Source organism: Manis javanica, chromosome 5 (genome assembly GCF_040802235.1).
Source record: "Manis javanica isolate MJ-LG chromosome 5, MJ_LKY, whole genome shotgun sequence".
In the NCBI taxonomy this organism is placed as follows: domain Eukaryota; kingdom Metazoa; phylum Chordata; class Mammalia; order Pholidota; family Manidae; genus Manis; species Manis javanica.
Genome location: NC_133160.1, coordinates 156,671,930 through 156,816,108, shown reverse-complemented (window position 1 = coordinate 156,816,108; position 144,179 = coordinate 156,671,930). Strand labels below are relative to the sequence as shown.

Here is a 144,179-nt window from a genome sequence, read left to right as displayed (position 1 = left end):
AATTTTGCAGAAATACATTATCATGAGAACACATTTCTAGAGCCTCTTCTGGGGCTTTGAATGGATGTATGCAAGTGAAGTAAGCTGCTGTATCCTTGAGGTAAACCCAAGATCTTCTAGCATCTACTCAGTTCTAGGCAATGCTCCTCCCTTCTGAATTTGCCAGCCTAAAACAGTATGAGGCCACCAGAACCATGACTGTGTGGACACAGTGGTGTAGGGATGTACTTAGTAAGAGAAAAAAAAAATGTTCCTCATTCTTGATCTGATTTTACCATCCTGGAAAAGTAAAGAAAATTTATAATGATTTACACTTAAAACTGAGAAAAATAAGTCTTTGTACTGTTTTTTTTTCCTGTTTACAAAGAATATATGTAGAAACCCTCCCTAAGAATCTAGACCATGATAGAAGAGAAAGCAAATTTTCAAGCTTCTCTTGAGGCTTTCAAATATTAAGAATGGTGAGAAAGGGAGAGCAGAAGTCACCGTGAAGGTCCTGCTGTCTTATGCATAGGAAAAACCCTGTGTTTAGGTTGGAGAAGAAAGAGGAAGACACTGGAACCGAAATACTTTGCCTAATGATGGAAAACGTTATCTCCATTGAGTGCTGGGAAGCCTGCAGGCTCTCTCGCTCTATAAGTAATTCTCATATATGACAATTTGTTTGATTTGCTTTAAAGAGTATGGAGAGCCATAAAGTGAAAGAAAAAATAGGTCCCCTTCTTGCAGTCCCATTTCCTTTTCCATTCAGTATCTCTTTGCATTGGCTAACCATTGCCCACAGGAGACAAAAAGGCCATAGGAAGAACGAAGGGCTATTATTACATCTCATCCTGGTCTAAGGACATCAAAGACAGCAAGACCCATCCTGTCAAAGCAGACATAAGACTCTCCCACAAATTCCCAACCAAGTGGTTCTTGTGGTAGAGAGGCAGGTCTCTGGGTTACAGGCATATGGGATGGCTTATCTTTTCCCTTCTTAAGTGTTCAGAGCCCCAGGCATGAGTAAAAATGGGGACCCAAATACCAGTGTCAAGTTTTTTGAAAGGTATAAATCAAATAACAAATCATTAAATAAAATGTGTAATATTTCCTACCTCGGAAAAAATTGCCTTTATGATGACCAAATGGAAAAATATGTGTAAAGCAATGAATTTCAGATGACTGCAAGTTGGAAAATTTTTTTAAGGATGACTGATTTTATTACTTTTGTACATGCCTGGATGTTGTGTTGATAGAATGAAGATTTATGAATAAATAATAAAACATGTAATTTATACACTACGTATTTATTTTATAAAATTTATTTTTCTTTTCTGCATTTCAGCAAAATCACTCATTATATTGTCATAATCCACATTACACATAATTTGTGTTCTCTTCCCAGTAATGATCTAAAGTAACTTTCTCTTACTGATTTACGTATATATAAGCCTCTAACTTGAAGCCTTGAATGAACCAGCTACTTTTTGCTGGCTTCTATATGTACATGAGTAAACTTTTTTCTCCCGTCAGTCTTTCATCAGTTCAGTTTGCAGGCCTTGGTTACTGAATCTAAGAGGGTAAAGGCAAAGTTTTTTTCTCCCCTGCAGAGATAATGTGTTGCACCCTGCCAGTGCTAAGCACTAGTTCCTGAAAGACACAGACACTAATTTTTTTAGGAGAGAAATGTTTTCAATGGGGTATTATCTGTATTTGGATAATTCTTTCTTATAGTTTTAAATATAACTTCTTGAATTCCAAACTTTTTTTATTATGGCATAATTTATTATAATAAAATAAACAGATTTTAGGTGTAAAATCATATGACTTTCGGCAAACGTGAATACTCATTTCACCAGCACTTCATTCAAGATATTTAGCATCCCGTGATTGCAGAGCGTCTGTCCCTTCTTTCCAGTCCATCCGTAGACGCCACAGGCAATCACTACTCCGTTTCTTTTGCCCTACATTCATTTTCCCTGTTTTAATTCTTCTTATAAATGAAATTATATGGTGTGTACTATTTTGTGACTCGTTTGCAAAGGTAATATTTCTGAGATCAATCCATTTTATTTGTGTAGTTTATAGCTGTTTTTATTGCTGAATATATATTTAGATTTAAATATATTTGTTATAATGTGTATTTATTTATCTTCCTCTTGTTGATGAACATTTGGTTGTTCCCGGTTTGGGGCTATTATAAAGTTGGTCTCAGTTATTATAAATAAAGTTGTACATCCATATATAATTCTTCATATGAGCATATGTTTTCATATGCCTTTGGTAAACACCTGGGAGTGGAATTTTTGGGCCATAGGATAGGAGTATGTTTAACTTCAAAAGAAATTTCCAGTTTTCCAAAGTGGTTGTTATCACTTTGTATGAGAACCCAAATTACTCTCCAGCTTTGTCAAGACTTGGAATTCCAATATTTAAAAAATTCTCACTGTTGTCTGGGTCTGAGATATTACTTAATTTTGATTTGAATGTTCATTTCCTTGATAATGATGAGTGACATTGAGCATCTTATCATGTGCTTATTGGCCATTTGTGTATCTTCTTTTGTGAAGTATTTATTCATGTCTTTTGCACATTTAAAAACAATTCAGTTATTTGTCTTTAGTTATTGATCTGCAGGAATTCTTTATATATTTTAGACACAAGTCTTTTGTCTGATTTAAGTATGGAGTATATTTTCTCCCAGCCTTTTTTCATTTTCTTAATGAGATCTCAAAAGAAAGGGAATTTTGTTTGTTTCAATGACCCATATGTTCTATTTGATGTTATTGTAAGGGTGAGTTTATATATGCATGATCACATGAAAGCCCTGGGCCCAGGGTAGAGATCCCTTTTGCCCGTGTCTGAGCTCGTACCGTCTCATTTATTTATTGACATGTCTCAAAGGAGACGCATGTTGTTGGAACTTCTCCAATCCCTTATTCTCTCTGATGTGTGCTTTTCACACTAATAAAGGGCTATATATTATTTGGTTTTCCAGAGTAACAGTGGGGAAGAAGAAAGAGTCTTTCTTGCTGTGATGTCTCCTTATGCACATCCCATACGTGGGGGAGCCACGTTATTTCAGCTGTCATACCTGGAGTATCTTTTTTTTTTAAAATGAGAACCTGCAGTATGTGTTGGGCACCCATACCTGAGCCCTTCTAATAAATAGTTCCTTAACTTCTTCTGGGGGTATTCTTTCTGGAAGGCTCAAACATACTCAAACATTACTAAGGATGGGCGGAAGTAATCTGAGGGCGACCCTGCCACTGTCCACTCCAGCACCTTCTATTCCAAGCACAGGAGCAAATCCTCAGCATGTTCTTCTTTAGTCAAACATTTTCATGCAATTGCCTCGTGGACATACGGCCACAAGTTCTTTGGGCCAGCCCAGATCTATGTGAGACCCAAAGCTGGACCACTTCGATATAAAATCAAGTATAAATTGTGAAAATAAGAAGATAAAGATTAAAACAAATAAAACAGCAGAATCCTTAAACCTTTCTGCCATTTGCTTTCACACACTAATCTCTTTGGATTTTTCCTCATTTCTAGACATGCCATCCTTTCTTCTACCTCAGGACGTTTGAAAATTTTCTTCCTCTTGTTCTAGAAACTCCTCTCTCTTCTCCTTTCTTGGCTAATTCCTAACAATTTCTTTTGGTCTTTATTTTAATTAATGTAAAATTGACATCAGGGCTGAGACACAGAATGTAGTTTATGAGTGGCAGTTCTTTTCTCTGTTGGACTTCATTAGACAGCCTAGTTGTCTAGCAATCCTGCAAAATCATTTGAACCCAGATACTGTGTTATGTTCATTAATAAGCCCCAGTATCTAGTACTTTATCATGATTGAATAAAGGCCCCGAAGCACATGGTGGATCTGTGGCATCTTACTACACTGATGGACAGTGACTGCAGTGGGGTGGGGTGGGGACTTGATAATATGGGTAAATGTAGTAACCACATTGTTTTTTCATGTGAAACCTTTGTAAGAGTGCATATCAATAATACTTTAATAAAAATTTTTTTTTAAAAAGAATAAAGGCCCTGAATTAAGCTTCCATCATGGCAATGGCACTCCTTCCTAATGGACAGCAGGAAAATATAGCTCCATACCATTCAATTCTGCCTACCTGGCTATAGATGCACCCCTCCACTGAAACCTGTAACCAGGACTAGACTGAGGCTCTGACAGAGATCTCCCTCCACCTCCTGGGAAGCAAGGGAGTCTCAATATCTTTTCCATTCACTAGAGATTTAGGGCATTATTATTTTGGAGTGGACAGTTAGCAGTTGAACAAAGATGTTGGCTAGTTCATATTATAATTTACTATCGGGAATAAGGGATGGGACAATTAATATTTAGAGTCCCTAATACACCCAGTAACTATCTAGGAGCCTTACATAGCCTTAGTTTCATTCATGATGATGCTGATAGGACATTAAGTTTTGATGAGGGAAAAATGGGGTAGGAATAGTGATAATATAGGTAGTGATTAAAAGTGTACCCTCTAGAATCAGAAGATACAGGCTTAAATCTTGGCCTCATACCGTATAAGCCATATGAGCATAAGCAAGCTGCTTATAAAATTTAAGCCTAAGTTTTCTCATCTATAAAATGGGAATAACAATACATCACAGGGTTGTTTGTGGGATGTGTGATTTAAAAAAGTAAAGGATGTGAAGAATAGTGCCTAATACATTATATGTGTTCAATCAACATTAACTTTCGATATTATCATTAATATTGAGGCCAAGACCCTTTGGGGATGCCAGTTCTAGAATTTAGATGAGAAGAATGCTAGAAAGTAGAAAGATGAGTCAGCCAAGAAAAATTCTCTTGAAGAATTTTGTATCCTGCAAACCTTATCAGTGTGTTTGTATGTTTTAGGGGGAGTTAACAGGGTTGGAGGAAAGAAAGTGATCTGAAGTCTGGGGAAGAGAGGTGAACAGCACAAGAAGTCACTGATTTCACTCATTCCTATTATATCTGGTTCTCGAATCCCAAATGCCTTTCTTGGGTTTTATTAGGAAGATTCAGAAATTAACAAGCAGGAGTTGCTGCTGATGCTCACCCTTCTGCTTCACTTTCTTGCAAATTCCCTGCCAAGCTGCATGCACTTCCCTCCCCTCAACCCCCCACTCTTCTTTGGGGGCTGTTATGCTGAGCATTCCCATGCGTTAGATTGGGCCATGCAAGACCTGCTGAAGCACATGCATAATTCTGCCAGGATACTAAATGGTCTTCTTTCATTGTGCTTCTCTTCACTGAATCTTAGCCAAGGTCACAAGCAGGGGTGCATTTCTTCTGTACCGTCAAATTGCAGTCGTCAGAGCATGGGCAGCAGTGTGGGCATTCACAACCCAGAGCAGAATTATCACACTTTGCCAGGAGGATAAGCAGAAAAATGTCTCATATCACAAACCAGAAGAGGCAAAGGTGAACTTGCCTGGCAAAGCTGAGGCGTGCCGTTGCTCATCTAAACATCTGAGATATTTGGGGAAAATGAACACATGCATGCAAGCTCCCACATGCCTGAAAGGAAATTCCATTCTTCATCAGTGAAGTTTTCTAGCTTTTATCTCGCATTTCACCTCAGATTCTTTAATTCTCATAGATCTGCTTTCCAGCAACCAATTAATATTTTCTTTGATAAGTGTTCCTTTTTGAGAGTAATCTATCTTTGATGTTAAGTTCACCATTCTTCTTTTAACTTCTAACAGAAGAGTAGACATATAAAAGTAAAGAGCTGGGAAGAAAAATACAATGTATTACCTCCCTGGATCCTGAAATAACAGCTCCAGCTAGTTGGATTTAAACACGTCTAATTGTTTTTAACTTAGTCATGACAGTGCCTCATGAAGTTAGTCAGAATTTTAATGTACGTCCATATAGGATAAAACAGAAGAGACAAAATTTGGAATCCACATTCATACAAGGTTTTGCCTAGAGAATGATGAATGTTTAGCTATGTGCAGTGTTCTCCAAGGAAATTTAAATAACAAATACAAAAAGAGACCTGAGAGGACACAGCATCAAGTTTTGTACTGTGCTGATGAAAATTAGAGCAGGTTGCGGGAGAAACAGTGGGATATAACACACCTTGAATTTAAAATAACTTATGGTTTTGTTAATTTTTGGAGATAGAGCTTAGGCATCACCATATTTCAGCTTCTAATTCAGAAAAGAATTATTAAAGCAACTTCTAAATTTATTGAGCTTCTCTATTCTTTTTCATTTTGAAAATGCATGTGTTGTTCTGTTTGGTTTTCTCTACAAAGCATATACTGGCAGCTCCTATGCTTGACTGTATATTGAAGATGTTGGATAATATGCATAACTTAGTTCTATTCTCACTAAGAGAATTTTAGTGGGTTTCATCATTAGAGATAATAATAACTGTAAATCCACTGTGTTATAAATTATAGAACAGGACGCATTCATTATTTCATTTAATGGTATGATACAGGAGTTATATCATAGCTACTTTGTAAAAATGTATACTCTGATTTTATTTTCATTACTATGCTTCTAGAATTTATTTTTCAGCTTACACACACTGTCTGAACTTAGAACACTGTAGAGTTAGACGTTTGTTAGGCTGTGGGACAATCATGATGTGTCCTAATGATCCTGATACAGATGTGTGTAGTTTTTTCAGGACACTATTAATCCTTTGCATGTCATCAGAAACTTCTGACACTTAGTTGTTCTCAAAGGAATCGAGGATAAAATTCCTACAATATTGAATTGAATAAGGTGAGTCCCCCATATGAACTACCAGTTGTGAGGTTATTCACACTTACAAAATCTGATGCAAGTGTTCATATATTTCAGAGCTAAAAAGGAGAAAACTAGGCCTTCTTATCTTCTTTTTCATTCCTTTGACTTTTCCATTCTGTGAGCTCAGATTAAATTTTGTTTTTACATCTCTAATGATACAAGCATTCAAGGCACAATGAAAAATAAAGGTCTTATGACTTCATAATACATCTGGAATTGTACATAAATATCTTTAACTGATTAGTTGGCTTTAGCAACCACAGGGCCATAGAGGGGCTGAAATCAGAAATGGAAAAGTCTCTTTGGGTATCATTGCCTTTCTTCCTGTCAAGGAAAGAATCTGACATGGAGTGTGTGTGTGTGTGTGTGTGTGTGTGTGTGTGTGTGTGCATGTGTGTGTATTTGTGTGTGTGTGTTTGTGAGAGAAAGAGAGAGAGAGAAAGAAAGAGAGAGAGAGAGAGAGAGAGAGAGAGAGAGAGAGATGGAGACAGAGAGAGAGAAGTCTCTCTTAGCTACATAAATACACAATTTGATGCACATGTTCAGCAAAATTTTGACAGTAACTAAGCATCAACCCAAATCAAATAGAACTCATAGACTGCTGAGGGAAAGGATGGACAATTGTCACAACAGTGGTGACAGCACTTAAGTATTTATAGAACACCAGCTATGTGCCAGACACAGTAACATAACCATCTCCAGCATAAATTCTAATCATTCCAATCAGATATCACAAATCCCATTTTATACATGGGGAAACTGTTAGGAAGGAGTTCAGTTTGATGGTGCAGGGAAGTCAGATAGAGGGAGAAGTGAAACCAAAGTCACGAAAGTGAAGTAAGTTTTATGACTCTGTAACAGAGGCTTGGTCTAAAGTCAGACAGGTCCCTCTGCCTATTGTGTGGCCTCGCCTATGGAGGTTTTTGGCAGGGCAGAGAAGCCCCTGATTGACAGTTCTTAGCCTTGGAGGCCTGCTCTGATTGGTGAAATGAAGACATGGGCTGTGCCCAGATGTTTGCTGTGCCTGTGCTCTGAAGTTTCTCATCTGGGGCATTGTTTTTTCATCTGGGAATGTGTGGACATTTAGAGTCAGTCCTGGTCTTTGTGACTTCGTCTAATCAACTCTGTTTCTGGCTCTCTGGTTTTATCTGATTAACTCTGTGAGTACCTTTTGGTGGGCTTTACTCTCTTTCCACCCGACTCACATCTGTCTGCCTAACAAAATGGTATAAATAAGGATAAATGGTTTAAATAAAGATGATGGTTTGCAAAGGTCCTACAGCTATAAGTAGTGGAGGCCTGCCTCCTGGCCCTGTGCTTTCCTGGCACTGTAGGAAGGTGGGAAGAGGGATGCTCAGCAGTAGCTCATGGGTAGGCACACACATCTAATGCAGGACAAATAAGAAAAAAGATTCCTGTCCAGTGGTGTCAATGGCTAATAGGAGACCCCAACCTCCCTTGCCCCACAAAGAACAACAAGAGCAAAAATCACTCTAGGAGGGCTCAGAGGTCCTCTTAACAAGCTTCATCAAGGGGATGGAGCAAAAATCCTGGAGCCAGCCACACAAAAAGCATGGGAAGAGCAACTTATTTTGCCTTAATTATCACTTCCCCTAGGCTGGCCCCACTCAGTGCCCAGAGGGGACTCCCTGGTGCAAGAGACTTCTGTTCCAGGGGCTGAAACTCCCAGCTTCCCCAGCTTTGAGGCAGTGTGTGTGAAGGCCCCACTTTGGTCTCACCCTGCCCAGAGACTGGCATAGCTGAGACATCTAGAGAGGAATAGGAATAAGGAAGAAAGTCAGTTGCTACTAGTACCAGTCACAGAGTGGGAGTGACTGCAGTTCCTTTGCCCCTGAGGACTTTGACAGCTCTTGCAGGTGCTGTGGACTCTGCAGATTTCATTGCTGAGGACATTCCCAGACCCCAGGGACTGCTCCACAGAAGACTTAGCAGCTTTCATCACAAAGCCATTGCAGAGCCCCTGCAGATCCACCCCTGAAGGGTCCACAGGTATCTGCATTTGCACACTCTCCAGTTGCCTGAGGCCCTTGCCACCCCCACCCCTTCCAGAGCCCCTCCAGCCAGCACTGCCAGGGACAGGCTATGGACCCTAGTGTTCACTCTGTGATAGCTCCTGTCATGTATGTGCATGCCAGTCCAGGCCTCCACTGCCGTGCATGTGCCCCCACTGCCATGCAAACATAATCTGCCCAAAGCCTGCTTCAGGCTTGTATAAAAAAGGGCTGTATAAGAAGAGAGCTCCTGTTCTGGGTTTGTGCTTTGGAGAGACTGTCCGTGGTTCTCCTCAGCTGTGTCCCAGCTCAGTAGACAAGGAGTCATGGGCTGAGGAGATTTTCCCACCTCAACCCCATGTTTGCCTTTCTAGAGATATTCCAGATACCTAGGACCACAGTGTTGCCTGGCCAGTGAGTGTTGTGGAAATAAATGGAGACCAACTAAATGAGAAAAGCAAGGCTGTTTATTCTGAACTTGCATTAGGAAGGGAGTCAGCCACTGTCACCTGGGCTTTGGCAGACTCACAGACACACAGAGAGAGGGAGGCTTTGGATATGCTGCTTGCGAGTGGCGCAACTGGAGGCAGGCGGGCTGGACACAAGGTGTCCAGTGTGATAGGTTGGCGGATGTAGCGAGGTTTCTCTAGTTGGTCCTAAATTCCACGTGGGGACAGCAATTAGGGAAGCTGTCAGTAATAAATCACATCCTGGCCACTTGTGTCCGTGGTAACAGATTTTGTTTAGCTTCCCAGATTGTCACTGAAGGTAGCAATTTGGCTGTCTGCAAGTCTGTCTTATGGAATGCTGGCCACCTGGCTGTTCTTTATAGAACAGGGGATTGGTCTCCTGGAGGGGTTGCTGCAGGCTGTGCGTGGAAGTTTTGTATCTGCTCTGGTTATTGTCTATTTGTATGTTGAGTCCTCTGTATTTAGGTCAAGGGGTGGCTGTTTGCAGAGATTGTATATGGAGCTTGACTGTGTGGCCTATGGAGAGACCTTGTGGGATGAAGCTAGAAGTGGAAAGAAAATGGGATCATATCACAGCTGGGAACCGGTGCCACCATTTGCAATCCCTACATCTTTGCATCTTGAAACACAATTCTAAGAAGTCTTAGACTTCCAAATTTTCATCTTGCCTTCCAGTTGTTACAAAGGAATATGTTTTTCAAGGTGAACAGGCAGAACATATTTATTTTACTTTAGAGTTTGTTAACCTTCCTTACTACCTTTAATATGCAGCCTTATCACATGTGGCACCCCACTTTCTAAACTCTTGTCCTGCATTCTGCAAACTGAGGCAGCAGACCTGGGCTTCCACCCCAGGGTCTTAAGAAAGAGTCAAGAGAGGAGGATAGGCTCTCCATTTTTCATGATCTGATCTTAGTTGTCATAACTAAGTACCATCATCTGAATCAAATGGTCCCTTCAAGTCAGAGTCAGCTCCACAATTTGTAGGGTCCAGTGCAAAATGAAAATGCAACGTCCCTTGTTGAAAAATCTAGAAAAAGTGTTAAAGACTCTAAATGATGATGCTTTTTCTTTTCTTTCCACAGGCTTTCTTTCAAACCTTCATGGTGTTTTTATTTTCCTTTTCTTCTCATTCTAAATAAAGAAAAATTAGAAATTTAAATTATAAGCATAGATTTGTGATTCATCTTTATACTGTAAATATCAGTTTTAAATGCAGCTATTAAAGCAATGATCTCTTGTGTAGAATCACTACAATTATATAATTTGTTTTACAGTTTTTACACAAATGTTAACAAAGGGAGTTCGATAATGGCAGGAAGAGCATAGTTGATCCCATGAGATACTTTGGGCTGAGAGTTCAGTTTCTGAGTCCAGAGAGGCAATTGCATGGACTTGTCAAATTTACAATGTAAGACTGCAAAAAGCAGAAATCCCATAAGAACAGAGAGTTCTAAAATTAGAAACTTGGTCTATCTGTTATTACGATAGCTTTTTTACCCAAGGGATGGTAAACACTAGGGAATTTGAGTAAACATAAAAATGAAAAAGTGGAATAATTGTCACATCCTTTTATTTCCTTCTAGATACATCACCACAGTGGGCATCCTAGTGACACAAAATTCATTCTTGCTCACTTTTTAAATATGCTTTCTGAGTCTCTCTATTTCTTAATAGCTTTATTGAAGTATAATTTACATACCATTGAATTCACCATTACAACTGTACAATTCAATGATTTTTAAATAGATTTATGAAGTTGTGAAACCATCACTACAATCCAGTTTTTGAACATTTCCACCAACTTCAGTAAATCCCTCGTGTCTATTTGCTCCACCCCCACTGATGTACTTTCTGTTTCTATGAATTTGCTTTTCCATAAGTTCCATTTATATCATACGATGTTTGCAATCACTTGTACATATGGCTTCTTTCACTAAGCAGAATGTTTTGGAAGCTCATCTATGTATGTAAAGGTAACCTATTCCTTTTTATTACTGACTAGTATTCAATTGTATGGATATACCATCTTTGTTCATCTATGAACCAGTTTGTGGATATTTGGATTGTGTCCAGTTTTTGACTATTATGAGTAATACTGCTATGGTCATTCACATCTTTGGGTAGACATAAATTTTAATTTCTCTCAAGCAAATAACCTAAGGATAAAATTGCTAGATTGTAAGGTATTTACATTTAACTTTTTAAGAAATTGCCACAATGGTTCCCAAAGTTTCCAGACTATTCTCCCACCAGCAGAGTATAGGAGATTCAGTTTTCCCATATGTTGGCTAGCATTTGGTACAGTCTTTTTGACTATAGCCCTTCTAGTTGTCATGCAGTACTTCACTGTGGTTTTAATTTGCTTTTTCCTGATGTTTGCTGATGTTGAGCATCTTTTTATGTGCTTATCAAATGTGTACATATTTCTCTTTGTGTCTGTTCAAGTCTTTTGTCCATTTTTTAAATTGCCTTGTCATCTTTTTGAGAATTCTCTCTATAACCTGGATGTAAGCCCTTTGTCAGACATGGGTTACAAATATTTTATCCCGGTTTGTGTTGACTTTTCATTATTGCACTGTGTATTTTAAGGAGCAAAATATTTTAATTTTGATGAAATTTATCAACAATGTACCAATTTATTAATTTTTTATTTTATGAACTCTGCTTTTGGTGTCATCTGAAGTCACAAATATTACCTTCTATGGTTTCTTCTAGACGTTTTGTAGTTTTAGCTCTGACACTTAGGTATGTGATCCATTTCCAGTTAATTTTTATAGATGGTGTGAAGTATGAATCAAAGTTTATATTCTTACCACATGACTATCCAACTCTCTTGGAAATTTACTTTCTGTATTGATTTTCCATGAAATTTTTTGCCAGAAATCAACCAGCCAAAAATGCAAGGGTTTAACTCCTTCTAGCTACATTTATATCATACCATGATATCAATCAGTTCTGGTTCTCAAGGGCACAGAGGGTGGCAGAATATCCTACAATTACAATTACATGTATGTTTTATCCCACATAATACATAATCGTTTTAGAATAACAGCACTATTACCACCATCACCAATGTGCTTTTCTGTTCATTTGTAAAAGCAATGAGCTGGAAAGCTCACTGGAAGCTCTGGGTAAGAGTGGAGCATCTCAGTATGGGTGTCACTTTGATGGGGCTGTTCCACGGAGGAACTTCGCAAATGCTATAACCATTGATCTTTCTTCTTGGGTCTCTGTTCCCCACAAAGGGGTTCTCCAATCTCCAGCATGTCATCTCCCTTTCAGTGCTGCACCTCCTCCTTAGTTGAGCTTTGCTTTCCAGAGCCATGTCTCTTTCTGGAATGTCATCATAGAATAGCAGCCATTCTTTAGCTGCAGAAGGAGAAAGATAATTTCCTGTTTTTCTTAACAGGGCCAATTCAGAGGTGTGCTGGAGCCAGCTTAAAGCAGTTGTCCAGAAAAGGTTGTGCTCAGCCCCTTCTGGCTCTGCATTCAGTACTGTTATATTAGTAGCCATGGTGGGAATATTTACACCAGTGAAATTTGTAAACAGTGCTTCTGGTGATGGGGTGGGTAGGGGGTGGGGTACTAGCACACTATTGACTCTTGCTGCTTATTAGACAGATTACAGTAAATTATCCAGTTTTTAGCCTCATCTGCAATTTCACTTTGAGATTTTGGAATTCCAAAGACTGAATCAGTTTGCTGGTTCTGGGCAATCTCCCATGTATTTCTCTCGTCTGCTAAGTCTGTTCCAATTTGTCCAACTGTTTTCTTTCTTATCACAATTTTTTGCTCTCTTTTCCCATTCTCTTTGAACTTGTGAGTTTATCCCTACATTGCAACTTCAATAGAATATTTTTAAAGAGCATGAATTGAGCACAAAGTAAATGAATGTTCACTTCACCATATTTAATTTTAAGGGTTTCTTTAGGTTTAAAATGTTCTCTTTGATTCTGTGCGTGTGCAACTAGCTATGGATGCTATGTACCATCTCTTTGCTTTCTCAGATACTCTATAGATATTAAGAATGGGACTAAAAACAGTCATTTCATGCTTTACTGAAGAACACTGTGAAGAAAGATGTAATGAAATGGTCTTATTATGTTTAAGGGAACAAAAAGTAACAGGATGTTCAATCTTAAATACCTCTGTGAATGAGATTTCTCTGTTTTATTATTGCTTTTCTATTCTTTCTGATGTATCTATAAAAATTCTTCCAATTTTAGAGATTAGAAAAAAAGTAAAAAGTTATTTTAAGTTGACTAAAACACACACACACACACACACACACACACACACACACATCCAAGAGAACCTCAAAACTGTTGACTTAGAATTCCTTGGGGTTTACTGAGTTAGAATCCCAGGTGTAGGCTTAGTACATGACCTGATTGTTGTGTCTAATTCCAAGGCATGTTGTGCATTTCTGGCCTGTCCCCTCATTCCTCAAACATACACTTTTTGGGGTTTCTAAAAGTAATATTACATGGATTGTGGCAGGAGTGGTAAGCTGCAAACTGTTGTCCCTTTCAGTGTCACATTGCTCTGAGTAAATTGAGGAAGACATTATCACCCTGTTTCCTAGGTGAGATAGTTCATAAATGTGGAGCACACACATGTGCACAGGAACACAAAAGCCCTCCATTTGTCATTATAAACTCCCAAGGTGGCAATACCATTATCCTTGTTTCTGTTAAAAGGTGGGATTTTGAAACTCAGGGACTTGCTTTGTACCATGAAGAAAACTCAGAAAGAAAAAAAAATGAAAAGAACCTTCTAATTTCCTGGTAGTTCCTCTTGCCTAACTCCTGTCCCTCCCAGGGATGCCCAGTGTTTTAACTGTAGTAGAGTTTCTAGGTCTTCCCCACTGGCTACTGTTCCATGAATAGCTAACCTGACAGCTTGCTCCTTACCTGTTGGTGTTCAGAGAACTGAATTAGAGTATATTTGGACTGACCAGAGAATAAATGGCCAGAGTCCATTTTGAGTGACAGCTTTCAAATGCTGCCAAAGACATAAAACCCAGATATACAGATAGTAGGATTTGCAGAGGCCAAGGTGTATGCATCTGTATGTCAGCTGTCCCCAGACATCCCCATCTAGGACTAGTTGTTGACATCTTCCTTGGCTATACTCCTGGGGCCAAATGCCATCAACTACTGGACAGTACTGGCCAGAATAGATGGGTGTTCAGAAGAACCCAGATAGTCTACCAAGGACTCCATGAGCTAGAAGCCTTACGTATGGTAATATCCTTGCTTTAAAGTTATAAATCTCTTGTTGAAATGAGAGGTAGTTGGGATGGTTACTTTTGTCTCAGTAAATCTATAAGGTGAGAAAATATTAATTCACAGGATCTAAGGAAAAGCAGTGAGTTAAGCTCCATGTGCTGTGATTTGGGCCTAAGCCCTGAGCAGTCCAGAAACAGAAGAGATAAACAGAAGAGATTAAACAGGGTCCTGCAGGATCTGAGCGGAGACTCCAAGCTTATTAGAGTCACAACTAACATTGGTGTTGCCCCCTTGAGCCGGCTGACAATGCACACTTGTGTTGTGATTGCTATCATGAAAGGCACTGTCAAAAGTCTGTGTGCCGTGCAGTGAGCACCTGTCCTCTGCCATCCTGATATCTGAGGCCTCCTTCCCAATCATAATCTTTTCTTTTTCCTGTGAGCTTTTAATATTTTCTCAAAAGTCAATGTTAATCGAACTTCTTAATCAGGCTAGCTTCTTTTCTTTGAAATTACTTCCCTTTGACAATATCTTAATAGTAACTCAGGCATCCAAGCAGAAAATTAGAAATGCATCGCTTGCCCACCTCCCAATCTCATCACTGCTCACGGTGAGTGGGCACTGTCCGGGGAGCCCGAGGTTTTGAGAGAAGCAGGGAGATGCCGCCAAGAAAGAGGAAACCTTATTGCAATTGCTACACTGTTCTTGGAAACCACCTCCCTCGCCTCCTCCTCCTTCATCTTCATCTCAAAAATTTATTAAGAAGATACTAAGCAAGAGGATCTGGGCTAGGCATCAGGAAGAGATAGAAATCAGAGCAATACATTATTTCTGTTCTAAAGACGTACTCAAGCTGGTGGGAAGCTGCTAAGCTACAGTAAGTAAAGAGTCAGCATTTGGAGTCAAATAAACTGAGTTCCAATCTTATTCTTCTATTTTCTGGTTATAAATTCTTTGTCAACTTATATACCTTTACTAAACTTATGTTTTCTCAGATGTAAGGTGGACTTAATTATAATAATACCATTCTTATAGGGTTGTTGTATAAGGATCAAATGATGTGGAATAGTCTGCTATATATTAAGGACAAGAAATATTGGCTCTTTTTAGGGAAATTGGATAAAGATGCAAATCATTAAACTGGTAAAAATTTAACATTATACAAGTGGAAAACAATGAAAATGAAATGGCAGCTAGAATCAGTTGTTTAAAGACAAATTTAAGGAAGACACACAGCATAAATCTAATGAAATAGGTAACGCTTAAAGTTTGAAAATTCAAAACTTAATCAAGTGTCCTGAAAACTCTTCCAGTGAGAGTCAAAATTAATAATACGGTGCTTCATTTCTCTCTAAGACCAAAACTTTCTGTCACCTTTAATGCTACCATATTTGAAGTGAGGGGACAGACAAGTGTCCAAGATAATGTGTATGCTGGCAAAGACATTAGATCTGCAAAAAGTAAAACATGTCAGAAAGGTGACACCCTCTGTTAGGCTGTGAGGAACATGCACAAGATAAGCAAGGAGCAGTCAGGAGATGGCCCACTGAAAATGTCTTTCCTGTAAAACTTGGTGTTGAAATTGTATATGTGGTATTGCAATGCATGGAATGCTGGGGAATCAGATTATGGTCCTAATGAAAAACAATGTCCCAGAGAAAGAATATGCCATGTTTTCAGCCTTAAACTGACAATCATTTGGCTCTGGTTTTAAGCAGGAGTTCCCTTTTGCTCCTTATTTGATTAAAAATATTAGCTCTGAATACTATGTGCTCTTTGAAGGGAGATGACAGGCCTCATGTTTCATCATCATCTCTCCATAGAACCCAGCAAGGCGCTGAGCATCCTACAGTTTTAGAAGGAATCTTCAAGAATAGTTAGTCCAAAGCTCTTGCTTTACAAATGCCAAACTTTGGACTCTGAATACAAATCTTGGCTGATTGTAGGAACTGAGAAGTGTACTTAGAAAAAAAATCTGCAGAATGTTGTAAGATGCAACATTGTTTTGAACCATAGGGACCCTGTTTACAGATAATTTGATAGATTATCTCATTGGATAAAAATAAATTTTGACTATTAGTTTAGGTGTATTTTCCAGCACATTTAAAAGAAATATGGACTCTGTTTCATCTGCATCCTGGAGCTCAATTCACAGGGAGTGGAGTGAACAAAATGACAAAATCAGATTTCCTGCCCAACACGGCTGGGAACTGGAGAGGAGGGCAGAAATAATTGCGTCAAGTTGATAAAGGCAGTGTTAATATCTATATAGTACTTTATTGTTTACTCATTTCTTCATTCAAGAAACATGGATTTAGTACCTGATCTGTTCTATATTTAGCTACTGGTATTATAGATAAATAATAAATTCATGTTTTGAGAATGTCTTTTGTCCTATTATTTTTCTCTGAGCTTCTTACTTATACTCATTGGGCCTTTCCTCCCCCATAGCTAATATCACCTGCATTTCAGGTAGTGAAACAGGCATGAAGAGGTGAAGGATCTTGCTCAGTGACCCACAGCTCATAAGTAACAAAGCTGATATTCAAGTCAGGCATTCATCCAGCCCTAAGACTTTTATGCTCCAATGTAGCTTAGTTCCAGGGCTCATGGTACAGAGGGAATATCAATAAAAAAGCAATTGTGATATATTATGATAGGAACAAACATAGAGTTATGTGAGGTTGTTTGTGCCTCATGTATTCCCTTAAACGTGCTGTGTGCTTTGTTTACAATGCTGCAAATTCTCATGACTGTGAAATACTGTAGTAGTTTCTTCTCAACATTAATATTCTCTCTCTCAATCTCTTTCTCTATTTTTGGTGGAGGAAACGAGTTTAGAGTAGGTTTTGCTGATTTAATCTAAAAGATCAGAACAGTAAGTGGCTGGGCTAGGATACAAACATAGGGTTGTCAAGCATTCAATACTCTGTCTTCTACTCCTTGAAGTGCTCAGAGTCAGTTAGGTGCTGTGAAAGAGTGGGAAGCGTTTACTTAACTTTGCCTGGGGGAGTCCTGGCCGACAAGGCAGCACTTGAACTAAAGTCTACAGGAGTAGAAGCCCACTAAGTGAATGAGATGGTAGAAGGCGTCTCAGATTGTAGAGATGGCATGAACAAACACTCTCAAGAGAGTAGAGAGTTGATCTGGGGAAGAACAAGTCATTTTCTATGGCTCTTGACAATAAATGGCATGGCAGGTGAGCTTTGATTTCTCACGACATTATAAAGCATTGGCATAGTTCAGAAAAGGAAGACAGTAATTTTGACTATTGGGAAATTAGATAAGATCTCATAGGAGTGACATTTGAACCTTGAAGCAATAGTAAGAATTGGACAGATGGCAATGGAGAGGGAAAAGCATTTCACATGGCAGGAATAGCATTGAAAAGAAATCAATCAATCAATCAATATACAGTCTGTGAACAGCAATCATGAATAATTCTCAGTTTGACCAGACTTGGGGAAATAAGACTAGAAAAAGATGCTCTGCCAAATCTTGGAAAGCCTGGACTTCCAGGCAAAGAAATTTAATTTTGTTTGTAGGACTCACATATGGAGAGACATGATCAAAACTGTGCTTGAAGAAACCGGAAGTTGATAGGGAATTGATTTGTAAGACATTAATAAAACTATTGTCAGATTAATGTTGGTAAGAAACAACACTAAGACAAATAACCCAAATGACTTTTTTTAGATCATGTTTTTCAGTTTACAGCAGGTTTAACTACGGATTCATTTGATCCTTAAACAGTTGAAGCAGACAGATGAGGAGTTTGAGAAACAGAGATTCTAGTAGGTATTCCTTTTTACTCTGTTTTTACAGGGTACACTAAGGTCTTCTGATTCCAGGCTCATTATTCCTGAGTGTCCTCAAGGTAGGCCCTGGCATTTTACATTTATTTGTTTTCTCCTTTAGGCTGTCTTGTTCTTATTCCCACAAAGAAATTGATAAAAGTTTGAGATATTTGTTTCAGTATGAATGATAGTCGCTAACATCAATTATTATTATATATCAGGCACAGTTCTAAATGTACCCTGTGAACAAAATAAACTAATTGTAGCAACTGTAAATTAATTGTAACAAAGTATGTACCATTTCTATTTTATAGGTAAGGAAATTGAGGAATGGTTTACCCCAATTATTTGCAGCTATTAAGTGATAGAGCTTAGATTTGAACTTCTGGAGTAGGGCACACATAGGGTGCATGGAACAGTGTTATGTAACCTTGTAACCACCACACCTTACCATTTCCTCAAGAGCTGAGAGCTCTTTTGGGTTTGCTTAGTATAAAATGAGCAGCATTTTCAAGCTGACAGAATTATTTCCGAGCTTGACTAGATATCTACAACAATGCTTTGTAACAGCGACCACAGAATACATCTATACAAGGATTTGAAAGTAACAGTTCGAATGCACAGGTTTCCCATTGGCTGTCGAGATGATCCATTTATGAGCCCCTTTATCTGACCTAGAGTGGTGCATGGTGAGAGCAAGTAGAAGGCGATGTTACAAGATTGACCCTTTGTTCTTAGCAGCTCTCAACATGTCTTAAATTCCTCATTTATAAAACAAAGGTAGCAGAAATAATTTGTAAGAAAATTTCTGATCATAAATAAGACCAACCAGTGTTCTCCTTTTCTTTGCTTTCTCTTTATATCATTACATCAATGGGTACATCCACTTTCTGATATGGTACTTGTCATGAACATTCACATCCAGCTTGTTGAACCATTTTTCTGGAGTGACTTTATCCATCATGATCAGGTCACACATCATGTCTTAGGGTCGCAGCTTGCCTACCAATAGAAAATAAAGTTTTGCTGATGGAAGACATTTGAACCACATGTGAGTGATTGTCTAATTTATGGTCTTAAAAGGGCAAAGGGAGGCATCAAGATGAGAGAATGACCAAGATGATTCATGGAAATGGATTTGAAAAAAATGTGGCAAAGGTTGGAAAGCTGGGAAAAGTAGCAAAGCTGTCTTTCTTTCTCTTTTCTTTTTTTTTGCTTTGTTTCTTACACTAACCTTTTATTTCTTGCAAAGCCTTATCCCTTTCCCTCTTGTCCTGCCTCCCCTCCTTGCCTGTCTGATTTAAATGAGGCACCAAGTGCAGGTTCAGGTCCTTTTGTAGATGTCACAGTGGTTAAGACAGGGCCCATGTACTCAAGGAACTTAAACTCTACCCCTGGAAAGAAACTGCCAGAGTCTGTTACGCAACAGAAGCAGTCTCGGGGAGGCAGAGCTCTTTGAATGAAGATGTCTGGAAAGTGAGAAGTCAGAACTCCAAACAAAGAGGGTCTGTGCATCAGCAAGTGTCCAATGAAAAGGGAGAATGGCTTTCTTGGGATTTGTCTCCAGTGGCCCCCGCACTGGAGGGGTCGTGAATTGACCCCACACTCCAGCTGGCTTTTCCTTCACCAGGAATAGGCAAACACAGCCCCACCCCAGGAGCTAAGCTCCCTCCTTCCCAGGGCCATTTGTTTATAAGATGATGGATTTTGCCTAAATGGAAAATGGTGATATTTTAGGAATTCAGTTCCACAGAGGGACAGAAAGGGTGTGGCCTCTGGGTTTGTCTTCTTGCCTAGCGGTGAAGCACTGAAATCTTCACACCCTCTTCACACACTGGAGATTAGCTTTGAGTGTCAGCATATGGGGCAAAGCCAATCGGTTTTCTTGTCAAATAAATCCTCATGCTACTCTTTCCAGCTTTGAATTGAACAAGGTGCTAAACCTTGACAACGGTCTCTTTCTCCATCTTTAAAAAGAGTATAAGATTTCTGGGCTTTCAGGAATGCTGTGAAGAGGAACTGAGTCTACCTGACCAAGGGGATAGGGTGATGCCTGGTCTGTGTGTGTGGATTCCCTCCATCCTCCCTCATAAATGCCTAGTTTTGCTCTGAAGAGTGGGAAAATCTTTAAGACAGAGGCAAGTGGTTAAAGCTGTTGAAGGCTGGAGCATTGTGAACTCAAGTCCCGTACATAATGGGAAAAATATCATATCTGCATGCCTATTTGTCCAACTTCTCCCCTTCCCCCAAAATATCCGTGGTTTATCTATGAGCTATTTGCATTTGTATTAGGGGTTTGTAAACAGGATGGAGAAGAGAGACAAATAGTCTTTTTTTGGCTTGGAAAATCCCATGTGCTTTTTTAGCCAAACAACCTCATTGTAGTGTCTAGAATCAGACTGTGTTCTAGAATGTGAAGTCCAAGATGAAGTGAGATATTCGGGTACAGTACTGATCTGAAGTATGACTTTTTTCCTCCCAATCCAAGGCAAGTGACTTAGCTATCTTCAGAAAGCATTTATATTAATTAACCGAAGTAGATTTTTTGTCTTTTTATAGAATGATTGAAATCATGGGAATTTTTTAAAACAGCACTTTAGTCTGTATTTTTTTTTTAAGTATAGTGTTGATCCAACAAAATGGAGTGCCAAAATTCTGGTTGTATGTTGATCCTGGCAAGAGATGTTTGCCCAAAATATGCTGATCACTTAAAATGTGTCCCGTAGTTTGGAGGCTTGGTTCACTTCTAGTTAATGTGCTATGAATCCGTTTTGGGTATGCCACAGTATGATGAGATTCCCTTATTAGAGGTGTGAGACCCAGAGCCAAGCAATTATCAACACGTATTTCTAGATTTGCCTGTCCCTTTGTCATTTTTACTTTTATATGAGGGCGAAAGAGCTACAAAGTAGAGAAGGTGGCTTTTTTAAAAAAAACATGGAGCAAAGTGACTTTGGCCAGGAGTGGAATTTTCATGATCCCTTGGTTCTGGTTAGATATGAACCTGTTGGAAAGTCGAACTACCAAATAAAGATAGGTGCTTACTGTAAAAAGCTAAAAAAATAAAAATTAGAGAAGTTTTGGGAAAAGCCCTTCTATTCCGTGGGCTCTATGGTACTATGGCTCTCTGCCTTCTGGAATAATAATAGCAGACTGTTTTCAAGTGGACTGAAAATGCTGGGAGGAGAGAGGACCTGGCGTGGAAAAACCTGGACTTGAGTTCTGGCTTTACTGACTTATAATGGTGCTTTTCCAGGCAATTCTCTGGGCCTCTTCTTCATTTATCAATGATTATGTTTTACCAAATGGCCTATCATCTCCAGCTCAAAAGGCTCTATGACCCTAACTGAGGATTACTTTCTGAACTCCATGAATAGGGCCTTTTCAATTCTGTTTTTATGATTCTGAAAGGAGGTCTTACTTCTACTTGACCACAGTAAATGAGACTGTGGGTAGTTAACTCCTATCCCACATGTCACAAAGAGCAGCTGTACTACAAGCATTTCTACTTCCTAAAAAAATAAGACTGTGCTGAAATGAACAAAGAAAGACCAAACAGAGGAAGGGCAAGAGCCTCTGGAATGTTATCTTTATTTAGCCGCAAATGATTGGCAGCCTGTTGTGACATTATTACTCAAAGCATCTCTGTTGCCATTCAAAACAGTTGTTCCAAGTGCTCAAGAGACAGCAGTAGGACTGGGAGGCTCTGCTTTTCCTCTCTTCTAGGGGCATAGAGTGAAATGCACACACAAATTGCTTTGAAGAATATTACTGGTTAGAATCTGGGTTTTCTGATGTTCGGTAGAATTTATCTACTCATGTAGTCTCATTTTAAGAAAAATGCTTTTTCCCTCCTGATACATAATGTATGCTTGTTGTAGAACATATCAGACCAAGACATAACCACATTTTGGAAATATATCTTGCTAGAAATATATCAGTAAGAAGCCAAAAGGGCATGGGAGGTGGAAAATACAGACTTATGCATTTGAAAATAGGCCTGGAAAAGTTCAGCAACCTTTGCCACATCTACAGATCTACACTGCACTTCCCAGGGCCTCCACTACACATTTCAGAAGAGTGCAAACACTGTTCACATTCCAAAGCTAAAGGAAGGATGTCGGATAAGGCAATTTTATTCTCTATTTTGCAGAGGAGAAAATCCCAGTGAACACCAGGAAAATAATTTTGGAAGCTGTGCATTGTGAAGGTGAGGCTGAGCCAGCTTGTGGTTCTATACAAGGAAGTACTGTCTGTCCACTTCCCACCAACGGTTTCCCATGTGTGAAGTGGGACTGATTCGTGCAGGTGACTTCAGAGAGGTAGAGACATTTAACCACATATGAATAAATCTTGCACACACTTTAAAGAAATGCAAAGTGCAACCTTTAAAATAAAACGGCGGCTGTCCCATTTTGAGACTGAACTCTCTAAAAGCAGACCTTGTTTACACCAACCTCAAAGGTCAGCGACCTGGGGTTTTATTGGATTTCTCATCCCAAGAAAATATTTACACTTGGAGAAGATGATGCTTTTTTTTTTTTTTTTTTTTTAACTATAAAAGCCCTACATAGCATATTTGTGGAGAATATTGCAAATAAAATTTTTTTTTGCTCCTTAGCCTGGCAAAATTGACAGCTCTGTTTAAGACACTAAAAACTAGGTAAAATACAGAATCACACTTCTTCTAAATGGGTAAAGCTTTTTATTCTTAGTGGGGATGTCATAAAGGAAACTGACCTTGGTGAGTGCCCTGCTCTCCACTGCCACAGATTTCTGGTCCCTAGAGATTTTGGGAGCTCAGATCAATACAAGGAGGGGAAAAGAGCACCAAGGAGAAAAGATAAGCATAGACAGCTCAACATACCAGAGGCCAAGTGAAATAAATTAACATCGTAGGAAACAAAGGCAATTTGGAGGCATTTAACAATGTTTGCCATTCAATCATTGACCATCCAATTTAACAAAAAATATTGATTTAGGGGTCAATTGGTTTACGGGCCAAAAAAAAAGAACAACTCAAACTAATTATTTGCTTATGCATTAGCCATAGGGCCATAAAATAAAGTTCTTATTTTTAGCTGAAGGCTCCAGGTTTCTAAAAAACAGAAGCAGAAGTAAAACAAAAGCAGCAAACTGGGGAAAGTAATCCCGAAATGGATGTAGCGACACATGCTGGTATTTGGTCCTGACAAGAATAATATCTAAATGCCCTGCGAGAGAAGGGGACAGACCTCATATTAATACACTCAATTTCTTATCTTATTTTTATGATGTCTTCTTACCTCTCTAGAGAATATAGGGCTAACTCCATGACAAAACTAATTAAAGAGCTTCTCAAACTGTGTTCTTGTCCTGAAATGTAATTGTAGTAAGTGCAGCAAATACTGCTTGAGACATGGGAATGAGTAACCCCTAGGAATCAGTATTTTTTAAGGTTACACTGATGTGTAAGACACATGTAAATTGGTCTCTGGCCCAAGTTCACCACACAGAGCTCCTAAAACCTTTGTAATTTCCTGGGTGACAGAGGCATCTTTTGTTCTAATGAGTAGTCTCTTGGTGGACTCCTGGATGGGGGCTGGTCACAAGAAAGACCACACACAGTCCCCAGACCACTACCTCACCCCTCCCTAACAGCACCCCAGTCTCTCCACGCTCTGCACCGCCATCCCCGACATCACCCCGCTACAAATTAGCCAGCCAAAAAATCTTTAAAAAATGTGAATGAAAAAGAAAGGGGAGGAGGGTCTGAATTTAAGACACTATACACGAAAATTGAAAGTCAAAATGCACACAAACGAAAAGAAAAAAATGCATCTCATTCCCCAACAGATGACTGTACTCAACCATTAGGCTCCCATCTTTCTGACACTTTTACCATAATAATTTAAAAGGACAGTGATTAACCAGAGGACAGGCCTAGGATGAAGGGGCCAATGATAAAAGGGCTTTGGGATTGGTGGGAAAATAAAGTGTTGGATATGTTATGTTACTTTAACCAGTGACCAGGATCAAATACAATTAAGGTTAAAGTCTAGCTCACACATTAGAGTAAGTTTTACGTGGATTCAAGGTTTTAAAGTTCAAAAGCAAATTCTTAAAGCATTCATGAATTTTAGAACATAAAATTCATGGGTGGGAAAAACCTGAAAACAAATTTAGAAATTGTTAAGCTAAAAACTCTACAAAGTACACATTTCAGTTTCAGATTAAAAGTGGAACAAAGTTTAAAGGTAAACTAAGAAAAGATCTTTACAACATGCACCAGAAGCAAAGGTTTTATCATCTTTACTAACAGCTTTGATAAAACACTGAAAAGATAAGTATTATATCCTCATTCCTTTAAGATATGAAAAGGGAATTAATAAGAGATAAGACATAAGCGAGCTAGCTATAAACATGAGCAAGTCCATCATAACAAATAAAAGACATGCAGTGCTTAAGATATTTTTGGAAAGTAAAATTTGAAAATAACACTACTAACATCCAGAGTAGGTACAGATTTAGAAAAATACTCGTATTCTTCAAGTCTAGCATAAAGATAATGCATACAAAAAGAAAAAAGAAAGACAAGACCATGATCAGAAGCTTGGCAGTTTCAGCTCCACCCTCCCCTGGTCCCTCCCCCACTCTGTCCTACTGAGAGGAGAGAGGGGCTGCAAGTGGGGGTAATCATGTATCATGCCTATGTGGTGAAGCCTCCATAAAAATCCCTGAAATATGGAGCTGGGAGAGCTTCCAGGATGGTGAACGCATCCAGGCACGGAGGGTAGTGAGCCCCAACTCCACGGGGACAGAAGCTGCTGTGCTTGGGACCTTCTGGACCCCTTCATCTGGCTGTTCATCAGGATCCATATCATATCCCTTTTATATAGCAAACTGATAACTTAAGTGTTTCTCTGAGTTCTGTGTGCTGTTTTAACAAATTACTGAATAAGGAGGGGGTCACGGAAACCCCAATTTATAGCTGGTCATTTAGTATAGGTTACATTCTGGGACTTGCACCTGTCCCCTGTACGGGGAGTTCCAGGGGACTGAGCACTCAGCTTGTGGGATCTGACACTAATTCCAGGTAGACAGTGTCAAAAATGAATCAAATTACAGGATGCCCAGCTGGTGTAGAGAACTGGTCAGTGTGGGGGGGAAAAAACTCACCCATCTGCTGTCAGAAATGTTGTAGGTGTGTGAGAAAGGTGAACAGTGCATCCTTCCTGGACAACTGAGACGACACTTTTTTTCAAGTGTGTGTAGGAGTACACTGGGACTTGATTGGATCCACAAATGGCAAAAGGCCACAAGTCCAGCCCCACACTTTACGTTGGAAAGAATTGGCAGGGGACCTTTTTTCATACATACATGTGAATTCTGTTCTGGCTCAATTCCTTTGTCAGATTTGTGTAAACAAGAACAGGTACTTGTAAAAGTGGGAGAATCCACTTGAGTCAAAGAGTATTGGGTGCGAGAAGCCATTCACCAGCGTGAGCCGCTGCACATACTGCTCCCATGTGCCTCATAATTGTAAGCTTTAGCATTTTCTCTAAGCGTGGAGATGTGGCCCACCCACTGTTAAGTTAAACTGATTTGGGGAATTAGCTGCTTTTGGGGGTTATATTCTGCAGGAAAGGCTCTCTGCCCAACACAGCTTAAAACTGCTTTTATTGTTTGAATCTTTCCCAGTTTTTATGCACTTTCACCTCATCTCCCATTCTTACAAAAGTTTTTTTTGATATTAAATTTACAGCTTGTAATTGAAATTGGCAAAAGGGTAATCCTGAAAAAGCTACTCTGCCATTATCAGAAGGTAAAACTGTTTTTTTTTTAATCACAGTTGTAATTGGATTTGTTTTTGTTTTGTTTTGTGTATCTAATGTCTGTCTCTTCAATGAGACTCTAAGCACATGAAATGAATGTTACAAAAAGAGGTTTTCAGGAAAAATTCTCATTTGTCACAAGCTCCTGCCCACTGACCTTATCTGTCTGGGCATACCTTGATTTCAGGAATAATATTAAAATATTGCACATTCTTTACGCATTTTGATTATTATGCATGAAGATTACAATATAAGAAATCACTAGTTAGAATTCAACCACATAAAACTCACACATGGACTGAGAATATAATAGTCTTTTATAATCCTTAAAAATGGACAGAGTATATTTTAGCTCTAAATGTTATGAACAGAAATGTAAGCTGAAGGCTGCTGTTGTGCCATGTGCCATTGTTCAATGCAGAGTTTCCCAAGTAAAGGGAATATGAGTACAGTTAAGTATTGCCTTCTGGAAGACAGGAAGGAGTGGCTCCCTGACTTGATACAGAGGCTGAGAGATGCCCCATGCCATCAGTGCACCAAATTGGGTAGATGGACCTTTACGCCAGCTACCCTAAGACCCAGAAGTTTCACAGACAACTTTAGGATGGAATTCTCTGAGGGGCATCCTTACTGTCTGCTCCTTGAGCCTCAATCCTAAATCTGCTTCACCAGTGGTCCCGGAGGATTCCTTTCTCCATGGACAACTTCACAGGCACAACACAGCAAAGCAGCAGCCTGTAGTTTCTGGAATGCTCTTTCGTCCTCCCCATCCGTCTCCTTTGTCTACTATGAATCAATAAGGTGCTGGGAAGGAGTGGCAATAATACACTTAGGAAGACAATAGGTACTTCTCTACTTAGTCTTTATCCTTTCTTGAGTAACTTGGGGGTAAAAATGGGATGCTATCAAAACAAAGAATTTTGGGGAACTTTAATTTGTAGATTGGAAGATGATTCAAGCCCTGACACTGTGTTCAGGGACTGACTTGGTTGGATTGGTTCACTACTTTCTTTCTCAGGTTTAGCATGATGCCTGGCTCATAGTAAATGCTCAGTATTCATTTGATGGATGAATTAATAAATCCAGGGGAAAGACATACCAAATTAGCCTTTCATTCTTAGATTGCCTAGTTGAGGCAATATCTCCTCTCAGAAAAGTTATAAATTGCTGGAGAAGTCAGATAACTAAAATAAATTTTAAAATAAAATGTCATGAATGCTATGATAAGGGATGCACAAAGTGTAATGGGAGCATGAGACAGGGGAACTAATTGTTCTGGGCAACATGTCCTTAAAAAGTAACTGTAACCTGGCCAATGGAATATAAGTAAGGGTTAGTTCACGTAGAGAGGGGGAAAAATGGTGTAGGCAGGGGAAGCATCATTTGTCAATAATCAGTGTTGAGAAAGGGCATAGAAAATGGTACGTTTGCAAAGCCAAGAAAAGTTAAGAGCATATGAGAGGAAAACTGGTGGGAATGTGAATAGAAGGGGTGCAGGAACCAGACCATAAGACCATGCATTGAAGCCTCTGTATAGATCAAGAAGTTTAAACTTCAGGGGCAGTAGACAAGCTCTGAACAATTTGTTTTAGAAAATAGCTCTGGCTGCAGTAGAATTTATTGGATGGCAACAAAACTGGAAGTTGGGAATCCATTTGTAACTTTCCAGTTTAAGAGGATTTCTATTGACTTTGCATAGGGAAGAGGCACAGGAATGAAGGTGAACTGATGTGTGTAAGATATGCTAAGGAATTAGTCAGCAGTGTCTGGAGGTGGGCACAGGTGGCAGTAAGTAGGAGGGTTCAGAATGGTAGCCAGGCTATTAGGGGGTCTTTGAGCATCCAAGAGAGAAAGGTCTGGGCAGGTTCTTCTAGATTGTCACATGCTATACAGAAACCTGTGCTTGCTCCTCTAATACAGTTAATCTAAAATCATGTTATGATCACTGAAATTGTTATTTTTTCCTCTGTTTTTACATTTTATTTGGCTTGATTCCACTCTTTTAAAGCTTCCTCTCCAGATTGTGGACCTCTAACTTACGGCTTTATTCACTGTGGCAGAAATTACTTTTGAAGTTCCAACCCCAATTCCGGAAGCGAGATTAACAGAGATACTCTCAAATGTGCCAACTCAGATGAGATTTAGATGGATTAGCGACAGTCTGGTCCTGAGGCATACAGCACACCTGTGCATGGCCACAAACAGTTTAGAAATAAAACCAGTTCATGGTCTGCAGCAAAGACTTTGAACTTGAGTGTTTCCTTTTGGGTATTTGACACCAGGGCCAGGACTGAGAGCAAGAGCCTCCTAAAATTTTACACCCTACCTACCTCACTTGCTGTTCTCAAATAGTCCATAGGAATACAGGTAAAGTTGAAATGGTATTGGTAGAGAAATATTTTCAGGAGAATGATTTGAGTGGCTGTAACTCCAGGAGGAGGAGGTTCTCCAACCAGGGCAAGTTCACTATGAATTTGCTAAGACCAAAGAAAGACTAGGGAAACAGTTTGGAAATGAAAGGGTTTATTCTCATGGCTCTGTCTCTCCTCACTCAGAACTCTGGCTTCTCAGCTCTCTCTCCCTGACTGACCTGGGCCACACTACCACACTGTACAGTGCTCTGTGGGTGGGTCTCCAGTGACTGGTGGGTGCCTGACCATTTACCAGGAAGGGAAGAGAGGAGAGAATGGGTGCTTCCTCTCTACTCCTACCCTGGACGGGCAATCCTGTGACTGACCAGCGGCTCTGCTGCTGGTAAATACTCCATGAATATGCAAACATGCTCTTATTATATGCATCATGGGTGCTTTTAAGGGCAGGAAGGAATTCTTATCAGAAAGTTCCATTTTCTTGAAAGTGGCTAAATCCAAGTTGGTGGAACAGCACTTCTGGTGAATCTGAATCACTTAGACGAGAGAGACAGAACCACTGGCAGCTGTCGTAGGAATGACTGCCCGAACTATGCTGCTCCGAGAATCTGATCCCACAGCTGTGGGTGTTTGCTGGAAGTCTCCCAAAAGCCATTCTAAGGGTTCTGCCTCCACAGACTACCTTTTATTCTTAGTGCTGCTAAGCTTTGAGCTTTTGACTGGCACTGAGTGGTCTTTGTAATTACTTCTATGCCATTGTTAGTACCAGCCTGTCAACACCTTGAAGGGCTGAGCATTTTTTGTTTGTTTTGAAAATTACTCAATAGTAAATCCTTAATTATAAAGCATTATGGCTTTTCGAAATGTTGAGTGATGGACTGCTGTTGTTTTATGTGGCTTTTGTGCTAAATCTTATTAGGTGTACGGCCTCCAGTAAATAAATTCAAATAATGTAATTGAATCCCACTTGAGTTTGCCATTAATTATGAAATATATATCTTTATTTCCTGGCTGGTGTTATAGGCCAACATTCAAATCCCCTGGAAAAAGTAGTCACTGTGTTCCTTCATTTGGAGGTTATATGGACACACATATGAAACATGTACATACACATGTCCACTTTTATATAATTGTGTCTATCCTCATGTACATCTACATCTCATGCATGGATAAACACATGCACATATATATCGCACATCTACATCTACATAAAACCACATGCATGAAAAGATAGACATATACACATGCACCTATATATCACACATGTACACATATGCAAGCATATGGATAGATACATAGAGATAGCATTAGATACACATATGCACACACACATACCCCAAATACTTCTGTGTACTGTATATGAATCTTTTGGTTTCAAGTAATAGGAAACCCAATTTAAATAGGCCTAAACCATGAGGGCACTTACTGGTTCTCAAGAATTCAGTTCTTTTCATTTTTCCTGCATATCCCAAAGCAAGTCCTCCTGATGTTTTCGGAATGGCTGCTAAAAATGTCCACATCCATGTACAGCAAAAAAAGAATATATTTTTAGTTGGCATCTATGGAAGAATGAGAAGCTTCTTTTTCAGAAATCCCCACATACATTTTCTCATGTCTCAATGTTTAATTGGGTTTCTAGCCCAAGTCCATTCAGATCCCTGTAACCAAAAAGATGACATGTGATGATGGCCTTAAACTAATCCCTGGAGCTGGTGGGTTATTGGGTTGCGGGCAGTCAGTGTTAGCTTCTCTGGAAGCACACAGGGTGCATAGGAGAAAGGCAGCTACTCAGAGGAAAATTAGACTTTTGTTACCAAGAGAATCTTGAAAGTTGACTGAAACTGCATGGCCCAGATTAATAAATTCCCCTGTCTCCGGGCTCCCATGTATGCACACGTATGTACAATTGTCAGAACTGTCAATGAAAAACATTCCACATTCTGGGATTCATGTTTTGGCAGATTCTATTAAGAAACTGAGAGCATTGTTATAACTAATTCATTTTTGCATTTTAATTCATGAGAAGCTGCTATTACCACAGTGAATTTATATAATTCCAGCCTAAAGCAATAAAATAGACATTTTAAATAGCCTGGAAAACCTGATAGGAAGTAAATGTACAACTGTAATTAGAATTATTGCAATATTAAGAATAGGTTGATGACTCTGAGGAGTCATGGACCCTGTTTGGGAAGCCCTTTTGTACAATGTGCCTCTGCAGGTCAAGATTTGAGTAGGTTTCTTGGCAAATGCAGAAAATCAAGATGAATAATCCATTGCTCAAACAACCGCAGGTGGATCTGCCCTTTGCTGCGCGTCGCCCCACTGGCCCTCCTTCAGTTTGTCTTCATTTCCTTCTTCCTCCAATGATATGTTATTGCCCAAGAGGCTTTCCTGCTGAAAAAAAGTACTTTCAAGTTGTTAAACTTTTTCCTTGTTCTTTAAAAGAAAAAAAGTCATTATTGAGAGAATGTATTTATCAGCAAGTCTTCAATCCCAGTGGTTTAGCAGAGCAAACGTTTACTTCTCATTCATACCCCACTCCAAAGTGGGGTGCTTGTGGTTCATTCCACACCGTGGTACAGGGAACCAGGCTCCTTCCATCTGAGGAGTTTCTGGGCCCTCAGAGTGTTCCAGCAGAGCCTCTGTATCCAGTCAGTGGATGAAAGGCAAACAGTGACATATCAATGCAACACACATGCTTCTGCAGGCAGGTTTCAGCAGCCTGGCCTGGATGTAGTGCACATGACTTCTGCCACATTCCACTGGTCAGGACACAGTCATATGGCTCCATCTAAATTCAAAGGTGCTGACAAATGTGGCCTAATTGTGTGCCCAGATGGAAAAGGAAATGGGATTTGGCTAATGCCTAGGAATCTTTGCTGCAGACAGAAAAATGCTTGTTTAGAACCGTACTTCTCTCCTGACACAAGTATATGGGAGCATTTTGAATGCCAGGGTTTTTCCATCTCAGCATTTCATATTGGGAGGGTCAAAGTCATGACTGGGGAACATTACTGAAGCCTTATTGAACAATAGTTTTTTTGCAGTTAACAAAGAAAAGAGTTTCTGCAGCAACATATTTTTATTCCAGAGAACAAAGAATTAATGGTCTCTTAGCACTCCCAGGACTTCTAGAGAGAGCACATCTGTAGCCAAAAGCATAATGCAAGTAACTTATACTTCCCTTCAGCTTGGAAAGTGGACAGAACCTGTTGGCGCTCATGAATGGCAGCATTTGGTCTGCTGCTCTGGGCTGCATCCTGGGAAGACTGCAGCACCTCAGAGATTACTGTGTGGTTTTGAGGAGGGAGTTGAACGTAAGGCTTGGATTTATAACCTTCAAGAAGGATTTCTGTGCCTCAGAAAGACTCAAAGACTTGTACCTTCAAGTCCTTGGCAGACTTGGATAAAAAAAATGGACATCTTGGTAATGACCAGTACGGCCAAATCTGGGGGATGGGAAAATGCAACATCAGGCATTTAAAAGAAATATTTGTTCTTCATTAAGACCTAAAGTTTCTTGCATGGAGTGTAAGGGACTCACATACTGACAAATTAAATTGCCAGTCAGTCTTGGTAGATAGGGCCATGAAATTAGAATTCTTTTTGTACAAAGAAAATAAATTAGGTAATTCTTTCTTAACCAAGATTATGATTGAAAATTCCTATGTCTTATATCCATAAGGATGTGAGTGTGGGGACTGTTAGTGGAATGAGTTCTCTGAAAGGTGAGAACAATACAGAAGGATTGTGGGAGCAAAGGAGGGTACTAGAAAGGAGGAAGGCAGAGATTACCAGGAAATCTAAGGTCCTTGAAGTGTGGTCCATGGACCCCTGGGGCCCTTGAGACCCTTCTGGGGGAGGTCCGTGAGGTCAAAACTATTTTCATAATGATACTAAAATATTATCTGCCATTTCTACTCTCATCTCCATGTGAGTGTACAGTGGAGCAACGAATAGAGTAAGAAGCAGGTAGGAATATCAGCTGTGCTCCCTTAAGCCAGGCTTGAAGAAAAGAAAGAGATTTGAAAAAATGTAAGTCATTCTTCTCACTAAATTTTTTTTTGATTAAGTGATGATTTTCCATAAACTATGTAATTTATGTTTATATGATGGTTTTTTTTTATTTTAAATGAAGTCATAAGTAAATGCATTTTAGAAAATATTTTTTAATGCCAATTTTAATTTTTAATATAGTTAATATTGATAAAAACAACCCACACTTAAAAAAAAACGTTATTTAGGGGCCTCAATTATTTTTAAGAGTATAAAGAGGTCCTAATACCAAATTGCTTAAGAATGCTGTGCTAGTTAATCTGATCAGAGGGGAGAAAAATTAAATTCTGCCAGTTATGGTCAAATAAGAGGATGTGGAGTGCTGAGAAGATAGATTATTCTTTCTGGAGAAAAATCATTAGGAGAGCAATAAGTAGCAAGGAGCTAGGAGTGGCAAGGGTAGGTGGCCAGTGGTGGCATAACACTTCATACAGCGATGAGTTAACCTAAAGAAACTGCAATACTGCCATCTAGTGTTCCATACAAAAACTATTTTAATATATATCATTTTTCATTTAATTTACGATGATTGCTGCAGAGCTGAATAACTATATGGACTCTTTAATAGTATGCCCTGCATTTTTATATTAATTTCACTAAACATGTACGTTTAAATGTCTTAAATATCTTCTTTCATTTCCTTCTATGTTTAACCTCTCCCTTCTTAGGGCTAGGATAACTGGACCAATCTAGTTATACTTCATTCCAGCCTTGTGGTCCTGTCATTGCATGATGTAGGGTGATTTAACAGAGTCCTGGGGGAATTGAATAAGTAACTTTCCTTGCTTTGATTTTGCTTCACTATTCTCTCCACAAGCATTTTTTAAAAATGAACTCTCAGTTTGGGATCAATTTTAGATGTACAGAGGAGTTGCAAAGACAGATCAGTGCGTTCCCATGTGCCCCCACCCAGCTTCCCCTACTGTCAACCTTCTGCGTACCCATGACACACACAATGGATGGAAAATGCCACTTTAAGGTACGTGACTGTGAAATTTCAGTAACAGAAGCTTGGGGGAGCAGGGAGGGAGGGCTGAAGCACAAAGCAGGATATTTGTAAGAAATTAGGACTGTCATCAAATCTCTCAATAGCTGAAACCAGAAGTTGAAAAACCATGAGCCAATGCCTTTAAAATTCTGAGTGAAAATTATTTCCACCATAAATTCCCATAGTTGCCCAAGTACATATCAAGTGTGGTGTCAGAATAAAGACAATTTCATGACTAAGGATTTCAAAGGACTTACCTCCCATGCCCCGTTTATCAGAAAGTTATTGCTCTTTCCCATCTTGCAAGATGGCAGATGAAAAGGTAAGAAGCAGATAACAAGGAGAAGAGACCTGAAGCCAAGAAGCCCGGTGCTGGTGGCGAGGTTAAAAAGGTGACGTCAAGGCCAAAATGCCTAAGAGGGAGACCCACTGTAGCCGAAACCCTATCCTAGGCAGAAGAATCGGCGGGCATTTCCGATCAGCTGTGTGCTCTAGAAAGGAAGTATTCAGCAGCTAAATACGGGACTGAGAAGAAAAAGGGCAAGAAGGTTCTTGCTACCGACACAAAACCAGCTGGTGGCGACAAGAACGGTGGCACCCGAGTGGTTAGACTTTGCAATATGCCTAGACAGGAGGACCCCAAGCTGTGCCTCAGAGGCTGCTGAGCCACAGCAAAAAGCCCTTCAGTGAGCATGGGAGGAAACCGAGCGGGCATCACTTCTGGGATCATTCTGATCTTCCTTACTGGGCTCCCCAGCGACAAGAGGGTCGCTTTTGAAGCAGCTGAGCAGTGTGGCTTGCTACTTGTGACTGACCTCTGATCCTCAATCGAGTACCTCTGTTTAAAACACATCAGAAATTTGCCATCACCATCTCCCCCAAAACTGATACCAGTGGTGTGAAAATCCCCAAACATCCCACCGACGCTTACTCCAAGAAGAGGCTGTGCAAGCCTGGACACCGGGCAGGGGAGACCTTAGACAGAGAGAAAGAGAAATCTGAGCTTACAGAACAGTGCAAGGTTGATCAGCAGGCTGTGGACTTGCAAACTGCCAAAAATCAAAGCTGTTCCTCAGCTCCAGGGCTGCCTCCGCTCTGTGTTTGCTCTCACAAATGGAGTTTATCTTCAGAAATTGGTGTTCTAAATTTTTTACGGAGAACCTAATTAAATAACTGATCCATAGAAAAAGAAAAAGTTATTCAAGGATTTGCTTCTTTTGAAGGTGAGAAGAAACAAAAGAGGGAGAAAGCACCGAGGCGGAAGAGGTTGGGTCTGTACGGCTCTGTGTACGGCTCTGTGGTGGCCTGAAAACAAACAGCGTAGAACGGAGCCTGGAAAAGGGGGTGTTTGAACAACTTGGAGATTTCTAGTAATGTCAGGGTGTTTGGGGATAAATTAATGGTAGGTCTAGAGAAATCAAATGTAAAACCTGACGACTGATTAACCTCAGAGAAAATGCAAAGTTGCATATAAATACAGCCTATACCACATGGCTCAGCTTTGAACCATATAGAGTCATAGTAGTATAAAAATCAAATATTTATTTAAACAGAAAGTAATCTTATCATATTGGAGGAGGAGGGGGGGGAGAGAGGGAGAGGGAGAGAGAGAAGGCTGGATCTTCCACCCCATATCCAGAATTCAATAGTTATTGTCTAAAACTGAAAAATAAATCAAAAAGCACCACTCTCAGCCTATTATTTAAACAACATGGGAGTAAGCTCCAGAAGAGAGTTGAAAATGATTACCCCTAGGGAGTGGGGGTTAGGATGTGGGAGGAATAGGCTAAGGGAAAGTTCTAGCAGGATTCTGTGACTTCTAAAACAATGTCTATGTATTTCATTAAAGGGAAAAAGATTGGATGAATAGGTGCCCTGCTAAAGCAGGGACTTGGTCAGCACCCCGGCTGGGCCCAGCTGTTAGGGATCAGAGAGTGCCCAGAGAAGAAAAAGAAATCTCGCCTTGTGCAAAGTGTCCTGGATTCATGTCAAGGCTGTGACCAGTCCAGTGGGATCCTTTAAACCGGCTCCCTTGTTTGTGTACACGTTTGCATTTGGAGACCGTTGGGGTGAGAGTTCATTGCCTGCACAGTTGTTGGGCTCCTCGGACCAAAGTGCACAGCCCTCCCCTTCCAGAGTGTTCTAGTCGGCCACCTTCTGGAAGCATGGCTTTCCCTGCAGGATTTGGATGGGGGGCAGCCACAGCAGCCTACCAAGTGGAAGGTAGGAGAAGCTCCCTGCCTCTTGCTAGGGCTGGGGTGGATTCCTTTGGGTGGGTTCTCTAGGAGACAAAAAGAAAAGATGGGCAAGGACTGGCAAGTCTGTGGCTGTAGAAATGAAAGTGCCGTTCTCCCGGCAGGAGGCTCACATTCCCTCATTGCTGTCCTTAGGCATGGGTGGCAGTGCTTGGGGCCGAAGTGTTTTTGGTCAGTTCAGGCTTATCTGAGAGTTTACTCTGGAGCAGCTGCTTTCATATTGGGTTCTTGAACATTTGCTGTAACTCCCCTAAAAATGATACCTGTTTCTCCTATTGGCTGGATAAACCTTGGGTAAATTCCTTCAAAGGGCCCAAGAGACTTCACTGAAGGACACTATCAGTTGGGGCAGGTGCCCTGTTCTATTTCTGGTGACCACAAAGTAGAGCCTAATCTAGTGTGCCATCCGTTTCCTGGGCAGCTGAGAAGAAAGGGAATGGCAGCAAGATGGTAAATATCATGCAAAATGGAGTTGGAGGTCTGAGTGACTATGGGCAAGTTACGCTACTTCTCTGTGCCTTTCATCTGTAAGATAGGGATAATTATGGTGTCTTACAACATTACTCCGAGGTTTAAATTAAGATGATGTATGTTAAATGCTCAGCATTTAGTAAGTGCTCAATGTGTGGTATTTTGAGTTGTGTGTGTGGAGGGGTCACAATCGATTACTGAGAATGACTCACTGTAGAGCTCTACAGTTAACGTGGCTATAAATGCACCATCAGTTATACAAGACAACACAGCAGGTTTCAGGTTCAGCTTTCCAGGTCCTGCTCAGTCAGAACCCTTGGATAACCTTTCATGTCTGTTCCCTCCTCTCTGTTTCTCTCGTGGTGTCCCTGCACCTCTGCTGTCTTCTGGAAGCAGTTGGTCCCATGCTTTTCTGCACCCAGCTTGCTGCAGACTTAATTAAGGACTTTATCTGTCCTTAACTGTCTATTGAGCTGTTAACTATCAGCAGGGTTTTTTTTGAGGAGGTGGGTCTCAATCCAACATACCTTTTCTCTTTGTCAACTCACAGAATGACTTGTATGTGTTTGCTTGTTTTCCACCAAAAAGCTCTTCCCCACCCTTTCGTTCTGGGTTTGAATCCTAGCTCAGCCCCTACTCACTGAGCTACCCTGGGCAAATAACTTAAGTCTCAGTTTCCTTAGGAAAATAGTCATGCCCACTTTGTAGGTTTTTTCAGGGGATTAAAGAAGTTAGCATGTATAACTGGAGCACAATAGTAGCTACAACATAACAATAGTAACACTATATGGTTGTTCTTTCTCTTGGCTGTATTCTTTCCTAGGGTGTATTGACAGGAGAGTTACGTTGCCTGCTCCATTAGTGGGAATGGTTATTTCCTCTTCAGACTGCAAATTAGAATTTATTTCCTCCTTGCTCATTCTTGACTGGTTCTACCAGTAGCTGCTGGGGGAGTTACTGTTAAACTATGTCTTCCACATTTGTGCAGATCACACATGCAGGATGTCAATCAGTAGCTTTGTCAAATCAACATGGCCTGGGATTTTAAAGCTGAGGTCACCCCGTCACTTTTTGATTTTGACACTCTTTGAACTTTGGGTTTGCTCTTGCCCTGAAACTCTACAGAGCTGTTGGAAATCACATACTCTCAGCAGAACTGAGGACTGAACACGTATTTATAAAAAAAAAAAAAAAGTCTAACATTTGGTGATTTGTTATAAAAAGCATTGCCTTGTATCTCTTTCCACTGGTTTTCAAAATGCGGTCATCTGTGTAGGTATATTTGTTTGTAGAGCGCTGAGTGATAGCTGGCTTACTCTGCCACCTCCCTACCCCTCTATATACCCACGCTCATCCCCCACGGAAATGGAGATATTTTGGCTCTGCTCCTTGGAGCACTGTCAGGGTTTAGCAGGTGGGGCTGACCAAAAGGGGCAGGGCCGGGCTTTCTGATCACTGTGCCTCCCAACAGTGACTGCTTGGTTGCATGTATCATCAGATCTGTGGTTCTTCCCGTCTGTGTTGATATTCTTTCTGCTTCCATTCTGGCTACTTCGCCATTTATGGTTTCTAAGAAGAGTTTAACGAAGTGCTTATTGCATAAGAGTCAGCTCCATGGTACCTTGGGCCTCTTGGAAGAAAGCTAATATAAATCTAATAAATAAATAATAAACAAGTTGTATAAGCAGGAAGAAAACCATGTGTTTTGGGTGAGTTGTAAAGAACCCTGCAAAACCTGTGAAATTGTATTTGTTAGACGAAGAGGCAGGAAAAAAACATGCAGATAACCATTGTTCACACAGAGGGAGTCTCATGCAATATTTTAAAGTACAGAAAAATTCCCATGATTTTTAACCCTTTGTGAGCTTGAGACTGCTTCTTTTTTTTTGGCCTGAGGGAATGTGGGCACAAAACAGCGGGTACTCGGTGGCATTTTGTTTATTTGCTCCGTAGACCCGGAGGAGCTATGAAAATGACATTTAAAACCCAGTTCTTCAATTCTTATGAGCTTATAACTCCTGATGATTTCAGGGAAGCCTCTTAAGGGGTGAACACACTCTGCAAAACCCCACAAATCCTAAGCAAAGTCTAAACTACTCTGTGGACGCTTCCTGGTGGGATGTGAGCTTGTGGTTCTTCAGGAGACAAAAGCCTCAGTTTTATGAATGCCATTATTAACCTTTGATGCTGCACCGGGTACCGATATCATGTTTGGATTTTTATTTAACTTGGATTTTGGCTTTATGTTGGCAGAAATTGGGGCTGGCCTCGCCTCAAAGTTTGGCCACCTATTTGTCCTGGTGTATCAAAGGTGGAATCCTAGGGTAAGATATTTGGGGTTATTTTTGCACTGAAAATGTGGTAGAGTACACAGGGCTGTGAAATTAGTTGGTTTTAGATATGGCTTGTGGGTGATTCTATCCAGGCTGTTTCTTCTCTAGTCCCTGCTAAAATCTTCTCTGGTCTACACAAACCTGAGCTAGAGACACGTATTATGTACCTGCTGTTGGATGCATATTATCTACCTGCATGTTGCACAGGCCCCATGTTTCCCTAGAGCACTTCCTGTTTGCTTTCTCCACTCAATCAATTTTAGCTGTGTGTCCTGGTTCCTATTTTTTGCTAAACCCCTTGGATTAAACGTCCCCGTTTAGGACTCCATCTCTTGGCTGCCCTTCCTTGGTAGTCTTCTAGAACAGGGCTCACCAGAGAGCTCTGCCCTTTGTCTGGTGCACCAGAGAGAAAAGAAAAGGGAACAGACTTAACACATGGTCATTTATTTCTTGGTGTGAAAGGAAAAAGGAGGAAGAGAAGTGAGCATTTATCTATGAAACTTTTCATAACTTAAAAATTGATATGACAGAAACCACCGTTATTTCTTTCCCCCAGTTTCAAATTTGAGATCCATGAAAATCTCAATAATTAGTCCCATTTTTAGATTGTTCTAGGAAATTATGTAGGCATCACTGAAAGCATATGAGCCTGGGCAGGGATGACATTCAAATATTCCTCAATTGATATGCTCCCTACACCACCTTCCAGATACCAGCTATAAACAATGGGTATAGACTAGACCAGTGTTCTCACCCACTGGTGGGAGTGGGTGCCAGCTGTAAATAATCATCAAAGCCACACTCATATATGTAATATATGTACCTATTGAGTGTCAGCCTTGGGCTTATGTGAGGGGGCACATCTGGAATATATCCCACTCTATGTGTGGATGACTGGAGAGTTAAATCATCTAACTTGTTTAAACTTCAGATTTGTTACCTGCGAAATTCCTAACGTTGGTCTTTTTTGAAATTTCTTCGGGTGAATATTGGAAAACTTCATCTTTCATTTTTTGCTTCTTTGAATCTGGGTTGGATCTCAACTTTTTCTTCGGGATTACTAATTTAGACTTTAACTCTGTTCATTCTATTTTTCAATCCCTCTTTTGAATATTAAATTGGGACAACCATACTTTCAGGTTTTCAAACTCATTCTTATTCTTTTATTGCTTCCTTTTCAGGGGGCCACATTTTGTTTTTTGGATATAGTCACCCCTCCAATCTTTTTAAGAATGCTAGTTTAAAAATTAAGGTCTCTGTCTCTTTTCTCTCTTTGAGATCTTTGGGTTATTTGTTTATTTGGGTTCTTATTTTTCCTGCTATTTGGTTTTGTCATATGAATCGTGCCCCTTCATGTTTATGAATGAAAGATGATGTGGATGTCAGTAACTGAGTTAGGTTTCCTTTGAAGTTAAATAGTTCTATTTAACTGAAGCACCAACTGCTCTGTTTATGGGGGAGGAACCAGTCAAGCCAGCAGGTGGATAATGCTTTATTTAATTGTCACGATGATTGCTCTGAGGCCTGCTCTGCTCCCTGCATTGGTGGATCCAGAGATTCTCCAGGGGAACTTCTATTGTCCTTACACATAGTCAGTGTGTGAGTTTATGTTGCAAGTCTTTGCTTTAGGTTCTCAGACAATTCAGTTCCACTTTCGGTTTGGGGTAGTTTATTGTTTTCAGCTCTTTTGTGGATTCCTTTTTTTAAATCTGTCATTTCAATGTGGTTGTGAGGGAGAGAAATTAAGAGTGTATATTATGTTCCCCACCTTACTCGAGATCTTTATTAGCATGCATTGATATGAAGTATTAATCAAAGTTAGAAAGTGACTATCGTCCACCTTCTCTTTACTATTCTCTTCTTCCTCCTCCTCCAGCCTCTGGAAATGTCCTAGTCCCACACTTCTTAGAAGGAGGATGAGGTGATATAGAATTGGTGGAGTTTCAGACAATGTAACAAGAGAAAGTATGATATTCTGACAATGTGAGGAGAGCCACAGTGGGGCAGCAGGAATATGACCAAGAAGGGCCACATGTCTAGGCGTCTGCTTCTCAGCCTGCCGCTGTAAGCCATTTGCACTTTTTCCCATTTCTTACCTCTTTTTATTCTCAGCACACATGTACCACCTTTCCAGTACCTCAGTTGGCTTCACACAAAGTGCTGTTGGCATATGTGGGTTATTATTGGTAAGCATCTGCCTGCTCATGCATCCCTTTGTGTCAGAAGTTCTGAATACAGGATGGATGCTTATCACATATGTTTAGAAAAAAATTTGTATTATGAAAGCAATACAAGATGATTATAGAACATTTAAAACATAAACAAGCAAGAAATAAAAAATCAACCAGAGAGGTATTTTCAAACTGAGTATGTACTTCCTGTCTTTTGCTCTACATTCACAGACTTCATGTACATATACCCTTTTATTTTTTTGAACCTAAGAGGAATGTTCTACAGATGGTCTTGGTGTCTTTAAGACACAAATATTTTGATAATGTTTGATATGTCTGCCTCTTTCTTGCTCTTCCTGTGCCCTTTCTCCCTTATCTTTCTGCAGTTGCACATGGATGTTACACAGAAAGCTGAATGTGAGTCAATATATTTAACCTTGAAAACAAGAATCAAATAACTGCATCTCGATAATTTGTTTGGAGTATGGTTCTGTATATTGGCCTACATATTTGTACACAAATTTTTTGTCACCACTAAGTTCATCAGTTAAGATGGGACGTTTGTTTATTTGGATGAATATGTGCCAGCATTGTACTAGAAACAAAAGACATAACTTGTGCTGTTCCTTCCTAAGCCTGCCCATCTGGTAGGGGTTGCTTTCCAGGTAAGTTCACTGGTGCGCAAAGGTAAACGAGTCTTTAACAATTATTAGGCCATCACACGATGCCCAAGCCAGAAATATGGGACTTGTGCAGACCCTTCCTCTTATCTATCCTTTATTTAACCCATTGTTTTCTATCTTCTCTAAACCTCTTGGTTACAACCCTTGTCTCCATTATTACTACCTTTCCTTTAGTTCTGGAACCCACCAGCTCTTTTCTTAAAGTCTCCTTTTCTTCTCTCCACCCTCCTCTAATCTCTCCGACACGACGTGGTCTTTTAAAAACCCAGCACATCATTCCATTTCTTGAGAGAGAGCATGAACTCCTAAACCTCACAGTCTAGTTTTGAGCCCTGACTCCCTCACCTACCAGGTGTGTGATCTTGGGACACATCTAGAGTTTGCCTGCCTTGGTTTCCTCATTTGTAAAATGGGACCAGTAATAGTGCCTACCTTGGGGTTGTTGTCAATATTAAATGTGTTTATGAACATCAAATGCTTAGAACAGTGCTAGGCAAACAGTATGCGTTCAATACATTTTAACAGTCATTAAACTTTTTATATTGCTTTACCTTGGATAGAATAATTTCTGAATTTCTTGCATGGCATAAAATATCTCTCTGTAATTTGCCTCTGACTCCACCCCGTTTCCTCTCTTGCTTCTTCTTCATTTGTATCTTATTCTTTGGCCAAAATGAAGCACATAGAATTCTTTAAGTGGTCCATGACCTTCGTGGACGGTTGCAGAAGGCTCTGCTCCCTCTGCTTGGATGCACACCTGACCCTTGATGTGAACAGAGACCAGCAGGGGATGAAGATCCAGGCCTCCTAACTTCCAGGCTGGAGCTCTTCGTACTCCACTTACTGCCTCTTTCATCTTCATCCTTTTTGCTATTCTTCTGTTTGTGTTACTGTGAGTTTGGTAGAAGTGGGTAAGTGTCTGGGGGTAAGGTAGGGCAAAGGAAACGCCCAAAGAGCATTTTGGTACATATGAACAATCCTTCTTATATCAATTATTTGGAACAACGTGCCTTCTTGCCTGGGGGCATTTGGACATAACTCCATGCTTGTAAAGATGACTAGCAGGAGAGGTGTTGATACGGATGGCATGAGTGGTCATCATTGGCAGCAACTGGGGCCCTGTTGATTTCCTTCTATGCTAAGTGGGCCTCTGCCTTGAGGTGCCCTCAACCAGCGGAGCAGATCTATATTGGCTTTGGACCTTTTTCAAGGTGCCTACTCCTCCTTTCATTACTGTGGATAATCAGAGTTTGATTGTAAAGTATGCCCAGGCCAAATAAAGGGCTTTTAAAATTGTCTGCTGTTTTAGATTATCCAGGCCACTGATTCCCCCTTCCTTGGCATGGATAATTGAGAGTGGACTGGGCTGAAGAATGTTAAGCAGAACCAATTCACAAAATAAATGAGATTAAAAAAAAATCCTTTACATTTTAATAATAGGAAAAAATATCAAGCTAGTTTTTTAAAAAACCTGAAAGGGTCTATTTTGTATTTTGAAACTGTAAATTTATTTGTTTTGAAGTTGATTCAAAATATGAAATAAATTTCTATGATGCACCCATTTTAAACCTATTTAAAACATATGCTAATTACACTATGCACTTAATGGAGATAGGGGAAAAATTGGTAATATAGACTAGAGGTTGGACAGTTTCAGATTCAACGTCAAATCTTCCTATAATCATGTTTTTGTTTCAGCTAGGTAGCAAGGAGAGGGTAGGAGTCACTTCAAATTTTGAAAATCTCTCTCTTGATAGCAGAGGCTATAATTCTTTGCTCCTAACGAACACTAGTCATGAAGAGAAGGGCATTTTTTGAATGTATGTGTAAGATTAACAGGATTCTGATTCCTGGGAATATCTGTTCTCATTCATTTTCATTTTCATGCTCTCATCTTTCCCCAGGTGCCCCTGAATGCAGGGAGAAATGCATTTACATGTCACTTGACTGGGAATTTAGAGGACATTTTCTCAAAGGAATGATGTTTTAAATATGGGTAGGCATCAAAGAATACCCTTCAGGTGTGTAAAGAGATAAATAGATTTTGGGGGTTGCCTTGGAAATGAGGAACATAATCTAAGAGGCAATGGTGAGCTCCTGGGCGGGTGACTCATAAACAAGGTTTTTGAAACATTACCCATTTTTACGTTGGGAATTGCCAAGCTAAGGCTTAAAGTCTCCCACAACACCCATGAATAATCATTTAAATACAGGCTTTGAGACATGGGGGAAAAGTGCATTATTTACTCTAAAGATGATAATCTTCCTCTGGAGTCATTGTAGTCCATCATACAGATGCATAGTTGGGGGTCTTTGAAAGAGCAACATTTTCTCTTGATGATCTATTACTTCCTATATTTTGTAAATTATTACCTGGGTCTGGATTGTAGGCACAGATTAGGGATGCACATCAGCCATTCTGTAACTGAGCGTGGGAGACTAAAGTTCTTTCATAGGGGGAAGTATTTTGAAGGGCTTTGGCCATTGGCTTCTGTGTTTGTGTGAAGAATAAGACCTGGGGATGGAGGTGACAGGGACTCTAATGTATCCCCTGATTCCCAGAATGCTAAGAACTTGGCAAATGTAAGTACACAATAAATTCATGTTGCCTCACTGATGTGATGAAATGAGAAATGACGGTTCTCAGCACAGATGTTATACAGCTGAGGCCAAACATCTCCCAGGGTCATGTCTGTACACATCATTGTACATGTGCATGTAAAGACCTGGTACAACCATACTAAAACTATGATATAGTTGGTGTGCAGGTGGATGATGACTTTGGAGAGAAATTATACAAGGAAATTGAGGAAAGGTCTTTTTCCACATTGTACCTGGAGACCTGGGTTCCTTGGCATGAATATTAATAATTAAGTTGAATGAATATTTATTTGAATTACAACTATGTAATTCATCCCAATTAGACATTTATTTACTGTGCATACAAAGCCTGGAGATATAAAAGGTTAATAAAATGATCTTTTGAATTCACCATTCTAGTGAGGAAGAGAGGCATATTCATGACTATGATATGATGTGACAGCTCTAACAGTAGAACAAACAAAATGCTATTATTGCTTCTTCGCCACTTGGTGACTCTTAACTCCTCTTCAGGGAATGTGGTTTTTAAAACACCCACGCATATTCCTTATTTTATAGAGGCTGGAGAGATGGAGTATGAGCAATATCACGCAACTCATTAGTGACAGAGGGGGGATGTGATGTGGCAAGGTCCACAAGAAACAAAATAACAAAGGGCAGTATGGAACTCTGAGCCAAAATGAGTGGTGCAGACACTATGTAGTTTTAAGGGAAGGGGGTAACATTCTGAGCTGTAGCACTCAGGGAAGCAGTTGCAGAGAGAGTAGATTTTTAGAGGCTAAGAAAACACTTAGGGATTCAGTTTCTTGCCTACTTAAAACTCAGAGCTAAAGGCTTCTGCTGGGTTGGAGAAAGTTAGAAAGTAGGTCTTTCCAACTTCTACAACGTTGAGGCAGTTGTCATATATGTTGTGCCACAGTAATTGCTCAGACTCCTTCTATGTTTCAGTAGACGTGGAAGTTTAATGCTGGGACAAGCTGAAGAGTCAGGGTGAAGAACAGCAATAGCCTTTGCATGTAGGAGGGACTTTGAGAGGGGCAACTTGTTTGGAAGGCAATGTTTTGGTAACTTGTCTTAAAGTGCTATTTGCAAGGCAAGCATGCTGTTAATTAGAATGCATATCTATTTAAGAAGGCTCTTCTTGGGGACTGCTGTTAGAACACCCCTTTATACAGCCAACTGAAATGTAATAGAAACTATTTGTAGCTATCCTGATCAGTATTTAACATGAAAAGTCCAGAAAACTCTGTATTCAGGGAGTTTTTTTGAGACATCTGCCAAGACTGGAGACAGACCCAGTGATTCCTGGGGGACCTTGAGGAAAGTCAATTAGTTTAGAAGTCAGAGGAACTTCAGATTCTTCTAAACGGCATTTGTTGCCATAAGAAAGTTCTGCTCTTGAATTAGCTAGCTGCTCCAAGTTCTAAGCTGGTGTTCTTTCTTAGAAAGATGCTTATGGGATATAAATCTTTTTAAGTGCATGGCATTGTACCAATTGTTTCTTTTAAAAGAAGCCCATTAGTTTGTTATTAAGTGGCCTATTTAATAGTGTCAATAAATTCTAAAATTGGAGGCTGGGTATTGTTACTGTGAATGTTTTAATGGTCTGGATTGTCTTTGTTACATGGCCTTGGCTCATTTGACTGACCTTTGTTTGTTTTAATGGCTTGCAAAAAATCCCCCTAGCTGCACAGAGTCAATACAGTGGTTTTTCATATATGTGATACAAATATGGAAAATATCTGAATATGTTAACTAATGGTATTTGGATGATTAGATCAGGTCTATACAACTGAAGAGAAGTAAGTCACTGTGCAAATTTTAGAGGAATCAAAAAGTTCAAGTAAAACTTCAAGTTCATACCAAAAAGGGGCTTAATTTATTGCATTTATTATTTGAATATAATTATAACTATACAGAATAATATCCATCCAGAAAAAGGACTGGAAATTATACTGAAAAATATTCATATAGAGAGATAATATAATGTAGTAGGTACTTGCACCAATGCTTCTGTTCTTCAGTGGCTTAGGAAAATCAGGAGTTAAATTTGACTTTCACAAGTGATATGGTTACATTACTGAACTTACTTCCCACTCAAAGTGAGTGATATCTACCTGTCTTACTTGAAAGTTTCAGCCCCAAGAGAGTTCACTATGGATTCAGTGAGACCAAGAAATGGCAAAGGAATGAACTTGGGGTAAAGGGGTTTATACCTGGCTTTATTTTCACAGCTGGAGGTTGAACACAAGGATCACATCTGCACCCAGCAGTCTGCAGGTCTGTAATCCACCTCCATCTCTGCCTCCACCCAGAGCATTAGGCAGAGATCTTTATATAGTGACTCAGTCAATAACAGCTCATTGCCTGTGGGTGTGGAAGCATTAGCCTGGCAGTAGGACAATTACATCGAGTAGTTTAGAGTAGTTTAGGGTCAGGGGAGGATCCTAGACACAGGAACTTCCATTTTCCCCACACTCCACCTCTCCAAGATTCTTGCCTCACAATCTGTACACCCTCAATCTTCCTCAATGGTCCCTGTGGGGGAAGGTTGGCCCATTGTAACCAGATTCCAAAATGGCAACAGAGGATAATGACAACATAGACATAACAACAAAAATTATGATACAGGCAACAAAAAGTTATAATAATCCTCAATCCTGAGGAGATCAGTTGCCACCAGGTGGTCATTCCAGCTGTATTCAAATTAGTTCTACTTAGAATGAGTTCAATCTTCTGCAATTGTCCCTGTGCAAGAAAGCTGGAACCCTGTAACAAAACAATTAAAATAATAATAGTCACTCTCAGGTCCAAGGGTTGATTGCCACCAAGCTGCATTCAAACTGGTACTAGCTCATGATTCACACTTTCCCTGGGAGGCTGGTATAGATACTGACAGGGAGCTCCATGTACCCAGTGAGTAGCAGTTTTTGCCAGGTTGTGTGCTCAATCCACAAAGACATTAGAGGAGATTAACCTTAAGGGTGATAAGACACATGTTTTAATGACACCAGTATAGGCAGATCTTGTCCATCAGGTAGGATGCATGCAAGAGAGTGGTCCTGGATAGGACTCTGGCATGAAGGGGGTCTTATCCAGGTCTAGTATACCATACCTTTATCCTCTCCCTGTAGGGGTTACAAGAAGTCTATATATAGTGCCACTGGAAGCACATGCACTGGCCATGATGATAAAACAAAAGTCCCCAGTAAGATGCTCCTATTTTCTGGCTGTTTAGGATATACTACTCTGATCTTTGGGGGCTACTCTGCTGTTACTCCAGGAATTCAGGAGGCCAGCTTCCAGACCTTGTCCCCAAGGTACCAGGAGGGCCAGCAATCACTGGTCCATGTGTCTAGATGTCCAAGGTCACATCCACTCAATGGAGTCTCCAGGGTTTATTGCAGTTGGTGCTGGCAGCAAGATATTATTCTGGTGGCCAAATTTCAGCTTCAACGAATCCTACTTGATTTGTACTTGCAGTTGTATAGGGGAGGCAGCAGTATGTGTTAGCATGTCCACAAGGCCCATTGCCCCTTTCTGGAGCTTCTCATTCAGATGCTGTAGCCTGTCCACAAGTGGAATTACCATCCCCATAGACTATTGGTATGTGACTTTAGGCCAGATTTTAATAAATTGTTGTGCCTCTCTATCATGCCTGCCCTGGTAGGATGATATGGAACATGAAACTTCCATTTTATCCTGAATTGTTGTTCCCATTCTTGTAGTGCATGCCCAGTAGAGCGGGTGCCTTGATCATTCTCAATTACCTGTGGTCCACCACAGGTTGCAAAGGATGCTAGTCTGCACAGTGTGCAAGAAAAGCACTCAGAAGTCCTGTAGCTATGTCCACACAAGTCAGGGCATATTGGTACCCTTCTGATATGGGCAGAGGCCCTGTATAGTCTATCTGCCACCTGACAAGGGTTATCAGCTCCTTAGCTCTTGTCCCATGTTGCCGTGGGACTTCATGTAAGTCACTTTTAGATCATACAATGCACTCTTGCCAGGCTCTAGTGACTTCTTCAAAGGTCAAAGACAGGCCCCACTGATAAGCTACAGCCCACATTGTCTTCTGCCCCACATGCAATAAATGTTGATTTAACCATTGGGCCACATCAGAGGCAGGCTTTCCTTCTAGCCAATGAACCTGGGCCAGTTCATCTGCTTCACTGTTTCCTGGGGATGCCAGGGGAAAATAGCCTGTCACATGATATACTGTAACTGTTTTAGTCTGACCAGAGGTCCACAAGTCTTGCCACAGCTCTTAGCCCCAAAGGGTCCAGTAACCTACAACCAGTTGGCATGGTACCATGTTGGTAGCCACAGGGTCAAGCTCCAATAAATGGCCCAGCTGTCAGTGCAGACAACTAGAGGGGAGGGCTCCTGGCTGATCACAAGCCTCACTGACCATATCTCTGCCCATTGACTGCTCTTCCCCTCACCATCTTCCATCCATATTGTCTCAGTCTTAGGATGGAAAGTTAATGCCCTCCATTTTGGGGGCTGCCCATGGCTGGAGCCAACTGTAGACCATGTATCTTTGGGGATAGGGGCTCTTCTCTCCTAGTAAGGACTCTCTACTACTAATAGCTCTAAAGCAAATTCTTCTTGCCTTTCACTGGTATATGTCACTGGCCCCAATAAACATTGGAGTTCCTCACTCAAGGTGCTGGTAGAGAGGGTACAACACTGCTGTAAGTATATGCCCCACTTGGCCAGTGTAGGCATCTGTGCCATGCCACTCCGCGGCTTTTGGATCCAATCGCACACCCACCCCGTGTTGAGATAGGTGGTTATTACCTTTATTGGGGCTGTTCGGGTGATGAGTTCTGTAGCCAGCAGGGTGTGGTACAGAGCAGCTAATTGTTCCTCTCTTAAGGTGTACCATACCTCTGCTCCTTTCCAGAGTTGTGACCAGAAGTCAATAGGTTGGTGAAGTTGTTCAAGCTGCTGCCAGAAACCCCAGCCATAACCATCTTCAGTCACATGGACATCCACCTCACAGGGCCTTGATGGGTCTATCACACTCAAGGCTTGCACGGCCTTGACTGCCCATTTTGCTGTAGTAAAGGCAGATGAACATGTCTCATCCTAGTCCCAGCTGATGCCCTTTCATGCCAAATGGTATAAGGTTTCATAATTTGTGCCAAGTGCAAAATGAACACTCTCCAGTAGCCTACAAGACCCAAAAACTCCTGTAACAATGCCACAGTTGTAGGGATAGAGAAGGCCTGGACTTTATCTATTAATGCTTTTGGTATAACTTCAGTCTTACCCAACCAGACAACTCCCAAGAATTTGATTGACAAACCAGGTCCCTGAAACCTGGTATTGTTCACAGGCGATCCTTTCTCCTGTAGATGTTACAACAGTCTGGGTGCTGCACCTTCTAGATCTAGAAGAGAATCAGACATGAGCATGATATCATCAATATAATGGTACAGCCACACCGTTGGCGGTCTCTCCCATGCTGCCAAGTTCTGGGCTACAGTACAAGTCCATGACAGATGGTGGGGCTGTGGAGGTATCCCTGTGGAAGGAGAGTGCACATCCATTGCTGGTCTTCTCACATGAAGGCACACTGTTTCTGACTTTGCTGTTCTATGTTAACGGAAAAGAAGGCATTAGCAAGATCCACCACATAATGATATGTTCCTTAGTTCATGACTGAGGGTATCCATCAGGTCTGCAAGAGAGGGGATGGAAACATGCAGAGGGGGTATGACTTTATTCAATTCTCTAATCCATAGTCATATGCCAGGAGTTGTCCAGATTTTTTACTGGCAATACTGGAGAATTGAAAGGATTGTAGGTGGGCTTTACAAAACCCACCTTCTGTAGTTCATGAAGGGTTGCTCCAATTTGTAATGTTTGGTATTAGTCACCTGCTGAAGCACAGGCAAAGCTACAAGTGGGTGCTTAGCATGTCTCCTCAGAACTGCCTTTACCATACATATCCTCAGTTTGAACTTAACTGCAGTGGTCTGCAACCCTAGGTCCTGCAGGATATCTACCCTCAATATATATTTGGTGATGGGAGATGTACACACAGTATACCTGTTTTGGGATAGATGCCCTATTCCCAATGGAATTTGGCCTTGTTTTACCCTGATAACCTTACCCCTGTATCCATCCATAGCAAAGGGGGGTCCTGAGAAACTGCTCAGGGTTGTTAAAAATCAGTGTACATTCACCTCTTATGTCTACCAGAGCCAGGACATGTTGTGTGTTCACTGGGGACCAATGAATTGATAATTCAATATCTGGCCTCTGGTCCTCCGTGGTCCCTCAAGATAGGTATCTTCACTCTTCCTTCAGTCAAAAACTGTATCCCCCAATCATTTTCCTGCCCAGGTTCAGGTGAGGTTGACTCACTCTCCAGCAGGAAGTCTTGCACACGCACATTGGACTTATGGCTCTGTGACCAGCCTCTGCTTCCTGGCCCTCAGCAGTGAAACTTCTGCTTTGGTTTCAGTTGTTGTCACAGCTCCAGTAAGAGTCTATTTGACTTCCATCCAATTTCTCTGTCTGCTTCTGCCCCTATTAAGTCAACCCACTGGGTCCTTGTGACCTTCATTGAGCTCTTTAAATTCTTCCTCTGAGTAGCAGACCATATTACTTTCCAAGATCTCACTGTTTCAGCCTCTCCCAAGTCAGCTACCACACGAGTAACCTCGGTTATGGGCTTCCCTAAGTGAGGGGCAAAATTGGCCATTAGGGGTCCAAAGAAGGATGTAGGAGTCATTTGAAGCACCACAATCCTTATCCCTGCAATGAAAGGCACCTTATCTGGGCCATAATTCCCTGGACTGTAAATGGCATTTTTCATGCTTAACTCCTGTGACGTCTGTTGGAGCTCAGTATGCATTGCCATCTTGTGGGGGAAGATGGCAAATCACCCTGATTGTGCCGTACAACGAGAAGCATGGCCATAAGCCAACAGAGAAGGAAGTGATTTTCTGGGTCTGATGTGCATTTTGTAATCTCTGCCTCAAGGCAGGATGAACTGTCAGGGAAGCCAGCTTTTCTATATCTGGTCCAGACAGAACAATACCACCCCCACTACATTCTAAAGATGCAGAAGCCAAGCTGATATTGACTCCCAGGGCTTCTGCTGAAACTGGGAGCCCAAATCCACCAGCTCAACCTGAATATAGTGGTGGAGCATAGAGTGCTCCATGACCTGGGGTGGAGGCTGCACCTCTCTCAGAGGAACCTGTGGTTGCTGCATCTTTATTTTCTTGACTACAACCAGGCAGGCTTTAAATAGAGGAGGGGTCTGTGCCTCCAGCACCACCCTTTCATCCTTTCCCTGCTCCTCCTTCATTTTGGGGGCTGATAGCACCGTTTTTGTCACACTCCTCAGCGCCTCCTCTGCTACACCCTTTACCTTTTCCAGATTACCTCACAGCCATGCTGGCTCAGTCTTCAGCAGCTTTCTTACCTTCAACTCAATACCTCCCAGCTGGCATTCTAGTGCTACCTCTTCTCGTGCTTCTTGCAGGAGTACATCCTTCTTCCCCATGACTTTTACTTCTTTCATAGTGCCTTGCAGCAATGCCATTTCATTTTTCAACAAATATTTCACTTCCTGCACAGCACCTCACAGCTCCTGTTCTCATGCTGCCATTTCTCATGCCTCTTGCAGGAGTATGTTCCTCTCACCTGCAGAATTTTTTAATATTGTAAGAAACAGCCAACCCACAGCTTCTGCTGCCTTACAGGCACTCTGGTTCTCAAAAGACTTCCTTATGATGCCAGGGGCCACCTCTATTGCCTCAGGTATCACTTCCACCTGCTTCCAGTCCTGGGGAGGGGCCCAGTCCTCTAGGAGGCAAGCTGCCTCAGACCACATGCCCACTGGGGGACACTTGAATGTCTCCCACCCATAGGGACAGCTTGCTGAAACACCCCTCCCGTGAGGGCAGCCTATTCTGTTCTTCAGTCTACAGCAAATCCCACCTACTATGCCAGTTGTCTTGCCTGAGGGTTTCAGCCGCTGGCAAGTTTAGTATGGATTTAGTGAGATCAAGAGATGACAGTGGAACATTCTTGGGATAAGAGGGTTTATACCCAACTTTATTCTCACAGTAGTAGGTCAAGCACTAGAATCACATCTGCATCCAGATGTCTGCAGGTCTGTAATCCACCTCTCTCTCTGCCTCCACCCAGAGCCCTGGGCAGAGCTCTATATAGCCATCATGTGATGTGTTAGTCTGGGCCCCTCCAAGAGGCAGATGCCAGGATGGTATTGAACATGCAAGAAGTCTTTTGAGAACATGCCCATGAAAGTGGACCAGGAACCAGGAGCAGCTTGGACACAGGTCTGAAAAATGAATGAGAAAAAGAAGGAAGAGAGGAAATTTGAAGTATTTAGACTGCAGCACAGTTCAAATGGAAGTTCATCAAGGTCTCTGGGGAGTCCTTGGTCCAAGGCTGTCTGTCAGAAGAGTCCCACATCTTCCAAGGACAGGCTTGCCATGGTAGCCTTGCCACACTTGGCACTGGCTGGGATCAGCCCAGGGAAATGTGGCCTCCATGCAGACTACAGCACATACGGAGGGGTTCAAGGCTTAGCAGCTGAGTCCCTCGGTCAGTTATGTTCCCTGAGGTTAGGGGTTTACAAAGTGTGTTCTTATTGCCATCACAGTTGCGAGCGATTTTAAAAATCCTTCCAGTTTTTGGTAGTTTGTTAACTCTCTATTGGAAGAAGAGGTGAAATAAAGAATTTCACCTCTTTTCCTTTGCTTGGGTAACCTGAACTGTTTGAGACTTGCCCATAGCCCAGAGCAATTCCCAGCTTCTCCCTTTGCTGGAAGGTTTTGGTACAGCTGTGCCATTGCTTTAACGGACCTTTCTATGAACAATTTTATTTTTCAGCTCCAACTTTAATTTCTATTTAGAAACCTGGTTTGATTAAAGAGTGAAAGTTTAAGTGTTTGTAACAGGATTCAATTAAAATAGGTCATTTTAGGGCTCTGAAAATGGTAACTGGCCTAGGGCAAATTGGAAAAAAAGTTATAAAATTCAGTTGGATGCATCACAACATTTAACATCTTTAAGGAGGACGTTTTGCCTAATAGATTCAATTTAGAAATATTTAGTGTAGGTCATCAGCTTAAGCACCCAAAAAGTGAGTTTGTTTGTTTTCTTCTCCCTTTAGTTATAGCTAGGATCAGGACACCTGGACTCTAATCTACAAAACAAACAATTTGTGGTGGGACCTTGAAGAAAGTCAATTAGTTTCTGTGACTTTACCAGTAGGTTAAAAAGGAGATTGTAATATTGGTGAATAATGTGCTTAGAGATGTTTGCATAAAAGATGCTTTGTCATTGTAAAGTATTATTGAATATTTATGGTCTACCAGACTGAGTCAAATGGCCCAGAGGAAGAAACAGTCAGATTTATGTAAACCTTGCTCAGTGTCCCAGATACTTCAGGATGGGTGCTCTATATATGAATGAATAAATAAATGGTATAAACATTATTTTAAAATTTGAAGGTACATCAATATTATCTGGGGTGTTAGCCAATGTGCCTGACCTCAGACATTGAAATGAAATGTCTGCCTCTAGGTGACTATTTCAATCTCATAAATATTTTTTAAAGCTAGAGGCATTGATGGCATATAATGTTTTCTTAGAATTTTGTGTCTGTGAATAAAGGTAAATTATATCTTTACCTAAACCTACAAGAAATTATTGTCTCTCACCCACAGGGTTGCTCTGAGAATTCCCAGACTGTGGTTGCAAATGTTATACATTTTTTCTCTTTCCTTTGAAAGCGTGTTTTACTCACTGTCTGCACAGTAGTTTCCTATCACTTTATTGTGAGAAATCTGAACATCAAAGAAAAAAAAATTAGCCATAAACACTGCCCAAGGACTTAATGGATCTTACTGAGCCACGCAATGCAGATGTATTGAAACACAAATAGGTGATAGGAGATAAGAGACACAGAAGCAATTTATTTGGATTGGGTCACTGCTTAATCCAAATGGGTTCAGCACAAGAATTCATGAAACGTGACAGTGGGCCAAGAGGAACTGGCTGTGACATTTCAGATTCCCCTACCTCTTAAAGTAACCATTTCAAGGTCAGCAAAACTTAGATCACATGCAGATTTAGTCAGACCCATCAGTGTGGAGTGAAGACCTGCCTGTGAGGGATGGATGGTTCTGGTCTCCACAGGAAATGGACCATGACTCAACAATACCTCAAGTTGGGTTTTTAATTTCTGTGATACACTGATTCTGAACAGCATTTTTCTAAAAGACAAAAAATATAGAAGAGTTGCCTTGTCACATACCTTGCTGTTAAATGAGTTTGGAAATATTGCATGGAGCTAAATACACCTTAGCACGTCTAATGAGATATTTGAAAACATGAAAATCACATACAGAAAAAGTTTGCTCTCATAGGAATGACAGGAATAATGCCGTTAACAATAACTGCTGCTTTGTTTTAAACATCTACTATTTACCACCATGTCAGATGCTTCACACACTTCCTATATAATCATTCCCTTTGTAGAGATGAGGATTCAGAGTCTTTTGTCCAGGATGAATTATTAGTATGTTGGAGTCCTAGAATCTTTTCTTTAATTACAGAACACCCTTCCCCGTCACTCCCCTGGCAGCAACCCTCATGAACTCATTTGAGTAGAACTGATTTAAATACAGCTGGAATGACTACCTGGTGGCAGTTGATCTCCTCCAGAGATTTTTGTTGCCTGTATCATAATTTTGTTGTTATCTGTATGTTGTTATCATCTGTTGCTGTTGTGGAATCTGGTTACAGTGGTCCAGCTTTCTCGCACAGGGACCATTGTGGAAGATTGAGGGTATGTAGATTGTGAAATGAGAATCCTGGAGGGGTGGCTTGTGGGGAAATGGAAGTTCCTAAGGCCAGGATCCTCTCCTGACCCTAAACTACCTGACGACGTAACTGGCCAACTGCTAGGCTGATGCTTCCACACCCACAGGCAATGAGCTGTTATTGACTGAGTCACTGTACAAAGAGCTCTACCCAGTGCTCTGGGCGGAGGCAGAGACAGAGGCGGATTACAGACCTGCAGACTGCTGGATGCAGACATACCTGATTTACCATGGTGAGAATAAAGCCAGGTATAAACCCTTTTATCCCAAGAATATTCCCTTGTCATTTCTTGGTCTCACAGATTCCATAGTGAACTTCCCTGGAACTGAAACCCTCAGGCAAGACATGCAGGTTATAAGGAATTGTTGCCCCTTAGTTGGTAGACTCAGAATTCTGTAAGTGGTGATAGCTGGATATGACCCACCGGTCTTTAGGTCAAGTTCTCCAAGTCTACTTATTCTAAGCTGTTCTCACGTCTCTTTGGAAATGGGAACTAGGATTTAAACCCCAGAGTCATACCTCACAATCTGCAGCATTGTGTGATCCATGAATATTTGTTGGTATGATAAAAGAAAGACCTAGCTGATTCTGAAGTCTGTGATTTTCATTAGTCAAAAATGGATGCCATTAGCCCATTTTTACAAATGCCAGATTTCTAGTGGTATTCTAGAAAATATATTAAAATGGAATTATTTTAAACAAGACGTTTGTATCTAACTGACAAATGGAATCAATTTATCTGGCCCAATTCAAAAAGTAGATTTAGGAAGTCCTCCCCACCTTTTTTTCTGAATTGTGTTATACAATGAAAACCTGTGATTGGTGGTTTATAGGAAGATAATGAAAATCAAATCAAATTAGTGTTCATAAAATTATTGGGTTGATTTGTTTCTGGAATCAGGCCAGGCAAATTCCCAGGATTCAAGGTTTTGAGGAGTATTTTATGTCTCACATGATGTTACTAGGAAGTTTCAGATTAATAGCATGATGATCTTTGTAATTTTTGTGTGACAGAGGGAGGAAAGAGTTAAAAGATTTAAATGTTGCAAAGGGTGTTTCTTCTGGACAACAGAGATTTGAATGTAGGTCACCTTTTGCATTTTAAGCACTAATGTTTGATCCTTTGTCCATAGTTATGTAATAAGAGAACTTCATTATTATTTTTAAAGGGAAAAAGAAAAGTCCATGGGGAAAAATACTTGCTTTTAGGGGACAGCTTTAACAGTGCATTTTGACCTGGAACCATTTCCTCCTGCCCCAAAGTTGTGGAGCAGCAGGATGCCCTTCTTGGGGGTGCCAGGAGTCCGGAGTGATGAGTCCATCCTGGTGTCAGAGGAACCACGGACCTGTGTGGGCAGGATTCACTGGGCACGCCCAGCAGGTCTGGGGGGCCACTGGCCCAGATAGCCAGTGTAGCCAGGAGGTCTGGGAATCTGGAAAAGAGAATTGGGACCATAGTCTTTGAGGGGGCCAGGAAGACACGGCACTCTCTTTAAAGGACTAGTTAGTCTGAGATCTCTTTTTAGGAGAGACAGAATAGCCTAGAGTAGTAGGTCCAAAACCTGTTTATTAACAGCAACAACAGTTACACACTGCCTCCCAGGGAGTCAGTTTTAGGTGCATCAACTCTGATACTGCATCTAATAAATTTTCTTGACAACTCTGCCAAGTAGGAAGACCCAGGTGTTATTATCATTTGCATTTTGAAGAAGAGGAGGACACAGAGGCACAGAATGGTGGTTGAATTCCCTAAGGTCACAGAGAAAAGAAGGTGTACAGATAAATTAAGACATAGAAAATATGAATTGAAAGGCCATTGAATTTTGTCAAGAGCACAGTCTTTGTTACACTCATCTTGCAATATTGGTTTCACCAGTTACCAGCTTGATGATCTCCAAATATTTAAACACAAGGAAAACCTCAGATTCCTCATGTTTAAATGGGGCAACAGCACTGTATAAAATGTGCGATGGGGTTCAGGACATGTTCTGCCAATACCTGGCACCTTGGAAACTGAAGGGGTTTGAGAAAACGGCAGAAGTTGGCAAGTCACTCTGACCTTCCCCTGTCCTTCTTCCCTGAAATAGGTCATAAAATACTCATCTGAGAAGTGCTTTCTATACCTGGCAGAAAGGAGAGCCTCCTTATCTCCCAAGACAGAGGGACACTAAGAATCTGAGTAAATAGGGCTTGTGAAGTTTCCCCAATTTCCCACACTCCCCTCATGCTCTGTGACCCATCCATCATATTCCTCTGTGAGTGTCCACTCTCCACCAAACCCCGCATAAGGATACTCAGCCTCACCCATTTCCTGGATCTTCATTTCCTTAAGAAGGCCCCCATGTCATGTAAAACAACTACATTTGCATGTGTTCCTTCTGTTAATCTGTCTTGATCAACTTCATCTTAACCCAGCCAGGGACCCTAAGAGGGTCAAGGAAAACTATTTTCCTTTCCTGCATGTGGAAAGTGCTTGGCAAAGTGCCCCCACATCAGAAAGGCTTAATACATGATAGTTGTTATATTACTATTATCATAATGCTTTTTCCAGTATACCACTCCATCCTTCCAAACAGGACTCATATTAGTAGAGTGGCAATCAGAAACTGAAGCCAGTTTAGGTGAATGCAATGCTCTGATGGATGAAAAGAAGAGTAGGGGTTTTCCTTCAAAGACAGAAAAAGTATCTTTCACTAGATAGTGGATGCATAAATGGTTAAATGCAAAGAGACTTAATTGAAAGATAAAAGGATAGTTGCAGCAGAAGAGCAGAGGCAAAAGCTATTAAGACAAAAAGCTGCATGTGGTGACCAGGACTGAAGTAAATGCAGGAGTCTGAGAAGTCTTTGTAGCTTCAGACGTGATCATCGGACAACATGACAAACACAGGGTTGGAATCCAGAGGTCAAGTTCCAGACCCAGGATTGAAATATGTCCTCTCACTATCTCTCTCTAGAATGTATCACTTCTCTGAATGACTAATCAGTAGTTTAATTATAACCACATTCTGTTAGACATTTAACTGGTACCATCCACACATAGGACACTCAGGACACACTCATAAAAGTCACTTTATTTTTCCCACTGTCCTTTTATGCTTACTGAGTGGGGGTAGCTCTTCCCTCCCATTTAGAAGTAAACACAGGTGGCCTCAGAATTACTGTGTACTGGGTATTTTCTTTGTCCATCCAGGCTTCCACTTTCCACCTTTTCCTGCTTTTGGCTTGGACAGCCAACCTATGTGGATGGCATTGTCTCTGTGGCTTTGGTTTGGATTTGATCAATGGGAAGCATTAGCAGGAGAGAGCAGAGTCTGGTTGGGAAGAGAGAGAAGCCAAAGTATTTATATTTTGGGTTCCCTCCCTGCTGGATTGCAATGGGTTGGCTGTGCCCCCTGCCAGGTAGCCCTCGGCAAGCCACTACTCTCTATAGGTTTTGGAAACCAATTCAGCTCCCACCCTTTCTGGGGTGCTAATGACTTCATGCTGTTGCAAGCCCCGAGGTGCCATCCCTGGTTGCTTTCCTCAAGCCCTGCTCACACCATTGTAAAGAGTCCTTTTATGAAACTCTTCTCAATTACCCAGTTTGAGTGCCATCTGTTTCCTGCTGGGACCCAGGCTGATACATATGGCCACTTTCAGTCGCAACACACAGTCTCATTTTGGTATTTAGGGTAATTAATCTACGCAATAGTTAAAACTCCAAATGGATTTAGGGCTAAGTCTCTCAGCTCTACTGCAGGACAGGGGGTGGCCACCTTTCCTCTTCCCCTGCTTCTCTTATTTCCGCTTGTTTACCAAGGCTTCTGGTTGACCTGCTCGGTCTGGTTGAAGGGAGGTAATAAAAATGAAAGCTCTTAAGGTGGTGTTATGCCATCTGATTTTGGCAGATACCTCAGAGTTGCTTCTTGTTCTCACAGCCATACTGTGGTTTCTTCAGAGACCCTCCTAAAGGTGTGAGAAGCTATCTGCCCAGCTCATCACTTCCTAGCCAACCATTTACTTCAGCTTCCATTTTTTGAGGGGAAGTCTGATTTAAGCATTTAGCTGCATTAAAGATGTTTGTTTTCAGGTTTTTGCCTTTTCTTAAGGTAATTCTGAGAGCACATTTTTCCCTAAAAATCATTTTGCTTTTGTTTTCTGTTTACTCCAAGATTTAGTTAGAACTAAAAAGAAACCCAAGAGGCTAAATTGGCTTATTCTTTTGTTGTTAATCTTCCCCCTCTCTCCCGCGTTCCCTCCTTTCCCTTCCTTTCCATCCCTCCTTCCTGCCTTTCCTTTATTCTTTTTTCCTTTCCTCTTTTTAATATAATGGTCAGAATGTAGCCTGCATGAATTCTGATATTTGTGACTACTTTAAGGGTGTTGGAAAATAATTTTCTGTTGTCAAGTAGCAATCTCTGTCTCTCTTTCATATATGTGTGTATCATGTATATTTACACACATACTTCAGACCTGTACATATAAAGTCATACATAGACATCTATCCACAAGAAAATAAGCTTATAAACTATATTAATCAAATTCTCTCTTTCTTTGTCAATTTCTGAAAGAGTCTTTCACTGTATTAGTGAAGTTTTCAATACATCCCTGCATTTATGGCAGATTTTTCTTGAATATTTCAGACTTGATTGTTAGATGCACAAAAATTCATGATTACTCTATAATTTTTGTGGGCTGTAACTTTTATTAATATGAGAACATTATTCTGTCCCATTTAAAGCTTTTCATTTATATACAAATGAATAAAATATTGCTATATTTACTTCATTTTTATCAGTATTTACATGGTAAGTAGTTTTTCCTCTTAACATTTACTTTTGTGTTCAAGTGGGACTATTTAAAGGGTTTATGGTTTTATGATTACCAATATGTCAGCTTTTTTCTGCCATGTTATTTTGCATTTTCTAATGTGATAGTTTCGCTTTGTTTCTGCTTCTCCCCCTGTTCTGTTTTTCTTTACTCTTTTCCCCATCTAGGGCAGGGCTTCCCAGGGGAGGGGCTGTTGGCATTTGAGCTGGTCCTTTCTTGGTTGTGTGTGGCTGCTCTGTGCTTGGCAGGAACCTCACTGTTGCCCCTGTCCCTCAATATCAGCAGCACCCCGGTTAGTGGGACAGTCGAAAGCACACCTGCACATTTCCACACGCTTTCTTCGTGCGTCACACTACTCCCAACTGTGAACCAGTGCTTCCTAGTATGGGACGTAGGTCCACCATTCCTCTTCCCTTGTGGTTATCTTTATTTTTCTAACTTAACTTTTAATTTTATCTTAGTAACATATGTGCAGAGTTTAAAAACTCAGTTACTATTATGAGAGTTATAACACCCAACAAGAAAGACAGGTCTTTTATGTCATTCCTCTCTGCTTATTTATTTTCTCCGAGGCCAACACTTCTGAGTCTTCTCTCTCTTTTTCTAGTATTTATTTCCATGTTTCTACACGGCATACATATACGCAGCTATTACTTGATGTTCTAGTTGAAAATATACTGACTTCTGTTACATAAGATTTTTTTTAAGCCTGTTTGCAGCATCATACTCATAAACTTTCTCATCTCCATTTTCCCAGTTTGGTTATTTAACAAATATTACTTAAACCATCATTGGGTTTTTACATCACTGTTTTATGTAAATATGGTCCATTACTGAGCCACCTAACTTCTTATAATAGAGTTTCTTTCCTTGTGCAGTTTTGTTTTGCCTGAGAGTTAATAATTGCCTTTGTTGGTGGCTTTCTATTCTATGATTCTTTCACTAATTCATCCCACATTGTCTGCCAGAAATGTAAATAACGTCTTGACATGTTCAAACAAATCAACTGCTTTATCAGTTTCTTTTCTTTCTTTTTTTTGGAGACATCCCTCCTGGAATCTTCCATCCTCCTGTGACATGATAGTAAAATGAGTTCACATGTAGGATGGTGGTTTTTCTTATCACTTTGGGGGCCCTTGTTCCTTCTGAGTTTAGCTTTGGGCACAGAGCACCGCTTTCAGATCGAGGTAACTTTGCTCACCACAATCTCAATATTTCACATAGAACAGTTATGTCTAATACACTTCAATGTTTGTTGTAAAAATAAATATTTTCTTCTGAAAGCACACCAGATCATAACTTATAAATGGCAATTACTTGAATTTTTAGCCACATTTCATTTTTCACATAAAGAATTTGCAATAACTTGTGAGCATTAAGATAACTTCTGCATATTTTTGTGAAGTAATGCGATAGCAAACATCAATTTTCCATTTTATGCTAAGCACACCACACAGAAAGCATTTTACTTCTATCTCCATATGCCATTCTTGCTACTGGAAAGACACAGATAAATGAGTGAAACTGGACCCTGCCTTGACAACAGTGTGTGCATCAAGGAGGGTGTGATTGTGGTGGGGAGTCATAGAATGCTTCTGTACAGAGGGAATGCGGTAATGTCATTTTTGGGTTTTGAAGGAGGAGTATACACTCACAGAGGCTCACACACGTTTATCTACTTTTTACTTGACATGATTTCCTTTGCGCCGAGGACTGAAGTCTGTATAGATCTATGTCCTCTCAAAGGGCATTGTCTTGGCAGAAGTGAAAGCCATTAGTCATGATGGCTTCTAAGTCAGGAAGCTGAGGGTCCCACACACCAAATCTTACAAGTCCAGACACTGAATCTTAATCGCAGAGCAGGTCAGCAAATATTCTGAGAATATGTCCTACATGTGTACTCGGGTATCAAGAATGGGCCACAGATAGAAGAAGAAAAGAGCCACCAGTCACTTTTTGTGTGAATGTGGTTAGTGCTCATTGCATTGATTCTAGAATAACACTGGTTGAGCACAAACCGTCTGCCATGCGCCCTGTGAGGCACTTTTACTTTGGCTTGGTTGATTTTTACTAGAACCCCATGAAGTAGATACTACTGTCCTACTTCTTTACTTACAGAGAAGTTAAGTAAAATGTCAGAGACAGGACTGAAACTTCCCCCTGCCTGGCTCTAGATCTTCTCTGCTCTGTTCATAATACTTTGCAGCCTTGGAAACCTGTGATATTTAGGTTTGTAAATAAATCATTGATGTTGTAATATTGATGAGGTAACATCAATATTTTAGACTTTTGGGGGGGAATCCCATCTGTGTCCTAACACGGTGAGAATTTCAAAGACAGTTTTACTTTTTTCCAAATTACTAAAAAACAAAATACATGAGTTTATCATGTCTTGCTAGAAATATTGCAATAACCTGCTAACTCGGGCCCCTAGAGCCTTCCTTTTGCAATTCACCCTCAGTATGGCCACGGGTTTATGCATTTGCTTTTTCTGTCACCGAGTCCACTGTGTGAAATCTTCCTCATCTTTCAACACCTGACTTAAAATGTTTTTTGGGTAAGTCTGACTCTCAATGACAGAGGTAACTCATGAGTGCTTGCTTGATTATCCCATAGTATTTTTACATGCTCTTAATACAACTCTTAGCTTAATATTGTCTAAGATAGCAACTGGATTGTGAGATCCTCAAAGGAAAGTGGTCATGCAATAGTTATTTGTGAAATGTTTAAATGTGGAACGAAACATTCATTCACAAAGGAAGGTTTCATTTTGTCCAAGACTCACCTTGAGTTAACAGACTTGAAGGAGTTTAATCTGATGGTGTTGATAAAGGTAGCTCGATGTGTTATGTTTTGATATTCAGTTATTAACTAGGTGATTTGGGAAAGCTACCCAATCTTGATGAGCCCCAGTTTCTTTTTATTCTTGTTAGTAATAGTAATAGTATATCTTCTAAGGGTTATTGTGAGGGAGAAAATGGGATGGTAGTTGCTAAGTTTTTAGTACAGGACTGATGGGGAGCTAATGCTCAATAAATAGCTTTTACTATAAACACTGAAACATTGTATTATAAATTGTTTTTTTAAGATAATGGATAAAATAATACTTATAATTTATGTATATAGTATAAAAATAAAAATGAGATCTACATACTCACCATATTTCCAGAACCCCTCTTCAATATTGTCTCCTTACCCTTCTTCCCAGAGGTATCTACTAAAATGAATTTTGAATTTATCAGTTCCTTACTATTCTTTATATTTTCAGCACAGGAGGGTATATAGCTAAATAATTTATTATTTAGTTTTACATGGCTTGGATATTATGTAAATGTGAACATATTGTGTATAGTTTTTGCAACTTACTTTTTCCCTCTTGATATTTTATTTGGGAGATTAATGCATGTTGATCTGGGTAGATGTAATGCATTCATTCTTACTCCTCTTTAGTCTTTCATTGTATGACTGTTCTATAGTATATTTATTCATTCATTGATTAATTGTCCTGATAAAGGAAGTTTGGGCTGTTTCCAGCGTTGTTTTGCAGTCATGGCTGTATATGTATTACGGTTTGTATTTGTAGAAACGGGGTATATGGGAGTATGTGAATTGCTGGGCTTTGGCATATGTGATTCTTCAACTTTAATTGAACAAATATTTAATAATATTGAATTTAACTAAAGATTTCCATATTTTTCTTCTACCAGCAGCATATAAACATTCTTATCATGCAGCACTTTCTCTAATGCTTGGTATTGAGCATTAGAGCCAACTTTATGGTTATAGAAAAGTATCTCTTAGTGGTTTTCATTGGCATTTCCCAGAATTTTAATCATCTGTTATGTTTTTAAAAAATGTTTCCCAGCCATGTGGTTCCCCTTCTATGAAGGCACTCTTAACATCTTTGTCCATTTTTCTATAATCTTGCTCTTTTTAGTAGAAATATCCAAATGTAGTTGTGGATTTGTCTACTTTTTGCATTTCTATTGGTTTCTGCTTCACATATTTTGGACCTCTTAGTAGGTACATGAACACATAGGATTGTATATCCTCTTGATAAATTGACCTCTTTAATACTATGAAATGACTTTTCTTACACACAGTAATATTGCTCTGAAATCTACACTGGTATCAATACAGTTATAGTCACTCCAGTTTTCTTCAATTAGTGTTAGCATGGTACATCTTTTTTGTCATGTGATTTTTAACCTTCTTTTGTCTCTATATTTAAAAGTGGGTTGCTCATAGGCAGTATATAACTAATATAGGCAGTATGTTTCCCTTCTCCACCCAATTTTGAGTCAGTCTAGTTGCTATGTTGTCTCTTTCTAAGGTGAGGTTTTTGTCTTGTTTATTCTCACACAGGGTGTGGCGTCCTTACATTGTCAGCTTTAAGTGAGTATCTTAGGGAGGCTTCCCATGTTTGTGAGCTTGAGACTTTGTCTCCTTTCTCCCCTTTCCCCTAAGGGCATTAAAATGGAAGTTTAGATCATCTGGGCTTGGAAGACAAAAGCCTGCATCTCTACTCATGCATGCCTCTGAATTACCTCTTTCATTTTGTTTTGGTTACCTAACATCTTGCCAGAGCAGTGGTACATTTAACATATATTTCACCCAGCAATTGTAGTTGTTTGGAGGATGGCTCAGGGTAGAGTCTGCCTGGATATGGCAATTTTATTCCTTATAAAGGGCAATCATACTTGTAGGGTGTGGGCATAATTGCATCCAGGGAAATCCCTAATGAACAAGTGAGTTGTCAATACCATTCATTCAACAAAATCTACGTTAAAACACTAATGAGTACTGGCACTATATTTTTTATCCAAATTTCAGTTGTTATGTTAATTTTCAATTCACATTCTAGTTTCTCATGGAAACAAGGTTGCTTAGATATGTTTCATCTCGCAAGTATACACATAGAATGAGCTACTCTAGCTAAGTGCACTTTCCTGCTAACTGACATTTACCTTTTAAAATAGTCAAAACTTGTTTTAGGCACTTCAGATGGAGTGCTTTCCAAACAGTACAAATTGTGTTATGTGCTTCTTCGGCTTCATACATTGAGTAGCATGGGCATCGCCTGACTCTTTGTCACTCAGAATCATTATTCCTCAGAGCAGCCTAGTCCAGTGGCAGGACTTGGACTTCAACATCAGACAGATATGGAGCGTATCTTGGCTCTGGTACTTCCCAACAGTGTGATCTTAAGGCAGATCACTCATCAGTGACACGGCGAAGCCAGCTTGTACTGGCTTGCCAGTGTCTATTGCTAAAAAGTTTTCAGTAATTTTGTGAGCTGATTCTTAAATACAGCCATTTTTAAAAATTGAATTTATAGATACTCATAGGTACATGGTTTATATTAAGAACAAAAATAATACAGACTCAAAATCATTGCTTCCTATTACTTTGCTACATTTTATTATTTTCTGTATTCTTGAGGTTATTTAAGTTTCTTGCATCTGTATAGAAAAAACTCGGTCATGATGGGCCATGGCTCAACTTTGCTTGGCTCTGCCTTGGTGCTGTCCCGCTGGTTGCTTGAAACTGGCCACAGTGGAAGTATTTGCACCATAGAAACTGACAAATGCTACCAGTCAGCTTTTGATGTATTGTTTTGTTAGTTGTCTACACCTAAGACATTAACAGAGAAAATGTTAATAATGCAGAATAAACTTAAAAGTTGTCTTGTCAGTAGCTGTTACATTGTGAGTAGGACAAAAAATTTGAAGAAATATTCTTGCAGTGTTTGAAAACTATTATCCAGTTTAGCAAAGAAATAGATCATGTCATTGATGAGCAAGCACAGTTCTGGTACACCTTTGTTGTTTTCCTTTCATTTCTAAGGAAAATTATCAGCCAACATTCACGTGAGAACTGCACACATTTGTCAGGTTGCAACTGTAGGTTGGTTACCAATATGAAAGTCTGGCAAGAACTAAAGGCGCATTCTGTGAGAATCAACTGGCTGTGTGCCACTTACAGTAACGAACATTGCATATTATGATTTGGAAATTGTATATTACATGTCCTTTTATCAGTGAAATTTATAATAAAGGTGTATACATGTAGGGTTGAACTTTTTTTTAACGTATAACCAGCTGTTAACATTTACCACGGCGCCACTACTTAAGCTCCTTCATTTATTAAATCAGTTATCCAAAACTGTGAGTGCCATACTTGACCAAATTGTATTTTTATCTTCATGCCCATTTCATTCAACACTGAATATCAGTATTTTACTCCCATCCTTCTAAACCCCAGTGAAGACATACCTTGAGAACCATTGGAACATATAAAACTTTTTGCTTCTATATTACATGGCTCCGGAGTACAAAAATTTGTAATGTTAATGTTATCTTTGTGTGGATATTTAGTATCTTACCTTTACATCAACTGTCACGTCTGCCTTTGTCAGAGCGCCTCCTTTTCGCAGCCTCTCACGTCCCCTCACGGCCCCTCCCATAAATTAAAGTTAATGCTGAAATTTTGTTGGTCGGGAAACTATACTTACTCTTGTTTCCATTGTGCACAAAATATGAGTAAGTGGAGTTAACGAGGACCTGAAAGTCCTTCCTGTAGCTGCTTTAATCTACTTCATTCCATCTTTGATCTCCTTTCTTATATAAAAATCATTATGAGATATTTTAGGCAAAAAGGATTGTGACTAATGTAATAAACAGCCTGCCATATACTCTTTACTCAGTTTAAGGAATGAAACACCAGATATGTAATCAAAATGGCCTTATGCTCTTCCCTGGTTCCATTATTCACATTTTCTTCCCCACAAGTACCCACTGAATTGATCATTCCTAGCACGTTGTTGTAAGTTTACCTCATGTGCATATGTTCTGAAAAATACAGGACTGTCTTACATATTTAGAAATATAGAAAGCATGATAAGCATATTATATATATATTTAAAAATATTAATACACTTTATATTGTAGGAGATTTGTTACAGCTAATAAATGACTATTGATAGATTATTATTAAACGAAGTTCATAGTTTATGGGCTTTGATAAATATAGAATGTTGATTATTCACTGTTAAGTACCATATGAAAGTTTCACTGCCCTAAAAATCTTCCATACTTTACCTATTCATCTCTGTATGTATTGTTTTGAATCTTGATTTTTTTTTGTTATTGTTGTTTGTTTATAGTTTTGAGGCTGTCTGAGTCTCTTCAGACTGCTATAGCAGAATACCATAAACTGTGTAGCTTATAAACAACAAACATATATTCCTCACATTTCTGGAAGCTGAAAGTCTGAGATCGGAGTGCCAGGATGGCTGGGTGAGGACCCTCTTCTGCATCACAGACAGCTTGCGTCCTCATAGGGTGGAAGGCATGAGGGAGCCCCATGGGGTCTCTTTTATTCATGTGGTCTCCACACTTAGGAATTAAACAACTCCCAGAAGCCCCACCTCCTAATGCCACCACATATCACACTGGGAATTAGGATTTCAATATGTGAATTTGGGGGACACAGACATTCGGACCATAGCAAAGGGTTATCGGACTCTGATTTATTCCCTTTAACTGCTGATTAGTGTCTCTTCTGTGTGAATAAACCTCAAGTCAGTGATCTGTCCTGCTGTTGGTATGATGTGGGTTGTGTCCAGGATTTTGCTATTACAGACATCTTTGCCTTAATAATCTTGTTTAATCTCTTTGTGAAAATATATAAACATTTCTTCATGGCATGCACCTAGAATTAGAATTAGAGAATCATGAGACATTAAATATTAATCCTTTATGCCATAAAATGGATTCTAACTACCATTTAAAAATTTTTTTGTGTGGACAGATATTCCAAATCGAATGCAATTTTTACTTTCTGTTCCTCTGATGTGCAACAGTCTCCCTTACCTCTGGGCTTATGCTGATCCTAGCTTCTCTTTTCTCTATTCTTCACTGCCCCCTCCCAGCAATTCACTTTCATGGTCCAACTTTCCATTTACATTTCGGTCTGGAAATCACTCCTCTAAGAGGCCTTAGACCCTAGCCCACACCTGGATAAATGACGCTTCCTGGTTTTCTTGCAAGGGCTTTCTGGATGGCTGTCTGGCAGTTGCCTATAGCTAAGTTCCCCAAAGATGGGAAGCATAGAGAGCACAATTCACCATGGTGGAGAACCCCTGGGCTCACCTTAGAGCCTGATCCATAATATTTGTTGATTTAACAGAGGTATTAGTGAATAAATGTAGGATACCATTATCAGGTCAACAATGGCAGAAACTAGCACCCTCCCCACAATGGTTGACTGGATCATCACAAGCCCCTCTGTTAGATAACAAGAGAGTGGAGCTCAGGTGATGAGGGCCTAAGATCCTGAGACTCCATCATGCACAACAGGGACAAGACATGCCAGTCGTGGCCGGGAGAAATGTTCAAAAGGAGGAGGTGTTTTCAACACAGACATTCATAGGCTGGGGCCTGCCTCTGTTTACCAGCTGGGAAATCTTCAGATAATGAACCATGAAGGCCTGCTACGCAGCGGCACTGTGCAATAATTTTTCATTTGCCACCAGTCAGCTTCAGGGATCAAGGACAGCTAAACACATAACCTGCTCATGCATGTTATTTTAAAGTTATAAATATGGTACCTTGAGTTAATGAGGTATGTTCTTTGGGCGACAAATATTTACATTCCACATATGCCACTTGATGTCAAGAGTATAACCGTTTCATTTTCTTCTTTTTCTCAGGAGGCTGGGACGCAGATGGAAAAGGCCCTAATGTCTGGGACACATTCACCCATCAGGGAGGAGAGAGAGTTTTCAAGAACCAGACTGGTGATGTAGCTTGTGGCAGCTACACTCTGTGGGAGGAAGATTTGAAATGTATCAAACAGCTTGGATTGACTCATTACCGCTTCTCTCTTTCCTGGTCACGTCTGTTACCTGATGGGACGACAGGTTTCATCAACCAGAAAGGCAAGTGTTTCTTAAAAATAGAAGGTTGCAGCTTTAATTCAAGGTTATTGCTGAAGTCTGGCATAATTAATCCAGTGTGCTATTCTGCGGTATAGCTTTGAAATTGCAAGTTTTTAGAGTGATTATAGGATAAATTTTTTGAAATGCATTTGCAGTAGTTTTCTCAATAATATTCTGATTTCCCTTACCTGGAGATCTTTGTTGAGAGGGGGAAAGAGATGGGCAGGAGAGGGGTTGAAATAACTGTTTAATTTATGTAAGATGTTATTCAAGTGTTAACCTGACAGTGAATTTCCAGAAGGTGTGCATTAAAATATTTTCAGTTGTGTTATGCTGTGATGACTTATGAAAACCCTGCAGAACTAGAGAAGATGCTCAGCATTTCAATGGGACAGGAATGAGTGGAACTGATTAACTAGCACCGAGGTCAGCACCAAAACACCCGGATCAGCTTGGTGGGATTAAGTGCCAGCTATATCCCTTACTCTCTGTGTAACATCTCTTGGGTATTGCTCAGTGCCTCAGTTTCCCCACAAGTAGAAAGGGATACTGTAATAATTCCTAAGTCAGAGAATTGTTGGAAGAGTAAATGAACTAATCTTTAAAATGTACTTTGCACAGTAGCTGATATGTCATAAAAACATTCAATGAATGTTAGTTATTGTTCTTACTATACCTTGCAGTTAAAAAGACTACTTGAATAACAGGTCCTACTTGAATGCCTGTTATTTATGAAGCATTTAACATACATTTTTTTTCTAATCTTCATGATCGATGAGGAACATACAATTATCACATTTACAGAGGCGCATGTCCAAATCCAGATATTGTGTAAATGGTGGATCTGGAATTTAAATCTAAGGTCTGGCTAGCTCCTCCTGTACCAAAAGGTGGGCAAATGATGACCTGAGAGCCAAATTTGACCTGACTCTTACTTTCGTCAATAAAGTTTTATTGCAATACAGCCATGTCCATTCATTACCTGTAGTCTATGGTTGCTGTTCCAATGCAGTGGTCGAACTGAGTAGTTGGGGCAGAGACTGTACGGCCTTCAAAGGCTGAAATATTTACTATGTGGTCCTTTCCAGGAAATGCGACTCCTTCCTTACAACATAATGACTTCTTAATAAAACACTTTTATTGCTGCTACCTTGTCCGGGAAGAGATCTCACACTGCTCCTAAGGTTAGGACTAGGTAGAGCAAGTGAGGTGTCTAAGGTGCAAAATTTAAGGAATGATTCACTTTCAGAGTCTTGCCAAGTGTGAGATGGGCACTTGCAGGAGCCAGAGTGGAGACACCTGCTTACCTCATCGTACTCCCAGCCTGAAGCTCCGTTATGGATACTAAGGGGTTCTTTCTAGTAATTAATCTGATTTCCCACATAGTAAGACAACAGTTCCCAGGTAGCCTTGTGCACATGCTCATTTTCTGTAAGGTGGGGTGATTCTACACTGTGACGTGGAACCACAGCTCAGGGGCTCCCATGTGGCAAATGGCCTTGCAGCAGCCTAACCCTTGATTCTACAGACTTTACCTCCCAGGACTAACTGCTGTTGGTCGAATATTAATTTTCTCGACATCACTGACCAGTTTTATTTTTTGACTTTGAACATGAGTTAATTTGTTGTTCAGTTTTAAAATGAGCCCATAATTTTTCACCTTCCTAATTCATTGTCTGTACCCTCTCTTCTCTATGGCAACATCACATCCCATGGTCTAAAAAGTCAGAGTAATCTTTGAATCTCCTCTTGTTTTCCTTTGCTTCCTACATCTAATTGATTGCTAAATATGATGCATTCCACTTAGGTCTCTTTAACTTCTCCCCTTCTAGCCACCTTCTGTGTCCCTGTCCTGGTGCAGGTGTTTAACATTCTCATCAAGGACTTTTTGATAAACCCTTGACAGGTCTACCTACTTTCCCTCTCTTTCTCTATCTTTTAATTCTTTGCACAAAATGCCGCAATAGTATTTTCCTAAAGCTCTTTGCCCTAATCTCTTGTATTATCTCTTGCTAAAAACAAAGCAAGATAAAAAAAAAAAGTTGTAGCTATCCCCAGCCACAATATACAGTCCACACTCCTTCATATATCATTCCAGGTTTTATTTGACTTAGTTTTAACTCACCTCTGAAGGATTACAGGTTGAAATTCCCCCTTGTGTATGACCCCGGCAATTCCTCCAGGCAATTCCCTAAGTACACAACCCCGTACTTACTAAACATATTATGCAATTTTCCTCCTTTGTAGAAATTTTCTTAAGCTCTTTCTACCACCTGGAATGGCCTTTCCCTAACTCCTAACTATACCCACCAAGTGTCTATTCTCCTGTTAAGGCCTAGCACAAATATTTCCTCTTCTTTAGAGTCTTCCTTATTCCAAGAGAGAAGACATTTTTTTCCTATTCCTATGGCATTTTGTAAAACTCTTGAGGTATTTCACATATTCTTCACCCTTAAGGTTACTATATCCCCTGTTAGATTGTGAGCCCCTTGAGTTTACTTCAATTCAAATGTGTACGAAGTGTCTTCTGTGTGCCAAGGACTGTGCTAGGTACTCAAAACACTGATAGAAGAGAATCCCTCACTCTGTCTATGATGTAACGGGCAGATAATTTTGCCTTGTTCACCCCTGGAGTCTAGTCCACTGCTTTGCAGAAAGGAATTCATAAAACATTTACTGAATTTAATTAATTAGGTCAATAACAATCATAAAAGAGCCTCTAAGGGCCATAATGGTTGCATTTTATGAAGTTCACAGTGCCAAATGTTGCTCCTGCTTTGCAGATGTAATGCTCCTAGCAACCCTAGGAATGAGGAGCTCCTCTAAACAGAGGGAATGGTGGTAACCTGGGTGGAAGGCTGGTCATGTATTTGACAAATTAGGGCTGAGTTCAACCTAGATCATCTGACATCGAAACCCTCATATGTAGACTGGAGCCATTTACAACCTCTCCAAACCATGTGTCCTTTCTGTGCTACATTCTCCCTTTTGGGGGAATGAAGTACAGGCACTCCATCATCACAATGCTTCCCATTTTTTTGGTCCATGATTCTAGGAGTTTGGGATTTTCACGGAGCTTCCGTTTGGAATGGTAACCAAAAGAAAAAATGAAAGAACCCCCCCCCCACAACTTTAATATTGGTCCCTATTTCCTTATCTGAAATTTTGAAATCCAAAAGGTTCCGAGTACTGAGTCCTTTTTAGCAACTTCAGATCTAACACTGATTTGACAGCAAAAGCTGATGTGAATTGTTGTGAAAGTTTATCAGCTTAGTTTATTTCACTTGGTGAGAATACTTATATGTTTCATTGCAGCAATGTTATGGAACACTGACCCAGACCCTCTAGGGGTGTTAACTTAATATGTGGTGTTTTGTCTGTGTTTCCTTTCTAAAATCCAAAAATTCTGAACACATTTACTCCCAAGATTTTCAGATAGAGGAGTATGGTTCTGTACCAATATGTCAACATAGCAAGCTATTTAAAACCAGTGTAAAATATGCAGAAGTGCATGGAGCACCCTGCAGATCATTAAACTCAAGCAGGCCGGCAGGAGAGCTGGTTGGTGGCATTGGGGGGACTGGAGACCCAGGATCACCTGAACAATGTGGGGAGACCACGTGTGCAAATCTCCTGTGGGGATCATGTGCCGCCAGCACTGAGGTTTTTATGTTTGGCCCTAGCTGTTGTAAAGCTATAGCTGATTAATATTGCAGTTTTCCATGAAGAGGGCACGGGAGGCACTTCCAGTAGGCAGGTTTTCAATAAGCAGTTGCTCACTCTTGTGCGGTGATCTGTTGAAGCAACTGGAATTGTTTTAACTCAGAAAGGCCATCATTTGTTTTTTCTGTTTAAATATCTTCTCAAAGAGCATGTAAAGAATTAGAAGGCCTTTGTCACTATCCTTCGTGAAGAATCCTTTTTTTGTATTTGACTCTCTATGTTAAAGCTCGATTGGAGGACATTTGGAAACTTGTAAAACCCTATGCTCCCAAACTGGAGCCATATTTTACCAAATGGAATTGTTACACAGCTTTTCTTTCTCAAATGTCAAGCTTTCAAGGTTTAACAAGAAGAGACTGAACTGGCAACCGAGATCACATATTTCTGTATTTCTCAACTGTTCAAGTGCATTTTTGTATTTGCCACAAATGTGAGTTTCAGGTGATTAGTAGGGGACCTAGTATAGGAAATAAAAAAAGGAAATGGAATGTTTATGTAGAATTTCTTATTCACATTAAAAATATGAGCACACTTAGCAGGAATGGTAGTTAAATTAATAATTTAAGAAACACTTATTAATCTCCTACTTTATGTTGGGCAGCATGGTAGGCTGAATAATGGCCCCCCAAAGATGCCCATGTCCTAATTCTTAGCAACTGCAGATATATTATCTTACATAGTAAAAGGGACTTTACAGATGTGATAAAGTTGAAGATCTTGAGATGGGGAGGTTATCTTGGATTATCTGGGTGGCCCCAGTGTAATCCCACAAGAGAGAGGCAAGAGGGTCACAGTCAGAGAAGATGTAAAGGCTGAAGCTGGAGCCACAGAGAAGACACTGTTGCACCCTTGGCTTTGAAGGTGGGGGATGGGGCCACGCCTAGGAACGCAGGCAGCCTCTAGAAGCCGGAAGAGGCAATGAAATGCATTCTCCTGTCGCAGGATGTTTGGAATTGAGGATCTGGTTGGTGGTTGGCACAGGGGCTGTGAGGTAGCTTTGTGGATTGGGGGGGCCATTTTGAGACATAGCCAATTGGGCAGATGAAGAAAACTGGTCTGAGAGAAGGAGGGGAATGGAGTGTTGAGAAACGATGCGTTGAGAGAAGTTGGGATGGAAGAGACCACCAGTCTTTGTTGAGAGAGGCAAAGACTTTCTCAGCTCTCAGTTTAGATTCCCTTGAGTTCCACTTGCAATTATTTTCTGTCATTGGGTATCAGATATTGCTCTATCATTTCAAATAATACCCACTCTATCCCACACCAACCAGCCACGTGCCCCTAATCCCTCCTTTATATTTGAGTTAATCTGAGTGGGTTTCTTTTCCCTTTATCCAAAAGACCTTTAATTCAAATGTGCTTCATATATTCAAAAATCAAATAAGAAGAAATGAGCTTAATTAAAACAAAGATGGTAGCAACTGTGAAAGGAGACTATGGAATTTTAATATATTCTTAAGTATTCCTTCCTTTAATTTACTCCTTAAACAATCAACCCTGTCCTAAATATCCAGAAACAGAACAGGGTCCAAATGACCTCTCAAAATGTTAAGATCCCTTGATTGGTAATAGATGATCATTTTAAAATAAGCTTTTATTCAGAGAACTGGTTACCACTGAATTGAACTGATAAAGCTAAAGAACCCTTTGATGATTTGTTCTTATTCATACTCATGACACTCATGAAATGGCAGTTAATATTCCCCTTTTACTGAGAGGAAAACTTGGGTGTAGACAGGTCAAGTGATTTATGCATGATCGTGTGCCTGAACTGACTGATTCTGGAGTTCCTCTCTTAAAAATCTTACTCTTTCACCTCATGGGAAACTTTCATTACAGCAGCAAATAAACTGTACCAATCAGAAGTAAAGTGCTCAATTCTGGGATGTTAAATATTAATTATGCAATGGTTTGTTGCTCTGCCATGCTGATGAGGGAGAAAAAATTTTATTTAAAAATTTGATCTTCAGTTCAACTGAGGATGATCATGTTGTTTGAATTACATTGATTGCCATCATTAATGATTGTGCCATATCTAATGATGCTTACAAGAGATAAATCATTAATTCCTCCAAAAGTACAAAAAAAAAAGGATCTGATATTATGAATAGTTTCAAAGTAGGTGATTGTTAAGGCTAGTAGAACAGAGTCACCATGTTTTCTGGTTTTGAAATAGTAGTAAATGTGGTAAGTGGAATATCCTGATGGGAATGACTCAGTCTTTGTAGTGAGACAGACTGGGTTTCAACGTTGGCTATGTCATACGACAACACTGTCAGTTTGTCTGGTACTTACTCTCTCTAAATCTCGGTTTTCTTATTTGTTTACTGAGGCTAAAAATGCCCACCTCTTGCACTTGGAGCTAGGTTTAAACAAAATGCATGAAATCTGTCACATATAGTATGGAGGCAGTAAATGAAAGCTGATATTATTTTTATATTCAAAGCCAACGTGAAGAGTCAGCTATGAAAACCTTAACACATACCAATATCAAAATGATTATCATACCATTTTACAAAAGAGGACATTTGGCCTTACAGAGGCCCAGAGATAGGATGGAGGAATGCTCTTTCATTGAGAGAGAAAAGGAAAGCTGTATAAATTTTGGTGAGTGTACTAATTTCCTATTGCTGCTGAAACAAACTGTCACAAGCTTAGTTGCTTTCAACAGCAGGGATTTGTTACCCTAGAGTTATACATATCAGAAGTCTGACACAGGTCACTTGAGGCAAAAACCAAGGTGTCTATTAGGGCTGCATTTCTCTCTAAAGGATCTAGCGGAGAGTCTGTTTCTTGATTCATTCATACTGTTGGTGGAATTCAATTCCTTGTAGTTGTGGGACTGAAGTCCTCTTTTCCTCGGTGGTTGGTGGTTGTCAGCCGAAGACCATGTTCAGCTTCTAGAGGCCACGTGCATTCCTTGGCCTGTGGCTCCCTTCCTCCTCCATCTTCCAAGCCAGCTAGTGGGTCGAGTCCCTCTCATTCATCTCCGGCCTCTTCTTCCATTGTTGAATCTTTCCAACCCACTTGTCTGCAATCATCTTTTATTTCTAAAGACTGATGAGGTTAGATTGGACCCACCTGAACAATCCTGAAAACTCTTCATGGATTAGGGCATGGAGGCCTTTTTTTTAAATTATAATTTTTAGAATTAAGGTATCATTGATACACACTCTTATGAAGGTTTCACATGAAAAACATTGTGGTTACTACATTCACTCTTATTATCGCGTAACCCCCATACCCCATTGCAGTCACTGCCCATCAGTGTAGTAAGATGCCACAGAGTCACTACTTGTCTTCTCTGTGCTACATTGTCTTCCCCATGATCCCCCCGACACACCATGTGTACTAATCACAATATCCCTCAATCCCCTTCTCCCTCCCTCCCTCCTCACCCACCCTCCCCTCCCCTCCCCTTTGGTAACTGCTAGTCCCTTCTTGGAGTTTGTGAGTCTGCTGTTGTTTTGTTCCTTCAGTTTTCCTTCGTTGTTATACTCCACAAATTAGGGAAATAATTTGGTACTTGTCTTTCTCTGCCTGGCTTATTTCACTCCATCCATGGTATTGCAAATTGTAGGATTTGTTTCTTTCTTATGGCTTATTAGTATTCCATTGTGTATATGTACCACATAATCTTTATCCATTCTTCTACTGATGGACACTTAGGTTGCTTTCATATCTTGGCTATTGTAAATAGTGCTGCAATAAACATAGGGGTGTATATGTCTTTTTGAATCTGAGAAATTATTTTCTTTGGGTAAATTCCTAAGAGTGGAATTTCCAGATCAAATGGTATTTCTATTTTTAGTTTTTTGAGGAACCTCCATATTGCTTTCCACAATGGTTGAACTAGTTTACATTCCCACCAGTAATGTAGGAGGGTTCCTCCTTCTCTACATCCTCACCAGCATTTGTTGCTCTTAGTTTTTTCAATGCTGGCCATCCTAACTGGTGTGAGGTGATATCTCATTGTGGTTTTAATAGGGCATGGAGCTCTTTGCAGGGTAGAAGGTAGGCTTATTCTATCTACCAAATAAGTAATGACATGCAAATGGGCCTTCCAATATGGAGTCATTACACATGATTCACTTTATGTTCAGGTTTGTGTGAGGGTTGCTCAAAGTACCCACCGTTACTGACCGACTGACAGACAGCTTAATGACCTTGCATAATGTGGCATCTGCTTACCCTGCTTAACTCTCACTATTCTTACACCTCTTCTTCCGAGCTATAACTCTCCTTATACTGAACTTGCCATTCCCAGGAAGAGCCATACTCACCTACAGGAATGAATATACAAATGGACAATGGCCAGGCCATATGTGACCAATAAAACTCTGACCCACATAAAAAGCCCAGGAAGCCAAACTGTGACCTCTGCAACAATTGGCCCAGAATAGTCAGAACTTGGTCAACAACTTCCATCTTCTCTTTTCTTTGCTCTCTTGTCCTCTGCTTCCAACTCAGGACCAACCAGAGAAAATTAAATATGCTTTGCAAACTTGTTGCACAGGATGCCCCACTTTTGGTTAAGCCACCTCCAGTTTCCCTGTGCCAATGACCTTGATTGAGAGTGTACATCAAGCCTTTTCCCCAGCTCCCCTTTTTCTGCTATAAAGGTTTCCCTCTTCCCTGAGAGCCTTTGAGTATCTGCCAAATGCAAGCTGATGGCTGACTCCCTTGCTACAGCAAGCTTGAACAGTCTGTTCACAATCGGGTGGTCTCTGTTTACCTCTGTTTACCTCCTTTGTTCTTTGTACCTTTGTTTCCCTTTCTTCTCTCTCTGGAGCACATTCTTCCTTGCCCTCTGTGGGTGATTAATATTCATCTTTTGAATATCAGCTTAGGTATCACTAGTGATAATAGTAACAATAACAGTTATTATTAGAGTGGTAGCTAACCTGTACTGAGCCCTTACCTATGCCAAGAACTGTTCTAAGTGTGTCCATTTTATCAACTCATTAAGCTTTCACAACAATTATTAAAGTGGGTTTCTATTAGTGTTCATATTTTACAGACAGAAAAAAATAATTCAGAGAGATGCTGTAACTTTCCTAAAGTCACCGAACTAGAAGGTGAAGGAGTTGGGATAGAATTGCATGTCACCATAGTTGACTTTTGAAAACATTTGCTGCATTACTTTCAGAATAGATTTTCAAAGCCCTCAGTTTGGGAATGGTACTCCTTGTCCTATGTTAAATAGCATTTTGTACTTTATCCTTACTAAAATGCTGTGTTATAATTATCTGCGGTCCCTACTAGAATTTAAGCTCCTGAGGATAAGGACAGAGTTTGCCTTAGTTATGTTTGTAAGACCAGTGTATAGTGGCTTCTCTGTAAATTGTGCACTTGAGGAATGAACAAATTAATGATTGAATGAATGGAACACATGTGGAAGTCTGAATTATTATTTTTAAAATTGGAGGATACTAAGTTAAAAAAAAAAAGCAAGGGATGTTACCACTACTACAACTTTGAATGCAACATAATTCTACATATGAATTCGTGGTGATTATCCAGGAAACACCTCTCAAAACCAGACAGCTTCTCTCCTCTAAGCTTAGGTTTCTTTCGTTCTCTGACATAAAGTCATATGAAGTACTAAAATAGCCTCTGAGAAAGTCTCTCCCAAATTCAGAGTCCTTAAGTTGGCCCCAATATCTTGGCACTGGCTTTTGAGACAGAGCATCTTCTACTTAATGACATTCTTCTGAACTCTACCACAATCCTCAAAGCTCTCTCACATACACATGTAGTTCCAGGAGGACCAGCTGAGAGCTGGAAGTGGCTATGTATTCCCATGGACTGTGTCAGAATTTTATAGCAAACTCCCCAACTGAGTATTTCTTAATGTCCCTAGCCTCTGGCTAACCACCCTTGCAACCTGCATTCTGGGGTGAATGCTGAGCTCTCTTTTCCTAGAATTGAGAGACTGATGGGTCTGGAGAGACACTAAGGTAGATTTTTGGTTCAAGTCCTTTACCTTATATTTAATACTACTGAGAGCCATTCATTCATTCAGTGAATATTTATTGAGTGTCCTAAATTTCTGATACTATTCCAGGACTTGGGGGATCCTGAGGTGAACTAGACAGACAAAGACCCTGCTCTCACAGGGCTTGTATTCTACTGGGGTTAAGAGATAAATCAAGCATACAAACAAAATAGTTTCTTTAAGTGTAGTAATAACACAAAGTTGCATGATAGCAACTTGCCCAAATGTATCCATTCAAGAACATACATCTTGTCACCTCATTACACTTCCACACTGTTCAGCCGATCTTCCTTGAAATTCTTCATGTTTCCTTCCAGCTTTTAATTGGTTATATGTAGGTAGTAATAAGCCCTGTTTTGAATAAAAGTTATTTAGGAAATTATTACTGATCCTTATTTCTTGACAACATACCAAAAGTAACTTTTCGTACTTTCTTTTTCTTTTCTCCTAGGAATTGACTATTACAACAAGATCATTGATGATTTGTTAGCAAATGGGGTTACGCCCATAGTGACCCTCTTCCACTTTGATTTGCCTCAGGCCTTAGAAGACCAAGGAGGTTGGCTGACAGAAGCAATCATAGAATCCTTTGACAAATATGCTCAATTTTGCTTCAGTACATTTGGAGATAGAGTCAAGCAATGGATCACCATGAATGAGCCTAATATGTTTGCCCTGCAGGCATATGATTTGGGTGTATTTCCTCCTGGTGTACCTCACCTTGGAACTGGAGGTTATCGGGCGGCTCATAATTTGATTAAAGCACATGCCAGATCCTGGCATAGCTATGATTCCTTATTCCGAAAAGAGCAGAAGGGTATGGTGTCCCTAGCAATTTTTGCTGCCTGGGTGGAGCCAGCAGATCCCAACTCAGTGTTTGACCAGGAAGCAGTTAAAAGAGCCATAGCTTTCCACTTGGATTTCTTTGCTAAACCCATATTTATTGATGGTGATTATCCTGAAGTTGTCAAGTCCCAGGTTGCCTTCATGAGTAAAAAGCAAGGCTATGCATCATCAAGGCTTCCAGAATTTACAGAAGAAGAGAAGAGAATGATCAAAGGCACGGCTGACTTCTTTGCTGTGCAATATTATACAGCCCGCTTAGTCAGGCACCAGGAGAACAAGGAAAGAGAATTGGGTTTTCTCCAGGATGTAGAGATTAAACTTCTGGCAGATCCATCTTGGGTAAATTTGGACTGGATTTATGTGGTGCCATGGGGAATACGTAAACTACTGAAATACATTAAGGTAAATGCACAGTTTGTATCCATTTACACCCAAACATGTGAAGATGGGAAGACAGGCATATGTACGTGTGTGTAAGAGACCGAAAAAAGAATGATTTTACGCAACAGCATATGCATTTGCTGGTCCGGGGAGGGGAGGATTGGAGTTGATGAGGGATAATGGACTTCAAAACTGTGGTAGAAGTTAGGATTCACAGTTTAAGTCTTTGTAGCCATAGTAGTAGCTTGGACATATTTTTTTTTCAGGCTGGTGTCACAATAGTGATTATTAAAAGGCATTTTAAAGGTTGAAATAGTTGGAGCCTTTTTGGGTCACTGTTTTGCTGGATGGTGTCCAAGTGGCTGAAATTAAAATTTCAAGGTAACAGTTTTCAGGACCCCTACTGTGGAGGGTAGAGCCCATGGGACCAAAGGGTTAAGGAGCAGTGACAATCAGCAGATGCTGATGGAAGAAAGATATTTCTGTCTTCTCATTATAAGAAGAGTCATTTGACTGTCTTCATGGACATTTGCACAGCTTTGCTTTTCCATTGTTAGTCATAAAAGGTCAGGCATGGAAAATTAAGTTAATAGGGTCAGTGCAATTTGATGAAAACTAGTTTGGGGGTTGTAGCTTAGAGAAGATAGAAGGTAATGCACCTGATTTTATGAGCCATCTTTTTTTTTATCTGTTTGGAATAAAACTTCTGCTCTCTTGTTCCAGGATACGTATAATAACCCTGTAATTTACATCACTGAGAATGGGTTTCCCCAGGGTGACCCTGCATCTCTTGATGACACTCTGCGCTGGGAGTGTTTCAGACAGACATTTCAGGAACTGTTCAAAGGTACCATCTGAAACGATGAAAGATCAATTGTGCAAACTTAATATAATTTTCCCATGTGCCTATTTCCATTCAGCAAAGACCAATGATTTTAAAAGCTGAAATTCATGTAAATCAGTGTAAAGGCATGTAATTAAGAGAGAGGAGATAAAGTATTTAGGAAAGAGGAAGGTGAGGGTTTTGGCCTACCTTCCACCTCACAAAATTTAATCAAGTAAAAAGCGACTGTCTTCAGTATTTTGTGACTCCTGGGTGAAGGTGACATGAATGGAAGGAGTGGTGGCTGTTGAGAGAGAATATTAGTTATTACAAAAAGATTAGCACTGGCCAACTATAGCATGCTTATTTGCATATTTTAATATCCTAACTACCAAGAAATGAATTGACAGAATTTTTAAAGGACCAAAATTAAACATTCGTGCAATAAACTTTTAAAGTGGCATGAGTCTTTGATCAATGTATGTTTCATTTAATCTGTAACCAAGCAGTCCAGTTAAGAACAGTTTTTGTCACACATATAATCTGTGAAGTTTGTTTCAAGATGCTATTATTCTTCTGTTAACTCCTTTTCCCTCACTGGGTTTTTTTCATATTCGAAAATAAATGTGAAATAATAATCTTGATGGAGTGGTAAAAGACATTTCTACAGTAGTTAATCTTCCCCTTTTAGTTACTACTTGGAACACTATTTCTTCATAAATTTAATTTCTCCTCCCTATAAAGAAATCATAGCATAGCAACAAAATCCAATGTAAAATGAAACTTTTAATTTCTTCTTTTACCATGATAGGCACACTTCTCTCTCATCAATCTATTTGAAAGGTCCTGAATTTATTCTTTCCAAAATTAATCAGTACACACTAGAATCAGCCACAAGGAATTCTGGAAAGGGACGCAAAATAGTCTCTTTCCAAAACCTGAAAATATTGACTTAATCCCTTACCCAGGCCTGGAGTTTATTGGCAGAAGCAATTGGGTGCCTACAATTTGATCCAAGAGAAATGTCTTTTTTATTGCACACAAAACATTCTTCCTCTGTGTAGGAATTCACCTTTTGATAAGAAGGGAAATCTCTAGTTTTCTGAGATTCCTCCAATTTTCCCTGTAAATGGGAATGTTCAGAGTTAATCCTTTGATGTTTCCAGCTTCATCCTGAGAAACAAGAGGCTAGTTACCATCAAGCAGATTTATGGATGATATAGGGACCATAAATGACTTGTCCAAAATTGTTCTGTGTACTTTTGGGAAAAGAGAGAAAAAATAAAAATTGACTTTTTTCATTCCCAGCATGATGCTCTATTTAGTGCTAACACATAAGGGCGTTTCAGTGCTCTTTGAAATAGTTTCAAGTACCTTATACAGCCTCTCATATCTTTAACACTAAAATCTCAATGGTGGATCCACAAACTAAAACAAAGAAAAGTTGATAGAAAAGATACTGAGGTTGAGAACAGCAAATGTGGGATTTCGGTGTCTGAGGGACAGGAGAGGAGAGTAGAGTTGGGAACAAAATTCTGTTTTCAACTTATTGAATTTCTATTGTGTCTTTAAATTGGTTGAAACAGTACCATGCACTTAAATCACGAATTGCTCAAGCATCTATATTCTCTTCTGATTCTTAACAGTAGATGATGTATATTCCTTATAATTAACACATAACACTGCTTGGTTTTTTTAAACAAAATTGTAGCTTTTAAATATATACAGAAACCTACATATTGACAAGAAAACCCATATGTAAGTATATCTATTCTAGACTGGGTATCATGATACCTATTTTTCATATATTGGTATAATGGACACCAGTTATGTCATCTGTGGTGAAATTCTCTTTCGTAGTAACTAATCCCCTTTCTTCTATGAAATACCACCCCTTCACTGCCCACATCCTCAGACTTACCACAGGGACAGCCTTGCTAGTAGAATAAAATACTGCTCTTTGTCAACAGATAGTTGATCGGTCTAGATGTAGGCATAGGACATGATCTAGGCCAATGCCAATTCTTTCCTGGGATTTAGAACTTGGACCAATCAGTTTGTTTGTCTCTTAGCCTGCGATATAACCTTGTGGGGCATTGGTGGCTATGTCCTGCCATGGAAGCTTAGGGGTAGTTGGAAGGGGAGCTGCAGAACCTCAAGGGAAGTGGAGACAAAAAAATAGGGAGAGAGCCAGGATGGCACTTGAACCTATAATTCCAATCTGTTCTCAGGTCCAGCTGCATATATGTTCTTGGGAGACATTACTTATAATTAATTGCTCTTTCTGCTTGACCTGATACTGACTGGGTTTCTATTGCTTGTGACAAAAATAATCTTAATTGATATGGTCATATCATTTCATTTTCAAAGCAGTGAAATGAGGACTTTGCTCCTAGGTTACAGATGAGAAAACCGAGTTTCAAAGAGGCTAAGTCAGTTGCTCAAGATCACAATGTTCCTATGTAATATTTCCTGGAACAAGGCGGAATGTGCATGCTATTTATTGTTGTTACTACTATTTTGGCATTTGATAAGATCTGTGAGTCCAGGGCTTTCTGACTCAGAGTGCTTGCTTGTCCCACCGCATGGAACCCTTTCCTCACCTTTGGCACATTGGGCTTGCATAGACTCTGCAAGTGCTCCACGCTGCCTCTGCAAGAGCAGACAGGTACGGTGACCCTGGACAAAGCCAGACACACCCCTCCTGCTGGCTGTCAGAGGAGGGGAGCTGAACTTAATTGATTTTCCGAGACTCCTCTGAGGTAGCACTGATGATCTTGATTGGTGAGAACTTCAGTTGTAAGAAGCACCCCGTGAGCAATTAAAAATAATAACAGACCAAGGAAGACATTTGTGGGAAGCGCTGCAGGTGAGAGAGCCCGCCAGAACCCAGGGAGTCGGCTGGATGATGGCTCTGTGATTCCCACGAACAAAGCCTCCCTCCAACATCACACATCCGGAGAGGCGCATAATGACACTATAGCTGGATCAATGGCGTCTGCCTGGAGGTCTTACTGATCTCTTCAGGTAAAATCCCACAGCAATTAATTGAGCAGTAAAAAGTAAGCTAATGTTTCTGTTTCTTTTGGGAAAAGAAAAAAAAAAAGAGGAAAAAAATGTCATTTCAAGAAAAAAAAAAGAAATCAGCTAATGCCTTTTTAATCATTGCATTATTTAAATGCCTTTAAATAGGTTGTGTTTTAATTAATGTATATAGATAAGAGAAAAGCAACACAGTGGAGTCATCAAAAACTTGAAATAACATATAATTAGGCTTGCATTCCAGCTCTGCAAATTATACAATGAGGGGCATTTGGCAAATTGTTCAACCTCCCAAATTCTCTGTTCATCTATAAAAATGAGAAACACTCTCCCTGGCAATGCTGCTGTCAAGATTCGATTTAATGAGTTACTGTGTAAAACCCCCTAGCAATGGCCTGGCACATAGTAGGCCTTCAACCAGTGATAATAAAAAATTACTATTATTACAAAATAATGCATTCTTAAGAATATGTTGATTGCTGTAAATTAAAGAATTCATTCCAAAACTTATAAATCCCCCCCAACCCCCACCAATTCTCCAAGTTACAGTAGAGAATTTACCTAAGTCTATATACATTATTCTCCCATGTCTTCGGCTTTCTCCATCATTCTTTTTGGGGAACCTCTGAATGAACATTGTAACACTGACCCTCTGGCTACTCATGGTTGAATCCTGTGGAGGAGAGAGCAGCAACGACCTCCCTCCACTCATTATTTCCATCAGAGAGGTTGTCAGATTAGGCAAGAAATCAAATCACTGGCAGCAGAAACAATGGTCAAGCAGCTGGGCAAGTGAATTGCTGGGCCATGCACATTTTTGTATAAGTTCAGGCAGCCGTGATCTTCAAAGAGTGAAACTTTTCTCATACCATATGAATCTCTATTTTATTCATAACATCTACACCTGTCCTTACTGCTCCTGAGCCAGCAAGCAAGCTTAAGATCATGTGTAAACACACACAAATGGATACCTCAATAATCTCCATGTTGTTGGGAGGGGGAGGTAAGGAAGGGTGTGAAACCAGGGGAGTTTATTACTGCTGGGCAATACTCCACCCATGCTGTAAATCCTCCTGAAAGGGGATTTGAGCCCATGTTAAACCTGTTCCTGATAACCTACGCAGCATGTTCCTGCCTTTCGCTTGGCTCATAGTCCCTCCTCAACCTGGAATGCTATAGTCCTTGCCTTCTTGGCCCAGTCCTTCTGTGTGGAGTACATTAACTTGCTTGAAGTCAGGCAGGACGTGAGTTTGAAACCTGATTCTGCCACTGACAAGATCAGTAATTTTGGGAAACCTCTCAAAGACTTTCAGCCATCTCCTCTTTAAAATGGGAATAATAAGGACATCTGTCTTTTAAACAGTGGTGAAAAATGAACACGATGATGCTTACAAAGCCTAAATACAGAGTCTGGCACATTATGAAGGCTAATTTTGGATGGAGGTGGGTGGGATATGAACCCTCTGGAGCTGTGTCTTTTTCATAATTATATCGTTTGCTCAGAGCACCATTCCCATCGGAGAGTAGGTGTTCTACACATTTGTTGAATTTGGTTGTGTCTATCAGAGAAGAGTTTGTCAATGGAAAATGAGAAATGAATGATTAAATGATTGGGAACAGTATTTTCTTTCCCTAAAGAAATGTAACCCACAAAGAAAAAAAAAATGTGGCCTTCTGAAAAGTTTCTGAGCCAGCCCAACTTTCCAGTCAGATCCATGCCTGAGTTAGCACAGCGGTAGATGATTGCAGAGAAGGTTTGTTAATGACCAGCTTTAGGCTATTAATGACAAAACCCCTCAGCAAGATGTCATCAAAGTTATTGAAGACTTCATTGGAAGTGGTGAAGCTGATGCATTGTAACAAGAAGGTTATAAATCTTGCAGCTTGGCTATACCACCAAGGCAAGATGCTGAGCACAGAATCACCCTGCTGCTGTCTGTCAGCATTCTCCCTCCTCTGGCCTCTTCCCCTTCCCATGGAGAGCCAGTAAAGGAGAAACACATCCATTTTCCAAACTATTGCAGACTGGCAGCCACCTGCCCATGTCAGTTTCCGATCACAGAGGCCCATTTGACTGGACAAAATGTGTTAAACACCTGTTTTTCTAAATGTGCATTCAAAAAATTCTAAGAATTAAGGAAAGATCTCAAAGGTTAATACATTGACCTTTTAGAAAAACCAACCAATTAAAAATCCATTGCAGGCTTAGAATAGAAACCCGAGTACCTGGGTTTACATCTGGAGATTCTCACTCCATATCTACTGTTTTATTGCTTCTCAAAGTAAACCTATGGCAACTTAGGGTCTATGAAACAGTTCATCTCCTAGCTGACAACTTGGGTACAGGGTGGGTAGAATATTGGATTCACTTGGTACTGTTGTTCTTGGCTGGACTGGATGGCACCTGGTAAAGAGGGGTCAAGGTCAGAACAGAGAAGAAAGAATGAGATTCGAAGGCCATGTCCAAGAATTGTTGGCGTGTGCTAGTGTACAGACTCATGGAATTTGAAAAGTCACGAAGAAGACAATTTCCAATATATTTGCCCCCCATCAATCTATATAATCAGACTACACTTGAAACCAGACAGCCAGACATTACAGACTTCATTTGAAAGATATGCCAGATGACCTTCCTCTCTTTCTTCTCCCCTACTTCCGTTTAGTGGTCTACTTACCTTTGCTTTCCATCCTCACTGAAGTGGGGCAGAGCAGAAAGTCTGCAGGGCTTTGACAGTGAAGACAGGACTCAGTCCTGGGTTCTAGTGCTGTGCCTTTGGCTAAGTCATCATCAGGAGTCTCTGAATGTTGACTTCTCACCTGTTAAGTGGAAACAAGGCAGGCTGCTATTCTGCCTGAACCAAAGCTGGTTTGTGAAAATAAAATGAAACAGTTTGTGTCTATGTGTGCTCGGAACACCTTAAACTGTTAGATATTATTTTCATAGTTGATGTATTTACTTTATACTTCTAAGGACATTCATCACTTTGGCCGAAATACGTAACCTGAACCTCAGCGTTCTCTGCAAAGAGAAGGTGGTTGGTGCTCATTATCCAGATCTTTGCAATATCTTCCATTCTCAGAGTCTGTTTTATTTATTTTTCAGCACATTTTAAAACTAATATGACAGCGTAATCACCGCAGGGGTTGTATAGAACATGTACTGCCACCAAGTGATGGGTATAGTGCTTGCTTAAGGTCAGAACATACACCCACAGAGCTGTTAAGCTGCTTCACCAGGCTTATCTAGATGAGGTGCACATTGATCGACTCAGGGACATACCCCATTTAGCAGGCACACCCTCTTAGGTACATTTGCTTCATGGAAACAGGGTTCATGGAGTTGGCACGTGAGAAGCAGCTCAAGGACTCATTGGAGAATCGGCCCTTGTGCTTTCTGATTGGAAGCCATTCTTTGTCTTCTCTACCCATAGCATTTGAAGGTTTACACAGTGTCCTTTGTAGATGGACGTTCCTTTGGGCTCCTTCTTAATTCAGTTTCCAACTGCTCTGAGGGGATAATTACTTAAGGTTCCTCACCACCCCAGGCCTGGTGAATTTTAAGACTACAATGAAGCCTTTTTCCCCCAGATGATTCCAAGTGTACTTCCATTTTTTATGACAATCTGTCCAGTAGTTTTTGCGTGATGTAGCATCAAACAAAAGCTCAGTTTTATTTTTACAACTGGAAAGGAGACCTGTGAAAGAAGTAAAGTATAATGTAGCTGAAGAAAGTCTACTTTAACAAGATGAAGAGTAGATTCAGTGGAATCTGGAAAAGGGGAGAAAGAGCAAAGATTTGATAATGATTTTTAAAATTGCAATATAGAGATATAACATTTTGTAAGTTTAAGGTGTTCGTTTGATACATTTATATATTGTATTATGTTTACGACTGTAGTTGTAGCTAGCTGACACCTCTATCATGTCACATGATTGTCATTTTTTGTAGTGGGAACAATTAAGATCTAATCTCTTAGCAGCTTTGAACTTTGGTACAGTATTGTTGACTGTCATCCTTATGTTGTATATTAGCTCTCTAGAATCTTTTTTATCTACTAGTTTCCAGATTATACCCTTAAACAACATCTTCCTAATTCCCTCGCACTCTAGACTCTGGTAACCACCATTCTACTCTGTTTTTCATGAGATTAGCTTTAACAGATTCCACATATAAGTGATGTCATACAGTATTTGTCTTTCTTTATCTGATTTACTTCACTTAGCATAATACTCTTCAGGTCCATTCAATTTGTTGCAAATGGCAGAATTTCCTTTTTTTCTCAGGGCAGAATAATATTCCATTGTATGTATATACACAGACAATTTCTTTATCCATTCATCTACTGATGGACACTTAGATTGTTTCCATGTCTGGTTATTGTGGATAATGTTGCAATAAACATAAGAGTACATACACCTCTTGACCTTCATCAAGAAGACAAGAGGTAATAAGTATTGACAAGGATGTGGATAAAAGGGTCCCCTTGTGCACTGTTGGTAGGAATGTGTATTGGTGTAGCCATTGTGGAAAACAGTATGGAGGTTCCTCAAGAAATTAAAACTGGAACCACCATATGACCCAGTAATTCCACTTCTGGGTATTTATCCAAAGGAAATGAAAACTGGAGTTTGAAGAGAAAATGATTTTTCCTCCTCTGTTCCAGGGGAGAGCAATGCTGGACTATTCAGGTCATGAGAGGACTATTGGAATCAAGAGAAGGTGAATTTCTCAGTTTTTCCTGAGGGCCTAGGTGAAGTGGTCCTCTAGCTTCTGGGTACATTAGCTCTTCTATCCCTACCTCCAAAATAATCAGTTACTGCCTGGCCTCTTAATTACCTTGAGAACAAAAAAGTACTTCTTTGGAACAAGGCTAGTAGAATTTAGTCTTAATATGATTGGCAGGGGTTGCCTGGGTAACTGTGTTAAGAAAGATTCTGTTAAAAAGCTGTGGACTCATGGAAAGATCAGGAGAAGTGGATGGCCAGGTGTTAGCCATTCTTACTCAGAAAACTTAACATGAGTTCTCCAAAGTTAGAAAGAATTATAAAGCTATTATAAATGAATGCTGACATTATGTTTTGTAAATCAAGGTCTTTCAAGTTCAGCAGTGAGGATTAGGTCTGGATGCATTAAAAAAATGAGTCTCTGGATTTGCAGTGTTGATAATTAGACTTTAAGCAGTGTTACTCTCAGCTGTTCTATGGCCTTCCTCTCCATGGTCTTCTTATCTTACTTATTTATAATGTTGGCATTACTTATGCTGCCAGTCGCTCTATAGTGACATAAGTAATGTTTCTGCCAGCTTTCCCAGACTTGTAATTGGGTGAGTTACTGGTTAACTACCAGTCTTATATTATTTTTTCAATGGTGAGTCTGACCCTATGTAGAAGAAAATCAGTAATACTATGAATAAAAACATTAAAAATTGGTGCAATAAGTCATTCATGGGCTCCTTGTGCAACTGGAACACTGTTACAATTAAGTACTTGTAGAATAAGGAAATTGAATAAATAGCACTTGAGAGAGAGTTTGCTTCTTGAAGACAATACCCATTATACTCCTTGAAAGGAAGGAAGAAAACCATTTTTAGGAGAAAATGGAAGTTACTAAAATGTATAAGCACCCATAGGCAGGAACAGTGTGTGTAAAGATTTTATTTATCATTTTTTTTTTTTTTATCACACTTCAGAATTTATTCCTTAAAACATCAGATTTCCAGGAGAGTTTAAAAGAGGGAAGGAAGGAAAGAAGGAAGGAGAGAGAAAGAGAAAGAATGAGAGAGAGAGAGAGAAGGGAAGGGAGGAGGGAGCTATTTATCATTTTTTAAAGAGAAAATTCTGAGTAGAATAAAATTTTGGGATTTTGAGCTATAATACTCATTAAGTTCTTTGTAAATGTTTGAGTGACCAGGAGATAGAGTCTAGATTAGCAGAAAAACTGAATTACTCTTGGGAATTTCAGTGAACAGTTACATTATACTACCATTTTGCTTTTTTGCTTTTTAAAGAAATGATGGATTGTTTTTAGTATTATGAGAACATTTTCATGCATTGGTATTATACATAGGTGCTAATTAAGCCTTTTTGATATTAAACTTGGTTTTGTTGTGACAATGATTGAAATACATGCTAAACCTTTTTTAACCTTCTTTACATAAATACACTTAACCTCTCTGTGCCTCAGTTTCTTCATTTGGAAAAGAAAATGGTTGAACTAGCTGTTCTTTTTGGGATCCTTCCTGTTTAAGAATTTGTGACCCTCTAAATATTCCTTCTAGGCAGGTATGTCAAGGATCATATTTTATGAGAACTCTTGATAATTTCTTAGGCCATAAAATTAAATCTGAGGAATTATAATTAATAGTTCTTAAAAAAACTTTCTTCATTTTCATCCAGCTACTTAATTTGAAAGCTGAACACCTTTCTTATCTGAACATAAAATTAGACCTTACACTAAACTGCTTCTGTTGATATTGATTCAGGTTCCAGGTAACATTTTCTTGACCTTCAATCTGGGTGTTTCCTCTTTTGTTCATTCATACTGAAAATGAACCTGACTTTTCTTCCTCCTTGAGAAACTTATTCCTTGGAGTTCATAGTCAGAAGGGTCTCCACAGATTCAGGTTTAACAAAAGAGCAGGAAATTGAATGAACAAGTCAGTCCAAAGCATTAGAGTAAAATCCCCAGCTGAGCAATTCTAGGGGGCAGTTACAATCACGAGCAATGAAATCACCTTTCAAAACATGAGCATGGCAGGCACCATCTAATCTACAAAGTTGTAAGACAGTTAAGTATGATTTTGAAGCTTCGCCATAAATGCATAATTTAATTCAATTAGGCAGTGCGATAATTTTAACTTTCCTTAAATTTTACTTGAGCACGAAACTTTTGTTTCTGGGTAAGATCCTGAACTAGAAAGAGGGATCAAGTTGCAGCATTTTCAGAATTATCTTCCCACCAAAATTCTGTGTAGAGACGTCATAGATGGGAAGTCTGTTTTTCGATTTTCCAGAGTTCAGAGCTTACTCTAATCAGGGCTCCTTTTACCCCAAGTTACTTTTTAGGTAGCATTTTTTTCAATACAGTGAAAATATCATCCTGGCGCTGGAGATGAAAATAGTTTCTTTTGGAATAGAAAGTAATTCTTAAGGCTTATCTGGAAATGCTAGCACATAGGATGGGGAGGGAGGCCTGTCTCTTTGAATAGGGTCATCTCAGCAACAGCAAAATCGCCTGTGTGTGAATGAGATTAGCTAATGAAACAGTATCATGGCCTGAGATTATTTTGTGCTATTCTAAAGTTCAGCCACATTTCCCCCCTTGTTTGTGAAATTCCATTATAGGAATCACTGCCTGCTTTAAAGATAAGTGAAACCATTATGGGTGGACGAAGAACAGGCATTTGAACCTTGAAGAATTTTAATTGGTGTTGGTAAGTGAAGGTGAACAAGAAGCCATAAATGTTTCAGGTGAAAACATTAATGAGTTTGGGACTAAAAAAGTAGATAATGAGAGGAGGAATGTATCACATCTCTTAATGAAGTAACTTTTTTCTCCCTTAACAAGTAGAATTCATTTCTTTAATAGATTTAAGCCCAGGCTAAAGTTTTAAATAATTTTAAATGATCGTGTTCTTTCATAAGTGATAGTCAAGTCGAATATGTTGCCTACTTTAAAATAACTGGAATAATCCCAAAATTAGATCATCACAGAAAATAGGAGCAAATGAGTCTATTGTAAATATATATACATTTACTGGTAGATCATTTTGTTATGTGGCTGAAACTATGATGGTTTAGTCTTTTAAAACATTTTTTCCCCCAAAGATATCAGGCTATGTTCTTGATCCTTTCAATGAGCCATTAGTCTTTCATTTGAAAAAAAACCCAAACTTCAAAAATACTACATGGCCAAAGTTTGCTGCCCTCATGAATACATGGTAGTAATCTTAAGAATCCTTCAGCATTCCTGGAAAAACAAACAGCATGGCCCATTGGCAGCAAATTTTCTGAATACTTTCATACAACAAGGATTTGCCTGTTTGACATAAAGAAAGAGCATATTCTTTAAAGACAGGTAATTTCATATTCAAACCCAGCTCTGACACCCTGTTGTGTTGTGTAACCTTGGACAAGTTATTCTAACTCTATGAAACATCAGTCCATCATCTGTGAAATTTTATTTTTGGTAAGGATTAATGATAATATACTTCATACTCTAGCAAAATGCCTAGCACATAATTCCCCCAAATGATAATTATTGCAGTGAATTCTTTGTTACCCAGCATCTATTAACCAGGATTTTAGAAAAACTGTGACTCCTGCGTAGTCATCAAGCACTGATAATTTATGCTTCTCTTGATGACCCTGAAATGCATTCTGAATAATTACAGAAAGATTACATTATAATCAGTTTAGTTTCAGTGTTAAGTGTATTTTAATTTATTCTCATTCTTTAAAAATTTGTAGTCCTTCTGCATGTGGTAACAATTAACAAAAAATATTTGATTAGCTGGAGCACTTCACTTCCTGACTATCTGACTAATAAAGAGTTTATTGTATATCGTTGGAACCCAAACTCTGTCCTACAAATATGCTGGGCATTTGCTGGGTGGGTTCACTTCATACTGATTTTATATCCATTCTCAGAGCCAATGTGTTGACTTATTGCCTGTTGGAAATTCTACAATTAATCTTAAAGTATCCTTAAGCAATAGTTTTAGTCTACTCAAAACCCTCTCTGCATATTTCTGAGTACCATATTGTGATGTTGCCCATCTTATCTGATTTTCTGCAGATGAGTTAACTAAATCTATCACTGAGCATTGTCTGCCCTTTTCTTGTAGATTTCTAGAGATGGACATCATAGCTGACATTAATAATCAGTCTATCTTGGTGTTTCATCAACCTTTACTCTTATCCAGTCATGTTTCAGACTCATTTTCATTGGGATTTTTAGGCTTTTTTATATAACCTTCCTGATGAAAACTTCAGCATGCGCTTTATCATTTTCATGGTTCTTCTTTGAACCTTCTACATTTTCTCCCATGTGTCTCTCTCCCCCCCACATGTAATGTCATATGCTGCTTTAAAAGATGGCTTCACAACTTACTTGTGTTAAAAATAGTCTCTTCAAAAATTTATTGATTTTTGTCCCTTTGTGATCTCTGTAAATAGGTACATATGCAGGCAAGCAGATTACTTTTAGTGGTTTAATTGATCACCATAGGACGTGGTAGCTCTCTGTCCTTCTTTGGCCTCATCTCCCTTCCTTTAAATCTCTGCCTGCCCTGAAATTCCCTCTTCCAACCCAACAGCCTTCTCCTCCCTAATGTCCTTACAACTTAGCCGACACCCCCAGTATTTACTCAGTGAGTCAGTGGTGGCAGTGGAAAGAGGCTGATTGTTTCCTTGAAAAGAAGAGGAAGGCTAAGGGGAAAAAAGCCAGCGATTCAGTGGTATCATTCTCTACAGCAAACCTCTATTTAACTACTGAAAACATGTTTCATGTTTGACAAGCCATATTTACATTACAGTGCTATTTTGAATCTTCTGGGAACCATGAGTTTGAACTTTGGTATATTAGAATTGTCAATTGCAATGTTTCATTGAATAGGCTTCTTTAACCCAGTGTGACATTTTCCTAAGTGTAGCATCAGCCATCTGGCAGAAAAAATGACTTTATGTTAATGCAAAATGTTAAAACTCAAGAACATTAGCAGAATTGAAGTTAATATATCTTCACTATCTTTTTGGACAATACCTTATTAGCCATAGAAATGTTGTATTAAATATTTGTGTTGGTCAGAAGCTAAAGGAAATTTATATGATGTATGTTATTTTTCAACTTTTGACATTTGTAGTGCTGTATTCTCTTATAATATGTGCAATTGCATCCACCCTAAGTCATGTATTGCTTTCTTTTTATTTAGGAGAGATTTGCTTCTTGAAAAAAAATTGTCTTCTTTTTGTGTTTCTATTCTGAAAATTTTTTTTGGTTAACACAAGCATTGTTAAATCTGTTATTCAGAATAATGGTAGAGAGGACTGAAGAAGTGCCAGTTTAAACTTGTTGATTTTTGTCAAATTATTGAAGATGTATCATTTTATTACATTCAGATTATTGATGAAAAAAAATACCAGTTAGTAAAGCAGAAGCAAGGAGGAAAAGGAGAATGCAAATGTCCTGCTTACAGATATTGACATAATAAAACTGGCTTGGAGCTCCCTGGCATCCAAGTCAAAATGAATTCACCATTAGTTACATCAGTAGTTTTCCAAATGTGCTCTGTGGAGCCTTGGATTCCACAGAGACATCTTGGGGGACTGTTGGTTGTACAGCAGGAGAGTTGAGAAGGCAGGGCTCCAAGGCACCTCTGCTTTTATTGGTTGCACATATTGGAAATCTATAAAAATTGTCCTTTTAAAGTAAGACTCTTATTACTAAAAAAAGAAAAATTAGAAAGCCACCAAATAATAGGGATCTCATTATCAGAGGGGAAGAACCATAGTAGCTCCTTTAGGGGAATGAAGCTTAACTTCTTTCTCTTTCACTTAAAAAAAAAGTCATTTCAAACATACAGAAAAAACACAGGTACCCACAGAGCAGTGATCCAGCTTTAACAAATGTCCATATTTTGCATATATGTTTTACACTAAAAAAGAAACAAAATACTATTGACTCAGGAGAAATTCCTTTGTTACTCTGCCTTAACATGTCTCCTTTCTTCCCTGGCCTAGAATAACCTTGGTCCTGAAGTTGATGTGCATCTGCTTGTGCACTAGATACACATTTTGCTACAAATGTATATGCTCATAGCCTATGTACATACTTACTGTTTTGTGCATTTTATTGTAAGTATAAATGGTGTTACATTACACATACCCATTTTCAACATTACATTCTTTAAGATTTTCTCATGTTGGCACTTTCACTTGCATTCATCTTTTTAATGTATCTATGGTATTCTGATATGTGAACAGACTATATTTATTTATCTGTTCTGCTGATGGACATTTGGGGTCCAAATGAGGAACTTCTCTCCCACTTTTACAAACAATGTGTTGTTCTGAATATTCTTGAGTAGCTCATATGTTTTTAAGGCGTTTTGTACACTGGAGTTTATGAAACAGCCCACAGCTAGCCCACTTCATGTCTCTGTACCATTTAGAATGAAGCTCCATTTCCTCAAAACCCTTTATGTTTTCTGGAAAATGGTCACAAAGACTAAACAAATCTAAATCATTTTATGTCAAGGGTGTCCTCTAGAGCTGTGCCATGATCATAAGCAACAGTCCTGTATGCAGGGGATGCCAGAATATGAAAACCGGTAGGATATAAAGAATTGAGTGAATGAGTGTGCTTAACGGGTGGTGGCGGGAGGAAATTGTGCCTTCTACAGAGATAATGTGGTGCAAGTGGAGAACACAAGGAATATGTACAGGTTTTGTGTTTATCCAGGTCACAGAGGACCAGGGGCAGAGCCCAGTGATGTTCTCCGGAAGTATTATTCATCAGTTTCTCCCTCAAGCCCCTTCTATGCAAACATATGTAACAATGCAGGCTTCTGTTAGGCTTCATCTGCTAACTCAACCGTCTGTTACTAAGGGAGGGAAGTTGTCCAGGGAAGGCACATGTGTCCTTGTTATGGGAAAGGAGGTTTGAATTGTACAAGGTGGAGGGACTAAGCTATGCGCCTCCCACTGGCCTGGTGCTACAAGTGTCCATACATTGAAATGCGTTCAGCAAAAGTTCCTTTAGTCCTCACCAGGTGGCTTTGCTGGAGAGGGAAACCACTGGACACCAGGCAGCATGATGTCCCCCCTCTATTGTTTATCAGAGAATATTCTGTAGGGCAGTACGGGAGAAATTCTGTCCTGCTTTGGAAATACTGGAAGTATATTATTTGCTTTGCAAAGACCTTGTAATTAGATGTTGCACAAGACACTCTAGCAAGAAACTGTCTAGGTGCCTGAAGTTTTGTTCCTTCTTGAGCCTGTTCCATGCAACATTTTAATCAATGATTTGGGTGAAAAGTTGGGGGACTGAGTTTCAAATATGCAGATGACAAAAAAACTCACAAGGAGAGGGAGCAAAAATAAGCTTGCTGCTTCTTTTATGATGGTTAGTTCATTTTCATCAAATGGGTCTTAGCTTAAGACCCATTTCACTTTCTCACAGAAGCTGTCTCTGAGGATCTGACTGATGTATGGCCTCCATTTCCGGTTAGTTTATGCCTGTTTTCTTTATCTGAAATTGTATTTCTTAGTTGCTCACTGGTTTCCTGACACATCTCCATAGACTATAAGCTTTATAGAGAAGGGACCGTGCTTCCCTACTTATTTCTGGCACCCTAAGACATGGAATAGATCCTGGCACATAATAGGAACTTAGTACATTTTTCTTGATTGAATGAAAGTCATGGGAATCATAGAAGAATATTAGGCAAGGAAGTGACATAATCAGATTCCTGGTTAGAAATGAAATTTGGAAGGTGTCAAAACTAGAAGCCTGGTAGACATTATTGAATAGGCTTCATGGAAGCAAGCATACATGTTGTAGCCATTTAGAAATTTGCCTTACTTGCTTCATAGCATCCAGTATCCTGATGATAAGACATAATAGAATTTTACTCTCAGTTTATACCTGGAATATTATCTTCCATCCTTGGCTCCATTGAACATGTTAATATTAATGATCTAAATCATACCTAAAAGAGGATGTCTAGGATGCTCTCATATAGGGTCTGTAGTTTTTGTTAAAACTGTTAAAGAACTACAAGTATTCCTCAGTCATTGAAAGTTCATGTTATGAAAGACCTACATTACTACCTGCTTTTGCTAACTGAAAGAAATCTGCAGAGCAATTTTGCTTTTAGGAAAAAACGGTGAAAAGAGAAACCAGAGCTCAGCATTTGCTTTGCAGTGAGCCTTACAGAGGCAGCTCGCACCCCGAGCAGGGAGAGGGGTGCCACTGAGCTCCTTCCCAGGGAACTGCGCTTAAGCATCTCAGCATCAAGCTGCCACAGCTTTGAACAGTGTCTGTGAGCATCTGTGCTTTCTCTTAATTTACCATGTGCACGCATTAGCAAGATGAGTCCTGAAGTGTAGGAAAAGCCCAGGAGAGGTTATTTCTGGGATCTGGGAATGCTCACAGAATTTTCCATGTACATTAATGGAAACTGTTTCTTTGCTTTATGCCATTTCAGCTTTTGAAAGGTTTCACAGGAACTCTACTTTGGGCGAGTGGGGGAAACCTGTATCAGACAGGACACCAGGAAGATTCCTTTTGTGTTGTTAGAGAAGGCAGGGCTCAGACCGGTGGGGGCCTGTTACCTGAAAGCAAGTTTCAGTTCATAAGACAGGGCTTTCTAACAATTAGTGGGCTGAGTAAGGGAATGAACGTCCTCAGGAGATCTTTAGATACCTGTCAATAGATGGCAAGAAAGCAGGTGCCAGATGTCCATCTGTCAAAGACGCTGTTGAGAGGCTGCCTGCCCCTCGTGGGAGATTCATTCCACAAGTGTGTGCAATCACCTGATATTTACTGAGTACCCACGGTGTGCTTGCTTCTTTGGAAGATACAAAAATACATACGGCACAGCTGCTGTCTGGACGTGATCACCATCCAGTCCTAAATTCTGTGAATCTCAGGAAGTTTTACCCAAGGCCCTGATGTAATTCTCACAAATTCCACATTAGAGCAATCTGAAGTTATGGTCTCCATACACAGCCAACTTACTGGTAATACCCTTACGGGCAGGAGGAAGAACATGGTGGAGAACACCACTTCATGGCCAAGTTCTACTTTCACACTCTAATTGAAGCTCTAGCTTTGCTTTTGTGACATGAAAGATGATGGCATATAAAAAGTTAGGGTCTTGTTTGGTTCACTTCTTTCTGGTTTTGAAAGTTAATATGAATTCTGAGTTCAGGGTAATGTGTGACGGCTTTATTTAATCAATCTCTGTTGAGATAAATATTTTTGCATTAAAATTGGATCTTTGTGATTCTCACTGGTGACAAAAACATGAATTATAAAGTAGAGACTTTATGGAATTATAAGTAAGCACACTTAATTCTTTAAAGTCAAGTCTATCCCAATCAATCACAAAGTGTTTGACTTGGAAACCTCCTTTAGTGCAGCAGAGAACATTAATAAATAAATGTGTGGATGGAACTGTTTTGGGCGTTAGATTTGCGTATCACATTATAAAGCTAACATTTTGGTCTGAATTCTCTGGCTGATGCCAATGACACAACACTGGCCATCTCACGGATATGGCCTCTCTCTCTTTCACATGCTGCATGTGTTAGAATCTCATTAATGTAGAATCTACATTAATGTGTGTAATATTTCCAGCAGTAACTGATCCACATGCTATCACAGTGGCCTGAGGGATTAATGTGCTTCCTGAGGCTACGTACCATAACCTTGGGAGCCACTATGACCCTGGGTAGATTACAGTCCCAGAGGGTCAATGCTTGCTTTCATTATTATATTAGTAAATATACAAGACACTTGAGCGGTCTTTAAAAATATTCCTGTGCTATATAGTCTGGGGACCAGGTTATTTCCTCTATTGGCTGAAGTCTCATTGTGTGTGTCTACTTTTCATTTGTTGGCCTTAAAATTAATACAGTTTACAATTATGTTTTCCAAATGTAGTTCAAATTAATGTGTCCTGAGTAAGGGCTGTCGGACAGAGGGAGTGGGTGGTAGAGGCGATTTTCTGGAGCCACTGTGCTGGAGTTGCTAAGAATGATTAGCCAGCAGGGCCTAAGGTGTCCTTTTAGTATGAGACTCATACTAGAGGATCATAGGTAGAAAAGCAAACAGTTTGGGAAATTAAAAATATTAAAATGGAAGTTTGCACATTCTAACATTATTCCTACTTTACTTCTTTTTAAGAACTGTATCTTTTGCTCTCTTTAGATCAAAATTTGGAGCACTGAACTCTTGGCTGCACATTGGGGAGATTTAATAAATACTGACAATTGGGTTCTGCCCCTCCTGATTCTTTTCTAAGTTAACATCCAGCATTTCATGTAGCAATTTTAATTTACTTTTTCCAGCCTTATTGACATATAATTGACCTGTGACATTGTGTGATTTTAAGGTGTACATGCTGATGATGTAGATATGTGTATACATTGCGAAATGATTACTAAAATAGAGTTAGTTAATACCTCCATCAACTCACATAAGTACCTTTTTTTTCTTGAGGTGAGAAAATTTCAGATTCTCTTAGCAACTTCCAAGTATATAGAAGAGTATTATTCACTATAGTCACCATGCTGTACATTATATCCCTAGAACTTTTTCATCTTGCAGTTTGAAGTTTGTGTCCTTTGAACAAATTTCCCCAATTCCCCCACCTGCTAGCTTCTGGCAACCACCATTCTATTCTGTTTCTATGAGTTTCAGTTTAAAAAAAATGTGACATATAAGATAATACAGTATTTGTTTTTCTCCATTTCACTTAACATAATGCCCTTAACATAATGTTGTTGCAAATGGCAGGATTTCATTATTTCTCATAACTGAATTCCATTTTCTATATATATATGCTGTACCTTCTTTATCCATTCACCTGTAGATGAACACTTAGGTTGTTTCCCTATCTTGGCTATTGTGAATAATCCTTCAATTAACATGAAAGTGCAGAAACAGAAATTATAATTTAAATATTTGGGGTGTGGTCTGGGCATTAAGGATTTTACAAGTTTCCCAGGGGATTCTAATATGCAGGTAATGCTGCGGATCACTGATTTGTATACTTTGAAATGTTCTATAGAAATATGGAAATTGAGAAAATTAGAAGCCTGTGCTTATATTGGCAGCTTATGTAAAATAATGATAAATCTTTGGAAAATATGTTTTAGATCTAGCTTTTGTTTATATCCTTAGGATATAGTTCTAGATGGAAAATTACAGAGTCAAAAGTATGCACTTTGAGGTGTTTACATGTGTATTTTCAAATTGGGTTTTAGAAATTAACTTTTTAAAAATACTTATTAGAATACCCATTTGCCACATTTTCACCAATACTGAGTATTATCTTTAAAATACACGAAATCACATAACAGATTTTCTAATTGTATATATATATGTTTGTACTTATGTTTTTGTTTTCATTTATATTTAAATTAATTTCAGGAAAGACTGAATGTTTTATCTATTAGTTACTTGATTTGCTTCTATAAGGTGTCCATTCATGTCCTTTGAACATTCTATTGTTTTCATGTTTAGCATGAGTTTTAAGAAATTAATAGCCATTATAATAAATGACTGCCATTTCCTCTAGAAATCCCCAGGAAGTATTTAGAGTCGATGATGATTCTAATACACGAGGCAAATTCTTCAATGGTATTTATATCCTTAAACATTGAATCCATTTGTTATAATCTTTGATGCTGTTTTAAACATTTTATAAAGCCTAAAATGAGATTTTTCAGATGTCATTATATATAAATACATCATATGAAGGCATTCAAAAGAGGATGAAATAGGGAGAGAGAGAAGGAGAGAGGAGCCCTATCCTCTGGACTATGATTCTCTAGTCCTGGAAACACAATTTAAAAACTGGAGTTAGAGTATTTCCTGTTCTGTTCATGCTAATCAAACATTTTGGTATCATTTCATTGTAACTTCATTTGCCTTCAAAGTCAGCAAATCAAGTGGCAAATTTTCATAGCTCCCCTACTGCTACAGTTACATACATTATGGACGCCCGTTACAAATCTAGTGATGATAGCAAAGAAAAACATGGGGCTTATTACATCCTAATTAAACCCAAAGATTGTTTTCATGATTCCTTAAGTCTAGGACAGCTTTTACTTTAATCTCACAGACATATCCCAGATCTAAGGCAAACATAAATATATTGCATTATCTTTTTCTGGCTGTGCATGATTTATGTTCTCTCTGGGTGAAAATATGTTTATATGATTTTGCTATTGTGATAAATTGAAGGTGTGATATTACAAACCAGGATTTGGAACAACAAAGACTATGAAAATTGAAGTTTCAGTTAACAGGCAAGATACTTTTCTGGTTGTCACTGAACTTTCCAGTCAACAGTTAAGATGTCTCAATATAAAAGAGATAAAATCTCTTCGATTTTCTGGAAAACAACAATTTTCCAAGCCTCATTTTTATTTCTCCTGCTTATTTTATGGCCATGCCTTTCTTTCCTGGACATGCTTTTTCCTTTCCCTCATCTACCCTTCTGTGTGCGCTGCTCTTCTTTGAACCTTAACGTTCTTTTTATTTCAAAATGGGCAAACTATAAGGCTTGAGCCTCAGTTCAGCATGGCTTGAAATGGCTTAGTATAAATAAGAGAATTGTGTTTTATGCTATTCAGTCTTAAGGAGTAAAAATGACTTTCACTTTAGTGAAAAGAAGCATCACCATGTTTTAAAATTATAGACTTTTAGAGCTGAGAGGAACCATGGAAATCATGGAGTGCATTCATCTTATTTTATGGATTAAAAGTGATCATGCAATCATTCTGCCACAAGTAAACTGCTCCCTGTACTCGTGGGCCTGCTGCATATATTTTGCCCACCTTACTTCCTCAGATTAAGCTGAGCCAGAGTTAGACTAAAGTGTGGTAGTTAAGAGCATAAGCTTGATGCTAGACAGATAGGGGTTCAAACCAATTCTCTGTCTTTCAGCTCTTAGATTGGGGCAAGTTGTTTCATTCTGCTGAGCTTTAGTTTCTCATCTGTAAAACAGGGCTTATTGTATTAATCACATTAAGTCATTAGGAGGACTGAATTATGTCATATTTGTAGAATATTTAGTTCAGTGCCTTGTGCAAAGTGTCTAAGAAATGGGACTTGATCTTTTCAACATCCTTTTTATTGTCCATCTTTTCTTCTAGGTTGTGAGTTCTCACATCCTTTCTTCTAGGCTGCCAGACTTCTTCATTCTTTGTTTGCCTGATGTCTTGGCACAGCATCTCATCAATGGCAACTTCGAACTTCCAATAACTTGAGATCCCAATCTTGGAGTAGTCTTTGTCTCCTCTGTTTCTTTCACCTGCAAACATCTAGGTTTCAAGCTACTATCATCTTTGCCTGGACTAATGGACTAGGCTCTTAATGGGTCTCCCATTTTTCTATCTTATAGCAGCCTGAGTTATCCTCTTAAAAACATGTCAGATCATTTTAACATTCTGTTTAGAGTTCTGCGATGACTTTCCATCTCATACAGTGTAAGAGTGAACACCCTTAAATGATAGACAGGGTCCTACATGGCCCCCTTTTCATTCAAACTCTTAGGTCTCATCTCCTATTATGCTCTTTGCCTCATTTCACTGCAGCCACACTCACCTTCTTCTGTTACTCAGCACTCCACTCCACATGATTGCCTGGAGTAAGGATTTGAATCATATCATTAGATAAGCTCATTGTTAGCCTATCCACATATTTTATACACTATTATTTTCATATAGGGATAGAGAGGGCCTAAAATAAAAAATAACATAAATAATTAGGCAGATTAGTAACAAAAATACAAAAGTAAAGGAAGGTGACTCTAGTACGACCGATGTACTTACAAGGAAGATGGTACTCTGCATGTGCTGAATTCGTAGCATTTTTATCCTGGCTGGCCTCTTTCTTCTTCTTTAGAGATGACTAGATCATCTCTAGTCAACATATATTTTATTCTTATTGTCTGTAGTTTTTATCTCCAGTCCGATACACTATTTGTTTTATTTTTCTGGCTGTTCATCTTGCTAAGATTTTAGTTAGCTCATCCTAGAGGTAGCATAGGTGACCTATTACCAGACTTCACTCTTCATGATCCCTATATAACCTTTTCTTCAGGTTTTGCCTAAAGGTGTCTTGAGTCCAGTCTGGCTGGCTCAGAGTGAAGGGTGTGCATACACCAGAACACTAGTCAAGCACCATTCCTGTGACTGAGCATTATGCTTACTGCTGAGTGATTCAAGAGCCAGGACAAAAAAGGAAAATATTATGGGCTGCATAATTTTCTTTACCCAATAAAAGGATGCATGGCAGTTCTTCAGGAGTCAAAAGAGTATAATTTTCTCGTTCCAAAATAAACACTTGACTAGCTGTGACTTTACCTGTAACTTACTGCATACCACATAAAAATGAGAACTCATGTTGAGTTGACAATTTATTGAACTTAAGATCTCACTTAATCTATATTGAAATTTTATGTGAAATCTTAGGATCATTATAGTAAAGAAATGGAAGACCCATTAGAGTAATTATAATTTGCTTATGAACTAATCAGAGTATTTTACCTTTGAAATTCGATAAAAATATCTACACTATTTGGTGGAGGAAGGACATTAACTAGGATTGGCTATGTTTTCAAATTTAATTGGCTTAAGAATAACTGTGAATGCAAACAATATTGTAGAATCATGGTGTTTGTGTAGACATGGTGATAACTTTGATGTTCTTTGGGGATGACTGAGCTGCAGTGGAAACAAATTTAGACTTAAACCAAGAATACTGAGTTCTGTCTTTGCCAAATACATGTGACCATAGGCAAGTCATTTGGCTTCTTTGAGACTCTGTCATCTGTTGTGAAATGAGGGCTCACTGCAGGTCCTAAATTCTATATGGTTTTAACTTTTGACTACTTTGAATAAAGTAGTCACAAAATTTCAGCATATACAGGTTTCTCCTATAGTTCTAGTTAAAGTGTAGCCTAATTCTTTGCAATCCCTGCTGACAGCCCTGCATTGCTGTTGTAGTTTGAAGGGCATAAGCAGAAGGCATGACACCTAGAGTGTCCAGCCAGACAGTTGGGCAAGGCCTTGAAGAGGACATTATCCTGGCCAGTGAAAGCCATGTTCTTCAGCTTTTCTTGTTCAGAAACTAAAGTGTTGTCAGCATTCCCAGAGTATATCAGTTTCTCATGGAATAGATTCATATCTAGCAACTTCCAAGATACTGATAGATAAACCAAAATGTCAACTTATTAATTAATGATTTGAAATGCAATGGTCACGGACATAAGATATTTGTGTCAATTAGGCAGCACATTCTCTTTCTGGAAGAAAATTATAAGTCAAACATAAGAAAAGCTGAAAAGGTGGCTAGATGGTCAAGGCAAGAACTTACAGCCTCATAATCTTTTAGCCTGATGCATCTCTATTATAATGGTATTCCTCCATGGGACACAAAAATTGTCCTAGTTGTTTAGTCTCTGGATGTGCTAGACACACACTGAAAAAGTCTGCCCAATTCCCTATGTTTTCGTGGCTGAACTTTAGCTTTCCCTTGCTATAGCCTGACTCTTAGTTATAACTGTACCTTCATTTTGGCCCTGGTTAGCGCTGATCTGTACTGGGGGAAACTTGTGTTGCTCAAGAGCATTCCTGGAGTCATTTGCTCTCACTGATTTTTATTCAGGGGGACTCTTCTAACTGCTTGAGCACTGGGCATGCCATTAGTCCCTCCAGTGTTCTACCCACATCCTAATGCAAAATCCTCCCTATTGTGTGTTTTGGCAGTAACAGGAAGAATTTTCCCCACGATCTTCATTCCCAAGGCATAAGAGATCTCTGGGCCTAACTGCTAGGGGAGGAGGCAGGAAAATTAGATCGAAGGGGATGAGGGGAAGTGTGAGAGGAGTGGTCACTGTCAAAGCCACATAATTTGTCTTTGCCTTGTCCTTGTTGGGCTCCAGCCCTGGACAGTAGCTGTTTGCTAGTCAGTAATGCTCACAGGAGTCCGGGGCTCTCTTTTTGCAGACCTTGAATATTTCACCCCCTCAGGGAAAACTGGATTCTCAAGAGTAAAATGAATGATCTACTTGGCTAATTAGCTAGGACATAACAAAATTCTCAGGAGGATCATCCCATTTGAGAATTTCTATAATGTATGCTTGTTTTTGCAGAGTCTATCTCTTTTCATTTCGTAGCCTGCCCGTCTGATCGCTCCTGCCTCACAGAGAAGGCAAAATTGTCAAGTAGGCAAAACCTTTCTCTCTCCTGTACTCTTCTGTCTTCCTCCTCTGTTCCGTCTCATAACTTCTGATTCTCACTGGGGACCTAAGGCACTCAGTCCTCTCAGGTTGTCCCAGATCTTGCTTTAAATTAAAATGGTGTGTATCGTGCCCTCTTCTAGTGGATGTATGTTACTTTTTCTAACATTGCCCTGCACTTCCTTTAAACAATACATTCAGTTCCCATTTCCACCATCTAATTTTGGCAAGAATGGCTCTACCTTTCGCTTCAGAGAGAAGCTCTAATTAGTTCAAGTCAACCAGAGAATCTTATTTCTGAGACACTCTGATGGGAATATGGAAAGGGATGTAAACTAATTAGAGATAAAGAGATGCAAGAAGACATTTGTGGGTGTTTCTACAGAGATGATTTTCCTCCATTCCGTTGGAGCTATGAAAGGAGACCCTTGGTCTTCCTTATGTGGTGTGAGTAAGGCCACTGTGTTCCATTCACAAGAAGAGAGCTTTGGGGGCAGCTCAAATAGACCAGAATAGACTTGGAGGAAGTCCAAATAGACATGGAGAGAACCTGCATCCTTGGTGAGATCATCTGAACTGCCAGATCAAACTTTACCTTAAGCCAGCATATCTCTAGACTTTTCATTATCTGGGTCTATAAATGCCCTTTATTGTTTAGGCCTGAGTCTTTGTCAGTCTCAAAAGAAAGTGTTTAGAAGATTTTCTGTTGTATCTTAAAAAAGTTTGGTGGAATATAGCAAATCCATAACTCAAAATAATTCATTTTTAATGATGGAATTACAGGCATTCTAACAGACTTTATAGCATTCCTGAGTTCATAATATGTAGGCCATGTAAAAGTTAGCCTTGACCACAGGAAGAATCCTATAAAGCAAATGTCCATTAAACCCTAAATACAAGTACAAACCTGAACTTTACTAATGTGTCTTTGGGAAGACCCTAAATGATACGATAGTCTTACTTCTGAACCCATCGTCAATTAACACTTATGTGGTACCCATGTTATCCACACCCAGATGACTAGAAATAGCATGGAGTAGTAGAGAAACAGATTTTGGATAGATTTGCATTCTGTCATTTTCTGTGTTACCTAATCTCTTCTTAACAGCCATTCCCACATGTGCATAAAGGGACCCATGTTGACTTCACAGAGTTGTTTGGCAATTCAATGAAACAACGTACAAAAGTTGAGCACTGGTGTGGGGCATGGGCTGTCCCTGGTGCACTGTGATCACTCGGGAAGCAGCATTTCCTATTGTGATTATTTCACGATACACATGCAAATATCAAACCATGACATCATGTATCTTAAAGTCATACAATGTAATGTGTTAATTTATCTCCATAAAACTGGAAGAAAAAGTAGCATTTCCTTCTCTCTCCTAAGACAGAGATAGTTTACATAAGTAATTAAGGATGTGGAATTAGAGTAGGACTGCTTAGGTTCAAGTCCTGGTCTCTCTACTTCTGGGATAAATGGGCAAGGGCAAGGTAATTAAATAATCTGTTCTTCAGTTTCATCATCTATAAAGTGGGGGTAATGATAGCACTTTCTTCATGGGGTTCCTGAGTGGATTGCTGAGGGATCAGGGTGGGGAGGCAGGGATGCTGGGAGAAGGAGTGGAGGAGATAAAGGGCTGGTTGCAACATAACCCTCATTCAGTCGGCGTCTTTTGAGGATTGACTTGGAGAAGATGAGAAGAGAAACAGTGCAGACATTCTGGAAGAAGCTTCCAGGCAGAGTTCAGCTCTGGCCAAGGATGGCAAAGGGGCCAGCAAGGATGGAACAGCATGGGTGAGGGTGAAGAAGTCACTGAGGGAGAGAGGGAACTGTGGGAACAGATCCCATGGGGCAAGGTAGTCCTTTAATGATGTTGGCTTCAGCTTTGACCAAAATAATCATTGGGAAGTTTTGTGCAGAAGATGAACAGAACCTGGTGAGTTCTCAGTGGATCCCTGGCTACTCCCTTGGGAGGAGATTGAGATACTGTATTAGTTTTCTAGGGCTACCATACCACAGACTGGGTAGCATAAACAATAGAAACTATTTTCTTATATTTCTAGAGGTAAAATTCAAGACCAAGCAGGGTTGGTTTCTGGTGAGGAATCTTACCTTGGCTTGTAGATAGCTGCTTTCTTGCTGTGTCCTCACATGGACTTTCCTCTGTGTGCATGGGAGAGAGATGGAGTGGGAGCTCTCTGGTGTCTCTTCCTTATAAGAACCAGTCCTGTAGGATTAGGGCCCCACCTGATGATCTCATATACCCTTATCCATCCTTGCTGGCCCCTTTGTCATCCTTGGCCAGAGCCGAACTCTGCCTGGAAGCTTCTTCCAGAATGTCTGCACTGTTGCTGTTGTCATCTTCTCCAAGTCAATCCTCAAAAAACCCCTACTGAATGAGGGTTATATTGCAACCAGCCCTTTATCTCCCCCACTCCTTATCTCCAAGTACAATTACATTGGAGGTTAGAGTTTCAACATATAATTTTGGGGGGACAAAAATCTAGTCCATAACAGGTAGTCTGGTGGTCAATTTTATATGTCAACTTGGGTAGGCTATGTTGGTCAGAGGTTTAGTCAAACACCAATTTAGATGTTGTCAAGAAGGTATCTTTTAGTCATGATTAAGATTTAAATTAGTAGACTTTGAGTAAATCAGATACCTTTTATAATGTGAATGGGCCTCATTTAATTGGTTGAAAACATTAAGAGAAAAAGACTCAAGTCCCCCAAGGAAGAAGAAATTCTCCAGACTGCCTTCAGATTCCAGGGCAACACCCACTCTTTCATGAATCTCCAGTCTGTCCTGTAGACTGTGGACTTCCCAGGAACCCTCAATCACATGAACCAGTTCCTTAAAATAAGTTCTCTCCCTCTATCTTTGTCTCTACACACACACACACACACACATTCTATTGGTTCTGTTTCTCTGGAGTATTCTGACTAATTTGGTAGCAGGGATGGGATTAGGGGCGTAAGTCAGCCAGCCATTGTAGCAGATCATCTAGACAGGGTCAAGTGAGATGTCTGCATCATTATACTCTTAGAGTCAATTTGTATGATTTATTATATATAATATATCTAGCTTTATATTAGATTACCACAGCATGTAATATTATGTAATTATAATATTGAAGCATCTATATTATAGCTTGGGTACTTATACATGCTATATAAGATATTATGCAATATTCACACTATATTCTATAAAGGAACATGTGTCTCATCATGAGAGAAACAAAATGGCCATTTTGAGTTTGGCATATACAGGCTTATAGATATTTTGTTTTGAATTTTGTTCCTTCTAGGAAGTTTTAAAGGCATAAAAAATTCAGCATATTATGCTATTAGCTGAGCTTATATACTGAGCTCACAGTAGATGCTCAATAAATACCGCATACCACATCATACATAAATGGTGGGGGCAAACAGTGATTAGAAAGGAACCACAGGGGTCCTCGGGTAATGAGAGTTGTTAGGGGAGTGGAGGATCTCATTTATTTTATAGTTATTAGGTCCTCAAATTCACCATTCAACCTCTGTCTAACTCTTGTATTCATGGTATGTTTATTCTTCAAGTAATGGTGTTTCAGACGCCTCACAGCTTAGTTGCTTTAAGGAAGAAGGTAAAATCCCAGCTCCATTATTTGCAGCAGTGAGAATTTGGACATGCAGCTTCCCCTATTCCAGACTGAATTTCCTCATTTTTAAAATAGGGATGATCAAGAGACAGAATGCAGATTGGGGGGGAGAATGGGGAGCAACTGGTCAATGGCTATGGGGTTTCTTTTTGGGGTGGTGAAAACATTTTGAAACTAGATAGAGGTGGTGGTTGCACAACATTGCAAATGTAGTAAATGCTTGTTCATTTTTAAATGGTTAGTTTTATGTTATGTGAATCTCCCCTGGACAGAAAAAAGTGGGGAGGAAAATAGTACTCACCTCACAGGGTTATGAGACCTACGGACGTTAATTACTTAGCACAGTGGCTATTACTTAGCACATGGTAACCAGTCAAAGAACATCTCCTCTTCCTCCCCTTCTTCCTCATCTCCTTCTTGTCCATCATCACCATTGCCATCACCATCACAGCCATTCCAGAGCCGACACCTTCTCAGATAAAATGGCTAACCCGCATCCATGTCACCCAAAGGGGAAGGCTCGTCCATCCGGTGGGGACTAGGTCATGCCGACCTGAGAGATCCAGAATGTAGTTAATAGGCTGCAGCAGGGAGCCACTGAAGATGTTTGAGCTGAAGAGTGGAACGAGTCAGACTGTGCTTTGAATCAATTAGCCTGGGAGCCCTGTGTATAGTGATCCGGAGGGGTTGAGGCTAAAAGAGGGGACATAGTTAGCAAGTTACTTTCACGGAGTCCTTAGCAATCACTTTCTTATTTCCTCCTCAATCACCTTGCATTTAGCTGGCTACATAGGAAACACTTAATAAATACTTGTAGATTAGTTATTTTACACTTGTTTAATGCCTTCCTTTGAAGTACTCTCAGTTAAGATTACTTCTACAAATCACATAATGCAAGATAAAATACCCTATATATCTGTCAGTTTTCTCTAAGACTGTTTTCTAAGTATTATATGTGCTTGGTTCATGCACTGGATGTTCAGTTGCTGGAAAAATAGAAATCACCCCATTAGTCATACCTCTGCAAATTTCACATTTTATATTCCAAGTTTTGTGGTGGGTGATATTTAAAGCCTATTTTTTTTTGTCGGCTATTGTATCACTACAACTGTATATTGCTTGTGGATATTTTGTGATCTCAGATCTAAGGAAAATGATGATGTTCCATTTGTTATCACTTTGAGGGAAGCACAAAAAGACCTTAAAGTGAGAAACACAGCTTAATTAGCACATTGGTGATTTATATTACCCAGTGTGAAATCTCTACTGGCACCAAAGGAAGGATCAAAACATAAGGCATCTTTTGGATTTCAAAAATTTTTTTTTTTTGGTCTTACTCAGATTTCACAGCCTTATTTCCATGTCTCTAATCTGTAAAAGCCACAATGTAACATCACTTTCTCAAAGTTATCGCAGTCCACAATATCAAGCAAAGGTACACAGCTGCTTATTGATTAATCTCTGAGGACAAATGTCCCTGTACCATTTTATGCACAGGTTTATACTTTGATTTATTTAATGCAAAGTCTCTTAAACACCACAGGGTTTTAGAACCTGAAGGGACGGTTGACATTTTCTAATTGTAACTTTACCATATATTGATTGAGAAAATCCTAATAAAGACAGAACTTTTACACTGGCTTGTAGTTTATTTGGCATGTTATCCACATATAAAGATATTTGTATATCTCTGTATTATTCGACTGAATAAATTATTCAATTTATGGACTATGTGTCAGACACATCTTTCAGGTACAAAAAAAAAAATAACAGAAACTGGCTTCAATTACAAAAACCTAACAGAAATAAAGGAATTTATTTGCTCAGGTGACTGAAAGGTCCAAAGATAATTCTTCATATTAATTGGAGTCAGAGATGTAAAGATATCTATTTGTTCTCCATCTCTTGACTCTGCTCTTCTTTAGATTTTCTTCAACTTTCAGATTTTATTCTTGTGATGTGACTGGCAGATCCAGGTTTATATCCTCTAGGTTCAAGATCAGAAGGAAGAGAACAATTTCCTCCAACTTCTCCAGCCAGTGCTTCATTTAGCTCTGATTAGATGAGTTGGGAGTCCATCCTTGAGCCAATCATTGTCACTTCAGTGGGGAAATACTGATTGACCAGAAAGCAACAGTTTTAGGGAAGAGGGCTCTTCAGGCTTTCTATAGGCCCTTTAGTCTATTGACTGGCTGTCACTCTTCTGTGTGGCAGGTCCCAAAGAGTTATTACCCCTTATGGGTGCTTACGGGATAGCTCTCTCCATACTTGCCCTACACAGTCTACTGGCCCAGGAGACCTGGCTCAGTCTTGACCCTTTTCTGCCAGCACCAGTCCACGCTATAGGCAGGCCGCTCACCCCATGTTCTCTTGCCACAGGAGCTCCTTTTGGAAGTGCTTAAATCCTTTTATCTTCTGGCATCTGGTTAACCCACAGGAACTTCTTGTATTTTTGTCATGGTAAACCACGGCTTCCCCAAAACCACTGCCTCTCTTACCACTGCCATCCAGCTCTTAGCCTTTATCCTGCATCTTTGCAACATTGAGCACTCTAAGGATCCCATTGCTCAGCTCTACAGGCAAGAAATGATCACCAGCCCCCGACTAAGCAAAGACGGGGAAGCCCTTTCAATGTTACAGAAGGGGGTGATGGGGAGGCCCAAGAAGAAAGGATGTTGGCTGCTCTAGATGCTTTAATCAGGGGACCTCTCTACCTGCCTGCTTCTGTGCCTATCTACTGGGTCAGTGGAGGTGTTGGTAATGATGTGGTGGTGGTTGATGTACTGAAGTCCTAAATGAAACAAGCTCTGTGGGGAAGTGGCTGTCACTGATTTCTGGCACTTCTCTAAAATGCTCTACGTGCTTCCGAGTGAGGAGTTCTTCACACGTCAGCCGAGTCAAATATCACTTCTTTTACTCAAAACCCTCTAATGGCTGTCCACCTCACTTGGAGTAAGATTCCGAGCCCTTGCTGCGGCCTACGGAACCCCGCCCAACCTCGCCCTCACTTCCTTTCTCACTCTTGCTCCGCTAATCTGCCTCAGCTCATTCAAATCTGACCTGGCCTTCTTGTTGTTTATTATAGATACATGTCAAAAATGCAGTCACCTGGGAACCTTGAACTTGCTGTTGCCTCTGCCTGGAACACTCTTTTTTGTATATTCTCAGGATTGGTTCCCTTTCTTTCGTAAATCTCGTCCGAAATGTCACTTTGTCAGCGAGGTCTTCCTTGACCATTCCGTGTAAAACAGCATTTTCTGACACTCTCCACTTTTATCCCGATTTCTTTTCTTTTATACCACCTATCACCACCCGAAAGATACATGTCTGTAGTTGTTTTTCGACAGTCCCCTCCCAGGGACTTCCTATGCTTGGTCCACTGCTGTGCTCCCACAGCCAGGACAGTGCCTGACACTTGGTAGCTCTCAGTAAATAAGTATTTGTTAACCTAAGTGAATGACTGCTGAATTAATTAGGATGTATATAGTTAAACTGTGACAGAAGGGACAAACTTACTTTGATGTTTCAGTTGACTGGTTTTAACTAAATGCAAATTTCAAACCCCCAGCAGAAAAGCCAACTCCACTCTTAATGTTGACACAGTAGTTTTGACTGTTGCCATTTTCTTGAAGAATAACCAAGCACCTGCACAAATGCTGGAGCAGCCCCTTGGGCATTTGGTGCTGTACATTCATTTCTTCTTTGCCAGTGGGGGAGGTTTTCACATTCCACATTTTCACTCCCACATGCTCATGTGATGGAAGCTATGTGACCTGGCTAGGTAACTGGGAAGGTCTCTTTTTGCCCTAAAATGCAAACCCTATGCATTTCTTTTCCTTCCATCCCACTCTACATGCACTTTAAAGGAGACATTGTTCCTTTTTGCTCATCTGTATTGTTCAATAGCTCATAACTTGCAGATGAGGTATTGTGATACATGATTTGGAAGACTTGTCTTGATGATATCTTTCAAATGCAAGCTAATGGTGGCTGCAGAGGCTGCTAATTTAGGAATTTGATTCTGGGGTTGTGATGATGCACTTATTGTTCAGAGTAGGGCTCTACTTGAGGCTATCAAGTTTTCATCTGTAGAGGGATGTGGAATTTAGGGCTCTGGAGGCCATTAAAAATGGCTTCTCTCCTTTTAGTCAAGTAGATTTGCTGAAGTGATTTTATAATTAGTCTCTGAAGCTGTTGACAGGGGACAAAGGGACAGGCCTTTTTCTGTAAACAGTTCTTACCAGAATTTTCAGACTCTAATTCTTGGCATGAGATTTTTGTACCACTTTTGCCTTAAATCAGTGCAGTTAAATTTGCCTGAGTCTTGTAGGACTGTGTGTGTGTCTGCATGTGTGTTTGTGTTTGTGTGTGTGTGTGTGTGTGTGTGTGTGTGTGTGTGTGTGTGTGTGTGTGTATTTGGTTGTGTTTGTCTTGTTTCCTTTTAATTCATGTAAGGTGAGAGAAAAAGCATTTTGTGGTTAGGTTGGCAGAAAGTTTGTGCTGAGTACATTCCCAGCAAAGAAAAGAAAAGAACAGAAAACAAAGGCCCCAGCTTGGAAGAAGAAAATTTCTTTAGAACTGGAATTAAGCTGTCTTGAACATGATAAATGCCATACTCTTCAAAGGTTTGTTATATAATTGATTTCTTTCCATATGTTTCTGGTGGTTTAATTTGATTGGCATAGCAAAATATTGCTATTTGATGGGGTAGAGGTTATTTTTAATGCACAGGACTGTAGGTATTAATTTTATTTGTGTTAATAATGTTGAATAAACTGTATTTATGTGTTGGGTTTATTTCTAGCTACTGTGTTACTCCATAATTTGATTGTCCAGTGTTCAGACATGGATTTAAATCTTTATGCAGCTGGGAATTAGCTAGTCACATTGTATTTGCTTCTGGTATAGAGTCAGGAAAATGATCTCATTAAAGAAAGGGAGCTATTTCAAGGGTTTCTTCTTTTTTAAAGTACAAAGTTATTTCCATAGAAACTTGATTTGAAGAGTAATTTGACTCTTTACCTAAGTCTGTGTGAATGACAGGTCTGTAGGTATACAGTTCTGATTTTTCCATTCAACTGCTACCTATGCTTAACAAAATATGTGACATGTCTTCTCTTATTTTTCCTTTAAACAATGAACATTTTGTTTTTATGCTTTGAAAAGAGATTAAATAACAATAACTGGCTTTTACCACATTATGAAGTTACTATTTTCAATATTTACTATGATAACTATAATTTTCAATAAGTAATCATCAAGTTCTCAAATCCATAGAACGTTACAAGGCTGATGTTATTTCAATAATACCAAATATATTGTTTTCCTGTATACTAAAATAGACTTAGAGTTTTGCAGACAATAAAACTATTCAGTTCAAGTTTGCACAACTTTAATGACAATTACAGTTCATTCAGGCACGACTCCAATTTACTTTTCAGAGTCTCTTCTATTTCTTAGGCTAACAATTGCCCAGTGTTAAGATCATGGAGGCCTTAGTGTTCATTTGCTTTGGCTCTGTGATGTAGTTCTCATCAGATAAATTTCCTGTGGCTCATGAGAAGTATCAGCTCTTGCCTGAGCTTATTTTATCACTACTTTGTTCTGTGGATCTAACTGTATGTATGTCTAATTTGACACCAGAACATGCATAGATAATAGAGGTTAAACTGGTTCGAAATCTTTCAGTCTCAAAAAATTAAGTATTCATCAGTAGCAAAGCTAATGCATCAATATTCACTCCAGCTGATTTTCATCAGGACAGACAGGAATTCACTCAAGGACGTCAATCAACAAACGTATCTCCTGCATGTTTGTATGGCACTGGTGGGCATGAAGGAACAAGGAGCCTATCTTCAAGGAACATAAAATCAAATTTATGACATAATTAAGGCTTAGGTAAATGAAAAGCCACCTAACAACATAGTAATACAGGCCAATAATAAAGCGTATTTTAATTGCCAAGTGAGGGGGTATAACAGACATCACAGATACCCTGAGTAAATTTATTTACTCAAAATTGAGGAATCAAACCTGAGTAAATTTGTTCTCCTTTCTCTCACTTTTTTATATCACATTCTTCAGAATAGATGGGTTGTTCCACATAAATAAGCCAGGGTAGTAAATCACGCCAGCTAACATTTATTGAATAGTAAATAACACCAGCTAACTTTTGCTGGGTGCAGGTGTATTACCTCATTTGAGACCTCACAATACCGTGAAATAGGTGAGGAGGCCAGGACAACTCAAGGAAGGTCACGGAGCTGGTAGCCCCAGAGCTGGGATTTGAACCCAGACAGCCCAGGCTTAGAGCTAATGGCTCTACCACTCACACTGGTCTGCCTGTCCACGATGCCCTATTTTGAGGACCGTCAGAGAGAGAAATCTGGCCACAGAGAGCTAGCTTCTCACTGCAAATTTACTTTTACAGGGTTCCAATTAGTACACAGAGAGAGCTCATTTACTAAACAGGCTCTGAGTAATTGGCTAATGGGCTTTTGGTGAGTAATGTCCTCCGGAGGGCTGTTTCCACAGCCTGACGCATTGGGCAGCCAGGCCTGCGGTTGTTTATCCTGCTCCAGAATAGCACAGTCCAGCACACGACTGCTGCTAGAAAATGGCTCCCTATTGAAAACTCAAACCGGATCAACAGAGCCTGGCTGTAGCTTCCAGAAGGCAACACTCACAGCCCAGCAAGGAGGGCCTGGCTAAACTCTCCTACAGACTCAAGGAATTGGGGTTAGGGTGGGGGAAAGTGGTTCTCATTTTTAACATATGGGTTAAGATACTGAGGACCTGTGTCTGGACTTTTCCCTCATCCACATGACCTCTGGTGAGGAACCCAAAGGTGGGACAAGTCCCTGACTTACTGCTATGTGGTTGTCTTTGCCACCCAGCTAGATGCTCCCCACAGGGGAAACGGCAAGTTAGATTCTTTGCCCCAGTGGATACAGCTTATTGCTGGAGCTTCTCTTTGCCCCATTTGTTTCAGCTATAAAAGGTGGAGATAATACATACTGAGTAGGGTTGCTGAAAGGGTGACAGGAATTGATTATATATAAAGTTCCGGAAGAAGGCCTGGGTATTCAACACACATTAGCTATCATTATTATTTTGCTGTTAGTATGACATAAATTAGATTTTGCAGTGGAAAGAAAATAGGATTTAGCAAGTACTCAAGTTCTAGTGTTCCCTCTATGAACTGCAGGAGCTTGCGCAAGTCCCTTGATCTCTGTTCAGGGCTCTCATCTGAGATAAGGAAGCATCAACCTCTTAGGGTTGCTTAAAGGAATTGTAAATTAATTTCTGTCGATTTCATCTGTAAACTGTAAAGCCTCATGTTTATCATTATTTTTCAAAATCTGTTCCTTCAATTGAATTCTCTTTTTTATTAATCCATTGACACATCATAAAACCAGGAGTCGTATTAAACTCTTCCTCTCAATTAGTTGGCTCCACGATTTGATTTATCTTAATATCTCTGGTATCTTGCTCCTTCCTCCTATATCACTGCGATTTCCTTAAATATGAGGCTTTAAGAGCCTCCTAACTGGCCTCCTGGACTCCAGTCTCTACTCTGCTGGCAGAATGATTATCTTAAAGTGCAAATTCAATGTTTTCATTCCCCTGCTTAAAACTTTTTCATGACATCTCAATGCTGTCAGCATAAAATTCCAATTTTTTAGCGTGATAAACCAGGTTTTCCATCACATGGCTTCTTACACACATTTTACACACTTCCCCAGGACCACTATTGCTCTTTTGCCTTTATCAATGCCTTCTGCCACACCAAATTAGATATAACTGCCAGAACGTATCCTTGTCTTTTTCTTATGCTTTCTGGACTTTTCCTCCTCATTATCTTCTATCTGTCCTTCGAACTTATTCTAGCATCTCCTACTCTAAAGAAGCCTTCTCTGGTGTCGTTTTTCCCCAGTACCCTTCTTGAGTAAGGAGTTCCTCTGCTGTGCCCCCACAACACCCGGTGTTTGCCCTGATCACATTGTATCATAACTACTCCTTTATGTATCTCTCTTCCTCATAAGACAGAGGAACCCTTGAGGATTAGGATTTCATCCTACTTGTTTCTGTAGTCCCAGGGTTTTAGACAAAAAAACAAAAACAAAAACAAAAACAATAAATGTTGCATGAAAGGATAAATATTGTACTCAGTGAAAATAAGATGGTGAGCTCTCCTTCAAGAATCATCTCCAGGTTGCTAATCCTCTCCACTCAAGAAGAGGCTTACTAAGGAGACCATACTCAAGATGTATTATCAAGTTCATGACCTTGACAAAGTCAAATGACACAGCCTCCCTAAGTCTCATTTTTCTCATTTTGTAAAATGGGAATAATAACTGTATTGTTGGTAAGAGGAAATGAAAAATGCACATAAAACTCTTAAACAGTGCTTGGTATCCAGTAAACAGCCAGTAAATGTGAGTTACTACTGTCTTATTGGCTCTCAGGTGGGAGTAAATTCATCCCATCCTTCATTCAGGAGAGCTGCTCTTGGAGATGGTCAATGAAAGTTCGGGTGGGAAAGATGTTCTGTAGATTTTCTTTACCTCAGTGAAGTAACTCGTAAAAGAACGGGTTTATTAAAATTCAAACAAAGCCAGTATCCATCAAGGAAAACAATGTACTTCACAGACTTGTAGACTTCTGACATAAGTGAGAGAAAGACAAAAATCTGTTGATCCCCTTACCTCTTTGTATGAAGGTTTTCTCTGCCCATAGGTCACAGTAAAACAAAAGGTTTTCTGTTCTCATGTACATTCTCTATTGTTTCTCCCTTTCTGCTGATGCCTCTTAGGAGGATTTTTGTCTTTTTAATGCTCAAAACCAGAAGAGATTAACTGATATATAAGAGACAGTGAAGTCTAATAAAAAGAGACCCCGGTTGGACCTGCCCCTGTCAGTCACATGCTCACGTGTCAGGCACCTCTCCAGAATCCCTCTGACACTTCATCTGCTATGGCCACCTGCCTGGCTGTGGGCAACAGTCTTTTGAAGCACAAGTAAAATTGAGAAGAAAAAAAGTGGCTATTTTCTACCTCCTAAGAAGGGATATGAACTCTCATGACGCTGAGTCAGGGAGAAGACAAGACAGGTTCTGTGCGGAGCATGAACTTTGGAAGCAGACACCTGGGTCTTCCTCCTTTCTCTCGCTCACCTTGGACACATTCACTTTTCAGATCTTCATTTTCTGTGTCCATACAATGAACGTAATGGCATCAGTCTTTAAGGGTTGTTGTGAACAACATGGCTTTTAGCAATGATTCATAGCCGTTCCTTTTCCTATATGCCTGGGCAGTATCAGGAGCCATCTTGGGTGCTCTTCTGCTGTTCCTGATTCTGAAAAGCCTTGAAAGATAAATGCCCTGGCTACATATTTGTGAATCATGGTTGAGAGGCTGGTGATAAAAGCAGTTTAGGGCTGCTGTTGACCGCAAGTCAATGTTTCCCCCTGCCTTCCTCCCTCCCTCCCTCCTTCCGTCTATTCCTCCTGCCTGGTCTCTCCTTCTTTGCCTCTTCTCTCCTTTATTCCCTCTCTCCCTCCTGTCCTTCCTCCTTCATTCCCTTCTCCCCTCCTTTCCTCCCTCCCTCTCTTTTGGGCCCTCAATGCACTTGTCAAATAACAAACCCTAGTTAGAGAAGCTCATCTTTTTGTATATTACTGGTGCCAGTATGTCTAGGGATCAACATCACTTCCTTCACACATTTCCAGGTCTACCACGTAACTTCATAGTCAAGATCTTTGTTTCCTCTACCATTACCAGTACTACATTCTTCATTTTGAAGGTCGAGTATGACACAATCCAAAAGTTCTTTCCATACAGGACCATGGATTCAAGGGGAATAAGACCGGATCTTAGAAGACAAGACTCAGCCACTGTGTCTCTCTGCATGACTAGGCTAAGCCATCTTACAAAAACCCATTCTGAAAACCTGAAGACATACCACTGTGCACTGTTCTGTGGTAGAGAATGGAAGGAGTTCCAAATTTCATGTAGTGTCTTACTTTGGGAAGAAACCCTACAGAGATTCTAATGCCCACAGATCTATAAAGATCACCCATTTAAAACCCATCACTGGATCGTATGGATGATCTCAGACACACGTGTCTTGTTCATGCAGAAGCTAATTAGAGCTACAGATAGAAATAGCACTTGTGGCCTTGAACTGTATCACCCTGATCATGGCCCTGGGAAAGGCCTTTGAAATTGGCACATAGACAAAGTTCCACCCGTGATATGGCTCACCTTCTCCTACTGGAGTAGCCAGCGAACTCTTACTTATCTTTCAAGTTTCGGTTCGAATGCCTGTTTCTCTAGAAAGCTGTCCTTGAACATCCCGGGAGAGCTAAATCACCCCCTCTTTGTCCCCCTGGTGTCTTTTTGTAGTCCCAAACCAGCTCCTTTTGAGTCTGTCTTTCCAGTGAGACCATCAACTCCTAAGGGCAGAAACTATGTGCTATTTATCTCTGAATCACTAAACTAACCTTGAATCTGGCACATAATAGCTGCTCAGTGGATACTTGTTGAGTAAATAATGAACAAACTGTGCTTCTCAAATATTTGCTCCAGATGCGAAGAGACAAAGCTCACTACGAAGGGAAATTGCTCATGCGCCCTCTGCCCCTGCCAGTGCTGATGAATGAAGCCCAGCCTAAATTCACGTCAAATGCTCTCCTGTCTTTGCAAGGCTGCATGATTGAACTCCTGTTTTTCTTTTCAGGCAGACTGGAGAGTTCCATATGCAATACTGTTAGAGTCCCCAAAATTTAGAAGGAGAGATATTTCATGGCCCTCACTCTGAGGTCTATAAGGAGCTTTATTTTCTGAGTAAATATTAATCGCAGCTTACAAAATACTGCAAACCTATGTAATTAAAAAGAATGAGACCAGTCATCAGTGGGCAGTGTATGGCTAAAGTGGAAGAGAAGACAAATTCTCCAGGTGCCTGCAATTTTATAATTGTACTTGCTTGGGAAGCTTATTAAAGCCTTGCAGGTGCAATGTTTCATCACAGAGAAGTGAACCTTTGAAAGATATGCATAATAAACAGAGTTTGAAATATGTTTTTATTCCAGGCCATATGGTCCTGTCTGGAGCTTTCCTGGATCTTTGGGTCAGTTCACTGTTGAAAGATGGGCTAGCAAGGATCCACTTCTCGGAGCAGCTGTCAGAGCCCTATCAGAACGAATCTGCTTTTGCATGATTATTTATTGTAGGTGGCTCTCTGAAACGAGCCCAGCCTTGCGTAGTGGCTGAAATGTGCTGAGCAAAGCCTCTTCCCTGAACAGCTTGTGGCCATATCACCAAGCAGTGTCCTTCCTTGTCCTTAGAAAGCAGACTAGTGAGACTTCTACAATAGGCCAGGACAGGCAGTCTGGGTGAGGTGTGCCCACCTGGGCTTGAACTTGGTGCCAGCAATCTGAAAACTGACATGGCAACATTTTAAAGAGGTGTCATTGTTCTTTCTTCTCAACATTCTTTACTGGCTTCCCTACTTCTCCTGACTCTAGGCATTTACAGCGGCCACTGTATGCCAATGCTTGAAGTGTTTTTGTGGTGAGAATAAAGTTAATGCTTGCTTCCTCTCCCTTTATCATGAACAAAAGGTGGCCCTGACTCCTCCAAGAGGGGCTTTTGAAGAAGCACTTAATATAATTTATTCAACAAATATTGTATGTGTATAAGAGTACCAGTATCTGACAAGAGACAGGGTCCTGGAGTCAAGTGGTTACAGAAAAATATTCCAGCATACAAAATGAGCAGGGAGCTGATCATATTGGAAAAAGATATTTTTTTCTCTTTGTTTGGAAAGGATAAATTTGGAGTTGGATTTTTGTCATGGTCAAGGAAATAATCTGGACTTCGGGAACTACCTGTTCTCTGTCCATATGTTGCTAACATTATATTCAGAATTCTATATTTCTTTATAGTCATTTATTGATTAAGAGTACCTATCCTTCAACAGCCATTGTGCCAAACTTTGGGAATAGAAGTTCTATGTGCTTCCCGCCCTCATGGAGCTTAGAGTCTGGAATACAAGACAGGCACTGAACTAATAATTAATTCCATATCTTATTCATGTTACAGAAGGGAACTTAAAGGTGTTGAATGTCAGCACATAGCAGGTAAACTATGTGGGGTCTTTGCTCTTCTAGTTGACCTTCAAGGTGACATCTACATCAGATTTTTACCCCCATATGAGAATCACTGTTCCTAAAACAATAACTTGTATATAGTGTATACACACCAGATGCTTAACAGTTTGTGGATATGAAGGAGGAATGAAAGAACGAAGCTAAGAAGGAATCAATATTAGATTATTTACTCAGGGTATGACTTGACAACTTATAGTTCTAAAGCCCTAAATCAAATTTGGAGCAAAATTGCACAATTTCCTTTTGCCCTTACATGTGGTGATGCCATTGTTAAAATCACCCATGTGCATAGTTTTCTCTTTCTAGCGTCATAGGACCTAGAACTTAGTCTTTCACCTGTGTATAGAAATATGTGACTTATATTTCTATTTGGGGCACCAGCCAATTTCTTTGAGGGCTGTTCTTAGGTGGCTGCAGTTATTAGAGGTGGGTTATTTCTATACACAAGTAGATTAATATTCATATGGCCTAAAATATGATAGCTATTCCAAAGTGTATACCTCAGGCCTCGGGATAAGGTCATATGATGGAAGATGTTTTCTCCTGGAACTTTACTGTGGTGCCCTAAGGGGCTTCTGGGACCACGGAACCACCATTCAAGCTCAGTACTATGTCCTAGAGAGTGGAATGGTGTTACTAATTAACAGTATCAAGGTTTCAGCGAGAAAACTGAAAGTTTTCAGTTCCAGAAAGTCCCAGAGGACTACCTCAGAAATGCAGCCAGCAGCCAAATAAGGAGGTTGTGAAAGGAATGGAGAAGGCTTGAGAATTTTCCTTACGCTACAAGCACTAGATTTTTGCTCTTAAGGGATTGACGTTAGAGGTGCCTCCCTCACGTCAACCCACAACCCACTATGTGTTCTCCACATGGTCTGGCTATGTGCTTCCCAAAGTGGTTCTGAACGTGGCATCTCACCCATAGTCCCACATTTGCAACCTTGTTAGGGTTACAGTCTTTCCATGGTATTCTTATTAGGACTGTAAGCTTGGAGTCAGACAGCCTTAGTATTCACCTCCAAATTCTCCCCTTTGACTGTGTGAGTTTGGTCGAAAGAAAGTGTCACCTGTTGTATTAAGTCAAAGACATGGGACATTTTTGACCCTCCTCCACAATCTCCTTTTCCAGCTTATTTTTAAATGTTGGAATGCCATAAGGCTTACACGAAAGTATTATTTTCTTATTCTCCAAATTCTATTCAATAACAATTTTAATTACCATCTGTACATGATGACTCTAAAATTTACATTTCCATCTCAGGCTCTACTTTGAGTTCTTTATTTGTCTATCCAACTCTCTGCTCTACTCTTCATTTGGAGGTTAAAAAAGTCACCTTAACGTTGTCATAACCAAAGCTTGGTTCATTATCTTCCCTGCCTTTCCTCCAAAACTTGTCTGTGCCCCGCACTCTATAACTCAGAGGCTGACATCATCTATTAATTGTGCTAACTTTGCTACCTTATTTCCATCCCCGCTGATCTCCAGGGAATTGTTCAATCTTGCTGATTTTATCTGAGTATCTATTGAATCTATCTGATTCTCCTTGTCTTCACTTATGCCACCCCAGTTGGAGCTCCCACAACCTCCCACATGAATTACTGCCATCACTCCTAAACACTCTCCAGGATTCCATTCTTGCTACACTCAAATCCATTCTCTACACAGGTCACAGTAATCTTCTAAAAATGCAAATTAGCTAAAGTCACTCCCTTGCTTAAACTCCTTCAATGACATTTCACTGCTGTTGTCATGAAGATCAGAATCCTTAAAATCTTCATAAGGAACTGCAGAGCTCAGCCCCCCTTGTGGCTCTCTCACAATAGCTTTTTGGTTCCCTCCAGCTTTTTGAGATAAAATTAACATGTGATATTTTGTAATTTAAGGTGTACATATTGATTTGATATACTTACGATAAATCATGGTGAAATGGTTTCCATCATAGCATTAGCTAATGCCATCACCACACATAATTACCATTTCCTTTTTTTTTTGTGGTGAGGACATTTAAGATCTCTCTTAGCAACCTTCAAGTTCACAATACAATATTGTTCACTGTAATTACCATACTTTACATTAGATACCCAAAATGTATTCATTGTATAAGTGAAAGTTTATATCCTTTGAACTATAGCTCCCACTTCCCCCACCCTTGGTAACCACCATTTTATTCTCTGTGAGTTTCCAATAATTCTTTATGATCCATTGATCTACTTTCTTTAAGTTCCTTAAATGTGCTGGGAACTTTCCCATATCTGATCTTTCACACTCGTGTTCATTTTCCTTGGGTTACTCTTGTCCTTCATATAGTGAAGTGGACATCTGTCATGTCTTCTGTCTGCCTAGCATTTGTTGACTACATTCGCTGTATTTGAGGAATGCACAGACTTAAGACTTTTGTCTAGCTAAGTTAGAGAATGACATCACCCAGGTTTCTTTGAAGCAAGAGCGTACACGTCTATTTCCACCAATCAGACTTACCCAGGTGAGAATTTAATCTGAAAGTGAACAGTTTAGGGAAAGCAGAACTTACTGTGCTGGTGAGGGTAACAGCAGAGGCATCCAGCTTTTGAGAATGAGAGTGGATAATATACAGTCTAGTTTCTGGTGCAAACATAGCTGAGATGCTGGTGGCTACTGTGGCTGCAGGAAAGTTAGGTTTTGGCAGCAACAGGAAGTATACGACTTTGTGCCTGTTGAGTCTTAACAGTTAAGGAAGTTTCTTTCACTCACCAGTTCCATGGGGTGCTTTTGTGCACTGTTCCTGAAGGCTTCGTTTGAGCCTCTTTCTCTAGCTTGACCTCTTTTATACTTCATCAGTCAAGATCAGATTCTATTACTTACAGCTAGGAAAGAACCCTGGCTGATAGTAGGGAATGCCAACTAATCCTTGAGCTCTCAGCACCCGTTCACTCCAGGAAACTACTCCATTTGCCCCATTCTCCCACCCTTGCTGATAGATCTTCCATTACAGCGTGTTGCCAAGACTCGGGTGTCATGGTTTGCCATGCAGCCTCTGTTGTTATCCTGCCTGGGTTCCAACCTCAAGTCTCTTGCTTACTTGATAATAAATTTTGTAAAGGTTACCTAACCTCTCTGTGCATCAATTCCCTTATCTGTGAAATGGGGACAGTGAGACTATCTATCTAACTCACAGGTTTACTGTAAATGTTAAATGAATTAATGCAGACATGAAGCCCTTGAAGTGGTATCTAAGTGCTCAGTAAATGTTAGCTAACATGTTCTCTCTCACAGTTCCCATATCTTTCCTTTCTTAATACTTTTTACAGATTGTAATTAAAGGGTGGTAATTTGATTAAGATATGTCTTTTGCATAGGCTGTTAAGCTCTGTAAAAAGAGAGGCTGTTTATTTTGTTCGCCATTATATTCCAGTTCCTGGCACAATACATATTTATTTAATAAATGGGGGTGTGTGTGGCTGTTGTCATAGGATCCCCTGAACCTTGAGTGATGCCACCCCACCTCTGAGCTCCCTGGGGTGGGGGAGCCTCAGCAGCTCCCTGTGTCTCTGGCAGTGTCACCCTAAGGTCCTTGTCTTTAGTGATTTATTCTTCATGACCCACACCTGACCCTTTCCCGCAGAGCACAAACCCTGGCCCAGATGCCTCACTCTCCCTTGATGCCCTAATTTCTCTGGTTCTCAGCACTGAGCATTTTGTGCTGACTCTCTACCCTCTGAAAGCTGTTTGATGCCAAATGGGAGGAAGAGATAAAACAGGTCTCATTCCTTGCCCTTTCAGATTCTGAGAGAAATAACCACCACAACAGTACCAACAAGTAGTGTGCTATTTACTATAAACTAGGCATTATTCATAGAGCTTTGCATGTATTCACCTATTTAATGCCACCATAGTGCTAGGAAGAAGATACTATTATTTCCATTTTATAGAAGGGGAAGCCAAGTCCCAGAAAGAAAGAAAGAAAGGAGGGAAGGAGGGGAGAAAAGGAAGGAAAGAGGGAAGGAAGGAAGATTTTCTGGTAGAAGAGAGCTTCACTGTCTGAGAACTTTTGTTCCCATAAAGACTTGTCTCCTGCAGTAGAAATCACTGCAAAACTAGTCCTGATGGAGGAATTTTGGAAGATGACACTGAATGCGTACCTATCTTCAGATCAGCTTTATAATTAAATAAAAATATGATTTTTATATGATGCTGTTCAACTGCTGATCACAGCTTCCCCCACCTCCTAAAAAAAACACCTCATGTAAGTAACAGAAACAATGCAGATAATTAAGAAAGCTTTTAAAGCTCATTTCTGGTTTAATTGGCATTTTCCTATAAAATATTTAAAAATCAACCTTTGGTTTCCAAACTATCTTTTCAGAGAGTCTTAGTTTTCGCTACCAGGAGTTGCCATGTGCAGGTGGGACCTCTTATGTTGGGATTATCTGAACATTTTCACAGATGTTGTCCAGCCCCTGATATTCAGCTGGAATTGGGGGTCGGGAGCTTGCTGAGCATTTCTTATGTTTAGATCTCCCTGATGTTGTTTTATTTTACTCTATTTTTTTTCACAAAGAGAGGGAAGAGCAGCCGCTGTGCCAGCTCTCTTGTTGGAACTATAATTCAGCTAAAGCACTCCTCCAATTGTAGTGTTCTTGTGCATTTGAACTAAATTCAGGGAAACACATTTTCAAAGTTAGCATGTGGGGAAGTTGCCAGAAAATCTGCTTCAAACCGTGTCTGGAAGGCTTTCTTTTTCCAGCTTTGACAGGCCTTGAGAGTGATTGTCACAAGCCCTCTGCAAAATCAGGTGGGTGGTTTGGGACTCAGAGCCCAGTCGGCAACCACTTTCAAAGGGTATGTTGTGTTCTGTGTGGCTGCTGTAACAAATCACCACAAATTTGGTGGCTTCAAAGACCGAAATCTATTCTCTCAGCTCCAGAGGCCAGAAGTCAGTAGGACTGGTTCCTTTTGGAAGCTCTGAGGGAGAATCTGTTCCATGATCCTCCACTGGCTTCTGGTAGATTTTACTAGATTCTCTGGCTGCCTCAGTGTTCCATGGCTTGTAGACAGATGGCTCCAGTCTCTGCCTCTGTCTTCATACTGCCTTCTTCCCTGCATGTCTTCTCCCCTTCTCTTATAAAGATGTTTGTCATTAGATTTAGGACTCACCATTATCCAGGATGATCTCATCTTGAGATCCTTAATTACATTTTCAAAGGCCCTTTTCCCAAATAATGTCACATTCACAGGTTTATTCTTTTGGGGGAGCCACTAATCAACCCATTACACCTAGTAAATTGAGATTTCCCATGATCTACTGAGATAAGGCTAGACTTTGATTAAGCAGGGGGATGAAAAGGCATTTTGACACGCCTGAGCACACGGTCTTTCCACCTTTATCTCAGTGGTCATCCATTTCCGCAAGGTGGTGTGACCTGGCCTGCCACCCTCTTTGCACAGAGATCCCAAGTTATGATTGTTAAGGAGAGGGTCAGAGAGAGATTGTCTAGCATTTATAAGTCTCAAGGGGGATGCCTTGGGGATTGGAAGCTGTGCTAAAAAAAAAAATTGTAGTGAACTGTCATGGCTTTTCCTAGGCTTTTGAGTCTCAAACTTCATTAAGCATAAAAATCACTCAGGGAATTTATTAAAAACAGAATTTCTTAGATCTGAACTTGTATTAGTTTCCTAAGGATGGCTTTATCAACCAAAATTAATTTTCTCAGCGTTCTGGAAGGTAGAAGTCCAAGATCAAAGTATCAGCAGGGTTGAGTTCTCCTGAGGTCTCTCCTTTTGGCTTGCAGATAACCACGTTTTCTCTTCCTCTCACTGGCCTTCTGTGCATGCTCACCCTGGTAACTCTCTGTTCTAAGGACCCCAGCCATATTGGATTAGAGCCCGTCCTAACGAGCTCATTTTAACTTAATCACTTCTTTAAAGACTTTATGTCCAAATAAGATCATATGTTGAAGGACTAGGGGTTGGGGCTTCAACATATAGATTTTGGGGGGACATAATTTAGCCCATAACACAACCCAAGAGATTCTCATTTTACTAGGTCTGGGGTGGGGCTAATAAAGTCTTTTTAAGCTATGCTCCAGGTAATGCCAACTGGTTCAGGTGGTCAGAATCAACACTTTGAGAAATAATGCCCTGGTGGATTGGTTATCATTTTGAAATTTGCTGAGGCTCTGTGTCTCTGCTTCAGCTTGATTCTTCCTTACACCACATATTCAGCAACAAATTAATGCAAATAGAAAATGTGCCACGACCCTCTGCAGACATTCTCCGTGACCTCTCCCCAACTCTTGTCTTTGGCTTGGATCTGTTCCCATTCTATTTTAATGACTTTGAATATGAGGTTGTCTTACATCCTATCTTTTTGACTTGTTATGACATTAACTTAGCTACCATACTAAAGGACTTTGACTCAGACATACTCTACCAGTTTTTTCCATATAAGGGATAAGATTTTCTGCTCCAGAAGTAAACCCCAGAATGTACCTGCTCAATTAATATCATATAGGTGTGAGAGCTAGGACGTCTGAAGCTTGATGCAATAGGGGTCTTAGGACTGCCTCTCTGGACTCAGGAAAGCAGGAAACCACAGAAGTACTTGGAGATGTCACCCTAGAGAAAACAAAGGAGTCTGTTAAATGATGTAAAGAGCCTTGTCATTAGATTTACAGTCACTCTGTACCTCTTTGTTCTTACACTCACTTTTCTCAGACTGAATGTTATCCTTGCGACTTTTTTCTCCATTTTACACTGTCCCAGATGTTCATTTAAACTCAATTTCTACTTTATCAAAATGTTTAGGTGGAGAGAGAGGGCACATCAAAGTATAGTTTTATTTTGGATTCTGCGCTTTCCTAAGGGATGGCCAGAGAGGAAAGCAACAGAAACCCACCATGGGCTAGATATTGTGCTGGGGGCCAGGCTAGCCTGTGTAATCTTTATTAAAAGACTTGGAGTATGTGTCTCCACTGTCCTCATGAGAAATGAGAGGCCTCTTCAGCGAGTACTTGCTGCATCTGGGACTCAAACACAAGGCTGCTGAGTTTTCTTCTCCAAATCTGCCATCACTTTTTTACAGATTCCTGAACTTTGAAGACATTTAACTAATCTTTATGATTTAAACCTAATGAATATGGTTATTGCATAGTTTGACAGTTGCAATAACAGGTTTTTGTGGATTTGTTTCTGTTGTCTGTTGATTCTGCTGATTTTTTTTATGTCATAATTTTTCAATGCCTGGTTATATTTGATTATGTACTGACGATTATACTTAAAAATATTTGTAATAATAATTAGAGACTTAGAATATAGGCATGCCCTTCAGAAAGAATTCAAATGTGCCTCTTGCAGGCATTTGGGGTACTTCCAGTCTGGGATCACCTCAACCGAACATCCAGACTTGACGTTTCTGAATCACCAGGTGCCTTGAGACTTTCCAGGGACTGGTCTGCTTGTGGCTCATCCTTGCCCTGAGGGTTTAGGGGTTGAGGATTTTATTTTTCTGCATGTAGGGCGCCATACTAAATTTTCCACCTGGTGTGGCTCTGGGCTTTGATATCTATCCTCACCCCAGAAAGTAAAAAAAGATTCTTATTTCTTAAAATTTAGAAAATCTATTAGTCAAAAGCAGTTGCCATGTGTAATTTCCACTTTCTGCTTTGGCTTAGTAATTCCCTATGAAATTTTCAGCTATTGTTTTGATAATTTGTTTTAAAAATTTAATCTAGTGTATTTACTTGTTTCCATTTGGTGTGTTTGCTTGAATAATGTAGTCTGCCATTACCTGAACATGGAAATCTAGAGGTCTGCATTTTTCCCTCTCGCTCATTCCTGGAGCTTTACCTATCTCATTTTTCTCCTTTGATACTTCTTTCTTTTGCACTGTTCTGAAGCTTTCCACCGGTTCTTGTCAAAGAAGCTAGGGTCTGTGGATTGGTGATTTGTTTGATAGCTTAATAGTTGTGCCACATTAAAGGATGTCTTTTATAAGTCTTAGGCAATCTTGAAAACAAAGGCTATCTCTGTTTATGAACCATTGGGAAATAATTCCCACCAAAACTGAATGCCCAATTTCTAGCTTTTTGTAATATGACAAACAGGACTAAAAATTACGGCACTACATAAACCAGTAACTTGAGAAGAGTCTGCCCAGTACTGTGAAATAAGGAGCTTCTAAAATAGGTGTGTGTATGTGTAGTAAAAAATTTGTTTTTGCCCAAAGAGTGGTTTGGCTTTTGTCCTCAGCTTCTGGGAGGAAATCTATAGCACCCCTGACAGAATGTCCTCGTTTAGGATAGTCACACTAGAAAGATGAACCATGTGACTAGTTTGGGGGGGCTTTGGGTCACTCAGTGTCATTTGGCTGAAGACGGAGTTTATCCATATCAGAGTCATGCCAGTGTAATGAAGCCCCAATAAAACTCTGAACACTGAAGCTCAGGAGAGCTTCTCTGGTTGGCAATACTCTGTGTGTTGTCACATGTTGATGCCAGGAGGGTAACTTGTCCTGCTTCCTAGGGGAGAGGGCATGGAAACTTTGCATTTGGAACCATTTTAGTCTCTAACTTATGTATCTCTTTCTTTGGCTGATATTAATCTTTGTTGTAATAAACCCTAACTGTGAGTATAACAGGCTTCACTGCGTTCTGTGTCTTTTTAGAAAATTATTGAAACTGAGGGTAGTTTGGGGAACCTCTTGAATTTGAAGTTGGTGTCAGAAGTAGGAGTAGTCTGGAGAAAGATTGTTCTCTCAACTACTTTTCAGTTTGGCTAACACTGGGCAGTGTGTGTGTGTGTGTGTGTGTGTGTGTGTGTGTGTGTGTGAGTGAGTGCGTGCGTGTTTGTAGCACACACTGGCGCAAGAGTCTTATCATTGGAACAGCCTGACAGAGTCTGTATCAATAAGACTTAGATATTTTTCAGCCTGTTGACTGGGAGACCCTTCCAACTGGACTCTCAGTCCAAAAGCTGACTCTGACTCAGCGGGGTGTCCCTTTTATTCTGGTGTGTTTTGCACCCATTCACAACTCCTTCCAGTCTGTATTGACTTTGCCTGAAACGCTGGTTAAAGAAAGTAAGTGAACTCACAGAAGTGTTTTTTCTCTACTAAGATTTGGGAGCTCATAAATCATAGTGACAAGAAAGGTGATGATGGCCTCTTTCTATTCTTGAGGAGATTGGAGGAGGAGAGGCGTGCAGGTTCCAGCACAGTTTTGTAATTTTTTCCAGTGGTAGCACAATGAGAAGCATTCCAGCGGGCTAGCTCCTCAGCCCTAACTAGGCAATTCTGTATGTGAATGTTCCTGCAATGAAAACGCAGACATCCACCAGTGTCACTCAGGCAGTTTAGTACCCGCTGTGGAACTTGTGGTGGTTAAAAATGAAATTGTCAAGATTTCCTTTTTGTACCCTTCCAAGCAGACAGGGCATCATTTTTAGCCCCTGGTTTAGCACATACATCAATCCTTTTGTACATGATCAGTGGGATAGTGTGTGTTTTCAGAAACTGTCTGGGTTTATACCTGGCAGGCTCTCTTGTTGGGCAATAATTCTGCAAATGAGAAAGAAAATATGCCGATTCTTACATGTTCCCAGATTGAATTATAAGGTGAAGGAGATTGTGCTTTTCTGACCTGGTATTTGGTTTCGTCACTTTAGTTCTTAGATATATGTCATCTAAGACTTAAATGTATTTAAAAATTACTTAAAAGTATTGGTATCTCGCAGGTTGTGGTTAACAGAGAGGGGAGGAGACATGCATGGCATTGTGGACCAGTAGGAGGGATATCTAATAACATGTTTTCATTCCTGCAAAGCTTTATGTGCTTGCATGTTTATATTTCATTTTCCAACAATACTTTATTTAAAAAAAGCCAATACAGCTTGGCCCAATTCCTGCCTCCAGGCCACTCACAAAGCATTCTCTAAGCAAAGCAATTTGTATGCTTCCACGTAAAAAGGTAGAGGCGTAATACATCAATTAACGTGTCTATGGAATATCCATAGTACAAAAAAAAAAATTCTGGGAGGGTTTGATGATCAACACACATACAGTAGTTTATGGGTGTAGTGATTTTAAGAGACCTAAGAAATACAGATTTACTCCAAAGAGAAATGTAAAGGGTGGATCTTGCTTTGCTGAAGCTAGAAAAGTCATTTTGGTTGAAGTCACTCCCTAAGATCATTACAATTTGACTTATTATATGAATGTTCATTTTCACCCAACATATTTAGGAATATGTTCTTTTAAAGGAAACCTGCCTTCTTATTTAATTTCTGCCCTGAGCGGTGGATATTAGTGCATCCTGTAGATAGAGTTTATTTATTCTTGTTTTAAAAGAGAAATGCTCAATGCAGCAATTCATACAACCTTAGAGATTTGCCAAACTCAAAATATTAAAATATTAATTATTAATACTAATCCTAAAATACTAAGTATTTTAATACTAATTAAAATATTAAAATGTTAATAAATACTAATGAAATATTAAAAAGTGAGCTCAATTCCCTGACTAAAGTGTTGGAAATCAGTGTAAAACTACTTAGAGAATTCTCCACATCTTGGCACCCTAATGCGGAGTCCATGGATGGGCTTTGGGGCATCTGCAAATAAGATTATTTAGACTACTGTGTGTGTGTATATGTACATTTGGGGGAGTGATGGTCCAATGCTTTGACTTTTAGAGAGCTTAAGTCCCACTCTGAGTTTAGATGTGGGGCAGAGGAGATAGCATAGCATTTTTGTGCCTACTCAGTCTAGGATATGGGCACAACCAGAGCTGTGTCCTGGCTCATTTCATTGTGGAGGTTCTATTTCTAGAATTCTAAAACATGTCTCAATTTTGTCATGGGGGTAAAAGATAAGTGCTAGGGCTTCCTCAGCCATGTTTTAATCACTTCCTCTGACTTACAAGTAGACTTTTTGGATTATCTGGAGGTTGTACTTAGAAGCTAGGAAGTGCTTTTAATAAATATAATTCTAGGTATTAGGGAGAACCCTTGTGTGTGTGTGTGTGTGTGTACTTCTTTGTCTGAAAAGTAGCAGATATTGAAAAGATGTATATTGAACAAATGAATGATGAACAAAATGAATATCAAAATAAATGAAGAGCCAAATAATTGGAATAATATGTAATTTAACTTCTTGAATGAAACCTCTGCTTGGTTAAAAGAGAAAATTAGAAAAGCAGATTGAGAGAAGTTTTTTTCTTTTTCCACTGTGATCCCTGCAGGAGAAAGATACCCATGCTGGCCATCAGTGATTTTGTGTGTTCTGATTAAACTTTCCCAGAAATAGTAATTTTTCTTTTCTTTTTTCTTTTCTTTTTTAATTTCAGCTATCCAACTTGACGAAGTCAATCTTAAAGTATATTGTTTATGGTCTCTTCTGGATAACTTTGAGTGGAACCAGGGATACAGTAGCCGGTTTGGTCTCTTCCATGTTGATTTTGAAGATCCAGCTAGACCCCGAGTCCCTTACACATCAGCAAAGGAGTATGCCAAGATCATCCAAAATAATGGCCTGGGGAGACCTGTATAGAAGAGATGGCTGTGGAGTCTCTCACCCCGACAGGAGACCTCTGCTTTTGGAAAGGAAGTCTGCTTTGGTGGTCCATCAGACAACCTCAAGTTGCCTTTGTAATCAGCCCCTACCAGCTGATCCATGATTATGAAGGCTGAATATGTAATGCCTGGGGATGTAGTTAATGATGGCTTTTACTTTATTTGCATTTGATCAATGAGGCTTTAAAGAACCAGAATAGAAAACCACTGAAACAGATTTTTATATTAAGAAATCAGATAGACTTGGAAACTTCAATTTAAATCCCTAGAATTTTTCTAGAAACAATAATGCAAAATTTATGGATTGTATGTTCATGAATTACAACCCTAACAGCAGACTACTTATTATAATAATACTTGTTTATGAGCCTGTTTTCTTCTGGTTACATAAGCTATTGTTTGCTGAATAGATCCATGTTCATGTCATCCATGAAATTTTTACTATTTAATCTACTCTAAAAAAATCAAAATTAAAATTAGTCACATTGTGTAGTTATGCATTGTATTCAACAAAGGGATGAATTGATAATTTAATAAAATGGATTTGTTGATGTAGTTGGCACATATTTTATCTATGCATGAACAAGTACATCTTTTTCTTGCTTGATGAACTTCTGAAAAATAATAAACTAGTAAAACAGATTGGCAGAAAAAATATTTGAATGTTGATTTTTAAGAGAAACTACATACCTACTGCTGAGTGACTCCAAATGGGAAGCAAAATAATAAGCAGGGCATGGTCTCTAGTTTGAGTATTTAAGGAAAAATTTAAGGTCCTTAGGAATACTGATGGCACTCCTGAAACACATATATGGATTGAATTACCTACATGAGTGTAACCAAAGGAGGGAAGGATTCATTACATCGGTAGCTGAGATGTCTGAAATGTATATGGGGTCGGTTGGGTTTGGACATTTTACTGAGCTTCCTCCATAGGCATCAGGAGTAGATTCATGGCTCCATCTGGACTTCATGCTCCACTCCAGCATGTCTGGAATTTGGCCCTTCACATCCATATTTAAGTAGTAACGAACATTCATTCTTGTAACAGGCTTGAAGCTAAGAGGTAATTAGATTGCCCATTTTGTACACTGTGAGGAACTGAGGCCGCAATTATGTGCCTCTTTCTCAAGTCCCATCAGTACTTATTTCCTAGACCAGGCACTTCTTTGGCCAGCACACAGTAAGGTGGGGTGCCATAGATGTCTTTGTATATTTTGAAGAGAGGAGAAAAGAAACAAGCGTGTGGCATTGCTTGATATAGGAGGAAGAGGAGAAGGTGTTTTTCTGTATTCACATTTTGCTTTCCTGAGCAATACTCTGCATACACTTTACCATCCTCAGAAGGCCTTTTTGGCCCTGAGCAGACGCTATGTCATTAAATAAAAAACAACCCCCCAAAAATTGTGGTCAATTTGTGGATCGTTTTCTTGTTCATAATCAGGGAATTATTTACAGCAAAAGAGCACTCTCTTGGTAACTTTAGACAGAGTGAGAAAGAAATGGTCGTAGTAGTCAATAAGCGTGGATGCACTGGGGAAAATTATATTAAGATTAAAACGGTATTCATAGGAAATTCTATTACATCTTTGCCACTGGTTTGTTATTTTTATTGTTCAATGAGACATTATCTTACAATTTGTGTTCATTTAAAAAGCACATTTCCAAATCTTATTTCATTCCTCTCCTATCCAGCCTGTCTTTTTCATTTTTACCATGTACCTTATTTACAATTTATGTGCCTTCCTTATATTATCTTGCAAGACAACTGAGTTTTCCTTTTAATTAGGATGTTGTTTTGAATATTACTTATCCTACAGGGCATATTTACAAGTTTTACAACAATACAAATGAGCCCTGTATTTTCATTTCCAAAACTAGAGAATTAATATTCACGCTGTAAATAAAACGATCTGTCACATTTGGTCTACCAGGTGAAGTAAACATTCTAGCTGCAGCACCGGTGAGCTTTCTAGCCATGCAGGGCCCTTCTGCAGCTCTGCTGCATTTTGCAGGCCCGCTCTTAGTCCCAGAGATGGACAAACCAAGGGTGCTTCTCTAATTAGTCCTGTAAATCAGAACTGCTGTGAGGTTAAAGCGAAGAAAAAAATATTCCACCACCCAAGAACCTAACAGCCCCTGTAGTATTTTAATTAATGCTAGTTTTAATTGCTGGTATTAACATTTGAAAACAAGATTGATTGGCCTTTGCCTGTCAAGGAAACACAACTTGGATTCTTTACATGGAAAAACAGGAGTTGTTAATTATGCTTAAAAATCCATAGGTAGTGTACTTAGATGTCTTGAAGGTCATCTGAGGCTTGTAAAGCACATGTTTTATGTCTGTTTTATCTAAGGAGAAACTTGGATATCACAATGATGGATGGCATCTACTTGTATTTCTTTCTACCTTACCTCTTTGCTTTTTTTGTTTGTTTTTTAAAGAGAATGTGAGCACATGTTATTGACACCCTAGGGATTACGTTAAAAAATTGTGTGGTTTTGATAGTTTTTTTATTTTAGGGCAAGTCATTTCTAAATTGCTAAAACATACAAAAAATAAGAGCAGCCCGTTTTCATTTTGATGTGTGGGACTTTAGTTTTATAACTCCTGCTAACACCAGCAGGAAATGCCCACCTAAGCCCTTTATTGAATGAGAAGGTATGAGTTCTCATTAAGAAACCCGTAAACTAAGAAGCTGACAACCTTGGTGTTTGGCGGTGGTGTGTCAGTCAGCTTTTGTGCTCCGGGAATTTGTGTTCAGCCTGTAGCTTTTAATTATTTTTATGAACGAGGGAATAATGAATACATCTGTAATACACTGAAAAAATTCCCCAACACTGACTGACCAAAAAAGTAGATTTATATGATAATCCTTAAACACCAATTCTATTGCTCAGTGCTAGCCAGAGAGAAAATAGAACACTGAGCTTCATTATTGAGAGAACAGAATAAATCAAAGCTGATGGAATTAATACTGTTTAATTACTAGCAATACACCTTACCCAGAGAGCACATATTCATCACTGATCACAATATTTCAGGCTCTAGCTGTCCTGGGAGGGATATAGTATTTAGTACAAAGCATGATGAGCTTTTAAGAATGAAATTAGAAAAAACTTTGACATAGAGACACTTTACGGTGGCCTTTATGAAGTGCATAAACCTTATCAACTGTGGCCCTAGATGAGATGGGAACAAATGGTAGAAGCCATGGATCGGGGTCATGGGGAGGAGCAGTTTCCAGTGCAGAGGGTTAATGGGCATATCCTGTAGAGTGAATGGAGCCTGTTGTCCCAGGTTTCCCCAGTGTCTGTAAGTGTCACTTGACCTTACTCGAGTGGCTATTGGTATTTATCTAGTAGGAGGCAAAACATAGCGTAATCATTAAGAAATGCTGGCTCTGAAGCCAGTACACCTGGATTAAAATCTTGGCTCTGACACTTACTAGCCAAGTGACATTAACCAGTTTGCTGAAGCTTTCTGTGCCTCAATCTGCCTGTCTATAAAATGCGCTCCTCATAGGGCTCTTGTGAGAATTAAACAAGCTGATGGATGTAACATGTCTGGAGCACTTTCTGGAACATGGTAAAGGCAGGTTAGTGTGCGCCGTTACTTTTAACTTTCACACTTGTTCACACTGGTCCACCATCAATTCAATGACAGTGTAGGTTTTTCCTACTCTGGTACTACCTCCACTTCCCACAAAGATTTCTGCTCTGGTATGTTCACTGTTTCCCTAATTTTTGGTCTCTCCCATTTTTGTGGCAGTGGTTTACCTTGTGGCCTCATTCTCTGGCTATCTAAGAAGAACTGTCAATTTGCAGTTTGTCCAGCTTTTTTCTTGTGGGAAGCAACACTTCCAAAGCTCCTTACGTGTTGGACCAGAAACCGGAAGTCACCATTACTTTCATAATCACTAGAATCAAAGGTTTCCAAGAGTCCAGTCATTGCATATTTATTAAACTAAACTCTATGATGAATTTTAGAAATGCAAACTGCAAATGAGACACACCTCTCCCAGGAGGTTCATGGTGTGGTTGGGGAGCTAGGATAGAAACATGAAATGATAACAAGTGATGGCAGGTAAATTTTCCAGATAGAGATATCTGCCAGCTGGAGTGGGTGCAAATGGCTTCATGGGCAAGGGAAAATAATATAAAATAAAAGTAATATAAATAATAAAATATGATAACATAACTAATACTAGGAAAACTATGGAAGAGGAAAGCATAAAGCCTGTTGGAGTGGAAGGCAGTGCCCTGGCCAGTTCACCTCAGGAAAAGAGAGGACAGGTTCAGGCCAGAATGGGAGAAAACATGGTAAGAAACATAGTAAGGGCAGAGTTAGTGTGAGTCAAGGTGGAACTAGAAAAGGAGTTGATGTTCAAAGATGCTTTGGTTTCCTCTTAGACAAGGTTAAAGGCTCATGAGCAGGTTGGTGATGCAACATATTGAAAGATGGCAAAGAACCTAGGATATAGGAACCAGATAGAGAATTGTTCCTATGAGAATATAGTTGATGCTTTAAGGGTCCAACTTAAGTGCTTTAAGTGGGAAGTGCATATGTGAAAAGTTAATGTATAATTATAATTAATGTATGAAAGTTACACAGGAACTTAAATGCAACATGGTCTCTTGGATCAGACTCTGGAAAAGAAAAAAGGGCATTAGTGGAAACTCTGGGAAAATCCAAATAAGTCTTTGGTTTAATTAGTGGTGCTTTACCAGTGTTCAGTCCCTGCTTTTGGTAAATAGATATACCATAGTTATGTCAGGTGTTAACATTAGGGGGAACTGGATGAGGAACATATGAAATGCTCTCTTCTCTCTTTGCAACTCTTCTGTAAATCTAAAATTATCTCTCCCAAAAGTTTAAAAAATATCTGGAAAGAGTTAATAATACATTCAGAAATCATATTAGATATAGACATATAATCTACATAGAGAAAAAAGAGGAAAGAAAGACCCACTATAAAAGTCTTGTTATTTCCTCTTTCTCTCTTATCTTGGTTGTGGTGTACTGTAGTTAATTTTTCTTCTTCTTTATAATTTGTTCTCATGTTTTCATTACTTCTGTTTTCTTCTATTATTAGACAATATTAAAAAAAATTATAGAAGTCAAAGTGATTCATGGAATGTTGGAGTAATCGAGATAGGGAGGTCGGTGACGGCTCTATGAGGGAACAATGGTGCAGGTGACAAAAATTGGCAGGTACCTACCTTACTCCATCTGGATGATACTTTAAACATGTCATGACAATAAATATTTCTTAAATAGATGTTAGTTTTGAGATATTTAAAAATGAGTTGCTACCTCTCATCTACAATCACAAATTTGTTATGTCTCTGTCACACATGTTTTTAATGTTTTTTTGTTTGTCATTCTAGGTGGTGAGCAACTTGAGGCCTTATTTATCTTAATATTTCTAGTTCATAGCATGATATCTGGCAATTCTAAGCAATTTATAAATGTGTATTAAATTATTGATGTGGTGGACTAATGCGGTAGTCGAAGTCTTGCAATGGATATTTAAGATACAGATCGACTCCTTTAATCCTTACAAGAACCTACGAGTTATTCTACAATTATGATCCTCATTTCACAGATGAGCAAACCAAGGCAGAGAGAAGGGAACTAACTTGTCTGACCCATAGCTCTAGTAAATGGTAGAGCTAGCACTGCAACCCATACAGTCTGTTTCTAGCCGTCAAAATGCTACTTCATACTTTCCTGATAGGATTGTGGCACCTGAATCAGTGCTGGCACCCAAGGTTTCTGGCTCCTGGTTATTTTCAATAGGCTACACTGACACATAATTTAGCCGGACTACAGTAGTTCAGTATCAAATCCTCTCTGTCTCTGAAACTTCAGCTAATTTTCCATACTCCTCAGCTAGTCATTTCACAAAGTAGTAAACGTGTTGTTTCTTTCCTAAGACTACCATTGTCCATACCAAACATTATTCTCTTTCCTTCTACACTCACCCAGGCTACTTTGTTTTTGAATCCTGTCTTCTAAACTAGTGACTCTTCCTTGCAATTGTATTGACCAAAACAAAGTTATTCCCATGATAAAAGTACAGCGTAACCACGTGAGTAGTGTCAGACAAGCAGGGCTTCAGGTGCAGCTCCAGTATTTATGGAGTGTACAACCTGGAGCAACTCACTCATATCTCTGATTTTTATTTCCCTCATCTATAAAGTGAGAATTAAAATAAACTCTCATTGTTTTACGGGACAGTAGTGAGAATTAAATGAGATGATACATCTAAGATTACTTAGAACACTTTCCACTAAGTGGTAATCATCACATCCATCAGATGGTAGCTATCATTACAATTTTTTGTCTAAATTAGTGCAAAGACTCTAACATCAAGGAAATAATTTCATGCAAACAACTCTTGCTAGATGTCTACCTTGCTTCCTTATTCCTTCCATCTGTACTGAAGCAATGGTTCTGTGAAGGATAGCCACTGACAGCTCTGAGAGAGAAGCTCATCCTTCTTGCATAATCTTGGAGGATTATTCTTCCTTTGGCTAGAGATCTAATCAAGTACTCCAATCCTCCATTGCTTTTCCAGATCCACCCTGCCCAGGGGATGGAGGGCTGCCTTCTAGGAGTGACTGCCTTCCCAAATCTGTAGCCTATTTAGTGATGATTTAGGACCTGTCTGCATCAAATAGAATTCTGTGGTGGGCTCCACGTGCCCTTTGTGCTCTCCAGGTCACACAGAACTGAAAACATTTGATTTACCACTTACATAGCAACAAAGAAGACAGGTGGAGAAATCACACTGTATTACCCACTCTCCTGTAAATGTCTCTCTCCTTGTCTCCCTCCCTGCAAGTGACCATACATGGTTCTTATTACTTTAATAGACTGTGAATTGATTTGTGTGCAAGATGTAACTAGTGGAAGGGTTTGGCAGAGAATAAATTTTTTTTCTTTTCTCTGTTTCGTTTTTTTTTTTTTTTTTTACAGTAGAATGAATCCCTGAAAACCTTCCAGATTCTCTACCTTCTGATCAGACTGTCTATTATAATTGAGCCGGATGGCAAACTTCTTCTTAGTGACTCTAAATTATATTTAATCCTGTTAGGATCACTTTTTATTGAAAGGCATGTGTTGTGTTGGAGTTGACAGGAGTCCAGAAGCCAAGATACCCAGCAGAGGAAAATAAACTATTGCATTTACTAATGCTTGTCATTTTCATACTGGGTCCAGCTGTGTAGCCTCTTGAAGGATGTAGAAGATTGGGGATGTTTGGTGCAAATAATGGTGGGCCCCTGGGTGGTGCAGAGAGCTCTCTATGCAAGAAAATCATCTTTTGAGCCCACTGGACTAAGAACCAAAGGCCATTTTGAGTGTAGACAATATAATTCTATTAGTGAAAAGCCCTTGCAGGGGAAAATTGCCTGTGCTAAAATCTGTGCACAAATTAAAATGACAGGGCTAAGGGGGAAAATATCTCTATAAAAGGCTTTATGAGTCCAGTGGATAATAATATCCTTGTCACATTAGGATCTGGGGACCTAAAGACATAGGGGCTTTTTTACACAGCATATGGGTCTTCTTTACTCAGCTTTACCCTGTGCAGTAAATCCGTTCTTGGGTACTTACTTGATGAATTTGAGTGCTGTGCCAAAGCATACTTTTATTCTCATCAAGAAAAGTGGAAAATAAGGTCTGCATATCATCGATGTGTGTTGACACCTTATAAAATTGCTGCCATCTAAAAGCCCCATTTGGTTAAATGTATTGCATGTGTAAATTCCCTGTAATTTGCATGGGATTTTGTGCCGACATGTACTGTTCCTATCGTTGTTTTGATATGGTGTGTACAATTTATTTAAATGTGTACCCCGAATTAGAATAAATTCATTAGAAAGAGGTGAATTGGAAAAAAAATATCTGCCAGCACAAATGCTGTTCATTTCCCAGGGTGACAGAAATCCAAAGTCCCAAGGACTGCCTAACTGTGGAATAGCTGATTTCATGTATCACAGCGCCCTCTGCATGGGGAGCCCTTCTCACTGATTGGGCGGCCGCTGCAAATGTAAAGCTTATGCTCCATTTCCCTAATCCCATGACAAAGACATGAGCAATGGGCTGTCACATATTTGAAAATGGTGCTGTGTAAGTAAATAAAGACACAGTACATAATTCTATAAGGATGATGACAACATTTACTCTAGAGTTAAGCAACAATGAAACACATGATTCTTTGAGCTCTAGCAATGGACTAAGGATTCAGTACCTGTACACCTCTTTGTTAAACTGCAGCAAAATTAAGATAAGAACTAACCCCCTGCCCTCTCTCCCTTCCTCCATCCTCTCTACCCACATCTTTTCTTTTTGCTCCTTTCCTCTCTGTCGCTTTTTCTTTTCTACCTCATTCTCTTCCTCTAGCTCCATCTACTCCCTCCCTCCCTTATTCTTTCATCAGACATATTAGGAACCTGTCTTGGCTCAGGCATTGTGCCAGTAGTGGGACTATATTGTGACCAAGATCGATAAAACTTCGCTCCTCATGAAACTTACATTTCACTTGGAAACAGGAAGACCAACCCAGGGCCCAGGGTGCCCGCCAAGGGGGAGCCACCCTCCTCCCTCTTTCTGAAAATTTTGCTTAGTGTATGATGCTTGGAGTAAAGCAGTTATGATAAATAAGAAATATCAAAACCTGTTGAACATCTTAACCTGATTTGCAAGTTTTGATTTTTTTTCCCCTTAATTTCAAAATGCATATGGTGTTGGAGGAGACACCATTATCTTGTCAGAGCTTAGGGCCTCTAAAAGTCTTCATAGAGAACATGTGGGGAACAAGTAATTGGACAGTGACACTGACCAAGTAATGAGAAGTGTGGTGGGCGTGGTGAAGAGAAGCGCACAGTGCTACACAGCACACGACAAGGGAACCAACCTCCCCTCTTTTTCTTGATAAAATCCAAGCCATGCACATTTCAAACTATAGTGCAATAAAGCTCCTGAAGGAGTTGGTGTTTACAGTGTGCCTACAGTGGGCAAGGGTTGGGGAGACATGATCAGTCTTCCTGGCTGCCCGTGAAGTAGATAAAAACAAGTGGGAAGACTGAGAAAGAATTGAAAACCCTTGATAAATGGTTAAATCTTTGCATAAGATAGAGATTTTTTTATTCTAAGAAAATTGAAGAGTTGGGTGAATTTGACTTCAGAAATAAACATAACTTCCTTTCTCTTCAAATGGTAGGGATGAAGGGAAGAGGAGCTGCAAATAAAGCCTACATCATCTGTGTTGTATGGATAAACTACACGTTTTGCTCCTCGTGGCTTTGAGGCTTTCTGGAAGCTTCGTATGAGGACTATTGGCATGGGGCAGTTTCTGGGGTGACTTTATGATGCCATAAGGAGGCACTGTATGGCAGTGGTTCTCAAACATTAATGGACAGTGATATCACCTGGTGGTCTTGTCAAAACTTGGATTCCTGGGCCCATCCCAGAGTTTCTGATTCAGCAAGTCTGGGAGGCAGGCAACTGAGAACATGCATTTCTCATGAATTGTCAGGTAATGCTGCGGCTGCTGACTTTAAAAGCCACTGGTGTATGTATGCCAACGAATCAACTCCCCTTAATGGTGGGGATGTAGAAAGAGGTGGGGAATTGGCTCAATAATCAGAAGACCTGGGTAAATAACCAGTGCCACTGTTTACAAATGCCTCGTTCATCTTAATCTCGCCATTGAACGTCTCCACATTTCTCCTGTCATTGTTGAGAGGGTGTGTTCTTATAACAAAGTTGTGACAATGATCATGAAATTATCTCTGAAAGCATTCTGTAAACTAAACAATAACAAAACCCAAAAAAAACCAGTAAAACTTTTTCTTAATTCTTCCTATGATCACATATCTCTACCTAGTGTGTCCAATAAACAAAGGCTCAAAGATTGGGGAAGGTGTCCCCAGGGGGGGGAAAGAAGAAATCTCTGAAGTCCAACATTCATGGTTACAAGATGGAAGCAGTGCTGCCCGATGGTACACTACAGAGCAGAAAATACAGAAAGACTAGGTGCAAATGATTCTGTGGTGTTCTCAGAAATTCCTGTCTTTGTTGGAGTTGACACACTGTCAGTTTTTGGGAAATTAGAGTTGCCAGTTCACTCAGTCAGGTCTGAGTCTGGGTGAGTGGATGGGAGCCTGTTGGCCAAGAACGGCTGAACCTCTTTCAAAAGTGATAGATTGTTAAGAGAGAGTGGTATAATTTAAGTATTTGATATTGTAAAGACAAAAACAAAAATAAAGATCAGGCAACCAGCCATTTTGGCTGTGTGAAACAACTCATTCCTGTTGACTGAGGAATCCCAATTGTCATTTTTATTTTCTGGCATGTTTGCCCATTGTGCATTCCTTCTATTCACATTTTGTAAGGCTTCAAAAAAATTAGACCCTAATTGAAAAACCTTTCTGTCCCCCTCTGCTTAAAATGAGTCCCCATAATTTATTGACTGTTAACTTCCCAACATGCTTTATCCTTAGTCTCAGCTGTGCCCTACCAGTGCGGAGCTGTTCCAAAAGAAATAGACAATTCTGAGCACTGGTAAAAATTTGAACATCATGCGTCTACCAAGCATATCTGTGAGATGTACTGGGAGCACAGCAAAATTGAGAATTGCCTCCATGGGGTAGCCAGAAATCCTTTATTTGACCATTAAACTGTTTGTAGAACTTGTCACTTTCATGTGGTGACAGTCATTGAGAAAGGTCCCTCCTGCACAGTAATGACAAAGAAAACATCACTGAGTATCAGTTTTCCTGGTGGAGGTTGTTCTGAGCCCTGGATATGTGCCAAGTGGTTTGCCATGTAACCCTTAAAGTTTGACTTGAAGTAGGGTTTTTCCCTCGGGTCATGGGGGTCCATGTTTACTCATGTTTTAATAATTATAGCTGGAAGATTTCCTGCAGGAGGCTGAATTGTTGTTCTGTAGCATTTCTAAGGGAGAATAATAGGAAAGGGAAGAAAATACATTAAAAAGAGTTTAGATCTGAAGGAACAGCAGATCACTGAGGGCAGGCCTTAGCTTTCAGAACCATGAAACATCAGCCGCTGAAAGGTGCAAGTCTGAGCTAACAGCGTGCGCTCCAGAGCCAGACAGGGTTGAATGCTCGCTCCACCATCCTCTAGTTCTCTGACCTTAAGTAAATAACCTTTCAGAACCTCAGTTTACTCATTTACAAAATTAACTTAAGAATATTTCCTCACTCACAGATGTATGGCAAAGATTACTTGAGGGAATATCTGTTGAGTCCAACTAGATTACATGTTCCTTTAGGAAAAAACCATTTATTAAAAAACCTTGTATTGTGCTGGACATTGGGGTATCTTTCTCCAGTATGTTATCCCATCCCATTGTGATTAGCTTCATGCTTAGCGGGTAGTTAACACTTAAATATACTTGTTGCTTTAAAAAAAATTGGTACGGTGTGGGTCAACTCCTTTATTCACCTTTCAGACCCTCCTTAAAATATATGCAACCCTTAATTTGGACATTATTAAAAAGATGGAATGATAACATTTTTTGCTGGATCTTCCATGTCATAGTATTTCCTGGGGGACATTTTTCATTAAAAGTTGATTCGAGGAAAGTTTTATTTTTTACAGGAAATATATGCAAAGGACCATGACAATGTTACTATTATAGTATATATTCTTGAAGTCTGGATCTGATTTTTGATTTAGGCATTTTGCTCCCAATGAAATATTATATGTTATAATGTAGCAGCTAATAAGATCTGATACAGCGACTTTAAATTGAATTTTGTTAAAAAAATAAAGCATAAAATGTCTTTCTAATAGTCTTAATTAGGGAGAATGGAAGATCATAGCATTTCTATATTAATGCACTAACTTAGATAATTGGGATAATATGCAATGCATAGTGAGAAAAATAGGAAGTTTGGAAGCCAAGGGAAAAAATAACCCACTAATTTCCAGTTTCTTTTCTGCTTTTGAACCAAGGAAGCTCACCAGATGTTGGGCATAATGTCTTGAAGTAATTATTCTTTTTCACTTGTACAAGCTAGTACTGTCCTACTGTAGCCCTTGTTTTGTAGTGTCTACTTTCCTGGGAAAGGCATTGTTCCAGATCTCACTGCTTCATAGCAACTGCCGCTTGTCCTCCTGATTAGGGCATTGTATGAAAACAGTGCATTCGTTGCAGGGTTCTCACTAATCTCTCTCCTTTCATCAAGAGCCTCCCAGTTTCTCAGAGAGCTCTGCCTTTGCATTTTTAATGGAATGCTCCTCAAAGTTGATATTCCTGTATTCTGCTTGCTTGAAATCTCTGTTCATACCTCACTATGAAGATCTTATCTGTGTCTTTTATATTTCAGTCTG

General features: G+C 39.7%; 1 protein-coding gene and 1 pseudogene across 1 annotated transcript; both read left to right on the top strand.

Moving 5' to 3' along the window:
• The first annotated feature begins 29,042 nt into the window (after positions 1-29,042).
• Positions 29,043-34,657, top strand: LOC108389127 (large ribosomal subunit protein eL6 pseudogene; annotated as a pseudogene).
• Positions 34,658-35,580: 923 nt separating this feature from the next.
• On the top strand, positions 35,581-132,293 carry LOC108389137 (cytosolic beta-glucosidase). Its single transcript, XM_017647708.3, has 5 exons — positions 35,581-35,735; positions 68,432-68,659; positions 78,829-79,625; positions 80,328-80,451; positions 131,581-132,293. Exons 1-5 carry the CDS (start codon positions 35,678-35,680, stop codon positions 131,781-131,783), a joined length of 1,410 nt encoding a protein of 469 aa, XP_017503197.2. The 5' UTR covers positions 35,581-35,677; the 3' UTR covers positions 131,784-132,293.
• The last annotated feature ends 11,886 nt before the right edge of the window (positions 132,294-144,179 follow it).

Bases quoted from the DNA above. Each gene is read 5' to 3' on its own strand.
- LOC108389137 (XM_017647708.3), top strand. From the start codon at position 35,678: ATGGCTTTCCCTGCAGGATTTGGATGGGGGGCAGCCACAGCAGCCTAC. The intron at 35,736-68,431 runs GTAGGAGAAGCT...TCTTTTTCTCAG, and splicing joins AGCAGCCTACCAAGTGGAAG to GAGGCTGGGACGCAGATGGA. The intron at 68,660-78,828 runs GCAAGTGTTTCT...CTTTTCTCCTAG, and splicing joins AGGTTTCATCAACCAGAAAG to GAATTGACTATTACAACAAG.